The 144,179-nt window shown below is 40.9% G+C and overlaps 5 protein-coding genes across 15 annotated transcripts; 3 read left to right on the top strand and 2 right to left on the bottom strand.

Annotated features, from left to right (window-relative positions):
• The first annotated feature begins 46,752 nt into the window (after positions 1-46,752).
• Positions 46,753-52,518, top strand: PROKR1 (prokineticin receptor 1). Its single transcript, XM_058020568.1, has 2 exons — positions 46,753-47,375; positions 49,960-52,518. The coding sequence occupies exons 1-2, from the start codon at positions 46,879-46,881 to the stop codon at positions 50,648-50,650; spliced, it is 1,188 nt and encodes a 395-aa protein (XP_057876551.1). The 5' UTR covers positions 46,753-46,878; the 3' UTR covers positions 50,651-52,518.
• Positions 52,519-56,628: 4,110 nt separating this feature from the next.
• On the bottom strand, positions 56,629-77,301 carry APLF (aprataxin and PNKP like factor). Of its 4 annotated transcripts, none has more exons than XM_058021075.1 (8): positions 77,227-77,301; positions 75,699-75,848; positions 74,907-75,028; positions 72,979-73,157; positions 69,977-70,365; positions 64,961-65,086; positions 63,687-63,733; positions 56,629-58,478 (listed from the first exon to the last, which is right to left on the bottom strand). In XM_058021075.1, exons 2-8 carry the CDS (start codon positions 75,797-75,799, stop codon positions 58,270-58,272), a joined length of 1,173 nt encoding a protein of 390 aa, XP_057877058.1. In that variant the 5' UTR covers positions 75,800-75,848; positions 77,227-77,301; the 3' UTR covers positions 56,629-58,269. The 4 variants fall into 4 exon arrangements, with proteins under 4 accessions (XP_057877058.1, XP_057877059.1, XP_057877056.1 ...); XM_058021076.1 differs by having other exon boundaries at positions 77,159-77,240; XM_058021073.1 differs by lacking the exon at positions 77,227-77,301 and adding an exon at positions 76,621-77,090.
• Positions 77,302-77,321: 20 nt separating this feature from the next.
• On the top strand, positions 77,322-79,499 carry FBXO48 (F-box protein 48). The gene is made up of 2 exons (XM_058021077.1): positions 77,322-77,802; positions 79,132-79,499. Exons 1-2 carry the CDS (start codon positions 77,533-77,535, stop codon positions 79,291-79,293), a joined length of 432 nt encoding a protein of 143 aa, XP_057877060.1. The 5' UTR covers positions 77,322-77,532; the 3' UTR covers positions 79,294-79,499.
• A 6,324-nt stretch (positions 79,500-85,823) lies between these two features.
• On the bottom strand, positions 85,824-111,198 carry PLEK (pleckstrin). Of its 8 annotated transcripts, none has more exons than XM_058019440.1 (11): positions 110,965-111,198; positions 109,416-109,542; positions 102,247-107,286; positions 101,544-101,699; positions 96,345-96,526; positions 95,251-95,342; positions 94,270-94,454; positions 92,939-93,043; positions 91,205-91,288; positions 90,482-90,551; positions 85,824-89,645 (listed from the first exon to the last, which is right to left on the bottom strand). In XM_058019440.1, exons 3-11 carry the CDS (start codon positions 102,292-102,294, stop codon positions 89,506-89,508), a joined length of 1,062 nt encoding a protein of 353 aa, XP_057875423.1. In that variant the 5' UTR covers positions 102,295-107,286; positions 109,416-109,542; positions 110,965-111,198; the 3' UTR covers positions 85,824-89,505. The 8 variants fall into 8 exon arrangements, with proteins under 8 accessions (XP_057875423.1, XP_057875422.1, XP_057875417.1 ...); XM_058019439.1 differs by lacking the exon at positions 110,965-111,198 and adding an exon at positions 109,888-110,049; XM_058019434.1 differs by lacking the exon at positions 110,965-111,198 and having other exon boundaries at positions 102,247-102,358; positions 105,783-107,286; positions 109,416-109,701.
• Positions 110,256-117,366, top strand: CNRIP1 (cannabinoid receptor interacting protein 1). The gene is made up of 3 exons (XM_058019442.1): positions 110,256-110,530; positions 111,210-111,354; positions 115,923-117,366. Exons 1-3 carry the CDS (start codon positions 110,352-110,354, stop codon positions 116,085-116,087), a joined length of 489 nt encoding a protein of 162 aa, XP_057875425.1. The 5' UTR covers positions 110,256-110,351; the 3' UTR covers positions 116,088-117,366.
• The last annotated feature ends 26,813 nt before the right edge of the window (positions 117,367-144,179 follow it).

The following is a 144,179-nucleotide window of genomic DNA, read 5'->3' as shown; positions in this document are numbered from 1 at the left end:
ACTATGAACCTGAAAACAAATGGTGTCTACTCAGAGACTCTCATGAAGAGAGAAGACTCGGCTCTGCCGGATGGAGCTGACATCCTCCTCCTCCACGCTATCTTGGGAGCAGCAGTGGCGTGCAAACACCCCCATGGGTCCCCTACCTAGACTGTTTCCAATAAAGCTGAAATCACTAGAGCTGGTCATGTGCCATTCAAAACAGTCTTGGAGACTTGTCCAGGGTAGGCCACACCCAAAGAACGCACTGCTATAAACAACATAGAAATGTGCCACTAAAAAAAATGTTAGACTCTAAGGTCAGCTTTAGCTGAGCAGAGGATACTCTAGCTATTCAGTGGATGAGTACTAATGTAATTTTTTTCTTGATCCTCTGCAGCTAGGTAACAAGCAGGGCTGGTGTCTTCTGCTAGGGTAGAGAAGTAAATACAAACTGAATACCCTCAGTAGTTTCAAAGCTAACTTATAGGAAAAACATGATAGAGCTTTACACATCCAGTAAGTATATACTCATTGTGTGCTTATAAGTCAGAAATAGATTTTTTTTCTAATTGAAATATTTTAAATGTGTTTTGAAACAAGAATTGTTTAATTTCTCAAAGGGAAAGAAATGCAAGACCACAGAATGCACAGTTGTTTTCTTACTGTCAAATGAACTGCTTCCCCAGCTATGCTCAAGGGATTTTGCTGCATGAGATTGGTGGGAAGTGGAGCAGTGGCATTTATTTGGTGAAGAGAGATTAAGGACATTATGCAGGAGATAAAGAGATATACTTCCCTTTATTGCAATAGCTCTAAAAGCTCTGATGTTGGGGTGCATGTTTTTGGTTGTAATTCGGTCTTAGTAGTCAGTTTTATAACCATCCCCCATTTTGTATTGTTATTTTATTACCAATGGGCTGTTCCTTTCCCCTCTGTGTTGTTGGCTTTGCCCTAGTCGTCCATCTCCCCAAAGACCTGCCCTTTTTTTCCTGTTCCTCCTTCCATTGAATGTCCCTCCCCAAGCCTGCCCCTTTCGTTAGAAACTTCTCTATAAATTTTGTATCCTTTGAAACCCCATTGGTTTAAGTTGTTCTCCTCCCCTGTAGTTTCTACACTGAAATCCTTATTGATTTAATCTGTTGGATCTAAAGTTTCTTCCTCTGCATTTTTGCAAAATTATAACAAAACAGAGTTGACAGAAAAAGACACCGGAAGCAAATGTTGGGGTGGGTACTCATTCAGGTGCATTCAGGCAGAAAACCCTCTCACTCCAATCTAGTGAAATTTCTAGCACAGAAACCTGTGGCAAGGCTGGATAAGACCCGTAAAGCTCATTATTTTGTATTAAGCCATAGTACAATCAAGTTTACTTTCTTGCAAAAGGCTGAGCATGTCAAGGTCCTGAACTGGCACAGAAGAATGGGTGGAAGTTACTGATATACTAGAAAGTAAAGTTAAGGAATGTGTACATTGCCAGAAAATTGTAGTTATCAATTTTGCCACTAGCCTCAATTACAGTGGTTAAAAGCTTTCCTGGGTCTGCTGGGGAAGAGGTTGGAATTTAAAAAAAATATTCAGCCTTGAAGCACCACTGTGTGTTGCAGTCAAATGGCAGGATAGCCTTTGAGTATTAAACAGATTGAGAGGTTTTAAAGGTGGCGTTTTTTGACAACCTGCATGTCACACTTTCTGCCTATTGTATTTGAGTGGCACCTAGGAGCAGACTGAGGATGAAAATGCTTTAGTTTTAAAATAATCTTAATGCAGCTCCAGGGTTTTCAGGCTCTCCCCAACCTCAGCTGCCGTGGGTGTCCCAGGGAGTGAAGTCCAGTTAAGCACAACCTGTCTGGGCCCCTCAGGCAGGCTCCAGAGCCACAGGCAATCTTAGCAAGCTGCTCAGCTCTTGAGATCGGCTCTTTTGTGATTTTCAGCTCATTAGTGATTTCAGCTCTTTGCTTGCTAAGTGCCTTGGCAGACACAGGTACAGAGAGGAAAAGCACTGTATGAAGTTCCACAGAGATGTCTTTATTGATATCTTCTGTGAAGGGTCTCAGTGACAGCTCTTCTGCCGAACTGGGCGGAAATAGGAGTTTATATAGGGTATAGGAGTTTTGGGAAACAGTCCAATAGTATGGGTCAAGGCAAAAATTACCTATAGTTTTACAGAGAAATAACAAGGGCCTGAGGGCAGAAGAGAGGTTTCTTAGGTCCAGTCATCATGACTAAGCATTTCTTATCTTAAACAACTGGCCGCCAGAGAGGCCTGGCAGGCCCTCTGCCTGCTACATAATCTATTTCAGCTTCATGGCTCCCTAGGAGAAGCAATATCCTCCTTAGAAATGAAAGGGATCTATGCTATACATTTATTTTCAGGACATAGCTGGGACATGAGCAGGACAACTGAAGGAAATTTGTGTGTGATGCAGAGGGTATTCAGCTGCCATCAGTCCCAGCAAGACAGTGTTTAGGGGAAAATGATCAGAACAAAGTAAATTTAGTCCTTCTGCCTGCATCAAAAAACCTTCCCAGAAGTACTAAAGTTTTAATTAAATTGCTGTTTTCAGTCATTCAATTTTAAAGACCAACTTGTCTTCTGGGAATTTTGTCTTTTAGCAATCCTAGTATATCAGAGTAGCATACTTTATACAATTAAACCGATCTTACATCAAATTCCAGACTGGCTGTGCAGCACAGCCTGTCTGGGCATTCAGCACCTTATTACATTCCCTGGGCAATCAGCACCTTATTCAAAAGCTGTTCTTTGCTTAGACTGTGTTTGGTGATTGTGCTTTGAGTCAGAGAAGAAACCTGTAAAATGCATCCTTTCCTGACCATGTGGGCTTTCTCTGCTCTCAGTGAGGCAGCCTTGGGTCCAAATGCCACAGGGTAAATATCACTCCCTCACTGGAGATGCATGAGGGTGGTTTACTAAAAATCATGCCCAACATGAAGGTGAGATAGGCCAGTGCTTCTAGGACTCCTGCATAACACAGCTGGAATGAATCAAAACAACTGCTTTGAAATGAACTAGAAGTACATTAGAACTAGAAGTCTGTGTAGGCACTAACAAGAGATTTGGTTCCCCTGACGTAAACAGATTTCAGTTTATTTCCCTACTTCTCAAATTCAGAGCAACACCATTTAAATCAAATACTACATTTCAAATCATGTTCCTTCTTGAGACTAAAGAAAACAAATCCCTGGCTGCTATTTACTTTTCAGTTCTTTTGCAGATGCTACAGTCCTCCTTATTCACATGTAATCCAAGGGGGAAAACCTAATGTTCTTAATGTAATTATATTTCAAATATTTCACTTTCAGGTCATTACATTTCAGGTATCTTCCTCCCACTCTGCAAACATCTCCTTATGTTGCTGCTTTTTAATGGCTGCTGCCTGTGTGACCAGCCTTCCCAGCTAAGGAGCCACTAATACTGCAAATATCGCTATATTGCCATCAATGGAACATACAATAAGGTGCCCAAACAGCTGAAATTACTTTTCCCAAACTGTCATATCTTGTGTTTATTGGCTATGGACTTGAAAGACACTTGCTGTTGTGCTGCTGGTTCATTGCTTCCAAGAAAGACCATCCTGGTTAAACCTTTCCCCTTAGAATATTTTTCCAGAAAAATTTTTTTTTTATCTTCCACCATTCCACTACTCCTTTTTTCTTCTCTCCTAATATTCATGTGTAAGGAATTAATGTCAAGATCATTGCCTAAAGGAAAGGTCGGGTCTGTGGAATGGACAGCAAAAGTGTAGAAATCTGATTTCTGTCACTGCACTATCACAAGGAACTACAGGAAGTCAGCATAAGTCACCTGAATTTTTCCATAAAATGAGGGAAAATGTTCCATACTTTGATCCCAGAGGTCTTCTGGGAATCCCTCCAAGGAAAGTTTCAGTTCTAGAAGATGAAGTTTTTTTAAAAAGCAATTTTTCAGAAGTAAACACCCAAAACATGACCATGGAGAGAGATCAGGATGATTAGAACTATCAGGATGTCACGGTTTGACACTGGTGCAATGCCAGTGCCCCCATGAAAATATATGCTCTCTGGTGTCTGCTGTGAGATGTGACCAGGAATAGAGCAAAGCAGGCTCCAACTTAAAATAAAAAAGAGAAACTTTATCAACCTACAACTATATATAAAAAGAACACATACAGAACTCAGAATGGAAACCTTCCAAAAACATTCCTCCTCCCCCCACCAAGTTTCCAATACATCCATCCCTCAGATCATCAACTCTCAGTCCATAACCACCCTTTAGATAATCAATTCTCAGTTCATCAACAGGAGAGGAGTCCCTCTTGTGCCATAGGCTTCCCCAGGAAACACAGTTGAGACCTCATGTGTTTCCGTGTCACTCGTGGCACCTCCCAGAGAACATTTGCCATCATAACATCTTCCTTCCATGTCCAGTGCTCTCACCACTGCACATGGACCAGAGCTGCTTCTAGGGTTCCCCTTTAAAGTATGCTTTGCCCAGTTCCAAAAAAAGCAGTCTCTCACTTTTGGGACACCAGTCCCACCCAAATTCACCCCCTGGGGCCGAGGGGGTCTCAAGAACAGAGGTCTTCTTCTTCACTGAAGATTGAGGGCACCACCACTCTCCTCACCCGTCGTCTCTGTTCACGCACTCCTTCACATAACATCACTGCACTCTCTTGGCTCCAAGCCATTGCCTCCCCCTAAATGCAGTCTCTGTGTCACATGAAAAATGGTTCTGTCCATGGCTATACAAGAAAAGTCCAGCCAAAGGCCACTACATCATCCCTCTCACTAAGATTCTTCTCCACTTCTCTCATGGCCAATTTCCTCTTATCTCTACCTCTCTTCTCATTCAGCTCCAGGAGGATCAGCATTCGTAAGGTTTCCATCATCCAAGAAAAGGGTTAAAAATCTCAGGCTCTGCCTGTCCAGAACTCCCATGGCTGTCCTGCCAGGCACCTTCTCGCCGCACCCTTTCAAGGTGCCACAACACAGACACCATCTCGCAGCCGGGCAGGGCAGCTCTGACCTCTTTCACCGACCGAACCCAAGAGAGCTTCTTCCTGGGAGTGCTTTGCTTTTAACCCCCTGTGTTCTCAGAGGCATATCCATGTCCTCAGTGGCCACACCAGGTGCCAGTATTCAAATCTGAGCACCTATTGGTTTGACCACTGCATCCCAAAAAACTCACTTCCTTTTCAAACCAGCACACAGGATCAAAACATCTTTACTTCTGGGTTATTTTGCCAAAGAGTACTGATGTTCTTGTCCTGAGCTTCCATGGTATCTTCCACTGTGGTGCTGATGAAGGACACAGAATTCCTCACAAGCACACTGTGGCACAGGCAACTTCCATGAACTGAGTGACATTTGGTACATGCAGAGCTTTGTATAAGGAAGTCCTTCAAACAATACAATTGAAATATACCGAATAAAGAATGGGAGTAAAGGTGACTATTAAGATTTAAGGTGCTGATACTGCATCTCTGAAATGGCTTCTAAAACAAGGTAATTTCAATGTGCCTGAATCCAGAGTAACATATCAAAAAAAGGTTTTGATTTGAAGGAGATTAGGACAGTATTCATGCAGGAGCAGACCTCCTGTGTGTTTTAAGTGCACTATGCATTCTGGAGGAATGGCTTCACTCTGGCAATGCAGCTGTCATTTTATTTACATAAACATGCATTCAGCCCAAACAATAATGTTTTCTTCCAAAAGTTGCTAAACATCTCCACAAAGTGGATTAAAATTACACAGTCAGCAGTTTTCCTTGATTGTTGACAAAACTCCAAAGTTGAGAGAACAATCAGCAGTTAAAGCACTGCAACGTGTTTATGTGTGAAATTTGTGAAATCAGGGAGTATAGAAACAAAGTCTTCAAAAATCAGGACTGTTTTGACTTTTGTTGATGGATGATGATGCTCAGAAGAATTTGCATAGCTCCCCAGGAGCAGCTCCGAAGTGCTGGTTCTCTGAGAGTCAGCTCATTACATCCATAACAGTGAATGTCACTGATTTCCTTTCTCCAAAATTAAGAATTGACAAATATGAATGAAATTAACTGAAATGCTGTTGGAAAGATGACAAAAATCAATGAAAAATCTATGAAAATTATTGTTCTGTATTCACTTTAAAAAAAATTTGAATACTTACAAAACGCTCTGGCCAGCTGTTGTTATTAGACATAAAGTGGTTATCACTGTTGTTATGATGAAAATGAAAACAAGCTCCCTAATGTCAATACAAAGCTCAAAACAACATCTTCTGAAGTATACAAAAAGCCTTGAATAAATATTTCTCTCTTTAAATAAAAAGCCATTGTATATGAATAGATAAAAAAATATGTTGTAAATAGATCTGTATCTTAGTCATACAAAATGTTGGATCAATTTTGCAAATGTAAAGGTTTAAAGATTTTAATTCATATAAAAATAGTAACAGAGATGCTTTGGTGCTAACATAAGAAGTGGATGTATGTTTAATATCAGCATGAAAGAATGTTTAGAAAATAGAGATCAAATGCATAAAATTACTGGAAAAATGAAAAACATTTATTGCCTGAAGTTTGTTGCTTGTTTTTACTTCGCTCTCTGTATCTGCTATATCGGGTGGTGACTGTTCATGTTATTAAGCTCAAGACAAAAGCGAACTTCAACTCCTTTACACATATCTCAGTAAATGTACTTTATTCTCTCAGGTATGTCAGAAATTACTAAAACAATATTACTGGGCTTTGGATTTCTAGGGTTCTGTTTGTTCAGGGAGGTGTTCAGTGGTTATCATTCTGCATTGCTCTGCAATTAAATTTATCTCAGTATATATTTAAAAAAACAAAAAAACCCAACTTTGCAAATTTGGAGTGTAGGGACTCAGGTTTAACCTAGCAGCAGTCAAGCTGCCACAGCAAAAACCAGGGAAGTGGTACCCAGAGAGAAGCATTGATCACGATAATAAGAAAATAACTGCAGTACTTGTAAGTTGTTTTCACTAAAAATAAAGGCTGATTCCAACCATATAGAAAAGCACTTTCTACAGGCACTCAAAGGTTCATGTAACTACCAACAACCAGCTGATAGCAACATATTTTTTTGCCTTTTTGCAACGGGTTTCCAATCCTTAGCCTGTTTGCAGGGGTGGCAACTTTATCCAAATAGAAATAAACCTCAGCTGGTTTGCTTTTTAATCCCTTATTTTGCCAGCTAGTCTGAAGGATTCCTCCATTTAAACCCTTCAGCTTTACAGTGTCCACTCAAGTAACATCCCAAAAGCCAAACATTGGTCCTAACCACGGCCAACAAAGCACAAGGATAGGAAGAAATTCTGCAACACACAAGACCACTCAAAGCCAATTTTGAGTAGTAACTGGTACCACCACTGCATACGCTTTCCTATCTTCTCTGCAGGACAAGGCATATTCAGTTGTGAGCACGGGCTTTGGATATCTAGAAAGCGGGGATTACCACACTGAGTTTTCCAAACTTGATTCTACTATTTTCCAGTCCTCTATGCTAGAAAATTACTTTTTCAAAGAACTGCACAGGCCCAGCAAAAGGCAGAGGACTGCAGGATGTGAGCTGCTATGGTAGAGGCTGTGAGAATCCATTCTCAGTAGTAAAAAAACCCCAAAAAACAAACAAACCAAAATCCTTCTTAATGACTACACAAATTTGAAGATAAGATTCTCTTTTAGTTATAGCAACTTAATCCCACTAACAGCAGAACAAAATTGATTCACCTTTACAACCTAGCCTTTTTATGGCAATCCATCAAAATGAGGTAGTAATTTATAAAGGCCCTTTATAATACTGTAGTAGCAGAGTCCCTAGGTCCTGAGAATCAGATGTCATGCACATACAAATAAGCACAAAATCCCCTCAAGTGCCAACATCTTTTTTTATCATCCAAGTGTACAAAGAGATAGCAGGGCTGAGTAAAAATAAAACCATGATCAGCCTACAGCTATCCATCCTGCTCATGGGTTTTGATCAGAAAAGTAACTGAGGTGCCTGAATATTTTTAAGAACTGACATGTAATCTTGATATATATGTGAGAGTTGAAAGCAGAATTGGAAAAAACTTGATTTTGGCAAGGGGACGTGTTCAACAATGGAAAATTTAATATTTGTGAACTTAAATTGCACGGGGCTGTCTTTAGACTAAAATATGCTATGGCCCTACAGGCTATGTTTTTTGAGAATTAAATTCATCATTGAAGTATTATTTTCATATAAGCTTTTTGAAGAAGGATAATGAATATATTTTGTTAAATTATTAATCATAGAAATAATTTGTCTTTTTACTTGAATAAAGGATTACATGGAATGGTACAACCTGAGTTTTAGCCAGCTTTCAGAACTCCTCCCACATCCATTGAGCAGTCAGGCAAGGCCATATGACTGAAAAGAGCAACACAGAGTCAACACTTGGCAAAAGAATCTACTAGTGGTAGATTCAGGCAAATTATCTACGGGCCACACCTTATTCCAAAGGGAAAAACTGCTAGGGCAACTAGCCTAGCTGTTACACATCACCCAAACTGTGCTAAACCTGCAGGGGTCAGAGCTGGCCCTATGGCAGAAAGAGTAATTATGAAATGGCACATATTTTATAACTGGGTTTGTTCCCAAGTGATGTAATATTTTTTCCTTTTATTTGCTATAAATCAGAATTACACCATCCTTTGATTTATGTTGTTGTTGGTGGTTTTTTTTTGGTTTTGTTTTAGTTTTGGTGTCTTGGGAGGTTTTCCTGTTTTCTTGTTGCTGTTGTTGGGGTTTTGGGGTTTTTGGTTTATTTTGCTTTTTTTTTGAAACAAGAATGCAGAAGGTTGAGAAGGAATATGAAGAACTTGTTTCTATGAAATAATATTATCTAATCAGAGGAATGAAAGGAAGTCCATAGCAAATAAACAATTTAGTGATTTCTTATTAAGGTCACAGAAATTTTCTTCATGTGGCATAATACTGACTGCAAGGAAGCCTTGCAGTAACCTATTAAATTCAGTATTATTACAGTTCTGCCACCCAAGTATCCTAACACTGAGTTTATCAGCTGTTCCTGGTGGTCCAGGACCCCAGCCAGTGGCAGAACCATGATCCTGCCTGCCAATGGCAGAGGTGGGGCGTGGCCACTCCTGACACATGTGCCAGTGGTCTCCCGCAATCAGGACGCAAAGTCTTCAGCTTTGTGAATATGCCAGTGGCCGGGAAGGATCCAACTGGGGTACCCTGGGTGTTGGGTGGAGGCACTCCCACAGTTTAGGGAAGGCATAGCATGCAACATTCCCATAATCCCTTGCTCCTTTGCTGCCTTCCCCGTTACCTAGAATCACAAAATGGTGGGTACCGCATGGCTTGTTCCCATCTTGTGGTTCTCCTTCTACTTTCCATAATCCCTTTCTCCCTTGTTCCCTTCCCCTGTCCCAAAACCCTCAATTGTGCTCTGGCTTTTCCTCTTCCAATCCTCAAAATACCCTAGCATTGCCCCTGTATCTCCCTCTGCTCCTCCCCCTGATCAAACCACTGTCCTTATTGATGCTTCTGCTCCCTGCCTTGGCTCTGCCCCTCACCCTTCGGGGCCATGCCTCCAACCTCCGGTTTCCCACACTCCTCCCTCCAGTTCCCACAGTACTGTGGAAAAAAGGAAGGACAAAGTGGAAGACCAGATGTTGGATGACAGCAACCCAGTCATCTTTGCAGCACCTGTTTCTTACAGTGCTAGGGGCAAGTGTCCCAAGTGGGCACCTTCTCCCTACAACAACATCAAAGTATTATTCAAAACCCAGAAGGAGGTTGATCGGTCAAGTGAATATTTTAAAGGCTTTATAAGGACCACCCTTTCAGCAAATGTCCTAGTTCCTGGGGATCTGAAAGAAATATTTTCCAGACTATGTGGTCCATCAGAATATAGGCCGTGGATGAAAGCCTGGCGGGAACAGCTCGTCAACCTCCTTCCGACTTTATGGGGCGATGAAGAAATGGCAAATGACAAAGATGACAAACCCCTTTGTATAGGACATCTTGTGGGGGAAGGTGAGTGGGAACAACCCACAACTCAGGCTGAAAAAATTTCTAAAGCAATCTTAGAAATAATTAGGGAAGAGGCAGAAAAAGCTTTTAATCTCCTATCCACTAAAGATCCTTTGCCCATTCTTGTCTCTTTAAAACAGAGACCCAATTAAGCATGTCTAGATTTTGTAGACAGGGTCAGAGAAGTTGTAGGAAGGAGAATTCCCAGATCAAATGCCGAAGATGACATCATCATAGATCTCGTAACCAAAGGTGCATGTGAAGACTGCAAAAGAGTCATCCTCAGTCTTCCTTCATCCCTACCACCATCACTACACTTAATCACGGAATAATGCACCAGCAGGGCAAGACTTCCTTAAGTAGAAGCGCTGAAAAGTCACCATCTGAGAATGGGCAACAGCAATAGCAGATACTCAACTACCTCCCATCTCACCACAAGTGTCAAGACCATATCCCTGCTTTCACTGCAAGCAGAAGGGACATTTTATAAGGGACTGTCCCTATCTGGGGAAAGCCCCCCCAATTCCACCAAGAAGGAGGGGAGAAAAGAGCATGAGGAAAATAGCCAATAAAAAAACTACAGCGTGAGTGCAGTACTGCTCCATGCAATAAAATAAATGGGGCAGCGTGCGGGGATGATGATTGTGAACAATATATTAATAGCCCCTTCGGCTTGTTTTCCACCCAGGACGTGACCGAGTCTTTTAGGCTATACCTTATCCAATCTGTGACTTTTACCAACTCAAACTGGAAAGAACTTTACGTGGACAAGGAGCTGAAAATCACATTCTGCAAACAGGTCCAGTCTTGCTATGGGCAGGGATGTGAGTACCTTGTCGTAGGGGACACAAAGCATACACCCTGTGAGATCGAGATTACACTGGCACTTCTACCACCTATCCTGGAGTGTGTTGTTCTCGTGGCACGCTGTGTCCATCCCCTCCTCTTCCTACCAAAGGGCTAGGTTATCACCCAGGCCATTCCAGTGCCACAATGTTTATGGTATGACTTGGACCTTTCAGTTTACTATACTGAAGTGGTAGGAGAGGAGAAACCCCTTATATGGTACAGCCTTAAAAGCAAGGGGTACAACATCCAACTTCAAGGGATGATAAACACTGGGGCAGGCATGATGGTCATTCCACTGCAAAAATGGCCATCACAGTGGGAACTGCAGGATGTAGACTGCAAGATTTTAGGTGTAGGGGGCACACAATTTGGAAAACAATCAAAAAGCATCATGCAAATTATGGGGCCCAATGGGCAATTAGCAAATATATGCCTATTTGTATTGAACACCAAGTTTACCCTATGGCGGAGAAATTACATGTCCCAATGAGGGGCCAAATTAAAACTGTCGACCCCTCAGGATTTTTAACTGCCTCCACTGAGAAAGAGCACCCTACTCAGAAGTTAAATTGGCTAACTGAAACACCAGTCTGGGTAGATCAGTGGCCACTCAATAAACAGAAATTAAAAGCGCTCAATCAACTTGTGGAGGAACAGTTGGTCAAAGGACACATTGTAGAGACCAACAGCACTTGGAACTCCCCGGTATTCTTTATCAAAAACCTGGGGAAGTACAAGTGGCAGCTCCTTCATGATTTGAGAAAAATTAATTATGTAATTGAAGACATGGGGTGTCTCCAGCTGGGTATGCTATCCCCATCGATGCTCCCTCAAAACTGACAATTGGCAGTCATTGATTGATGGACATCAAAGATTGCTTTTTTTAAATTCCCCTACACCCAGTGGGTGTGCCACATTTTGCCTTCTCAGTTCCTTCCATCAACTGAGAGGTCCCAGTGCGATGCTACCATTGGTGTGTTCTTCTTGAAGGAAGGAAGAACTCACCAACCATCTGCCAATGGTATGTTGCCCCAGTGCATGCCAAAGCAGGAGAGTGCATCATCTATCATTACATGGATGATGTACTTGTATGTGCCCTCGATGACAACACACACAGGTTCTTGATGATACTGTTACTGCTTTGTCAGTGGCAGGATTTGAGTTACATCGTGAAAAAGTGCAGAGGCTGCTGCCCTGAAGATATTTAGGCCTAGAAATCACCAGCCGCACTATAACACCACAGCAGTTGGTGATCAAAGATGAGCCTAAAACCCTGTGACATCTCCAACAGCTGTGTGGAACCTTAAACTGGCTGAGGCCTTGGTTGGGCCTAACGATGGGTGATCTATCTCCTCTTCAATTTGTTAAAAGGAGGGGAGGAGATGGATGCCCTGAGGACATTAACCCAGGAGGCACAAGCTGCATTAGAAAGGATCCAATTAGCATTGGAAAATTGGCAGGCCCACTGCTGCCAGCGTGAACTCCCTTTCAATTTCATCATTTTAGGGAAATGGCTGCACTTGCATGCATTGATTTTTCAGTGAGACAGAGGTCAGAGGGACCCCCTCTTGATCATAGAGTGGGTGTTCCTTGGCCACAGTCTGTCCATGAGCATCACTTGGCTGCAAGAACTGATGGTTCAGCTGGTTTGTAAGGTGAGGGCACATGTGCGGTTTCTTGCGGGGTGTGATTTTGCATGCATTCACGTACCAGTTTGGCTGTCTGTACGCTGGCAGTTTATATACAGACACGAACAGGATGGGACAACTGGAATTAGCGTTGTGAGCGGTTTGTTTCAACACCAGTCTCATTACATTGTTATGACAATGGAGACAGAAGATGTGAACAGCTTGCTGACCCAAACAGCATGCTAAGGAGACTTAATGTTACAACATTCCATAAGACAGTCTCAGTCTAAGTTTCAGCCAATCACATAGGGCAAAAGTATATTGACAGTAGTTCTATCCAACCATATGAAGCACACCATATGCAGCTGTGGTTAAAACAATAGCAACTTATTCTCTCATACAATGGTTCATTTATAAAAGACAAAGCACAGAGCTCTATTCATAATTAACCTTCAAAAATATACACTAAATAAACTTGTTGCAACTTAGAAAGCCCATCTACATAGCTCTTATTGTTCTATTTCCCATGTCTTTGCTACAGCTTAGAAAACTTTTCTGCTGCCTTAGCACTGTTCACAAATCTGCTGTCTGAGGCCTGTCTTTTTTACCACTTTCCTAAAACCTTCTGATTTTTATAGATTCCCACACTGTCCACCGGAAGATTAAATAATGAGACTTTGAAACATCTACTGAAAGAGAATGAGAACCTCCAGTTTTCCCTAGAAGTTACCCTGGGAAATTGACTATTCACCAACCTGGTCATAAACTGTTTAATAGTTAATTCCATCTAGTGCCAAAAGAAATTCAAAGTTGTAAGCTACTTAAGGCTCTAACCATTCTCACCCACGTGTCCAGAGGTTCCCACAAGTCTATAATGACTTGGAAGGACCCCCAGACTCAGTGGTGGGAAACCTATGTCAAGATCATTGAAGGCTCCCCTCATGTAGCTGAGTTGGACATTGTCATTAGAGTCTTTGAAAAATTTCCCGAACCTATTAACAGCATAACTGATTCGGCTTACGTGGCAGGGGTGGTGTTTAGGGCCAAGCATGCAGTGCTCAAAGTCTCTAACCTGGTGATTTACAAATTGCTTTCAAGATGAGTACAGCTGGTTTCCACTGAGAGCAACCTTTTTACATCATGCATGTGAGATCACACTCTGATCTCCCAGGTTTCATTGCAGAGGGTAACCGCAGAGCCTTGGCCTGCACCGTTGCAGCTGGCCGACCAAGGCAACACCTTCCATCAGGCCAAACTTAGCCATCAGCAGTTCATCAGAATGTGCCTGGTCTGATTCCACCAATTACATCTATCATGTGACCAGGCCAGAGCAATTGTGACCACATGCCCACAATGCCAGGAGGCCCGCATTACCATCACTGGAGGCAGGGGTAAACCCCAGAGGTCTCCAAAATTGTGAAATCTGGCAGACTGGTGTAACCCATGTGCCCCAATTTGGCAGACCTAAATATATTCTTGTTAGTGTGGATACCTTTTCTGGTACAGTCAATGCCTCAGCCCACACATGGGAGAAGGCAATGGATGCACAGAAACACCTAATACAGGCCTTCTCCATGTGTGGGGTTCCAAAAGTCATTAAGATTGACAAGGGGCCAGACTATGTCTCCAGAGCACTCAGTGATTTCCTGCTTGAATGGGGAATTGAACATTGAACCGGAATTCCATACTCCCCCAGCATCCAAGCAATAATAGAGAGAACTCATCAGAACCTGAAACGAACCCTAGAACACCAGAGGGCTGATGCCAAAGTATTATCCCCCCAGCTCAGGCCTTCAAAGGCACTGCTCAGCCTCAGCTTCTTGAACTCTTCCTTTGAAAGTCTAAACCTGCCAGTAGTAAGACACTTTAACCAAAAACACATGTTAGAGTTCAAAGAAAAACCTTTGAACTCTAGGTCCCGAGTCGCAGCAAATCCAAGGGCCCTTCAACCTGATCACTTGGGGGAGTGGGTATGCTCGGGTGTCCACCCCCTCTGGTACAAAGTGGATCCTGTGCGAGTGGGTCAGGCCGTACCTGTTAGCAGAAAAAGAAAAAGAGCACCACACTATCACCCCATCGCCATTGGAGGACCCAGATGATGTGGTTGTAGCCTCCAAATGAAAGAAGAAAAAGGAACAAGAAGACTCAGAACTCCATATTTCTTTTCTTTATTCCCTAATGAAAGTTATTGTTAAGTTTCCCTAATATGTTTTCCTTCTTTTATGTTCAAGTGACATCTGTACCCGACAACATGTAGAAAAAAGTGGGATTTGTCCAGATGGATGTCATTTGTCATCAAAGACATTTGTTTGGTTGTTTTAATTCTGTTTTTAATTTCTGTTGTTACTGGTGTTTGCAAAAAACTGTTAAAAGTGTTACCAACTCCAAAAAAAAAAAATAAAAAACCTTCTCCTCCTCAGCAATAGTGAGAAGAATCTGAAGTTTAATTAACTGCTGTTGCCATCATCCCCTTAACACTCTCATAAAAATTAAACAAAAAAGGAGGAATTGTGGCAGTGGGGATTTGGAAAGGTTTAGTCTCTCCCTGCCTATAGCAGTGGGGATTTGAAGATCATATGTTTAGTCTGTGCCAAAAGTTGTTTACCACCTGCCTCCCCATGGCAGTTATAATATCTTCAGATTTTTCCCTGTCTATCTTCAAAAATCCTGCCCCTGTGGCTTGTCTGTCATGATTTTTTACACCCTTTTATCCAGAAAATTCACTGTCAGTTATGATTTTTCCTTTCTGCCACTGGTATGTGACTTTCCCACTCCATGTTATGTTTACATTTGTCCCCATAGAACCCTCCTATCTAGCCATTGATTTGTTAGACCATCTCCTCCCGGGATTCCACCCCCCCCTCCATAAAAGCCGCTGTTTTTCTCTGTTTTTTGCTCTTTGCCACTGCCACCTGTTTGAGCCACCGGCCCCCACATCCCACTGGCGCCTAGCAGCACAGCTCAGCAGTTTGCAGCCTCAGCAAACACTCGTGTGGTGTAACATCAGATGCCTTGCTCCTGCTGCTGCCCGCGCAGCTCCTGCCACAGGGAAGATCACCTGCGTTGCTGCTACTGCTGCCACTGCCAGCCCTGGCACAGGCACTGCCCACTTGGTGTTGTGTCACCTGCCTGGCTTTGGCGCTACTCCTGCCATGGAAAGAATAACACCCATGTGGAGACACCGATTCCACGCGGCGCCACCCCAGCACTGCTCCTGTGCGGGAAAGAAATAAAGTGGCTTGAAGAAACAAGCAAAGAGTCCTTCATTTTCCTTTAGCCTGATCCTTCAGCTTGGGTCCACATTTATCGGCCATTCCTGGCAGTCCGGAACCCCAGCCAGTGGCCGAACTGCGATCCTGCCTGCCAGCGGCAGAGGTGGGGCACAGGCCGCTCCTGGTGCATGTGCCGATCGTCCCCCATGATTGGGATGCAACATCACATAAATGTAAGAATCACAGGATAATTTAGGTTGGAAGGGACATCAGACCAATCCACTAGCCAAAGCAAGATGGTTTAAACCTAACTTGTAAGAGTTCTCTTAGATACATTGTTGAAGGGATACAAGAATAAAAACAGAAGCAAGATTTTGTCTTTTCTCACCTCAGAGAAACACTTGTATAAACCTTTACCATCCACTTTGACAAAATCCATATGCTGCTGTTACTAGAAACACTTACAGAATTTCTTTTTTTCACACAGATGTTCATTTAAAAACTGTAATTAGCATTTCTATATAAGCATTCTATTCACAATTATATTCTCAAATCTTTTGCTAAAACTATTATTCTTTCACTTGGAAGTAGAAATAAATTCGGTCAATCTATCTGATAACTCACAATATAAAATATCAAGTCTTGGAAAGAAAATGGTACAGCCTATGTACAAGTCAGATGTGCAAACTTGGAAGCGCTTAGATAAAATCTATTCACCCACCACCAGCACATGGAAGAGACCTTTACTTCCCTTTTGAGTACAAGTAAAGCCTGACAATGTATCTCATATCCACTTTTACATCTCTGTATGTATTACTTGCAGTAATTCACACTGGCTGAAATGAGGATGAATCAAAATTTTCGTTGGTGCTTCTTTGATAAGCATCTTACAGATTTACCCCTTTAAATGCACTCAGCCTTGAAAAGGCATGACTCGTCAAACAAATTGAAGACTACTACTACATAAGTAACGGCAATTACAAAGCAAAGGGGGAAAAACCATTCCTGTTTCAGTACATTTTGGTATCATGTAAAAAGAACCCTCACACTACTAGAAACCTCCAGTAAATGAGAAGTACCAAGTGTTTTGGCCTAGACACCTGGAAATTACAATTTTTTTTGTTGAGATTTGAGCAATTTTTTGTAAAACAACATTAACACATCATTGAATCCCTTCATTACTTATTAGAACCATGCTTGCATTTTTCGCTGGAAATACAGGCACTTCAGGATACAATAAATTATTTGCTGAAAGGACAAAGACACCCCAACCAACCAATCTTACCTTCTTTTCAAAGGCTATGCCAATAATCTTGCCTGCAAAGTCTCTTTGTTTCAGTGCTTCCCACAACTGTTTCTTGAGTGACTGCTTGGCACTGAGTGTTTGCTCTGGACCTGTATCCAGCTGTGTTGCCCTTTGCAGTTTTTCTGCTTTAATTCCACATGTGCACAGTAGGAATTCCTCAATGCTGATTTTGAAATAACAGGTAGCTTTTTCCAGCATTTCTTCTATATAGACACAAGAGAAATAATGAAAATGGTGAGTTGTACTGCTGTCACTCAGACAGTGGAGGTGGTAGTGAGAAAAACAATGCCAACAATTACAGTTTACAGTGCAAAAAAGGACATCAAGTTGACTTTTAATGGTCTGCTGTAGCATTATTTCTAAATGGCATCTCACTATGTAATTAAATGATCATGCAGCATACTTGAGCAATAATGCAAAACTAGATAGTTTATGGGAGAAAAAATACTAGATTGGGTAATCACCATGCAATACATGTGATCTGCACTGAAGTTTGCCACATCTCATTCATCGTTTTAAAAATTCCTGAAATGTGCACATTGTTACTGCCCAATTATAGGGCTGCCCCCCAGAAACCATCAGCCTTTCTGCCTCTACACTTGAACAGCTCCTGCCCTGAGGGGCTTTTCATAGCAGCTATTCAATGAAAAAATCCCAAACAAATAAAACCACACTTTCATATGTTCACATGTGTACCTCTGCCATAATAAAAACTCCACCAAGGTTTGTCCTTCTTCAGCACAACGCTTTCTAATTGATCTCTCACAAAGTACCTGTAATGGCAGCTGAAGACATCAGAAACAGACCTTACCCATGATTTTTCTGTACAGAATTTATCCACATAAAGATGGTACAAGAAAGACATTATCTGAAGAGTAGGATTCCCTGGCTCCACTTTATAGTGACAGGTTTGTCAAGCTGTAATTTGGACTCCTCCTCTGCAAAGATCTCCATGCTGTCAAAACCCCCCAAGTGTTGTCAATAAAAGTGTCTGCTGAGAAATGAAACTGGTTTGAACCTGTATTTTTTCCCCTGAGTTTCTGCTTCCTCTCTGCTTCCCTCCCTCCTCCTGCATCTGTCATCCAGCTTGAGTCTAAAAACTCATGAGCTGAACAGAGGGCATAAGTTGTCTTCATCTAAATGCAGGATGCAAGTGCTCCTGAAGTTCATGTGTGTTTCACAGTCACGAACTGCAGAGAAGACAAAACTTCAATAAAATAGCCTTAAATGTTCTCAGCATTGTCCTATGGTAACTCTTTGTCATGATGATAAAAGGACATTAATTATGCAGTCAAATAACTGCATTATATAATTCTCAATAAAAAGGACATTAAGACTGAAATTCTTGGAAATAGCAGGACACCTACCATGAAGCTCATGCATCATTCTAACATTATTCATTCCAAATTGTAAGAGTTTCAGATTGAGGTGCTTCAGTGTGTTGAATGCAAGCATCCTATAAATCCAGACAAAAGTTTGTGATACACACACTCCTTCCAGTCTGTCCTCACTAGTGACAATACATGTGGGGACTGAATGTGGGGACTGAAGAGAAAAACTATTGTGGGAATAATTTTTTAAAAAAATGTCTGTAACACCAGCAATTCTCAGTTTTAAAATCAAAATTTTGCTAATAATTAGAAAGTCACTGGGAGTTACATTGTGCCACTGGATTTTCTTAGGCATTCCTAGGAAGAAGAGTTCCCTCAGGGCTGAGAATATTTTCTTTGCTTTCTTCCTAATTAAGAAAAAAGAAAATAGCTTTTAAGACTGAATGTGCACTATGGCAGACTTTGCTGCTTAGAAAATCCTCATGTCTGAATTTCCAATGGGCAAGACCTGAAATGTCTTTTTTGTCAAAGTCAGGATCCATGGAGAGTATTCTGTGCTCTGCAGAAGAGGCTCCTCAGGGCACAGGATCTGACTGACAACAATCTGTGAGGCACAATAACATCCCAGCAACTTGGAGCATTTCAGTCAGGTGTATTTCTAGTTTTTTTCCAGGGAAAGCTACTTGTAGCATTTATGCAACACCCTGTAACACCTGCAAAAGAGTCCTAAACACAAATATGAAAGCTCAAAATTTCAAAGGTTTAAGGGTATATTTGAAAATATCTTTTCTTTCCCTTCACCCTATGAAGAAGCGAACCCACAGGAAACTCACAATTCCTCCCAGTCTCCCTCATTAAACAGCTCATCCTCCTGGTGCTTGTGTCCACAGTATATAAAAATCTCAAAAGACAAATGCCAATTTGTCTGGCACAGACATAACTTCAAGGCTCTCTGCTTCTGAGTATCAGATTATGTGAAAATTTAAGCATCTGTCCTCACCTCAGGGAAAAACAGATGTCTTTTCCAAATGCACAGGTTATAGTTATTAGTATTTGCATCCTTTGTGACAATCACAAGTAATGACAGCAATCAGATCAGTACAAGAAAGTGAGCTGGGTAAATAGGAAGTGCTGAGCTTCAGCCTCCCCAGGAAAAACAAAGACACGTTACCATTCATTTTGGGTGTTTTCTGTATGAAAACAAATTATTCACCACCAATATACAGCATTTGTATGGATTAAAGAGGAGTAAACACTGAATACTAACTTTTCCTTTCTGCACAATTCTTTGGAGACAAGAGTGGCAAATAAACTCCTAGAGTATCTATTTAATAATGTATCTTCATATAATTAAGTATATTCTAGTCATAAGCCTTCAGCTCTTAGACTTTTGAGACAATTTTCAGAATAATTATCTATTATTCATGGTCCAGTTTGGACTATGCAGCCAGCACGGATTTTATTTTGTTTTTTTAAGCTTATGACTGAATAATTGAATTCTTATTTGATCAGGGCAAAATTATTTCTGAAACTTAAGAGTACTAAACTATCATGGTTTTCACTACTATACAGATTTCTTCACTGACTAAAACCTCACATTTCTACAGCCACATGATTGTTTCTTTTACCAGGAAACTGACCCTAGCGATTCACTTTTTTTTTCTCAAGTTTTGCAGAGCATACACTTGGCAACAGTTGGAAATGTCATCCAGTTAAAAATGCCAAAACAAAGGCCAGTTCCTGGGGCTTTGACAGTAATGGAAAGACAGAAGAAACCATTGATGCAATGCCTGTGAGGCAGGTGTTCTGCTACTCCAGTGGCATTCATACATCCACAGTTATGATGCTAATGTGTGTGCTGCCTTCCCCTTCTCCTAACACTACTGCTGCTCCCTCAAATAGCCAGATTTCTCCTCCTACCTTGCAATCCCATCAGCAGTAACTGGACTAGTGAATAGAGCAGACAGAGAAACCAAGCATGGAAAAGGTGTTATTGAGAAAGTTGTCTACAGATTGAATTACCGCCTCTTTCAACAACATCCTAGTTCAATTCACAGAGTCTAGCAGAAAAATGGGAATACTGGTGAAACATGCTTGTTCCAACATTAACTATCTTAGACCACATTAACTGGTTTTCGTAAATGTATTACCCCTTCAGTTTCAAATTATTTCAGGTAATAATCTGCAGGGCTTTCCATGCCTAAAGCACAAGCAATCCAGATCAGCGGGCTTCAAAGAACATCTTTATGAATGCCTTCATTATATGCCAACAAATGAAAGGTGATTTTCTTGCAACCAGACAAATGCACAGTAGGCAAATTTCAATTTATTTTCATTATTTTTATCACAAAACTGGCGCTTTGGAGCCTGAGATGTTCATTGCTCTGCTCAGCCAAGTGGCAATTACTTAGAAGTGGCTCAGAGATCCTGTGCTGATGCCACCTCCCAAGCACCCATGTGATTCCTAGGCCAGGATGCAGGGATTCCCCCCATTCCTACTGCAGGGCATGTCAGCCAGTCGAAGCTGCAGCAGCGCCCTGCCCACAGACACAGGAGCTATCCTGCAGGCTGCACAGATGACAGAAGTGTGTTGTGCCTACATCCAGCTGTGAAAAGGTTCCATCTGCACATCCTTTGCAATTTTCCACATCAGAAGAAAAGCAGATTCTAAAGTACTATCAAAGCTGTTCATAAAAATAACTCTTCTAACATGCAGCTTGCCTGCAATTTTATTTCCCCTCTAGCTTGTAGCTTAAGCATTACCATAGACAGAGAACTTCTTTCCTGCTATTTTGATGAATAAGAGAGACTCACTGGCAGGACAAATGCTATTGAAAAGCGATGTTCTGCAAGTCATCTGCATTACCAGTAAACTCCAAATCTTCTTAAATAACTTCAGAATAAGGAAGACTTGTGCCCTTTGTGTCTAAAGATCTGGCTAAGCTCCAATATTCTCTTTTATATCACAGATAAGTCTGTTTTCCAAAGAAAACAAGAAGGCTCAGAAAACTTAAGCCTGCCTTGAGTGCTGGTGCCCAACAATCACAATGCCCATGAAGCCTTAAGAACCTAAAAATGAGACAACACACACTTTCAAGACAATATTAGTATAAGAGGTAATATAAAGGTTGATCTTTATTGGAGGCTTCCAGGGGTAGATATTCAAAATGCCTGCAAAAGCCCACCCCCACAGGGGCAAATACAGTTTTATAGGTTTGGCTAATTAGCATATTTGACAAAAATCACCAATTAGGAACACAAGTTGTGATGTAATTTCCCCTGCCAGTCCAAGCCCCTTCTAAATCCTCCCCCCTCAGATAGACCTAAGCATTCTTGATGAAAATGTATCTCAAAAAGCTGGTTTTTCGCCTTGGTTCCTAGGGAGAACCAAGACAGGATAGAGGCTTTGGAATGTTTTGTCTTTCTGCATATCAGGGTAGGGAAAAGTAGTAGGAAAACTAGCTATGAGTGCAATAATAGCCTACAAAGCTACAAATACATGTGTGAAGAATACAGAGAATATATAAAAGAAAAAAAGACAAAAATCATAAGGCATCACCCTGAGCTGTATCTTCTCACCACTGAATTCAACCCCTGCCAGGGAGGTCTTTAGCAACGAGGCTGCAGAAGGAGAAGTGGTGAAGTTAATTCAATTTTCTGCACTACATCTCTGCAGCAGTGCAGAGATGCAGTGCTGCATTTCCACCAAAGACTACTTCTTTGGTAGATATGGTGCCAACTGTGAGGCAGATAGAGAAGAGCAAAAAACTTGGTGATATTTAGATTCACAAGTAATATCCAGTAAGATCATGAACACTAAGCTATTAAAATACAGCTACTGGCCAGCCATCCATAGGAAGATGTGTTGGTGTACAGATAAGAGGAATCTAGGTACAAAGACCTTATTTCAGAGCCAGTTAAAAAGTAGCTCAGCTATGGCCAGTGTTGAGATGAAGCTGGTGAATCCTTTGTCTTCCTGCCAGATGGCTTCTGAGAGACTGGATAAGAGAATTTAGGAGTTAGAAACAGGTGTTACTGGGACTCTCCTGTGGTCATGCAGGAAACTGAGGGATGCACTTCTCTTTAATGACCTTTCATCAACAGACTCACAAATGTAAGCCTCTCACATGCCAATCCTTAAAATTTGGGGGCAAAATCACAATCCAGCTTCCCAGCTGTTCCATTCCTGCTTGTCTTGGTTTCAAAAGACAGGTGTCTGCTAAGGAAGGCAGGAGCCTCCCCTAAAATGGAAAATGTAAACTTCCTCCCTCCAAATTGCTATAAATTTTAAATTAAGGGGCTCTCAGGCAAAACATATGGGAGCAGGAATAACAGTTCTTTACTAGGGAAGAAAATAAAAAGATAAAATAAACAATGCAGTGAATTAAAACAACACTGACAGAGTCAGAACACAACCTGACACCCTGTTGGTCAGGGTGTTGGTAGCAGTCCAATTGGAAGTGTGGCTGCAGTCCTCCTGGAGTGCCAGGTGTGGTTCTGCTAGAGCAGTGATCCTATAGAAAGGTGTAGTCTTCCTCTGAAGATCCTGTGGAAGAGGTAGCTGTTCCTCTGGGAAAATCCAGTGGGGAAAGCCATGCTGATGTTCCAGAATCTCAGGCAGAATGCTTGACTCTCCCCTCTCTGCGGAGCATCTCACAATGGGATGTTATATTTCTTATCAGCCATGCAGTGACATTCAATAGCCTGTTATCAGCAGATGTCTCTCTGGAGGGAGAGTGGTTGTGGAAGAGATAAGGAAAACTGTCTACTTAACAGAAGACAACTGCCATACAGAGGGGAAATAGAATACAATTTGCTTGACAATCCAGGATACTGCTCCTCCCTACATCCTGTAGGAGTGACAATGTAGGCACAGAATTTCAGCCCTACTGTATCTATTTGGCAGTGGAAAGCCAAGTTTCAAACCTAATCAGCAATGTCAAACTCCTCTCACCAAGGAATCTGCTATGCAGAAGAGATGGAAATTTCAATGAGAGCTTGTCTGAAGTGCAGATCTTTGATTTTATTTTCAGGTAATATGGAACAACACACAAAGGTAAACTCCAAACATGCTGCTTTGTCCTTTCAATTTGAGCAAGGCTATAACATCTGTATTATAAGTTTAGGGTGTAAGAACAGAACACTGAAATAATTTATCACCAGTTATTTTTTTTAATAAAGATTGTATTTCTAATTGTTTCCTACCATTTTAAAGCAACTGCTCTTTCACTGAACTTCAACAAATGAGAGCTTTGAAAAAAAACAGCTATTAAGAGAGATTAATAACAGCTTCTTATCTCTTATCCAGGAGTCCAAGATATTCTCCCATTATTGCTATTCCTCTCAACATGCAGAATTATAGAAAAGGGCATGAGGACATGGAAGCCATTAGCAGTTTCCAATTGTAAAGATATGGCAAGTCAGGCAATAACATTTTGTTTCAAAGCATAGCCCATTTAGTCCAATTGTTTTAGCCTCTAAAATCATAAATCCACTTATAACTAGAGGTCACTAAGCATATAAGCTGCCATGCAGCTCTAGTACTGTCAGGTGCCTTCTGACACTTGCAAAGCTCAGTGTTAACAGATATGCTCTCTAGTGCTTATGTCTGGTTTCAATGCTCTCTTTTGAAATAGGAGCCTCCTCGAGCCAGGTCTCATAAGCTCTTGGAGGTCTATTTCACACCCAAGATAGTTCAGCTACCTTTGGAGGCATAAAATCAGCAGGATGGCTTCTGTTGCAGTGTTGGAAACAAAAAAGTTTTAATAAAAGGCAAAATAACAAACTCTTTACAGAGAAAAACTGATCCATGTGCAAGAGGCCCTCCTGCCCCTGGTAAAACCCCTCACAAAAGCCATTAGTTTCTTTGTTCTCTTCTTTTTCTAGTAAATTTCCCAGGTGGGACATTTTGGCTCCTGTCCAGTTAGCTATCCTTAAGTTTGAGAAAAAGTCCCCCAGGCTTGTGGGATGCCTTTCTCAGCTAATCAGGAGAGAAACTTCTGGGCTTATTTTCTTTTTAAGGGGACAAAGGATAGTTTTGTCACTCCATAACAGGAAGGACATTCCTACGCTCTTTCATGAGTATTTATTACTAACAAATATATTCCCTCTATACTGCTTGTGTACCTACAGTATTTCGCGTAATCAGAGAGTTAGAATTTCCAAGTAAGATTCCTTCAGAGCCAGGTCACAATAGTGCTAACACAACATAATTGCCCTGAATATATACAACTTCTTGCTGAATCTATAGAGCTTCCTTTTATTGAGGAAGATAGACTGTGAGCAGCTATCAAACACCTGTATCAGATATTCCCGTGTGAGATAAATACTGAGACTTAAATGGAGCCAGCTATCTGTTTTGGAGGCTACTTGATGTTTACACTATAAAGGAGAATGTTCAAAGCAAATTATCTCTTTGGTAACATAACTGCTTATTATAAATTAAGACAAGGTTGTCACCTCTTTTGGATCAAGGTTAATCAACTCATAGTCATTAAATTCACACAAATGCATTACCAAGGATCTCTTTTACAGCTTCTCACTCTAATAATTTGAAGCATTACCAGCTGAACATGACATTTTTTATCACAGATGCAGAAAAGCCAGAAAGGATTTGTACTGTTATGTCTAGCTTCCAGGCTATGCATTGAGCTGTTCAGGAACAAGATCAGTACGAAATTTTAGCAATACAGCAAGGCAAAGCTATAAAAACATGGGAAACCAAGGAAGATTGTCCCACTGTTGGGTTTTTCCCCCCAGCAGATGATGGAGAATATTTCTGCACAGCAACGGTGTTAACCTAGCACCTCCAAAACCCTAGGTAAAAGGTGACCAAGCTAAGCCTCACCATGCCCAAAGGCTAGAAATTATTGCATGATGAAACCCAGCCCATATTCTCTTTGCTAAAAAGCTAAAGTTTTATTCTATTGAAAAGATTTTGTTGCATTAAGTGACACATCTCTAATAAAAAGATACCATGTTTTAGTGTGAAAAATCCTGAACCTCAAGGGAAAACCAGAGCCCTGTTCCACTGTTCATATTTCCAGGAATCCCCTACAAAAAAACTAGCAGGAATAAAAACCATATGTTTTGGTAAGAGTGGACAGATTTGACTTTGTAAACTGAACAAATCAACACAGTTTTACACCACTTGAAGATTTATCCCTCTTTCTCCACCTTGTATGCTGCAAACAGCTGGGCACTGCAAATTTCTGAAAGCTCAAATGTCTAAGCAAGAGTAATGATAAACACAAGGTAAATGCAGACTTGAAAACTGTTTCCTCCACGATCAAAGAGGACTGCTTTCAGGCATATGAAACCCAGGGTAAGAATATTTAATGACACACTAGCATTTGCTGCCAAAACCATCTGGATTTGAAATGTTAGCCTCAGCTTTGATTAACTATCTAGTAATTTATGAGGGCAGCTGTTATAAGACACTAAACAGATGTATCTCTAAAAATAAATAGAAAGAAAAGTGTTTCCTCTGATTAAGTTTTGAAAAAAACTTGACATACACTTTTGCAAACAGTTGAGAGGTAACAAATATAGAGATCAGACTATCAGGAGATGAGGCACTGCTTTTTTTACAGCAGGAGTAAGCACTGAATTTTAGACTAATTATCCTACTTTAATGTTACCAGAGGTATTACTGGTGCTTGACTAAACTCAAAGCAGTGGCACATTTAGTATACACAGTGCATTACTGAAGGGAAAGCCAAAGTCAGAGGCTGAGCAGTTGATTTTACATGTAATGAAACTCACAAGATCCTCCAAGATCCATCCTGCATGAAATGGCTGTACTGATTACATGAACATTCCCTTGAGAGCACTCGTGTGGATGCAGAATGAACAGATAGGCAATGAAATCACAGCACCAGGCCTTTGGAAACTGAAATGTGCCTTTCACAAAAAATCCACTAAATCAGATTTAAAATAGGTTATAAAGAAGATTTCAGAGAATTAGAAGTTCTGTGAGTTCATCCATTGACATGTGCTTTCCAAAGTGGCTTTTTCACAGATTAAAGCAGTGTCGTCCTCCTTATCTAACAAGAGGTATGATTACCTGGCAGCAAATTACATATTTTTGTTAAGGAAGATGACTGAGGCTTTTTATGAAGACCAGCATAGGCATCACACAGAGATGAAGGTTAAGTTTCTTAGATTCACAGTGAAAAACAATAGCACAATCAAACATTCCGCATAATGCCTCATTTCACACAGCCAAAGGACCCAGAATTTCCTCACAGGGATCTTGTGAACACAAACCCCCAGAAGAGATGAGGGAGAGCAAGTGCTGATCCTGGAAAAGCATGTGGGAGAACACATGGTCTCTGCACAGCTGGGATCTCCAGAAAGGCTTCTCATCCCAAGGAGGTTCTGCCCCTGCTTCTTTCCTTCTGACAGAAGACACTAAAGGGACATGATTTGGAACTGCGCTTTCATCCAGACTCCAACAAATTACAGCCTATTTGAAAGAACTGAAACTATATGGAAACATGTAACCCACATACCTGGCTTCCTTTTTGTAGTAGCTTTTCTGACATAATGGACAATTCCCTGATAAGAAGTCCTGCTGTTTTCAAACTAGAGAAGATTGACATTGGTTTCAAAAGACTCGCTGGGGCAATTTTTCCACAATTTCTCAATGCAAAATTTCTCCTGCACACTTTCTCTGCCAGTTGTGTGTTCATGGCGCAGTCTTAACCAGCTCATACTTTGGTGAAAGGACAACTGCAACAAAAAATATCCATCATTTAATGCAAATGGTCACAGAGGTGACCAAGGCCGTCAGATCTGTCCAGTTACTGTGGCAATGTCTGTTCTTGTAACAGACTGGATCTCAAAAAAATCGGTGGTACTTCCACCCACATCTCTGCTGAGTGACTAATTAGGCTGGGCTATGGGAATAAATGCCAAGCTCGAAAGAGTTTCATGGAGCTTTCCCTTCCAGTGGCATTTATCTTAAAAATGGAGTATCTACTGAAATTCTACTCCCAGGCCAGAAAATGAGCAGTGTCTAAGTGCAAATAGAGGTAAAGGCACCTGCAACAGCCACCTGGAACTCCTCAGCATCAAGTCAGTCAACATAACAGAGCTCTTACTGTCTGACAGTGTGTTAAGAACAGCCATATTCTCTTTCAAGATTTATCTTTAAAAGGATCCAAGTGTAGCCTGAAATGAACTGCAGCACAAGTGTACTGATGAAGCTGAGGCAGGGATGAGAGCAGCAAGCTTTTCAGCCAGGAGGAAAAGACACAGCTGCACAGCCAGATGCCAGTAAGAACACCACAGTCACAATCAGGACACATGGTCATCACAGGCCAGCTAGATGTCTAAGCAGTATGAAAAACACTTCATGAAAATAATCATGTTATCAAAAGAGCACAAATCTTTTTTTCTGTTTATCCTCATGAACTGGTTTGATGGCAAACCAGCAGGAGGAATTAACTCTGCACAAATATATTGTGAAAGATGCCAAGTCAGAACTACAATTTAATAGGAAAATTACAATAAAGGCAATAGCACAGAAACAGTGGCTTATACCAACAAAATCAGAGTATGGCCCAACACCCTGTTGGTCACTGTGGTGGCAGCAGTCCTGTTGGAGTGATGGATGTGGTCCTGTTGAAGCGGTGATTCTGGAGAAAGGTCTGGTCCTTTTCTGGAGGTGCAGTGGCGGTTATTGAGAGCTCTTCTCCTCTGGGAATTCAGTGGTGGTATTGTGGTGTCCCAAGCCCCAGATTATATACAGGTAGGAATGTTTGGTTCCTCTCCCAGGGCAGGGCATCTCACAATGGGAATATACAATTTTATGAGAAATTCTGGGAAGCCTTGATGGTCCATTAGCAGAGATGGTCCCCCCAGGTTGGCTGCTGCTTGCCCAGAGGGAGTTATCAGGGCTGAGTCATACAGAAGGTAAAGAATACTGGTCCCCAGCTCATGTAGATGGCAGTAGAATATGTACTTTTAGTTACATTGTAACCCAAGACACCTCATTTGCTTTGACCTTCATGAAGCTTTCTGAGCTGGCATTTATGCATACCCTAACCTCTTTTAGTAGCTAAGAGAAGTTTAACCCTTCTTGCTGAAATAGGGAAAGGAAGGTCAGATCTTCAGCACAGTGAATGCTCCCCTTATTTCCATATCTCTATACCAACTATTTCAATCAGCCAGGCCCTCCTACAACATTCCTAATCACTGCTGCGTGTTCAGAGTCAAAGCATATTGATGTCAGAATCTGAAGGTAATTTAGGTTGGAGAGAAGTAAAGTATTTTAAAAGACCAAAATAATGATGAGGGGTTAAATACCATTATCAGTATTATTGTAATTTTATGGAGTGCACACATAGGCACTGTAAGAATCCCTTTGCCTTTGGAAAGGATTGTAACTTGCTTTAACATTACAAGGATTTGCTTAGTCTTCCCTCAAAGTGTGGAAAAATCCTAAAAATTTCCTGACTTATATTGCAAATTAATTCTGCAAATACTACTCTAGAGGCTAGTTCTCCCTATGCTTCTACTCTCTTAATTTTACTCAAGGAATAGCAGTAGCAGCTGAGGACAGAACACTGCTGTTCTCTGCCAGGGAAGTGTTCACCATTCCTGCCAGCAGCAGTGAGTATGCCAAGACAAATGGGATCCAGCTGTTTTAACACACACTCACAAAACAGCTGGATAGGGCACTGCAAGTGGAGTGGCAGATCCAGATACTTTTGTTCTCTAGATATTTCTAAATCTTGGAATAACTCATGGAGAAGAGGCAAATGTTGTTAGGTACCCCAGTTTGTCTGACAATTTGGAGCTTGGCAGAAACCCACATGACTAAAAGCTACAATCAGCAGCTTGGCATTGGACCATCCAGTCATTACATCTAGGCCCATCAGACACTATTCCTGTGAGAAAGCTATGGGCACTGTAGAAGGCCATAGAGTCTTTTATGATGCAAATTTCAAAGTCACCAGAAGTTTTAATTGAAGAAGACTTCTGTTGCAGGTCATCTGCCTCAATGGGGTTCCAAGTCTTCAGGCTGATTTGTGGTCTGTCCCATTTCCATCATAAACAAACTTTTCAATTGTCCACACTTATGTCCTGTGCAATACACCTACTAACAAATCACCCTTTAATATTCGTGATGGTTAAACAACTTTCTGTCTACCTGCTCCCAAGAAAAGCAGATGACTGAATTTCTTCCATGTATTCAGATTTTTTGGCTGCCTGGCTCCAATGAAGCCTTTTACAGCCACCTATAATTTTGCTTGTTTGGCAGTCCAGAGGACAGATGTGTGCTAATGTCTTTACAAATACATTGATGTGTGAAGGTATGGCTGTTACATCTTTGAAATGGGTCTTAATGTCTCTGCTGACTTTGGGCAGCAGGTTTGTTACAGAGCCCAGACATCTTGGCTCCTGAAAGAGATAAGGGGGTCTGCACAAGGCTAAACTTCGGGATAAAACAGTACGTTCAAGGGGGTTATGTGATAGGTGGTTTGGAACTTTAGGATAAAAGGAGGCTGCGCCCTCCCAAACCCTGAGAGAGAAAAGTCTGTGGGCATGTGCCCTGGTGGACTCTCGCTTTATTCGAATGAAGGACTCCTCTGTCTCCTTTTTAGACATATACCTCTGGTGTTTGTGGATTTTCCTGACAATTACAATAGCTGCCATTGTGCTTTTGGGTTTTTTAATTGACTGAATGGCTGCTGAAAACATTTTTAGCTTAAGTTCTTTGCCTGATAAAAAGCATAAGATGAAACTCTGAAATGCACAGTTTGCTTTTTTTTCTCCCCCCTAAATAAAAATAATTTGCTGTCAATACTCTTTTCCCAAAAGAAAAGAAAGCCCAACAAAGAATTTAGATCTTGTGATAAATGAGTAATGAAGCAGTTGACTCTCACAATGAAAGGGCAAATATTATGTATATGCTGAGAGAAGTTTTATAGATTTATAGTTATGCTTCCCCCTTTTGCATTGTTCTCATGGGATGGGTGGGGAAGCTAGGGCATTTGGGAGGGTCAGCTCATTACTATGGCAACACCTGACCTCCAATCAAGATGTCAGGAAGTGATCACCACCACTGGACAGCAAAGAAGGAGTCGATAGACAGAACTTTAGGAGAGGCTAAAGAGTTAAAAGGTGGAATATCCATTGTGGACATGAGCACCTGGTGGGAAAAATCCTTTGTTCCCAGTGCCATAATATTTTCTCTATTCAGTCTTCTATTGTATTTTTGATGAGGTTTTAATAAACCTTCTAAATTTTTTGAAAGGGAGTATAATTTCTCACAGTCTGAAATGTGAAAGCACAGCAACATATTTTGGAAAGGCATTTTTCTTACAGTGAGTAAATTAATATGAAGTGTTCTCTTGGAGTGAGTGTATTCCATGATTCTGTGTATTCTTGGATAGTGTATTCCATGACCATCTGCTTTGCGCCCAAAAAATGGTTATTGTATCTTAAAGGCCAGGGACCAGTGTGTGTGGGGCCAAGGAGTGCATTTTGAAGCATCACTGCCCCAGGTATTTCATGTCTCTGGGCAACGTGTGTTTTGCTTGACTGAAGTTTTTTTTTGGCCCAAGCTTTTCCTTGCCTTGGTGCACAGAGGCTGCAGTGATGAGCCTTAAACTGCCCTGAGGTGAACAGAGCAGCTGCTGTGTAGGAGATTTGGGACTCTGCGCAGGCAGGAGCAAAGTGGCACCTCTCTGGTCCAAAGCCCTGCAAGCTGGGCCAAGAAAACACGCTGGGTCTTAAGCCCAGCTGTTTCTGTAGAGCCCTGCCGTGGGGAGGAGATCAACACTGGCCTTACATTTGCTTTGTCATAACCCCTGGTTGGTTTTTTCCTTTCCTTGAGAGAAAGGCTCCATCTTGTACCATGTGTTGTGAGTGGGCATTTCTCTGGCCTTTTGGGTCTTTTTCCCAAGTGTTCACGCATGGGGTAAGGTCTGACAGCTTAATATCTAACAGTTATTTGCCTTTTTTTTTCCCTTGGCCTGTGAGCATTCTGTTTCTTAATAAAGCATTGGGGTTTTTTTCATTTTCATTTGTTGGTATTCCTTTCCTACTGGTGGAAAGGGATTATTAGAACCCTGTAGAGGAGACGACACTCATTCCAATGTCCTCATTTAAATTGTCTCTCAAACTCAGACAAGTGTAAAATTCAGAACAGAATTTGGCCCCAGCCACTAGCTCCTGTTTGCTCAGTTTTCTCCTGGGGACAGTTGTAGCTCTCCTGTCAGCCAAATTCCTACGGCTCTTTTGCAGATGACTAATTTAATTTCTATGGTATTTTTAAAAGCTTCATGTGAAGCTTTTAAAAAGAATAATCAGGGGTTTGGGGGGTGTGGGGGAAGATAATCTTATGTGTGGACAATACAGTTGAACCATATTCTTCTAGATCAATATGTCCTTGTGTCACATTTTCAGCCCTGACTTTTCATTCACATCGTTGCTGTCTTCTCCAAGAATTGTTCTAGAATTATATTGTCAAATCATTGGCATTTACATCAGAGAATCTCATCAATTTATCATGCTACCAGGGGTTGAACAATGTTTCCTCTAAAAGTATCCAGTCATTGCTTCACAGCTCATTTAGGCTCATTGCAGAAGTCACTCATAGTTTCCTTAAGAAATTTCTTTCAAGAGCTATTTCAATAGAAAAATATCATTTGAAGCTTTGAAGGGCCATGAAGAACTCAAAGAAAACAGCTTATGCAAATTTCCTTCCACAGTCTTTCAAAAGAAAAAGCAGTTACTTCTGCATATTGTGGGAACTGAACTCAATCTCAAGGACAGAATACTGTGTTATTATCCCAGGCAAAATAATTTTAGAGGGAAAAATACCTGAAACATTTGGAATCGTACAATCAATTTCCTCAGTTGGAAAGGATCCACAGGGCTTTTCAAAGTCCCAGATCCTGGCTCTGCACTTCAGTCCCAACAATCCAACCCTGTGCCTGAGAGTGCTGTCCAAATGCTCCTTGAACTCTGTCAGTCTTGGTGCTGTAACCACTTCCCTGGGGAACCTGTTGCAGTGTGCAACCACCCTCTTGAGTGAAACAGCTACTCCTGATATCCTATTTAAAATCCTCCTAACACAACTTCAGGCTATTCTCTAGGGCCTTGTCACTGGACACAGAGATCAGTGCCTTCCCCTCACAGGAAGTTGTAACTGCAATGAGGTCTTCCCTCAGTCTCCTCCAGGCTGAAGAGATCAAGTGGCCTCAGCTGCTCCTCATGTAGCTTCCCCTCCAGACCCTTCACCACCTGCTATGGTTTCAAACTATTAGAAAATAAATGTTAAATCAATTTCAATGCTTGCTTCTGGTATACGATCCAGGAATTGTCAAGTGTCCTGGGCTGACTATATGATGCTTTTATCCCCAATCATCTTGTTCTGTTTATCTGAATAATAAGTTTTGCACCTTTAAGCCTTGTTTCAGAGAGTGAAGTGGGCAGAGAAGAAGTGGCAGTTTGTTTTCAGACACTGCACTCGCTCCTCCACACTCCTGCTCCTGGACTGTGTTGTCTGCGGATGGACAGACAGCGGGACAGAGCTCTCCTTTGCTTTTAGTCAGCTTAGTTAGCTGAGGCAGAGAAGTTCCCTGGACTGTGTTTTTCTTCCCTTTTCTTTGGACCTCTTGAAGCCTGCTCTGGACTGAACACCCAGGGGAGCACCAGCAGCTGCGCCTGTGGCCCACCGGGCCGGGCCTGGCCTGCGACATTTCCAGCACTGGAGGGACTGACCAGAGACTGAGTGAGCTGAGCCGCAACCCGGGGAGGGACTTTCTCAGTTTGTCATCTCTTTTGGAGCGGCAAGGGGTTTTATTGTTTGATATTGTTTAGGTTTTATTGTTTAATAAACAGGTTTTTTCTACTTTTCTCCAAGGAGGTAGTTTCTCCCGGATCGGTTGAGGGGAGGCGCCAGTTGGATCTGCTTCCCTAGAGGAGCTCCTTTGGGGATTCTCTTCCAAATTTGCTCTGAACCAGGACACCAAGCTAAGAGTTTACTCACAGATTCCTGTGTTGATCAGTGTTGTTCTGATTCAGGATATCATCCAACAATTTATACTTCCCTCTGTGATACTCCAGATTCCAATCCAAAAACTTCATTTGAATGTTGGTCTCTCCTAGACATTGCAAAATTTGACTTTGTTTCACTTTAATCACTACTCCCCAGCTGATCTCTGGCGTCCTGTGGGTAATGGAAGTCAACCAGTAACCATCTGCACTCACACCAGACCAAGGGTTGCTCAGACCTCCCTTATTTTCCTCCACTAGCCACTGACTTGTAATGCAATTACCTAAGGTTCCACGTTATTGTTGCTGCCTTCCCAATGCAAATTGGTCAGGCTCATTTGCTCTCTAAACCCTGAACCTGTAAATCTCTCAGTTTTAAATATTACCACCACTGGAATGATCCTTGAATTTCAAAGTGAGAAAGAAGTGAAGTGTGTAAGTTAACCACAATTACCCACTGAGTAAATAGCTAAGTCAACAGAAAAGACTTCTTTTAATTCCAGTCCCAAACTTTACATATGAGAACTCAGAGACTGTTGAAAATATAATTTTTGCAACCTTTAAATTCTAATACTAACAGCATAAATAACAGCATGGCCATCTGAGCCTCTTTTCCATGCTCTTTACCAGATACTGGTGAAGACACAAGAGTAACATAATCAAGACACAGAGTAGCAGATTTTTCTAAAATTCCCCTTCCTTGTTGTGCAGACTTTGGAATTGATTTAGGAGAAATTTTTGTCTCACAGCAAAATTACATGCCAGATTACAAAAACATCAAGAAATTTTGTACTACTGAGCTTCCTTCAAGATTTAATAATGGGGTTTTTATATCTATCTTGAGACTAACTATCAATTTTCAAGCATCACAATTCTTCCATCAGAGACTTTTGTTACCTACCTATCTACCTATTTTAATACCATTCCTAAATCCAGCACATGTATATGATTTCACATTTGCTTATCATTGTAGACATCAGACCAGAGACCATAAGAAGCTGCTTAGAAACTAAGTATTTGACATTTTCTTGAGCCTGTAGACAATGGAATCCAAATAAAATCTACCTTTTCAAAGCACACTTCTCAAAGCAAATGTTTTAGCAAGGGTGGTTTGCTAGACAAAAAACTCAGGTCCACACCAGAGAGGAGAAAGAGATCCTAAAGAAGGTCTGGAAATTTGTATTTAATATACAGTGGAAGTTTAGAATTTTTCTGTCATTTATGTACAGTTCCTGAAATAATCTATCAGGAATTAAGTGGTATTATGACATAGAAAATAAAATTTGACCTTTAGGAAATAGACTTAAATCTTTGATCCAGTATTGACATCTTGCAAAAACTTACAGAAAATTCAAAGGCTTGGAGTTTTTTTGCCCTTTATATATTTGGTCACATGTAAAACATCTGAGTCACTCCTGAAATTCATTGCTTGATATTTACTGGAAAAGAGTAGAAATGAATCTTCTCTAAATTCTAAAACACATAATTTTTTTTTTTTAAGACAGATGTTGTCTCTTCCTATGGATGGGCACTGTGTGAAGCTGTCATTGACAGACAGTGAGAGCTTCAATGTGGTTTTAAACACATCACTCCATAATATAAATTTAACCGCAACAGACATTATGAGTGCTTCAAACACAAGAGCCCCTTTCCATCTCCCTCTACCCCACCCATCTTAACAATGACTCTTTTGTCTGCCAGCGTGAGTTCTAGAGAGGTTTATCATCTCTGAGTGACCCCAGGCCATGCAATCAATGTGATTAATTTTTAATCTTTTTCAATAGTTCAACTTTACAAAGCAGAAAACATCAGTTTTAATGACTGGCAATTTCTACTGCCTGCCATTTAAATTGCAGGATTTGTTTCAAACTCTTGCCTGTCAGCATTAAGGCTAAAGGCTTAGACCCGCCCCCACCAGCACCAGGAGATGTTCTTTTAAAACCAGCAGGTCAACACAATCTTAGGGTGGCTTTGTTCTGAACAGACTTAAAGAATAAGAAGTGGCTCTGGTTTTAAGACTTGTTATCGGTAGAGCTGAAGGTTCTCGATATTTTCTTGTCATCTCCTGCTGCCTTGCCAGCCATACCTGCAGACTTTCCTATGGCTGATACAAATACAACTGAGGAGGTGCTTCCATTCCAGAGAGCAGACTTGGCACTTCCATCTGCCTCGTGTTAAATTTCCTGACTTAATTCTCTTTAGTCAAGTGTACAGTGGCTGGAGGATGCTGCGTCTTACTGTAAAAAGATGCACACCCTGAAGACAACAAAGTCTTCTGAGTAGCACTGGTTCTTTGAGTTTCAGAGCATGTTTTGGAATTGCCTTTCTTAGCAGGGGACACAAGCAGGTTCTTTGTATCCTAAAGGTAGCCTTTCACACCATCATGTTGGTATCTTTCTCACTGAGTGGGCTAAAACAAATTTATACATGTGCTAGTTTTCTGTGGGCTTTAGCAGATAACCTCTTAATCAGCCAAACAGAACAAAACACAAGCAAAAAATGTTCCTTTGCCCAATAAACCAATGCAGAAAGCTAAAAAAAAATCCATTTGCCCTGGCAGAAAGAGCACTGCCGTGAGTCCGTGGAGTACTAGGAAGTGGGTGACATTTCCTCATTGTCTTTCTTTAAAGGCTGTCTCAGGTTCAACAGGGGCTACAGATCATGGAGATGCAGCTGGCTCCACAAGCTGCAAAAGAAAATAGTAAAATGGTAAAGATCTCCAGTGGAGTAAAGTAATGGATATCAGCTATTAGATAGAAAAGAATCTGACATGATTTCAGATTGCATTTGCATGAGAAGTGAGAAAAAAACCTTCTGAATAGTACTCAAATATCCTAATAAATCAAATATACTCATACTGCAACTATATGAGTCGGTCATCCTTTTGTCTTCCAAGTGAACTCCTTACAGCAAAATTACCTAAATTAGGGTACTGGGAAACTGTAATTTTTTTTAATCTAGTGTCTGTACAAGTGCATTTCCTGATGACTAATGACAACAAACCAGTTACTAAAGAATTTCATTTTAAAAAGCCAGTTGGGCTCTGATTAAGTATTTCTTCTGGGAGAATTTTGGTCTTAAAATTCCAAGCTCATTTAAATACAAGTTTTCTCAGAATAGTGGGAAAGAGCAGGCCATCCTACTGCATCCCATGGCCTGGGAGCTAACTCCCAGTCTGGAAGGGGTGATCTCTCTTGCCTCCTTCTGCAGTCATGTGGACAGAAACACCCCCAAAGGGTCTCTCACAGCAGTTCAGTTATGCTCTGGTTCACAAACAGCATAAGATCCACTATCCTGGCCTTTGGGCATTATATGCCATGGGATGACTTTTTCCAAGGCAAGGGGAGAGGAGGGGAGATACAAATGACCTCTGAACAGCTAAATTTCTTCCTAAAATATTCTGGAGATTGTATTCTAGTTGATTCATCCATTATCCTGATTTTGGCTGGGATAGAGCTTGTTTTCATCTTAGGACCTGGTACACGGCTCTGTTTTGGATTGGGATGAGAATAATGTTGATAACACACTGATTTGATTGTTGCTGAGCATTGCTTGCACTAAGTCAAGAACTTCTCAGTGTCTCCTGCTCAGCCAGTGAGGAGCAGCTCAAGTGAGGGAGCACAGCCAGGACAGCTGACCAGAACTGGACAAAGGGATATTCCATACCACAGAGCTTCATGTCCAGTACATAAACTGGGGGCAGTTGGATGAGAGGGGCTGACCACTGCTCAATGACTGGATGGACTTTGGTCAGCAAGTGGTGAGTAGCTGAATTTCTTGGTATTTAGTTATCTATTCTTGTTGTTGTTATTATATTTAAATTTGCTTCCATTATTAAATTGTTCTTAAAAAAACCCACTAGGGTTTTTTTAAATTTTCTTTCTGATTCTTCTCCCCATCCATCTGGGAGGGGACAGGCAGTAAGTGAGTGTCTGCATGGGGCTTTTTTGCCAGCTGGAGTTAAACCATGACATTCTCAATGCTGAGAGATGTGACTTTGGGCTGAACAGCTCTTTCCTCCTGAGCTAGTTTTGTGGCACTGTGCCATAGCCCCTGGGGTTTTTTTAAGATCACAATTAATGGGGTCTGATTTCAAAAGGGCCATTCCCTGCCAATTTTGGTCTCTACCAAACTGAAACAATTTATAAATAGGCCCTTTAGAAAAGGCTGGGACTTACCATGCATTTTATTTCTCAGGAGCTTTCAATTCAGGAATTGAGGGATACCTATTCCCACACAGTTCTAGCCATGCCACATTCTCCTATTGCCTCTAATTTGTCCACAGCATTTCTAAATATTCTGGGGAAAATACCACCACTGTTTTGAACAAGGAGGTGCTAATTCATTGTGATTCCAGTAAGCAAGGCATTCAAACTTTGTAAATTATTACCTAAAATGCCTTTTAATACAGCTAATATGACAAAAAGGAGAGCATGGATAATCTTACCTGACTCAGGTGGGACCCCTGAGCTGTACCTTATTCAACGGGTCTCCAAGCACATCATCCTGATGGACATCCATAGGAAGGTTTCCACACTTTAGTGTTTTGAGCTTTAACAGGATTTTCTCAAATCCTACTCATCAATCCTATTACTGAATAAAAGGATTTTTTACACAAGAATGTGTGGCTGCACTTTTAAAGACAAGAAACATGGGAGTATAATTGCTTGACAACTGTGACCACCAGCAGAGAGAAGGGAGGGTTTTCCTCCTCATCACTACCAAATGGTAAAGCGGTTCCTTTTGCAATGTGGAGGCTTTGTCATTCCTGCCCCAAAGTATTACATCAGTCTGTGTATCACACCAAAAGGGAGGTGCTGAGCCCTTGGCTCTAACATTCATGCCCCTGAGCTGTACTCTCAGACAAACCAGTATCTGTCTCCTTTTGACCATAAATAACCCATATTCCGCAGGGCCCCGAACAAGAGCCTGTTTTACCACTCTGCCAGCGACATGGTCAGCAGTCGGCCCTGGAGTGCCTGGGCGGACACAGATTCCACCACAAAACATGGATGGACATCTTCTGGCATGGATTTGCTTAATCTCCACCTAGTCTGGGGAGCATGGGCATGCCTTTCATCTCCTGCCCCTTCTACAATGCTACTCTCAGACTTCAAAAATATGAGGAGGAGAAGGAAGCTGATGAAGCCCTGCACTTTTGACACCATATCAGAAGTACCACAAGGCCCTTTTTATGTTAGAAATTAGGTGACACCATCTTTTCATGACTCATCCTGACGCCAAGATTGTGTTTTCATGCTCTGGGTAGTTTCAAATGAAACCACCATTAAGCATTATTCTGTTGAATTAGAATTCAAGAAAATCTTGGAACCATTCTGCCTGCCATGCTGAAATACCAAGTTGTCAATGACAAATAGCAATGGCAAATCCACCACAATATTCCAAAGAGGAGACATGAAGGAGCAGGATTCTGTCCACTGCAAATGCACAGAAAGTAATGATCACTGAATACCAAGAGCAGAATAAAGATGCTGCAGTGATGATAATCACTTTGTTAACAGAGAACAGCAATGGCAAAGGAAAGTGCTGATAATTGAGCTTAAATTTGAGACTGTAGTTGGAATGAATAACACTTAATTTTTAAATTAATGCAGCATCCGATTTTTTCTACTGAGACCACCAAAGAAATTGGCAGGTTTTTGGAAGGATCTATCTCCTACTGAGACACTTCAATTAAAAAGCTAGTTCATTTCCAAAAACATTCCACAGGTCCAAGCAACCACTAAAAGAGAAGAGAAACCAAGTGTGTCTCTGAGTAAAATCCAAAGCCAACAAAGACTGAAAATCCAAAGGAGTGACAAGCCCAAATGAGATATAGGACATATTAAGTTCCTTTTGGATATTTTTAAATTCAAAGGCTTTTGAATATGAGGTCTTTATAAACCTGTATAAACCTTGAAGAAGAGGCCAAATGCAGACTTCAGATATGGATCAGATATAGTAAAATAAGGAATTTAAAATAGGACCACTAGAATTCTATCTGAAGCATCTAAGAAACATTTAATAGTTTCGTACCGAAGATATAAGCTCTACATTAAAAAGCTTACTTGCTATTAGGCCATGACAGCATTTTTCACAGATTATTTGTTGTCTTAGTTTGAAAGACAGGTGTCGGCTAAGGAAGATAGGAACCTCCCTTGGAATGGAAGATATGGCCCCCTTCCCTCCAAATTATTATAATTTTGAAATTAAGGGGCGTTCAGGCAGAGATATGAGAAAATGAAAACAAGTTCTCTACCAGGATGTATAACAAGGCAAAAAAACCAGTGGCTGTGACAGCAGAACCACAAACCCTGTCCTGGCCTCTTCTGGGCTGCGGGCACTTTCCCCTTTGGTGCAGTTCCACTCACAGCCGACAGGGGCGCTGGTGGCTCCCGGCCGGGCAGGGCGGGTGCGATGATTCCCCTGCGCCTGCAGGGGGCGCTGTGACACGAGTTTCGGTCGTGTCTCTGCACACAGTGATGAGGATGGCCGCAGCCGGTAGGAGCGGGTGGAGAAAAGGCTTCCTTTATGAACTTACAAGGGGAGCCAATCCTGGTGCCCCTTTGGGATAGCAAAAGGAGCTGTAGCAGGAACCTTGGAGTAGCAAGCTGAGAAGGCAGGGATGAGCAAAGTCCCAGAGTGGTAGGTGAAATGTATCAGAGAGGTCCTGGCAGGGGAGGAGGTGAGTGGTTACAGTGCAGCAAAGAGACCTCAGAGAAGTGGCAGAGAAACAGTGGGGTCTGGGCAATGGCTGGCCCCAAACAGGGCCAGCAGAGACTCCCTTGGAGGGTGAAAGGGCTTGGAGATCCCAGAGGCACCCAAGGAGATGGTGACAGGTCCTTTGTTTAGTGAGGTCAGGTGTTAATAAGGTCCCAGTGCATCGGCCACTCTTATGAGCAGAGGCCCGCTCATGATAGAAGGCAGCAGAGGACAGAACCCCACAGCGGTGGTGAATTCTTCCTACAGCAACTGCAGCCTCCTTCCCCTCTGAATGCTGAGAGACCAAGAAGGAATGCCTCCTAGCACCTGCCCCAGCCCCCTTTTCCCCACCCAAATTCTTTGGTATCTCTGCCCCTCCAAGAGAACCCCTCAGACAGGAGAAGTGCAGCCAGTGTCCTCTTCCTCTGAGGTTGGCAACTGCTTTTATCTCTCTTAAGTTCCCTTAAGTTATTATTGTCTCCTAGCAATACATATGGGGGAAAATTCCCTGAGAGAAAGAAGCAAGAGGAAGAATCCCAAACCCCAACATTTGTGTATATGTAGCACAGCCCAGGAACAGGAGTACAGATTAGACAATAATCCTGAGATTAACATTTGCCTTGCAGAGGCGCCTGCTCAAGAGAAGGGATTGTGCTAACAGACATTTGTTCTAAGACAGGACGATTTAAAAAAAAAAATAAATAAACACACAAAACCTAAAAAATACATTCAAAACCCTCAAAGGAATAGTTAATAATTAAACAAAAAGTTGAATGTTTAAAGACTGAAATATTTTTCTTGTGGTCACTCATGTCATATACTGTGGCATCAAGACTCATGCTGATTGCCCCTGTGTCACCTTGCACATGAAGTGAGCCCTGAGCAGACTACCTAAATCTTGTGTCATTCGTCTGTGAGAGCCACCTGAATGGCCTTGTCCACAGAAACCTCTGCTGCTCTGAAAGGAGAAGACTTTTTGGATGAAAGTGCCACTTCTGCTGTTCCTACAGTGCTGACAACCATCTTGGTAGTGTGTCATTGTGGCTGTTGACAGCCTGCTGTATGGTTCCTTCACATGCTTTATGCCTTTTCCCAAGCCACAAAGTGATATACACTCAGTAAGGAGGCAGAAGTGATAAAAGGAAACTAACATGGTGACATAATCCAGTAGAAAAGTCCAGATTCTTCTCTACTCACTCCTTTCCAGCATTTCCACATCCCAAGTTACCATTGGAACAGCTGAGTAGGGTAGGATTCCTTCGGTGTGCCAAGTATTTTTGCCAAACTGTATCCAAAAGTCACTTTCCTCTTGTGCCACAAGGCACATTTCCATATATTAAAAAAAAAATACATATACCTGACATTGTCCAGGCAAATGTAGGGTTCATTAACATCAGTTGCAGACTCTCAGATTGAGTAAAGCCCCTGGGCCAACTGGTGGGAATACTGAGCAAAAATACACATGCTTGTTTTCCCAGAAAATCACAAGTCTGATGCTTCGTCCCACTTCACTGCCTGATTTAAATTAGTAACCTTTGGAAAACCCCAGCTATGCTTTATGCAAAGCTTAGGTAAGATTAATTACTTCACTCAGAGTCCAATTTATTTAGCAATTAGGAAAACTTAGACAGTAACTGAGTTTGCTGTTTTGAAATGAAGGGCCTGAGTCCTCAGGTCTGCTTCCAGGCTAAATGCTGGGTTTAGTACTTCATGATTTCAAAGTCTCCAAACAAGTACTTTACACTGCAATTGTTTTTGCATCATTCAGCCTCCAAATAACCTCCCTATTCAACCTGTGAGCATACTAATGATCAAAACAAATAAACAGGAATGTGAATCTTTGTCGTGATTTGATGCTGGCCAAATTCCAGACACCCACGAAAATCACTCACTCAGCCTCCCCTGCCTCAGCTAAGCAGAGGAAAGAGAAAAGTTTAATGAAGGCTTCATGAATTGAGATAAGGACTGGGAGAAAACACTCCAAGGGCAAAACAGGATCAGATGAGAGATACATAGTGAATTTATTACTTACAAAATCACAGGAAGATAATGAGAAGCAAAATAAGCCCTTAAAACCATATTTTCTTTCCCCAACCCCTCACTCCTTCCCACTGACAATGCAGGGAGAAAGGGCAGTTTGTCAGTTTGGTCAGTTTGTCACCCAAGATTTTCTTCCCCTGCTCCAAGAAAGGAGTCCTTTCCCTGTGAGACTGTGAGTCCCTCCCACAGGAGACACATCTCCACAAACCTCTCTGATATGGGCCCAATCTCACAAGCAGCAGCCCTCCCAAAACCGCTCCAACATGGTTCTCCTCCCACGGGGTGCAGTACTCCAAGGACAGGCTGCTCCAACCAGGGAGCAGGGCACTCGCCCTCCACTGGGTCTCCCACTGGATCACAGCCTCCTTCAACCACCCACCTCTTTTGGCATGGGCACCTCCCTCATGGACTGTGGGTGGATTTTTGCATCCCCCATGGATCCCCATGGCCTGTGGGTGGATCTCTGCATCCTCCAGGGATCCCTGTGGGCTGCAGGGGCACAGCTGCCTCACCATGGCCTTCATCATGTTTTACCATGGTGTCACCACCACAGCCTGCAGAGGAATCTTAGCTCTGGCACCTGGAGCAGCACCTCCTCCCCCTCCTTTTCCACTGACCTTGGTGTCTCCATGTTGTTTCCTTCACATATTCTCAGAGGAAGCTCCTCCTCTTCTCTGGCTAGGAAAATACCAAAAACCCCCGATGTCTCCCATTGCTTTGATTTTCTTAAATCTGTTATCACAGAGCCGTTACAATCATCTCTATTTGGACCAGCCTTGGACAGCAGCATGTTTATCTTCAGAGCCATTAGGGATTGGCTCTGCTGGACATGGTGGAAGCTTCCAGCAGCTTCTCACAGAAGCCACCTCTGTGGCCCCCCCTGCTACCAAAACCTAGACCATACAAAACCAACACAGTATTTTCCATTATAGTTTTCAGTAGCAACTTTTCTTTCTCAGCCTGAATGTATCACACTGGTAACACTGGTCCCAGGAAATGCCTTGTGATGCTGTGTTGATTTTGTGACACCATTGGGAATCATCAATTAATGTTATTAAGGAGAAACCTTGTCCTCTGCAGAAATCGTACACCCAAATAATATGCATACACTTGCTGCATTTACCCCATGGCTTTAGACCCCTTAGACTACCATACTAGCCCTTGTTGCAGTGGGGCAGGGTGCTGGGACAGTCATTGAGGCTCTAGACCCACCCTGAACTTCCACTCTGCCCAAGAACAGTTCCAGCCCCACTGGTTTTGTTCTCTATTCAGTGACTCCCAGTCAACAGCTACAAAGCACTGCCTTGCACAGCACATATAAATCACATTGGTTCACAATGCTAGTGGTGTTCTCTGAGAAACAACTTGACACATATAGCACAATTCCTTGGAGCACAGGAGATGAACTAGTGCTGTACAGAAGCTCTCACTGAGCACGCAGTGCACATCTGGAGTTATCAAGGTTCTGATGCCAACTTGCTTTGAGTCAATTGGGAGAGACAGTTCTGCAGCAGATGAGGTTTTGGCCTAAAGGAATATAAATATCTGGATATTATATTTCTTGATTAGCTCACTAGATAACTTCATGTGAAACAGCTGAATGAAGTCTTAGAGAGATCACGAACATTCTGAATGCAAAGCTCCCTTTAGCATATCAGTTTTTCTTCAGGGGCATTTAAGGTTTATGTGGCCCATTTTAGGGATCATGTTAATGTGGCTCCGATGTACACAGTTTCCTTTGCCTCTTTCTTCATACTTACTATATTTACATTTTTTTTGTGACAGAATTTAACAGGTGGACTGGATCTGATTTCCTCATTGTTCATCTGGTTGCACCCTTTCAGGACATTAAAAATCCCTTAGTGTATTTTCAAATTTTAAACTGGTTGTTCAAAACAAAACCAAGCAAAGTATTTGTTGTGAAATTCTTAATGCTCTCTGCTATCTGCAGACATTGGGGACTTTCCAATCTTCTTCAAGTTTTCTGAAAGGAATGCCACAGTAGTGGCTCTTTTACCCCAGACATGTTCTATATTCACAGGTTTCTTTCCTTACCTTCTTTTTCCAGAGCTAAGTGTCCACTAGCTCACAAGAGCCTTGTGAATGTGCATCGGGACACACAGTCTAAGTTTTCTGCAAACCTCCTACACCCTTCATGACCTTTGACAGCCTCTGATGGTCTCATCTGCTGGGGACTGTGTAATGTGTCCCCAAGGTGTCTATGCAGCTAAGTGAAAATGTCAGCTAAGTGAACAAGTTTGGAGGCAAAGAAGACAGGTGATGTGCCACACATTTCCTTTCCTTCTGGAGAACTGGAAAGCAAAAGAACTGCTCCGTCAAGTGTGAGTGCTTTAGAGCAGTGAGGAAGACAGCGTTAGCAAAGAACACCAAGTCTTTAAGGATTCACTGCCACTTTTCTGCTCTTTCCTTCCCTGAGAGGGCAAGGAAAGCTGTCATGGGTCCTCTGATTTATGGCTATTCAGTGTGTCTCTCCTGCTGGAGCTACTGCAGCTGCACTCCAAAACACAATAGCCAGAGAGTGACACAAAGAGAACAGCTCCCAGGAAAGCACATCACCCTCCATCCTCCCCCTGCTTTCCAGGGGGAGGTTTGTATTTTGTTTCTGTGGGACATCATGTGCAGGCTGCTGCTGCCTAGCACAGGCAAAACCCAAAGAACAAGGGCAGACAGGGGTTTATATGTCCCATGCTCAGGCTTGCTAACAAAGACACTCTGCCTATTCCATTCCTGCATTCAGGGGGTTTAAGGCAGAGGAACCCCAAAAGGGCAGTGGTCTATTGTCTTCAGATCGTGCTGCCTCTTTAAAATCAGAAATGCACGAACAGCTTCAAGGTGCCTCCCACTGAGCAAAGGCTTTGGATGCAGGCACAGAGGCAAGAGGAGCCATCCTCCCCTGAGCACAGGGATTACCTAATGGGAGAGAAAGCAGCACTCAGCGGAGTCCTTGCGCTACTTCCAGTGATCCTTTCTCTCTTCCAGTAACAGCAACACATGCAGAGGAGAAACCTGGCAGCTCTCTCATCAGAGAAGAAACCTGGCTCTCTCTCAGGGTGCCTGAGACCTCCAAGATGATGAGCACAACTGCAGGTACCCTTTGCTGATAGTGTTATGTCAGTTTGTAGATGTTCATGTTGTCTGTATTTATTTTATAGATCTTTTGGTATTTAGCAGTGGAACCTGACACAGATACTGCCCCTTGCTTTGGCCAACTCTTTTGCATCCAAGAGTTTATTTAGCACTTCTCTTAAATGAATGTTTACCTTTCCAGGCAGCTGTGGAGGTGTCTCCTGAAGCAGTCCCTTGTCAGAACTGTTTCATTTCAGGCTTTGGCTTTTTGTTATTCTGTTCTGCAATGCTCAGTTTAAAAAACAGTGTTGTGACCAAAGCTGTAAAACAGAGTTTCTGACAGATATTTGTTAAGTGTCGGTACATCAGGGTCTGAGGGTAGTTCCAGGGAAAGAAGGAAGCAACAGCTCCACTATGCAGATTACCCTTTGTAGCTGTGACTGCTATTGTTCCGTAGCATTTGACACCCCGAGGACTTACTGCTTCAGGGCAGAAGAAGCAGTAATGCTCCCTGATCCTCTGCTCGGAAGAGGTGAGACTGTCCTGACAGCTAGGAGTCTGGTGTGAAGATTCCTAGATGGACCATGAGAAGATACAAGAATATGCCCTCTCAGCATTTTGATGCAGAGAGGCAAAAATAAGGAATAGATTAAATGGGGTTTTCCCCTCTGTGTGGGAATTTTATTTTTTTTTTAATACTTGGTAAAACTGGCAGTACAAAGAGGGGAGCCTGTTCCTCCCCAGCATCAAAAATGCAAGGTACTCTGTCTTACTTACAGAAGATTTTATCTTTCACCTTTCACTCTCTGTGGAAACACTTTCCCTGTGAATGGCAGATTTGCCTTCACAGCTAAGCTCTACAAGTTCATGGGACAAAATTGTTGTCTTTGCAAATTGGCAGAGTTCTGTCAAACCTGTTTGACAGAAGTGATAATGGATTATGCTGGCGGAAAATTTTTGTCCTGTACTCAATTAATGGTTGCCAAAAGGGAAGTGCTGGATTTAGTATTTTCTTGGGCCTTTGCAACTCTTACTTCAACTCTTACTCTACTTAAGAAATGTATTTAGAAGCAAGAACATCAGTTCTCTTCTCACTGTCCTCTACCACATCCCTGTGAAACAACCAGAATAAAGCATAAACTTTGTCCGAAAGGCACATCAAATGCTTTACAGCACACTGAGTTGTCACTTTAGTGTCTTTTACCTTGCAAGATGATGACAGCACCATGGGCTTGCGGGCTGGTAGAATTTTAAACTTGATTTTACATTCCTCCAAGACTGTCATTTCACTGCCTGGTGAAAATTTCATTGTTGGTAAATAAAACTGTAACTGCTGTAACAAACAGTGCATGAAGCAACTAGAAGGATTTATTTTGTGAGAACAGAAGCATCCCTTCACAGGGTATTTCTTCCTTCTGTGCACATGCAGCAAAAGATCTGTGGGGCAATGAGGTGGCTATTGTTTTGCTTCAAGATGAGTACTTTTGCTATCATTTCCTTTCAGGAAACATTCTCATCTTTTTGTTTCCACAGAAGGAGATAAGTGAGGCTGTTGTCCTATAATCTTGTGGGGACAAAGACAAGGTTACTCACTGCTCAAAAGGAAGCTTTGGGTGAGGTCTCTCACCTGCCACTCTTGTGCCCTGCCACACTGGGCTAACAACACTGAGGGCCAGCCAAGCTGCACATGCCAAAAGAAGACAGAGATGGCCACGGAGCAAACTGAACGCAACCTAAATGCTACCGCCCACCTCAATTTTGCTTCAATCTACAACATCCATAATGGGGATTTCACCTCTTTGAGAAACTTCTCTTTCCCTTTCAATTTCACCTACAGTGATTATGACCTGCCACTGGACAGTGAAGATGACATGACCAAAACCCACACCTTCTTCACAGCCAAGATAGTTATCGCGGTTGCTCTGGTTGGCATCATGCTGGTTTCTGGCATTGGCAACTTCGTCTTCATTGCTGCTCTCGCCCGCTACAAGAAGCTGCGAAACCTCACCAACCTGCTGATTGCCAACCTGGCCATCTCAGACTTCATCGTGGCTATTGTGTGCTGCCCCTTTGAGATGGACTACTACGTGGTGCAGCAGCTGTCCTGGGAGCACGGCCATGTCCTCTGCGCCTCAGTCAACTACCTACGAACTGTCTCCCTCTACGTTTCAACCAATGCTCTCCTGGCTATAGCTGTTGACAGGTAAGTGGGATGCTATGATGGCACAAAGATGTAGCCACAGCTTCCAAAGTTCTAAACCATGTCCTCAAGTATCACATCCACATTTTTTGTGAACTATTCCGTGGGTAGAATATTTTGATGCCTGACCACTCTTTCAGTGAATAATTTTTTTCTAATTGTGTTGCAGTCCTGAGACACTGCCTGCCTTTTACTCCAGGAATTTTAGCAATTTAATTTAATTGTATCCTTTCTCAAGACTCTTCTCTGAGCCTCGTGCACCACGGACTCTGACAGACCAAGACCCTGAGCATAAGTCTGGTGCTGACCTAAGTCTGACATGACTGACTCACAGAAAGCCAGAGGCTGGCTCAGTAAACTCTTTACAGAAAGGCCATCATCACAAGACCTCTTTCATGTTCAAACACAATACACATCTCTGTAGACCCTATGCACATACATATATGATTCCCACTCTTCCTTCCTCTTCTTTCCCCCAATTTCTCTCATGTGCCATTTCAAACTTTAGTGTAGTGTTGCAGTTTTCAGTCCCTGATGCAAAAGTCAGCTCAGGAATAGTTAGCCCTGCTGAGGGCTGTACAGATACAGCTTGTGTATAGCTGATTCAGCTGTACCTGATATGAATGGAAGTCTGTTAAGAGACTCTGGAGAAGTTCAGAGGTGTTTTCCTTGGTGTGGGCAAGGGGATGATCAGCTCCTACAAACAAATCCTTAACAAGCATCTAACAGAATAGGCTTTCAACAACAGCTGAGGACTCAGGGTAAAGCTTCTAAACACTATCATGTATGCATTACCATTTTCTATCAGTTTTTCAGCTTCTACAAGGTTTCCTTTGAAAGCTCTGCCAGTGCATCCCAGGCTGATGAAGTAACGGGTCATGGTGCCCTTATGTCTGCTAAGAAATCAGATTTATAGCATATCTTCCCACACATCTTTAAAAACAAGCCCGATTAACAAGATTAATCACTGAAGCTTATTGTAAGAACACCATGTTTTGGTTTTATGGCTTTTCTTTTTTTTTTTTTTCTTTTTTTTTTTTTGCAAGCTATTGGTTTGGTAAACAGAGAGAAACCCCATTGTTTAACAATCACCTATTCCATGTTATGTCATGTGGATTGTTGACTTCTGTCTCTAAAAAGAACAGGCTCCTAACAAAAGTCTTCCCATGTTTAGATTGTTTAAAAGGAATCAGCTGTGTAAAGTGAGTAAGCCTGTCCCACTGCGGACTTTCTTTAGGGAGGGCTCTCTTTCTTCTTCGTCCATGTCTATTCACGTGAAAAAACAGAATTTCACATTTTTAAGGCCACACCTACACTGGAAAAAATGCAACATTTGAAGAGGAAGAGTGTGTGGTAGGGGTCTAATATCCACACTGCAAATATTTAGCTTGGTCCCCTGGACCAAACATCCATAGGCATTTGGTGTGTTTTATGTAGGAGCACAACTTCCAGGATAGTTTCATCTGAATTCAGTTTGTGAACTGCAAAACCACTGCACAGTAACAGCCGTGGTAAGTAATGACAATCAGAAAATCCACCACAAAAGCTTCCTCCAGAATCTATTGGACAGATTGATCCCATCCAGCCAAATGTTCTGCTAAGCAGATATGCACATTTATGAATACATACACATACATTATGCCACAACTTACTTCCCCAGGACCTGATATAAAAATGTTAACCTTCTGCTCCACAATGAGGCTGACTCATTTTGCTGTCCCCTGACATTTACCCTGCACTATTAAGAGCCATGAACAATTTATCTGCTTCCAATAACTGGGTGATGAAAAGTGCTGCTGACTTTCCATTTTACTTCAGAATAACTATATCTTATGGATGCTATTCTATATATTGAATGTATACAGATGTAACAGACTCCAAAGGAATGAGAAATTCCACTTTTTGAAACAATACTTTGGGTTAAATACAGTTGTACTGGGATCTCTGATAAAAATCTCCTCCTAGCAGGAATACTACAACCTTGCAGCTTTACAGCAGTGCAAATATCTAACTCGAGTTTTCTGCTTTGCCATATTACTTAATACTGCATATTTAAGATGATTAAGCAATGGTCATCTCCAGAATACACACAAAAAGGGTTTGCATGGGCAGAAAATAGATACACATCTATTAAAATCATGTTCACCTGCAACCATACATTAGCATCACCTTCAGGTCTTTGCACCCCACAGAATAACCACAGAAATAAGAAAAACACTGTAATGTGTATTTCACCTCTTTGTAAAAAGAGCTTTTTAAGTAGCTCTCTGCCTAGGGAAAATATTTTCCTGATTCTACATGTCTGTGTTTTCTTCCTTGGACCTGACTAGATGTTTAATATTGCATTTTTCTAACTCTTACTCCTGTTTAAAAGGAAAAGTTGTGATACAAAATTGTAACTCAGCTCCAGGCTGCTACTTCACAACATGTTCTTACAGATGATTATGTCCTTACAGATGAGTATGTTCAGGCTGTCCCCTCAGGAATGACAGCAATTTCCTCCTGCCCAATTCTGTTTGCTTGTATTTTGAAGTATGTTCTGACCAGTGTTTTCAGACTTCATTTTGAATATATTTTTCTGTTCTAGGTATTTGGCCATTGTTCACCCACTGAAACCACGCATGAATTATCAAACAGCAACTGTCCTCATTGCCTTGGTCTGGGTCATCTCCATACTTCTAGCTATTCCATCTGCATACTATGCTACTGAAACTGTGTTGTTTATAGTTAAAAACCAGAAGAAATTTTTCTGTGGCCAAATTTGGCCAGCTGACCAGCAGATGTACTATAAATCATACTTTCTCTTCATCTTTGGCATTGAATTTGTAGCACCTGTGATTACAATGACCTTGTGTTACGCCAGGATCTCTCAGGAGCTTTGGTTTAAAACTGTCCCAGGATTTCAGACAAAACAAATCAGAAAGAGGCTTCAGTGCAGAAGGAAAACTGTTATGGTACTAATGTGCATTCTGACTGCCTATGTTCTCTGCTGGGCACCTTTCTATGGTTTCACAATTGTCCGAGACTTCTTCCCCACCCTTTTGGTGAAAGAGAAGCATTATCTTACTGCCTTTTACATAGTCAGGTGCATCGCCATGAGTAACAGCATGATAAACACCATGTGTTTCGTAACTGTGAAAAACAACACTATGAAGTACTTCAAGAAGATCATGCTACTCAGATGGAGATCAACGTATAAGGGAAGCAAATCTAGCATAGATTTGGACCTGAGAACAAGTGCAATCACAGAGGAAGTAGACTGCATAAAATTACAATAAATTTTCTGAGGTTCTAATCTCAGCTTTTTTGGAGAGGGGGCAAAGAGGAAATAATACCTTGTCAGAAGCTTCTTCCTTGTCTGTGGGAATACCCTCTCACTGGTGAGAGCCCTCAAAAAAGCAGCCTACTTTGCATTCCCACCAGAATTCTTCTCACTGGACTGCTGGATAATACTTATGCTTGAAAAGATGCTGTGCTTCAGTTCATACATCTGTCAATTTGGGATGTAGACACTAATTTTATAGTTGTTTAATAAGAACAAAGAAATCTATGTATACATTAGAGTGTACTACAATGGTGGAAAAGTTGAGTGCTGACCCTAGCAGTGATGCCTCTCTGTTTCTTAAGAGAAACCTCTTAACACCTTTGAGCTTATGACTTGTACCTTTAAGCTATTTGGTGTCCTTTTCTTTCTGCTCAGAAGAGAAAGGATGCCAAGAAAGCCCATTTTGCTTCCAGTCACTTTTTAACCTCTCCGTTTACCTTTCCTGATGAATCTTCTTGAAGTCTATAGACCACCAGCTTTCTATTGTCATTGGACAATATGCACAGCATGGTCTTATGAAAGGCACATGCTCTGAAAGCTAAAATCTGCTTCACAGTCAAGTGAAAACCTCAGGTTTCTTCCTGTCACACCTTGTTTAAGAATGCTTTATCAATATTCCACTCTTTAGTTTTATGGAGAGTTTTAACTCTGTTATGCATTTGGAAATGCCACAGATATATATGAAAAGGATCTACTCCCTCACCTCCAGGCATCCTGTGGCCAGCTTCTGCTACCTTGAGATGCTGAGCTCCTCACAGAATTAATCACAAAATTGTAGAACTTGAGAATAACATCTCCACATTGCCTAGCCCATCCCTCTGCCCACGTTAGCCAGGATTGTGTCCAGCTAGGCTTTGACTGACTCCAGGGAATGCTGACAGTCTCCGTGGATCACCAGTGTCAGTGTTCAACAGCTCTCACTCAGTGAAAAAGTGTTTCCTTATGTTCAGATGGAGTTTCATGTGTTTTACCTTGCTTGTCAGTGGGATCCATATAAACCTACAGCATGGTAGTGGGGAAAATCCAACCAGACATCTTACTAAGTCTGTGTGCACCTTCTCGATAAAGGATAAGCAACACCAAAATATCAAGGAGATCCTGAGATGATCCATCCATCTTTCTGGGAGCAAGACAAGCTTAGGCTTCAGTGAGCCAGCTTCTGGTTGAGTTGTGAAGCTTATTATCTGCTCAGATATGACGCAACTCCAGATGAATTCTGCTTTTCCTTCTGCAGTGCTTCTTTTACTGTTCTGATTTAGTGAAACTCCAGTTTGGATGTTTCTTAAATGATAATTGTGACAAAGCACGTGACAATAATACATACTCATTTCAACTACACATAAGATATAATGGACTTCTGTGTATGGTAATAAAATCTTTTCTGTTGTGATGACAAATGTGTATGTGGTTGTGCCTACTTTTGGAGTAAGTGGTTTTGGTAAATAACTTGTCTATTTGTGAATTTAAAGTGAGCAGCAAATCCTGCAAATAAAACATGACCTCAGTATAAGCATTCTGAATTATTTTTTGTCTTCTCTTAGCCATCACTTTCTTACCCAACTGAGTAATGTGAATGATCCCATAGCTGCTGAAGAAAAATTGACCAATTAAATTTAAGGGCAAAAGGATGTTCAAATCCATTAAAATGCTCAAAGCCTCTCATCATTAGCTGCTCTTAAATATATGTTGAAGAGTATTTAATCGTTTGCTGTTAGGCAAAACAATGACTGAAATCATCCTTCAAAATGTCAGTTTTGAACAGGGGTAAGTACCAAATTCATTTGTTTTCCAGCCTGCCACAGAAATTTAAAGGACCGGAGAGCTGAAGTATTTCACTATCAAAAGGCTTAATCTTGTGATCTCACCTAAAATCTCATGGTTTCTTCTGAAACCTGCCCTAGTTGTAAGGGATTAGCTAGCATTATTGCCTGTTATTAGAATGGGTGATACTCCTTCCACCTGTTTTCCCTACATGGTTTTGGTGCAACAAATTCAACTGACAATTTCCACACTAGGGAAATCTATCTTAGGCTGAGTTAATTAAAAAACAAACAATTTCCGCCAAGAAGTATAGTACTGAACAAAATCTGGGGCAAAGAATTGCTTTAAGACACTGGAAATCACCCTGAGAGCTCCAAGAGAGCTCTTGTGGTCTGGCCTAACCACCGTTCTCATTCCTGTGAATTAGGGTACTAAAGCAGCATCCTCCACAGCCCCGGCTGAGGGTTAAGGTTTTGGGACTGCTATATTTTTGACATTTTGAGGTCCTCCAAGCAGCAAAGCAGTGTTGCTGCCTGAACGTCTGGATAGAGCAGAAGTCATGCTTTGCCCTCAACTGCATTTGTTGTGAGCTGCATCCACAGAGAGAGGGGGACTCCCACCGAGGAAGGGTGACAGTTCTGTTCCCTGGTCCAAAAATGAAGCAGTCACATTACCCTTAGCCTGTGTTGGCACCAACTCCAAACAGCCCAAAACAGGGCACTTTCAGAGACAGTATTTGATCCCAAACTGAGATCCAGCAAGCAGAGGCCCAGGGCTTTGCAGGGGGACCAAAAGTCACTTAAAAACTATTGTGAAAACTCCTGAACTGTGAAGGCAGTGGGAACAGGCTGTGACCTAAGTGGCACCCTCAGGCAGGGGAGAGCAGGCAGGAAAGGGTCTGAGAGGACCAGACCTCACATTCCCTAGGGCTTATGTGAGCTGTGCAGGGAAGAAAAGAACAAAACGCCTTTTTTGTACCCTCACAACTTACTAAAGGACAACATTTAGAGAGGGAATTGAATATGGACTGCACCTACTTGGAGCTCTGCTTGTAAACAGAGAAAGACAAGCACAAGCTGGGAAGAAGGCAGCATCTGTCTCAGAGGAGAAAGATGCGGCCTTTACAGCACAACTCCTGCCTACTGGAAGCTGCCTACTGGAAGCTGCCTGCTGGAAGCTGTAGGGGAACAGCTGCAATAAGGGCTTTATCATGCAAGAATTGTGGCATGTGTCATGGATGAGGAGTGGGTGGGACCTGAGATCCTTTGGCAGTATTTAGATCACCATGCAGTGAAATCAACCAGATACTAGCATGTCTCGGTTCTGCTAGCTCCAATTTTTGCTGCCAAATGCAAAACTGGTGCTACCACACCAGATCACTGCTCAGCTGTCCTCCTGCAGCACAGCTCCAAAATCATAGCCTCACTTCCTTCTATAGCAGCTTCTCCAGAGGTAACTTGAAAGTAAAATCCAGTCTCTGCTCTTTCATGCTGAAAAACAGAAAGCCAGGTGCACCTGGAAGCTAAAACAGTGACCTGAAATGGCTAAGAGAGCATTAGGAGAAGAAAAAGCAGTTACTATCAGTAACAGGAACCGAGAAAACAAAGGCTGTGTCATTAAAGCAATTGTCCCTCTACAAAAGGGGAAGGACCTGCAAGATCACAGGCCAGCATACATCAAAGTAGTCAGCACAGAAAATTTCCCTAGAGACTGACTGACTCATTCAAGAGCTAAGACTTTGCTGTGATCCTTCTTCTCTGAGCCCTTCACGTGGCAACAGCACCATCCAGCTGCTGCCTCTGCAGCACAGTGTCACCACAAACTGCATCAGCTCACATCAAACACCGTGGGAATGGCGTCAAGCAGGTATTCCCAGGATTCCTATGACTCCAACAAGTACCAACAGATGCTTCAGCTTTCGAGAGCTGGGTACCCAGGCACTTATCCAATGCTTGTAGTGTCTGCATTCTCCCTCTCCCTGTGTTGGCAGGGCTGTGACAGACGCTGGGTGCTTGGGCTGTCCCCTTTCTAAATATTCTGCACCATCGGTGCAGAAAAACACACACCACTGAGCAGAAAAAAGCAGAATTGAGGCAAGATAGACACTTGTCCCTCAGACTCATGGAGATCTTGCTCTTTCATACACTCTGTTAGGATCCTGTCCTATAGGCTGCACTGCAACCCACATTGCCAGGATAAGCCTTAACTCACAGACTCAATTATGTTGGAAAAGACCTCGAGATCCTTGAGTCCAGCCTTTGGCCAAACACCACCATATCAACTAGACCAGGGCACTGAGTGCCAGTCTTTCCTGAAACACCTTCAGACACGGTGACTCCACCACCTCTATTCTAATGTCTAACCCTTTTTTTGAAGGAAATTCCTCCTAATGTCCAACCAGAACCTTCCCTGGTGCACCTTAAGACTATGTCCTCTTTTCTTGTTTCCTGGGAGAAGACTAACCCCCACCTGGTTACAACCTCCTTTCAGGTAGTTGTAAAGACTGATAACATCATCCCTGAGCCACATCTTCTCCAGGCCAAACACACCCAGCTCCCTCAGCTGTTCCTCAAAACCACTGACAAGGCAGGAATTCCTGCAGCTTCAAAAGTGACCTTCATAACACCAGCTAGAACAAAAGAATGTGGAACAAATCCCAGTATAAAAGTCACCAAATACTCATGGATAGTAAGAAACATAACTGAGCATAAAGTCACTCAATGTCGCTCAAAGGGATCCTGAAGCTTGACAGGGAGAAGGGCTCCTGTGGGGCTGCAGGCTAAAGGGCTCCTGAGAAATGGCACCATGAAGATTGACAAGGGAAAGAGGCTCCTATGTGGTGGCAAAGAACTGGCTCTTGCAGGGCATAATGAGCACAAGACAATAAAAACCCCACAATGCATACAGTGCAGAATACAATACAATACTGTACCATATGCTACAATAGCTATACAAGAAACCATGATATAATGCAGGACATACTCTGCAATACACTCAAAATATGTAAACTACAATAAACATGAATGACAGCACACAACACATCTAGGACCATAATGAAAGGAATGAGAGGGATGTGTCTTTACAAACAAACTGTGGGTCTGCTTGCAGATAAAAGTCAGATACTGATAGGTGAAAGAGGCAATGGAAGGAACCATAAATTCCAAGGAATCCCACTAATTGACACAGACTCAGTTGCTCATCCAAGACTGTGCTAAATTTCTGGACTTAGAGGAAAAGAACAGCAATACAAAGAAAAATGGGGGAACGGTGGGGAGAGGGTACACATTAGAAGGGGTTCTGTATTAGGCTATTCAGGAAGTCTGTACCTCTCAAGTACCTCAGCCAAGGTGGAGAAAAAAAAGACCTCATGGAAAATGTCCCATGGCCTCTCCCTTTATTTGAATAAAGTTGCAGGACTCCTCTGTCTCCTTTTAGAACATAAACCTCTGGCATTGTGGATTAATTTTCCTAACAAAAAAATACAGTAAATACCACATGGTACAGTACACACTGAATTGCACAACCCACTTCTCAACCTTTGAAGAAACCTGCAACTCACACTAGGCCCTTTGTGGCCAAAATACAAGGTGGCCCCTTCAAATGACCTGGAGAGTTCCTGTTTCACTCAGGATCTGCATCTGTGCTTTTCTGGTCACTTTCACCTCACCCTCCCTGTGTGCCCAACAAACAAGAGACCACAAGCAGCACAAATCCCATGGCAGCTTTTCCCCAATGCCAGATGCCACCACAAGTCCCTGACATGGCACTGTACCCAAGAGGCAGACAGGAATCCCTTCATCCCACTGAGTAAATTCACCTCGTGGGAATGCCCTCCCTTTTGGCAGAGAGAAGAGGACCTGAAAGGAACCAATTTGACTTTTTTTATGTCTCAACATTTGTTATACACAGGGTGAAAAATTACTATAGGGGCTGTTAGACATGCTGGGAACATTAACATGTACCATGTGATAAGCAGAAAATGGAGGTGTCAGGAAAATTAATCCATGAGAAGTTTATGTCTTTATGGCGGGATGCCCCTGTGTCCTGGCAGTGATGCTGTCCCTGTCTTCTATATCTTCCTCTGTCTCTCTTTCTCCCTCTCTGCTCTCTTTTCTATCCCACTCTAGTTGGGTCCATACCCTTTCTTTACCAAGAAACAGTTCTCAGATATAATATTGCCACATTGGTGCTTTATTTTTATCTGAGAAATCTGTCAAAAAGAATGCTCCCCCTTTGAGCAGAATCTGTAAGGACCAAGATGACCCTCCAAGAATGAAAGTTTCCAAGTGCCAAGGGGGTGTGTATAATGAGGTTTTTTTGAGGCAGAAACGGGCAGGTTCACAAGATCCATCCCCAGTGCCCAATCTCTGAACTGCTGGGACTTGAGACTGCACAGTCCCATCTCGCATCCCATAGCCTGGAGCACATCTCTCCCGTGCCCCGGGGGAAAGTGGCTTCTCCCTCTGCCAACACCTCAATGTAAGGCTGGCTCCATCCTGTGGCAGCTGCATGCACCTGCTTGCGGAGGCGCCTCCTGGGCAGGACTGAGACAGTTCCTCTGTGACACAGCCCAGCCCAAGCCAGCTCTGTGCTTTCCTGCCTCCTGGCCATCAGGGCAGCTTCCCCTGCGGCCAGCAGCTTCCTTCACAGGGCAATTTCCCTGCCCAAGACAGCCCCAGTGTGACAGAAGCAGGAGATCTGAGGGCTGCTGAGAGCTGAGTCTGCACACAGCTCAATGCAGCAGTGGCAAGGCCCGGGCAATGCTTGGTTTGATTCCCCCTTGGCAGTTTTTCCTGTGAGAGGAGCCTCTTCACAACAAGACAAACACACAAGCTCAGTCAAAAACCGGGGCATTAGAGTTGTAGAGGGCACATCCACAAAGCCCTCCTGAAAAGTCTGTAAAACCAGCTGGTGTGTATGTGGATGCCTACTTGGAAGCTATACTAGAATGAGTCTCTAGCTGAACTTCAGGACTTTGACCAAAAAAGGTGCCAAATTCACAAGGCTCCAGCCATCTGTCCGAAAATATAGTAAAACCTTTTAACTTGCTTTCCAGGAAGCTCAGGGGAGTGATGAACACATTGAAGGCAAGATCTTCCAAGGTCTTTAGAAATCAGAGACACAATTACATGCTTTTCTCACTGTATGTTACAAGTTTAACTGTGAAAAATATCAAGACTTTGCTGAGAACTAGAAACTGTTCCAGTGATGAACATGGAAAGAGGTACTGTTGCAATCAGAGCAAATAATACTTGTTGTTGAGCCAATCAAGTGCTTCAATACACTGAGATCCTGCTCTCAAGTGATTTAGACAACCTGTATTTAACTACTGTACCTCAAGATAATCAACAAAACAACATCTGGAAAAGATGGAGGCAGAATAACAAAGTTTAAAACTGCATGAACTCAACAATAAAAATGGCTTAGGCTTTCCTACCAATATTTCTTTTGAGCACAGCAAGATGAAGTTTTAACAACCTTTAAAACTGTGTTTCAAAATACAAGATACCAATGGTGTTGCAAAAAAAAAAAAAAAAAAAAAAAGAAAAAGGAGAGAAAAAAGAAAAAACCAAAAATTTCAGAGCTCGATTCTCTGGGTCCACAACTTAATAAAACAAAAAAAAAAAACCAAACAGCACACCAGCCTCAAAATAATACATACAGATAAGAAAGAGAATCCCCTCACCCCTATTATTATCTTCCTGTACTGCCTACATCATGGAGGAAAAAATTTTCAAACTAATTCCTCTCCTCTGTGCAACCATGTTTTAACACAACCACACTGGACATTTATAAAGCTGTTCTCAGCAGCTATTTCTTGAGCCTAACAAATCTACATGTTTCTTGCACAAGTGTGTCAACATCTTCATTATCCTTTTCTTCTGAACTTGGTTCCCAGTCCGAGTCTTCATCAGTAGCTTCGCACTCCTCTTCCTCCTCGTCATCTATAAATCGGTCATTGAGGTCATATTCATTGGTTTCACCATCATTGACACCATCCTTCTTCACTGCCCTTTTTCCTGTAGGGACAAAAATGTCATGTATCCATGATTTATAAAGGTAGAGTTCAAGATCACTCCCAGAGCCCAGATAGTAAAGCATCTCTCCTCACAAGAAAGAATCACCTAAACAGTACATCTGTCTTCCAGTTAAGCCTCTAGCTATTGCTAGATGGCTACTCTGACCCTAAATTTTCTGCCCCCATCCATCAATCCCATCCATCCTTTGTATTCTTAGTCTTTGGAAGCTAATAGCTTCCTTCACATGAGAGAATAAAATCTTCTAGATCACTCACCTCCTATGCTCTCCACTTGCCTTCATACTGGATAGTCTGTGTTTCCCTTCTGAAAGTCATTTCGTTCAGAAATGCATTTTGACAGATGTGTTTCAACCTTGCTCTCAATATCTGTGACACTTCTTTTCTTAAATTTCCAAAATTCCTAACTAGCTATGGCCTGTTAATATTCCAATCATGTCTTATTCTACCCTTAAGTCACATCTCTGAGTAAAATCATGTTCATTCCTCAGCTCCCCTCCCAGTTTTGCATTCTTACCTTATCTAGAAATAACCACGCAATGATATCGGTCTGGCTAACTTACCTGTTGAGCAGTTGTCACCAGCTTTCATATGGAACTATTAATATGGGTTTTTTTTTTCTTTAGCTACAGACCCACAGGCCAAATCCTAACTCTTTAAATTGACCATAAACAATTTTCAGCAAACTCCTGAAACCTCAGATCAGAGCTCCAGGCACAAACACCACCACCAGTACCTCACATAGCCAGACTACAGCCTCTTTCAGTCACACTCTTCTGGGAGTGGGAACGCTCCTGTTCCAGAATTACCTTTCTTTTTATGCTTGCTGGCTTATTGTTTAAGAGACTTCAGAGGAAATTAATAATGCCATAATTGGGAGGGCACGTTCATTTCAGGATGTTTCCTCCCAATTTGTCTCAAACCAAGACACTGTGTTAACCCATAACCAGCAAAATCACAGACTATAGTCCTTGCAGAATTGGAGAGGAGGGGTCAAAATGAAGATGCTGAATAAAATAAAAGCAAAATCCCCCTTCTCAGACTAAGGTTACGAGAATAATAAGCCCAAGAGCTGCTTATCAAAGAAAAGCTCTTTGCCACTTTCACAGCACTGTGAGTGGTATTTTACAACAGAAGCAGGAATGCAGGCAAAATACTGATAACTTTCATATTCTTCTTACATATGTAAGATATGCATACTATGCTCTCCCTCCTCATATATCAACACTTTGATTTGAGCAGTGAGTGATACACTTCCTTTTATGCCTTTCCTCTCCATTTCTTTCTGCTGTAGTTTAATTTAGCCCTGCAGCCCCTAAAGCTGACGATTAAGCTTAATTCAGTCTTTTCTCTAGTAGCCTATCTATAAAGATGATCTTGAAACTTTCTATGGAATTATCTCCTTAATGTGGGAAAAAAAGCTTGCTGACTGCTCCTTCTGAAACATTCTATTTTGAAGTGAGCTTATCAGCTTTCTAGAAAACCTGCACAAAAGTATGTAGAAGAATCCATGTAGGAGAATCCATGGCTACAGGGTGTTATTCATCTCAGCAGCAACAACCTAGAGAAATCATTCAGTAGTGACAATTTAACAACAGCCTAACTCTGACTTTTTTTAAAATTCCTTCCCTACAATTATTCCCCAGTAATTTGCCTCAGATTATTTTTCAGACATTCTCTACAGGCAATTCTGGCAGCAATTAGATTTGAAAGTTAAGCATGTTAACTGTGACGTAGAGGGCTCCCCTCTTCTCTTGGCTCGTGGAATTTAAATACTCTTGTAGCGAATTTAATCCTGCTGTGTCTAATGGTGCAGTTGTGCCCAATATGACAAAATAAAGGTTAATGGAGCTCTTACTGTCTATCTGACCCTGCAGGACGTGGTATGATAGCCTCAGCTGTGAACTTGCTGAGCACCACCTTTTATAAGCTTTGCCCTCCACAGAGCTAAGTCAACCAGTCAACAAAACATTACAATTTTTTTTTTAAATAGTAAATATAAACAGAACTTAATAAATTATTTCCCTTCTTTCCCGTGTGTGCAGAATATCAATTCTTCCACAGTTTGATCTTAGTAAGAAAAGTTGAATCTGACAGACTGAATTTCACTTCTGTGTGCAAGTTTTACATGCTAAAAGAGCAGCACTTCTTCTTTCAGAGTCACCCCTGCCTGACCATCAGCTGCACACACAAGGGGCAGGGTGCACCCTACTATTTGGATAAGGAACGTACTCTTATGAGAGGCACAGCTGCAATTTAAAACCTTCAAAAATAGATTTGGACTTTTAGATATGCACACAGCCCAGCCTGCTTCATTCTAAAATCTTTAAAACTCAGTGCATGCCTCAACACTCTGCAACACAAATTTCTACCACGGACCTCTGATCACGGTGGGGCTGGTACTTGTATCACAAGATACACCAAAACACACACATAACAAACATGCCTCAGAATATTCTGGTGCACAGATATAAGCATAGCAAATATTTGGTGATAGTCAAAGTGCACACAAACTGGGTAAGAAATGATATGGCAAAGAAATTTCTCAGTGGAAAGTTTAAAATAACCTCCTGCATTCACACAGAACAGAAAGAGAGGTTAAAACACTTTGCCATATTGCCATACAACTATTTGCACTTTTATTTACTTTCTGTAGAAAGCAAATCTATTTTGAAGATTTCTTTAGGAAATTCCCTGCCTCTCCTTGGTGATCTCAAAGAAGACAAGCCACTTCCCACTCCCACTCAAAATGCAACAGTTGTACACCCTCCTGCCTTACTCTGGTCACTGAAAGCGAAGACTGCACAGCATTAGACTTTCAGACTGCTCTTTAAAGCTCACTTTTAATTTTAGAAAACTTAGGAAGCTTCACATTTGGAAGATGAGACAAAAAAGAATCCTGGAAGGAGACCTAAGCATGTGTCCTGGGTTGTAAGATATGTGGGTATTCTATTCCTATCTGTTAGAGGTGGGGCAATTATCTTCTGTTATTTGGGCAGTTTTCTTTATCTGTTCCACAACCAATGCTCCCTCCAGGAAATATCTTCTGTTAGTGGGCCATTGAGTTTCACCACATGACTGATAAAATTACATCATCCTATTGTGAGAAACTCTACCTGGGGAGAGGAGCCAAACATTCCTACCTGGATATAATCTGAGATTTGGAACACCGCAGGCAGCCTTTTCCCACTGGATTCCCAGAGGAGCAGCTTCCTTCTCCACTAGATTCCCAGAGGAAGACAAGGCCCATCTACACCACCACTGGGCCTTCAGAGGAAAACTACACCTTTCTACAGGATCACTGCTTCAAAAGAACGACACCTGTCACTCCAGGAGGACTGCACCCACCATTTCAATTGTACTGCTACCACCCTCACCAACAGGGTGTTAGGTTGTATTCTGACTCTGTCAGTGTTTTTTGCTTTTAGTTTTGTTTGTTTGTTTGTTTGTACTATTGCATTTGTATTTTTAGTTTTCCTAGTAAAAAACTGTTCTTCCTTTCCCCATGTCTTTGCCTGAGAGCCTTTTAATTTCAAAATTATAATATTTCAGAGGGAGCTTGTTTACATTTTCCATTTCAAGGGAGGGTCCTGCCTTCTTTAGAAGACACCTGCCTTTTCAATTGAAGACAGCATGTTTAAAACTTGAGTCTATGTGCCCCCAACATACATAAACTTCTATACTTTTATCCTAAGCCCTGAAATTTCAGTACCTCACTGTATGAATAAGGAAGTTCATCAGTACATGCACAGATTATCATCTGGAAGTTAGTTAAAGGTCAGAGGGAGTATCTGCATGTTACAGGAGCAACCACTCCTTATAAGGCAACCTTAACTAGCTGTGCATGAAATAGTGGATTCCTTTAATCCTATTATGGCTGCTGTGTAAGGAGTGAAGATGGAAGACACCATTTAGCCATATGTGTCTCTCCTTAAAATATGTTTGTTTTCTTGTCTGCTTCTAGGAAAATACAGGTGGGATTATCCAGGAAGACTGGCACAAATGCAACTGAAGGACTATTACTGGTAAGAAAACAAGAAGGATTTTACTAAAATAATGACTATTTTCTCCTCAGCTAAGTATTATCAAGCATCTCCAGCACTATTAAATGCCAAAAGAGCCACAGCAGACCAATGGCGTCCCAGGTTGATGTGCCCACTCATAACTACAGAATACATTCACCATTGCTTGAAGCTCGTTGTCGTGTTCCTCTTCCAGTTACTAAAGAAAAGGGAAGTTGTCATCAGGACAGAGGGAACCCTGCCATAAGAGTTATTCTTACAGCTGCTACAACAGGAAACTGACCTATTAAACAAATGCTGAAATGGTTGTGCTGTACTTCCGGGTATAAAAGCTACTCTGATGCCTCAAAAATACCATTTTTGTCTTGAATCATTCCCAAGAGATTACCCAGATAAACTGTTCTTAAAATCATTACCCTTGCCATCTGTAGACAAATGTCATTAAATCTGACTGGGGGTTTTTAAGCAGGAAATTGGAATATTTTAGGGCATTTAAATATTTTACACTACTGTTTCCACAAATGCTATTCTAACTTAATCATGTCATAGCCCAGAATCTTCAAAGCAAAATGCATTATCATGACAGATCCTTAAGTGTTCTGCTCTAAACTACTGCTTATAGCATTGGGATTTCATGTGGAAAAGCTCCAATTCAATAATCAAGAGAAAGCACCATAAAAAAATAAAACCAAGAAGTATCTCTTTCAATTCTTTAAGAGCAGACAAAATGTACACAGCACATTCCCCTGTGTTTCTTCACCAAATCAAGTTACTGGAATATAAAAAGACTACAAAGTGTTAGATTAAGAACTCAAATTCAGTTTTAGTAATCTTCCCTCCAGGCCTCAAGAAAACATATATGCAAAAATTAATTCTCACAGTAAGAAAATCACTGGTGAAAAAAACCCAACACAAAAAGATGACAGATACAGTTGCAGTATTTTGTTTAGAGCATCAGAATATTTTAAAATTTTATCTCACCTGAGAATTTCTGATTTAAAAAAAAATCCCAGAAAAAAAATAATCCTAACAAAGAGGGAGCTATAAATGCAACTTTATTTCCTAAAGGGAGATTAGTGCCTTTTAATGAGATAGACATGATTGTCCTTGTGGGTCCCTTCCAATTCAGAATTTTCTGTCATTCTGTAATATTGAACAAATTGGCCTACCTGGAGGTGCACTGTGCTTGTACTCCAGCTTGTGCTGGGGGTTCTTCCTGCAAAGAAGGAAACAGCAAAAGCTTGATTCCATCACCTTGCTCCACATTTCACAAGTGCAGAATTCCCTGGTATTTTATGGATCATTTTCAAGGCAGAGCATTTAGATCACACAGATAATAGCCAATAGATAAGGACAAAAAAAATTTAACACAAAACCCCTTCAAATTATATCTGTTGCTTCATCAAAAGAATGATCAATTTTTCATGGGTGCCTCCTTTCCTCTATCCCCAAAGAATGAAACAGAGATTAAGAAATTACTAACTCATGCAACACAGAGATTGTCTCATCTGGAAGAAGAGCCAGTTTGGGGTTTAGATAAAGCATCTGTTGTACTCCCGAGAAGCATGTTGGCAATTTCATTACTGATATAAGTCTGTATCACTCAGCCTGAGATGGAAAATTCATCTCATACATGTTTTTAAGAGAACCACTTTTTCTGCATTAGCTGAGTATCACCAAGGCTTTTTCCTAAGAGCTGTTCTCATTTTGTTACATTTCATGGAGATCATGCTTTTTAGGATAATCACACTTTCCAGGAGAAAATGTTTATATGCAGAAACAATCTTTAACAGCAGCCACCAGTTTCAATATGCTCTCATAGAAATGCTATTGCCTCAAAAGGTATCTTCTTGTCCATTGTGATAATTATGCAGTCTGCTAAATATGTAAACCCGAGATACTGAAAAACAACAGAATACAACAATATTTTGAAGAAAATCAACAGTGCTTAAAAGAAACAGCAGTCAGCTATAAACTGGATTTTATTGCTGTTACCTCAATTATACTTTGTAATAAATCAAGTACTGACTAAAATAGTCTTTTTGCAAAATCACAACAAATACATTACCAAAATTTAAACTAAAAGTTACAGATCAAGAACAACATGTAACAATAAATTGCTTATATAAAAGAACAATTTACTGAATGTTGAAAAGAAATACAGTATTGATCTCCAGGTCACTGAATGGGTTCTTTGAGCAGTCAAGTTTTCATCTCTGACAGCTGACATAATTACCAAAATAGTGATTTTTACTGTGTCAGTGTTAAAAATATGCACAGATTTGGGTGCTTTAAGGGTAGAAGTCTGACCGCAGTAAATTTCAGAAGGCTACAGGCAATGTAAACATCAAGAATTAGTCATTATTCTACTGTCCTTCTGCAACTGCAGAGGAGAACATTCTTAACCTGACACAAGAAGAGGCACTGTGCACGTGTTTCTCACCTATAACAAGCTGTTCCATATGGACACTCAGGCCGGCTGTCATCATCGTCCTGAGCCACCATCTCCATGTTGTGATAGTCATCATCATTAGGATGACTGAACTGCTGGAAGTGAATGGGATTCTTCCTGCAAAAGACAAATACACACTGAAACTGACTGATCCATTTCAACACAAGAGAGGACATATAAAACATGTTACTGAATCATTGACAGCTCATTTTTCTGTGGTTACATGAAGAGGAGCTTTTAATGTTTAACTTGACACAGACTGTATGACCTACCTTCAGGACAACAGAAGAAATTTTGTCTTAGCACCTGCTGCAACAGAAGTTAAACCAGGAATTTTCCTATTTCCCATCAGCTTTAAGTTTCAGACCTCCAACACGTGTACAAAAGGCTTTATTTGAATTACAAACTAGCATGCTGACATGAAGTTGTACCATAAGACATTAACAACTTCATGTGTAGCTGAGTCACACCAATGTTAGTGAGGACAGCACAAGATCATCATCCACAACTTCTTGTTCTACAACACTTGAATCCGAGGTGAAAAAGTAGAGAACACAAATTTATGAATCACTGAAAGAACATTTCTACCACTTCTAGGCAAGAGCTTTGTACACACACCACTCAAGACTAGACAGTCATAAACATCACTTAAAGAAGAGTTTCTTCCTTCTATAACTGTTGTAAGTGGAATTAAAAAGAACACAGAAAATCAAGTTCTCACTTCAGGAGAAATTCATGTGACAGATCAAAACAGGATAAAAAAATTACATCAAAATTAACATAATAGTAGCAAAAGCAAATCTACTTTTTCCCTATAATTTCCTGTAGACTTTTTTTCCAAGTGTAATACTGAGAAGTAAGAAATGTGAGATTTTTAAATAAATTATTTTCCAAAAGACATCTGCAAAATACTTTATTGATTACCTCAATCATTCCCAGAGTACATAACCTCTAGTGTGTTTGTGCAAATTATAGAAGTGAGCTGCCTGCCTCAAGCAGGAGGAATAACAACTTTCAGCTGCAGAGTAGTTACTGCTTTAGCTTAGACTTGCTCCAGCTGCATTTAGAAGCAGGTATGGAACACACCAAGGATGTGTGCAGCCACCTCCATACACAGCAACTTCCTCACTGATCAGAGAAACACCTTTAAACTCACAAGTACTTCTGAACTTTACAGAGGACAGTCAATATTCATTTTAGCATTTCAACTACCACTATAACAAAAAAGAATTTGTTACAGCTTTTACAAAGATGACTTAAACACTGTGAGCTCTGCTGGCCATTCAGGCTTCCTTTTAGCATTTGACAAATACCAGCTATTTAGTATTAATTCTTTAAATCTCCATTTGCTGGGTATGTTTCACTCAGGAAACTCCACAAGCAAGCTACAGATTAACTCTTCCATAAGCCACTTATCAAAGATCCAGCATGCCTTGGATCTACTTACATAGGTGATAGGCTTCTTGTCCTGGTCTTTTGTTGCTTCTACAAACTGTAGGACAATTGAATAACGTTTCACTAGAAACTATTGCAGGGTTGCAGTCTTTTATTCTATAACAAATTCTCATGAAACATCACTTCTTGTGACAAATTCAGACTGGCTGCCTACTTCTTTCCCCATTAAAATAAATGGGATGAAACCAAATCATTTAGAGGTCATTTGCCACTGTGTTTTCTTAATGCACAGAACTAATACACTTGCAGTAATAGCAAGAATTCTCAGTCACATGAAATACAATTTATCTTCTGAAAGGGATACAGCAGCAACTGATGTTCCTTGATTTAATTTTAATCCTTACTTCTACATCTAGATACATAAAGCATCATGGTTGCCACGTGTCACAGTTTGACACTGGCACTATGCCAGTGCCCCCATGAAAATACATGTTCCCTGGTGTCTGCTGTGAGATGCAACCAGGAATAGAGCAAAACAGGCTCCAACTTAAAAGGGTTCTCCTTTTAAGGATGCTTTGCCCAGTTCCAAAAAAAGCAGTCTCTCACTTTTGGGACACCAGTCCCACCCAAATTCACCCCCTGGGGCCGAGGGGGTCTCAAGAACAGAGGTCTTCTTCTTCACTGAAGATTGAGGGCACCACCACTCTCCTCACCCGTCGTCTCTGTTCACGCACTCCTTCACATAACATCACTGCACTCTCTTGGCTCCAAGCCATTGCCTCCCCCTAAATGCAGTCTCTGTGTCACATGAAAAATGGTTCTGTCCATGGCTATACAAGAAAAGTCCAGCCAAAGGCCACTACATCATCCCTCTCACTAAGATTCTTCTCCACTTCTCTCATGGCCAATTTCCTCTTATCTCTACCTCTCTTCTCATTCAGCTCCAGGAGGATCAGCATTCGTAAGGTTTCCATCATCCAAGAAAAGGGTTAAAAATCTCAGGCTCTGCCTGTCCAGAACTCCCATGGCTGTCCTGCCAGGCACCTTCTCTCTGCAACCCCCCCTTCTTCTCAGCCGGCATGCTATCAAATTCCAAGGTGGCCCAGGCACAGACACCAGCTCTCTCTCTCTCCCTCTCTCTCTCTCCTGGGGGAGGGGTGGCCTGGTGCTCGTCCACCTTTCCATCCTCAGGGCCCGACCTACCTCGCTCCACCACATGTCTTCCCCTCCCCGCCAAGCCACAGCAGCTGGGCAGGGGAAGAGGTCTGAACCTTTCACCCACTGGAACCCGAGAGAAAGTTTTCCTGGGAGTTCTCTGCTTTTAACCTCCTGTGTTCTCAGAGGCATATCCTCAGTGGCCACACCAGGTGCTAATATTCAAATCTGAGCACCTATTGGTTTAACCACAGGATCCCAAAAAACTCACTTCCTCTCAAACCACGACACTGTTTCAGACACAGGAGTTCAGGTCTACTATACCTCTTCTATGGTGGCCCTTAAAAAGGGTGGTGGCGGTAGATTTATTTTAATTCCCTATTCTGCCAACTTCAGAAAAGCAAGCAGCAGACAAAAACATGTGACAGCATTCAGAGGGCGAGTTCCTCGATAACAAATAAGGGCAGCTACAACATACACAGAGCACTTTGTCTCCTAATGATAACAGCAGCTCCTTTGAATTTGGCCACTTCAGAAATGACAGTGAATGAAGGTGACAAGAAGACTCCTTGGAGCAAGAGGTGTGCATCAAGTTTAACTCTTTCAAAAGCAGTGTTTTCAAATTCATAAATGAAGAAACTAAACTATGGGTTACAAATTTACTTACTAAATGTTTGCTACAGGCTAATAGAAATGTAGTCAAATAACTAGATCTAACATTTAATCTTTGCTCTAACACACTTTTGCCACCACACAGAAACAACTACTTAGAGGCCTTGAACTAAAAGCAAATACAAAGACAGGCTACAAAGCACATTTCTTTTGCTGCAAGCAAACAAGTCAAGTTCCATAATATTTCCTGAAGATCAAAGCTGACATTTTGATTCTCCTTATTTACAAAATTCTCCCTATCTGACAAAGTAAGACTGCTATTTGTTATTTCAGAACATTCTTTTCTTTTTATAAAGCAATACTTTCCAAAAACATTGCTGCCGAATGTCTCACAATAAAGAGACCCAGGAAGAAATGTGCACATATAGACTCCTACTCCCTACTACCAGTACCTAAGATTTGCCTTCCTAAAGATAAGGAATATTTCTTCATAGCAGAACATTAAATATCTTTAATACCCACACAGGGCAAAACCTGTCTCAGCATAATTCAAAGTAGCTGAAGCAAACCAGAGGCTGCATTTGCACTACTGGATCAACAGAACTGTCTAATAAGACATGCTTTTGTCATAATCATTAAGGGAAAAAAATGAGATAGGTCGAAGTTACATGAAAACCAACATGTGATGTGCTCATGAACACAACAGCTTTATAATTTTGATATTCAGTTATCTCAGCATCAGGCTCACCGAACATACAGGAAGCCAGTCACTTGTGCTTGTTTGGTTCCTAACCAAACTCACTGCTTTTATTACTGTTGAAGCCCCTTGGGGGAAGATAAAAAAAGTCACAGAATCTGCTGCTTCCTGGATTAGCCTTTTGTATTTACAAAAAAATTACATGGGATTATCTAGAGCTCAAAACCGTCTCCTAAATGTAGCTCACAGGTCAGTGGGCATTTTCTCGACTTAAGAGCACTTCTAGATTTCAGCCTTCCATTTAATGTAACCCAACAGGACACCACAGATCTTTTCTGGGCAGAAAGAACTAGAGGAGGCCAGGCACCCAGCACTGGTGTTCTGGAACTTCTCTGGTATGACAAATCTGGTAAGACAAATTACTTCTGGTAAGACATATTACTTCTCTGGTAAGACAAATCTTCTACCACGTCCATCTTGAAAGGATATGAGTGAAAAGAAGAGGAAAAGCCCCTGTTATTCCCCACTTGCAGTATTTCTAAGGACTGTCCAGATAAGAGTTAATCTCAGATTCTAAGTATGCTTTGTTCTGGTTTTAGGGGTGACTGAAAGCTTTTTAAAAATTGCAGAAACATCAAGTTATAATAAGATAAATTCTTGATTATTTATGAATGACAAAGAGTAAGTATTTTAAACATTCAGATCACAAAGCAGGCAGTAACTTTGATAAATGCAGTAATCTTTCATGTAAGTCTCATCTGCTAAAAAACCAAACCTATAGGGTCTGTGTTGGGCACTTGAACCTTTTACATCTCTTCTCTGCTAGTACCTCATACCATAGACACAGGTCTTTTATTTCTTTTCCTTTTATAATGGACCTTTATATTTTATTTCCTGCAACACTTCATCTTTTAGTTTGCTCAAATACTTCATCCCTTGTTTGGGTTGTATTAGGAGTTAGCAATCCCAGCTCCTCCTTTTATCCCTCTAAAATTAGTGTTCTGCTATTTGTTTCTCATCAGATCCCTGTTCAGCAAAAGATTTTTTTCCAAATCAAAGCTTGTAACAATTTACAGTTTTCTCTTCCATAGCTAATACGTTATTTCTGAATAACAAGCTAGAGCAAGGTAGTACTGATTTTGCTTTACCTGTAACAGCCACTTCCATACTTGCAAGGTGTCCTCTTATGCTGCATCTGTTTGGAGCTTTCTGAAGCATCTGCACTTCTGGCTGAATCAGAAATCTCAGTGTTGTAGTCCAGATTTGCATCAGGCTCAAGAATCCCTTCCTGAGCACCAAGATATTGGGAAGTCCTGCCCCAGTGAGCTTGTCGGCTGGTAGAACCAGCAATGTGCTCTTTGTTTTCTGTTTCCTCAATTCTGTTGTCTTTAATGGAGATGTGACCTTCTCTTTTAGACCATTGGCTATGCAGCTGCCTATCATTTTCTTCCAGAGAATTTCCAGGGTTTGTTGTTCCAGTCTTGCCACTTCCTTCCATATATCTCATGGTAGTCTCAAGAGGTAATCCAGATGTATTCTGTGGAACAAGGTTACATTTCGAAAAACCTGAAAATTTACACTCCTCAGAATGAAAAGCTTTGAAGTAAAACTGTGCCTCATCATCCCTGCTTTCAAAATCAGTCACAGAACAGCCCAATTTAGAAAGGACCTTGAAAGTTCATCTGGTCTAGACTAAAAATCTTCTACTCTACTTCCTAAACTCAAGTTCACTGCTAAACACAGCTGCTGAATGAAAACCCCAAGTTCAGAAAACACAAAGAGAAAAACTTAACTTAAAAGAAAAACTCAAAGAAAAACTTATCTAACAGCTTCCTTCCTCAGCTTCCATTCCTTCACGTGACCTGTTCTCTCATCACCTCAGTTTGTGAACAGTCCAAGAACTAGTTTAAATTAACTTCCAATTTAAAGTACTGCTCCTGAAAAATTAATGGGGATTATACAGGTGAAGATGTAGTGGACTGTAGAAGAATGTAATTTGGACAGACTCCTACCCATGAATCAATTTAAATGATTAAGGAATCACTTACTAATTTAATGAGTTTCTTAATAATTTAAGCAACCAGATACATGGAGTATATTTGTATTTATCTATATAGAAGATATATGGGAACTCAGGACACATACCCTGAGGTTAATCCCACACTGATACATCTTAAATGCTTCAGCTCATGACTCTAAATCACAACAGTCTGTCACAGACACCATTAAGCAAATATTTCAGTTTTGACACTAACAGCACTTTAAATTTTGGAAAAAATGTACCTGGAAGCATATTACATTCAAGGTTGAATTACTTTGATACATCATAGAACTATTCAAATGTCTGTGCTTTCTAAAGATTATTATCTATGTTTTCCCTCCAGTAAATTTATACTTAATTTACACAGGTGCATTTTGCAGAGCTTGAAAATCAACCAGTGATTTCCTACTGGATTTTGTTCCTTTCCAAGCAAGTCTCATGAAATGTTATCCAAAACCAATTACATTTGAGCAGCAACTTGATTAAGAAAGGGAAAGTCAGCATTACCATCAGATGATCCTGACAGATGCACATTTAGTGACTCAACTAGGAGACAAAACAACTCCCAAAATACAGCTCAGCAATCAACTGCAATTTAAGAAATAAGCCTTTCTTTGCAAAAGAAAGCATAAATTACTGTTATTTGCCACTACCACTTCTGAGTTCTCTACCATGTATTTCCACCCATTGCCTGTACTGTACATAAGGAGACAGAAGGCTCACACTAATTCCCTGGTTACACACCAGGCTGTAATCCAGGAAAACCAAAAGCCACCAGCACTCAGCACTGGGACAGCCTCTGGTGGCTGCTGCCAACCACAGCAATTCAGATACTTTTGCTTTCTTCCCTACAGAACATTTTATCAATCACCTTAAACATGACAGCAGGACCATGATTTAGGCTCTTCTATCCAAATTACAGTCTTTCAGAGCTCTCTACGGTTACTACTCTTGCCTGCCCTAATACATCAGTTTCTCTGCAAAGTCCTGAAAGCAATTTCTTAAACTGTACTTGAAATTAAAATGATTTATGAAATTATTAGGTGAAAACAAGTAAAGCTTCCTACATGCAAATTGCAAAACTGAATAATTCATTACGTAGTTACTCATTTTATAACCAGGCAATGAGAAAATAGCTCAGCAGCTGTTATTAATGGACCTAGTGGACCACTGTTATACCAAAACTACTACTACTACTTGCTCTCCATGCACAGTTTGCTTCAATTAACCTTAAAACCAAAAAAAAAACCCAACAATTTTCAGCGTCAGAAGCATTTTAAGTATTTTATCAGATCCTGGAACACACCCAGGCAATTTTAATGCCAGTCATTAAAAACACCTTCCAGAGTGGTTCACTTAAAGGAAACAAGTCAGTGAAACTCTGTTTGCTCTCACCAGAATATGCTTTGCTTGACTTTAGCAATGATCCTTCTCACCACTTGCAGGACGTCGTTAGTAAGGACTTAACTGCCTAAAAAGGCAGCTGTTCCGTGAGGTCACAGAGAGACTTGACCAGTTGGACCAAAGGGTCTGTTCACTCATTGCCACAAATAATTTTGGGTTTCAGGTTACTTCTTTTTCCTTTTTTTGACTCATATTTTGAGATGGTGGCATAAGCACACTCCATGCTACCTTCCTTTGAAACAGCAGTTGCTGAGCCACACACCATCCTCATCTGACCATCAACCCTCACCTACTACAATGGCAATAGCTTGGGAAAAGCCCAGTGTTGCATTGCATCAGTTTCACACCATCACCTATCCCCAGAGGTTCTCAGAAAAAGAAGCCACATACACCAGCCATTCCTAGGAGCAGTGCTCTGGCCCACGTGCTCCTGCTTCTTGCTGCAAAGTTTTCAGTCTGGTACTTCTGTGGGACATTTGGGGGCCATGTCCCAAATCCTTTGAAGGAAATGCAGAAAACCAAATCTCTGAGGCTTCCATAATCCTTGCTACAGAGCTATCCAAAAGACTGGTATTTCAAAACCAGTCACGATCAGAACACAGAGAACAAAAAGTTATGTTGTAGGCCTAACCTTCAACATGACATTGCCAACTACATTCTCATTTTTTTGCAATATCATGGTTGCGCCCTGAGCCAAAAAGTTACCTGAGATAAAAGAACAGGGAAGGGAAGGCAGGTCCTTTTCCCTTGATCTTGCTCTCCACCTTCAAAATCCTCTATAGTTTCTTCAGAAGGTAATATTTTTTTCTGCTGTACATGTACTTCTGATTTTAATGACTCTGTAAGACCTTCTCCCCTTCCTTGGCCTTTTTTCTTTCTACTACCTTAAAATAAAAGAAAAAGGATACTTTTGGAATGCAATTTTTTAGTGAAATCCTGACTAGAAATCATCAAAGTAGAACACTGGGCACACGGCATGAGAAACAACAGCAGTTGTGAAAAAGACTTTTTAAACAGTTCTAGTGTTCACATCTATCCCCAGTTCCCCCAAGGTCAGGGCTTGAGATACTAACCCACACAGCTCCTAATCTCAACACTGACAAAACCAAAACATTCAGTCTTTGAAATAAACATTATATTCACACATATAGCAAATTTTATAGTACTGGCAGAGAAACAAATAAATAGACAAACAAACCTCACTCCCCCAAAAATACAACACAAAAGCACAAACATAAGAAAACTATTACATCAGTACAGGACTCAACACCATGCAATTTTTATATAAATATCGCAGGAAGGAACAGTCTAGATTTAGAAGGGAGATGAAAGAAAAAATACTGAAACACAGATTTTCTTTGTCATATTATAATTTTTTTCCAAATTAGCTTTTGAGGAAAAGAATAGGCAGTGTGGTGGATGGCACATGATTGAGGTTGTTAAAGCCACAGTTGCCCTCATCAGTGCACACAGACACCTGTATTTACAACAGGAGGGAAGAAGCAACTGGCCAGACACTGCATTTAACATACTCCTGTGGGCTTGCTTGGATATTAAGAGCCAAATCCATAACAGCATCCCAGTAGAAAGAGCAGCTGGAAAGAGTCACTGAGGTAGAGCTGCTGCACACGGGAGCAGACACACACTCACCAGCCACAGTTCATATACCTGGACTGATCAGCAAAGCAAACTCAAGTTTGCCCCCAAACCACTTCACACCTCCCCACAGAAGGGCAAACAGGGTGGGGTGTGCTGTGTTCAGCACAGGGAGTGATGGAAATACTTTCCCTCTCTCACTGCTTTGGCCCTCCTGTTCCATCAATAAAAGTCACAAGGGCAATAAATGCCATGTAGAAAGTTTGTCTAATGGCAGTTTTAGAAGCTCCCAGGACTGAAGGCAGACATGTTATAAAGTCTTCTTGAGCTTGTACCAATGCATAGGCACATCATGTATGCCACTGAGCGTGACTGAAAACAGCCTTCTGCTGCTGTCACTGCTGCTAGGCAGCAGCAGCACATGACACATCCAGCAATTTCTTTTCCCACAAGAACAGGAGGGAATGCAACACTACTTTAGCCTTATGTTGGTAAGAATCTATCAGATTGTAATGAACTGCTCCTCCTAGGAATTAATTTTGGACTAAACAACCAAGTTTGATTCAGTAATGATTAAAAAACTAACATGCAACACCACCCAAACCCTTCTGCCCTTAAAACCTGTGAAATTAAGAAGCTAAATTTAGAAGGGCAAAACATCAGTGACTTAAGTGTGGAGAACTCTAGGAATTAAAGAGATAGAAACTACTTAGAATTTACATACAAAATAGGCAAGTTTATAGCAAAGGGCTCCTGAACGTCCAATGCTCAGCTGTACAAACAGAGTTTATTTATCTAGCATAAAAAACAAAAAGAACAGAAAGAAAATTAACTGATGAAAAAGAGCTCTATCACACCCATAGGACTGATGACAAAAGAGACAACAGAAGTCAGTTGTTGTCAGCTGGCCCCACACAGAGCATGGAAAGAGAAGTAGCAAATTAATACTTCCTATCACCCCCATTATAATTTTAAAAAGTGTATCAAAGCACAGGAATGCATATTGGAATGCAATCATTACCACACTGCAAACCTACCTCCCATCGTAACAGGCTTGGAAACCCTCTGCACCAGAAGATCTCTTTCCAGCATCCAAGATGGAAGCACTCTCTTTCTTTGAATAGATTTTGACTCTTTGCTTTCATTATTGCCAGAAAGAGGAACCTGAAAGAACATTTACTGTTTAGTTCTTTTACCCAGTCACAGAAGAGTGGGGGGAAACTAGACCACAGTTTATGCCCCTCAAAAGCAGTCTGGGTAACCACCTACTTCTTGTATGGGGACCATTGCTCAAATATTTTAATATTTTTGCAGTTTCCACCCACTCAGAAAAACAACATTTATAGGAACCTTCATGCAGTAAAAACAAAACAAAATAAACCAGAACTTCTTATATCTTTGGAATAAATATCTAAAAGGCTACAAACTGAAAGATTCATAGAAGAGCTTTACCACCACCTTGCTCTAGAGTTTCCCTACATAGATATAACAGAGCAAGTTTAATAAAAGTCAAATTAACATTAACAAATATGTCCAAGGAAAAAACCCCAAAACCCTGCAAACATAAAAGTCTTTCTTAAATTCCTATAATTTATTTCCCCAGAAAGTAACCAGACTCTAAATCTCTGTAAAAACAATGCAAATACACCAAAGTCACATTAATTATTTACTGAAAACAACACTATCATTTTGAATTTCCTGAGCCAGTCCACCCCAGGGATCTCAACCACAGCAAAGGCTGACATTTCATTTGTATAGAGAACATAACACCTCCTTAACTTTTAACACATGCTTACAAATATTAAACTTCATTAAAAACTTCAACACCCACCAAAAATCTGGAAGTAGCATCATTACTCCTTGTTTTTGTAGCTCCCTGTATGTTAGAGCTGGAACATGCTGGTTCCATTAACAATGGAATACAGGACATCTCAACAGCAAGAACGTTGGTGCTTCTGCATCAGCCTCCTGATTTTTTTCTGACAAAACAAAATCAATTTTCTCTACTTACACACTACAAGTATAAACATGCACTTTTGACTCAAACACAAAAGTTGGTCTGAATGCTTGCCATTAACAAATGCAGTTTGAAACTGATCATCAACATCCTCTTAACATCAGCTTACAGAGGAAATAAATGCACCTTCCTTTTACCTCATACCTAAAGGGTTTTGAACAATAGACTCTCTAATAACTGCTGACCCCGACTGTGCTGTTTTGGGGCTTGCTTCAGTACATAATTTACACTGGTTGCTGCCATGACAAAACTTTGAGAAAGCTGAAACTGCATCTTAGAATTTGCTTTATGGTAAATCTGCACAACTCCCCAAAATCTGATCCTACTTTAAAAGTCAGGCAACAATTTTAAGATGCAGTTTTCAGGATCAGATGCCAAATGAATCAAGCACTTCCCAGCAAGTTCTCACTACAGCCTGCAGCACTGAAGTGACACTAGATACACAGGTGCTAGATTCAAAAGCCACAGTCCAGAGCCACTACATCTAAAAAGCCTTTTACGTTATGAAAGCACACCCAAACTGTAACTGTTTTTCCTTCAACACATTGCCTTTTCACTACTCAATTCACCAGCACAAACAATCAGGGAAAAATAATAGCTGGAGTATTCCCTGCACAAAATCACTGTCTCTGCCAACCCTTCCAGAACTTTCTGCACTGCAGAGATGGCACATTGACCAGCTGAACTTTGTCGCCCTGGGAAGAGAAACACCAAAGGCTAAGCTCTGCCCTCACCCCTTCAGCTCTTCAGGGACTCATAAAACCCCAGGATGGGGGAGGTTCAGTGGGACCACAGGGGTCATCTGGCCTCAGCTCCCTGCTCAAGAAGGGTCATCCTACCACACATGGCACAAGATGGCATCCAAATGGTTCTGGAATATCCCCACTGAGGGACACTCCTCAACCTCTCTCGGCAATCTATTCCATGCGCAGCCACGGCACAGGAAAGAAGTTCTTCCTTATAGTCAGGGGGAACTTCTGGGCATCAGTTTCTGCCCGTTGCCTCCTGTCCTATAGTTCCGCACCAGTGGGCACAGCCTGGTCCATCCTTTCGGCACTCTTCTTTTAGATACTTATACTCATGAATAAGGTCTCCTCTCCGCCGTCTTTTCTCGAAGCTGATCAGACCCAGCTCTCCCAGGCTTTCCTACTAGGAGACTCTCGATACTCCACTCTCCCGCTGGAGCCGAGCTTTCCCCGCCCCTTCCACCCACGGCAGAGCCGCCGCGGGCTACAGCGCTCCTCCTTGAACCGCAAAGCTGCGGACACGAACCACTCCGGCCTTGGGAGCGGGGGCCGCTCGCTCGGGCCGGCGGCTCTGCGGGGCTGGGCCGGCCTCACCTCGAGGTTGCCGGAGCCGCCGGGGCAGGGACGGAGGTGGTGCCGAGGCCGGCAGGAACCGCCGCCGCCTGATGACGCGCGGCCGCCCCGTGACGCGCAGCTTCCCTGGACCGCGCGGCGGCGCCACCTCCGTGGTCCCGAAACTGCGGAGATTCGCCCCGAAACCAGCGCCCCACGCGCACACCCGCAGCGGGCGGGCGACGGGGACATGGCGGCAGGCAGGCACCCAGCCCAGAGCGCTGCCGGCGGCGGCCGCCCTCACACAGAGAGGCCGCAGTGACGCCTCCCCGCCCCGAGGCCGCGGGGATGGACGCGGAGCGCGCTGCCGGCCGGGACAGCGCCGAGGGAGGAAGAGGAGGACTGGGTGACTTCGTGTCTGCCCTTCCTCCCGAGATCATCTCCCGGATTTTCAGTGGGCTGGATGTCGAGAGCTTGTGCCACGCGTCCGTGACGTGCAAGGTCTGGCACCGCGTCATCGACAGCAACGAGCGGCTGTGGCGGCACCACTGCCTGGCCATGCGCGCAGTCTGCCAGCGGGAGATCGACTGCGACCGAGGGAATGGCTATTCCTGGAAGGTAAATCCACCTCCAGCGGCTGAACACCGGCAGTGACATAAACGAGAATGCTGGGGGCCAATAGAAAAGTGTGAGGAAATGACATCCTGTCACACCCATCCCAGGGTTGTGAGGGGGACGGCTGCGGTGACAGCGTGGCTCTGTAGCGCATCCTGGCAAACGGACATCTGGTAAAATACACTGGGAGATAAAGCAAAGCTGTCCCTTTTCCTACCCAGGACACAACCTGTTCGGCTCGGCATTAGTCCTCCTGCTGCCCCGCACAGCCTCAGCGCTGACCTTCGTCATACACAAGCCCTAACACGAGACAAAACCCACGTTCCCACCGATAGGGCCGGCAGGGACTAGGTAACAGAACTCCGATAGGTGGTGTGTGCTCTCTGGTTGTATTTTATGGGAATAGATGTGGTGGTTAGGAATGTCTTCCTGAAAAATCATCCTGGATAGTTCTGTCTCAATCCACCTCAAGTGATGCACATTCAGAAGGAAAAAAAAATGGGGAATATAAAAGGAAATGAGCAGGAGCTTTTATAAACTTTAGAAACTCTCCCCACACACAGACTGCTCTGAAGAGTTTGCAGCAGGTTTAGCTCCAGAACCTGCTGAATGATCTCTCACTGTTGAAATCAGCCTGGAAGTTGAGATAGATCAGGACCTGATCAGGTAGACCAGATAGGTGGTTCCACAGATTACTCTGGGCCAGCTATAGGATAGTCTCCCACCTTATTTTAGTTAGTGTGTTTGAGAGCACTGGAGAGGTGAAAAGAGAGAAGCTGCAGAAAAAGAAACCAAAGCAGCCGCTAGACTCTGACATTTCGGTAAAGTTTCTGCAGTGTGAGGCACAGCCGTGAGCAGATAGTGGTTACCCTTTCAGTGTGTAGATCTTGCTGCCCTTGCACAGCAATTTCCAGAGCTCCCTGCACTGATTGTCTGTTTCATCTGGAAGGGATTTGAAATAGAAGCTACAAACACACCAAGTCTACATTTTCTTGCCCTTAAAGGCTGGCAGAAGAGAAGAACCCAGACAGCCTCCAAAGTAAAGAAAGGTCACAGCCTTTTTTAAGGTCACACCTTTTTTAAGGTGCCTTTTTTAAGCTGTAAGACAAATTCCTGGTATGGGTTTTTCATCTTGACCACCAAAGAATTGAGGCAGGAACAAAAAAGTTCTGCTTCTTGGCAGCATTGCCCTTTCCTGGATTTAATGTCTAGATATCCAAAGTCACATTTCAAATCCCTTTTCTAGCACTACTCTTTTAGTGTAAACTTGTTATATTGAATGCAATTTAAATTGGTTCCTTTCCGAGATCTGACTATGTGTTTTTCCACCAGATTACATTGTTGAGAAACTACTGGAAAAGCAAAGTGAAGCAAGAATGGCTTAGTGGGAAATACAGCAACATTCCTTCACAGTTCAGCTTGCCAGAGAAAAGCATGTATCCAATGGATGTCGACACATGGGGAGAAATCTTGGAAGCAGAACTTGAGAGATGATAAACCAGTGCTGATTCTTGCAACTCAGATAGCTTTTGCCAATAGCAGACACACTGTTCAGCAGTTGTGAAACTGACTTTGAACTGATTATGAATTTATGATGAAAACTTCTCAAAAAAAAACGTTATGGGTGTCTTTATTAAATTTGCATTTTACTGTAATAATTTTATGTAACATTCTAAAAACAACTAAATATTCAGCTGTAATTTATATTTATGATTGTAATGTTCTACTGCACTGTCAAAAATATGCTGATTATAATTTCAGTTTGCACTTTTTATTTTGGAAGAGATGATTTTTATATTAAAAAACCCAAAAAAAAAAAAAAAAACCAACCCACAAAAAAAACCCAAAAACCAGCCAACCCCCAAAAACTCCCAAGGTGTGTTTGACCTTTCAACATGAAGTGTATTGTATCAGCAGCACATGAGAGCCCGCAAAGGACGCAAAGGAAGGCTGGGGAAGGGACAGATCCAGACACCGGAAAGAATCCTCTGCGCAGCAATGCTCCATCCCCCTCCGAGCCGAAAGTGAGAGAGAGAGCAAGGAGTTGAGCCCAACCCCTCACCTCCTCGCTGTATCTCTGCCCTTTCCAAGGAAAAACAAACCCTCACCTTCGAGAGACTGCAGCAAGCTGCTCCCCCTCCGTCTTGGCTACATGTTTTGTCTCTCTTAAGTACCATCGTTATCATTTCTTAGTCAACAGATGGGAAAAAAATCCCTGAGAAAAAAAGGGGAAAGAAAAAGAAAAAGGAAAAATCCTAACCTCCAACAAGTGTAATTCAGAGTAAAGAGCATTCCTAAATATAGAGGATGTAGCAGAAAAATCAGTGAATTGCAAACTCTGCTTCCAGTATTGTTAGCTGTTCTACTCCAAGATTATATCTAGCTAGCTCAAATTAAAAAAAAAAAAAAAAAAAAAAAAAAAAAAAAAAAAAAAAACACAAAAAGGCATACCCAAGTACATTGAGGGTACTGCTTCACTCCCTGCTCACAGCATGTTTTACCCTGACTTAAGAGAGCTAAAAGTGCAAAAAGTGCATCTAAGTTAAGCAAGATGAAAACAATACTAGCAGAACATTCTCATCACCTCAAATCTGCCCAGTTTTTTTTAATCATAGCATATGGAAACTGCTCAATAATGGATCTAGTTCCTCACTTTTCTCATCCAGCCTTCACTGTTACCTCTAGTCTGTAACTCCCTGACATTTATTCCTTATTCCCGCTCCTTTCATGCCCTTATGCTGTACGTTTCGTGTATTTGTTTCAGGATACAGTTTGTAAATAGAATAATACTCAGCTATGAATCCTAAAACAGTTACTTCACTGTGCACTTGGCTGTAGCTTTTCCCCACTCTCGAATGAGAATTAAGAATCCCCAGTATCTGTTGGGTCTCTGCCTCTATTCAGATCAGATGGCTGTGCCTCTTTAAAAGCAAGGAATTAAACATGCAGCTATGCAATTACACAAGGCCTGCATCTCTAAAGCTGTAGTACCAGTGGTGAATATTTCTTGTTAAAAATCTATTAGTGAGAAAAAAAATATTTAAGTACAAATCCACATAAAAACTAAGTCTTCTTCCTCTCCTTACTCTGACTCTTTCCTTTTGTAGTGTATGGTAGAGATAATTCGTGCTATATATGTATAAATATTGTAAAAGTTCGAAGTTTTTGACCACTCTGGCTGGGAGCAGAGTCTTATTTCCATTCAATCAGTTCCCGGACAACATTAAGATAATATCGAGTCTGTTAACATATGAATGAAACATTCCTGGGCGTGGTTGCTGACTTCCCTGGCATCTGCACCTGGGAAGATTGCATCTACACCTTCCTGGACCATGATTGCTGGAATGTCTAAGCTACTCACCAGGCCTGCACGGAGAAGGTTACATCTGCTGTGCTCAAGAACTCTGCTACATATGAATACAGACTCTATCTAGATGCTCAGACATCCGACTGGATCCCTGGACCTACCTTTGTCTGTTCCTGCACATGTATGGATTCAGTTCTACATGTGAAGAGACACAAAGAAGCATTCGGTCATTCCTGCCTCAGGCAGAATGCTGCTTGAAGCATTCCGGGTGAACCACTGGGTGAACCACTGGGGAAACGCTGACACTTTGTCAGTCAGATCCTGGTTCAGCCAGCGCCGACACCCGGGGTTGACGCTGCCCGAGGCCGTGGGGGATTTTTTCTCAAAATTCTATTTTGTTAACGATCTAAGAAATGTTTGTTAACTTTTTTATAAATTTGGCTACCGGTTTTATCATTTATAACACTTTAAGGGTTTTAATTCCCCCTGGAGATTTCATTACATCAATTCTGCTCATCTATTCTACTCCTCTCTGCCCCTGCACCATCTACTCAGCCTCCCATCTCTGCTGCAGGATGGATGTGTTCCTTTCCCTTTAAGGACATCCCAGCAGCATCCAGTGGTGCACTCCTTGCACCACCTGGTTTGGGCTGCTAACAGAAGCCACTGAAATGCCAGAAATAGGAAGATTGTAAAAATAAGAAGAATGCCTAAATTAGCATTCATATGTGGGTGTCCTTCCCCAGAGAGCATGCTCAGCAGCTAAAACCATGCATGTAAAGCCCACACCTCCTGGGGCACACATTAGCTGCCCTCACACCTTGGCTGGTGAAGCCCTTTTTCCGCTCCAGTGCTTACCTCTTACCCACAGGTTTTGCTGAAGTGCTAAGTTCTGCTTCTGCAAACCCCACTGACCTTCCATTGTCATGCCATTTTTATGCCTCTGACACTTGGAAGGTGTCAGCTGCAGAAAGGTGCCCAAGGTGTCCATCACCTAGGCTTTCCATTAGCCACCTGTGATGCCTCAGGTTTTAGCTTTTATATTTTTCTGATTCCATACTGCTTTAGAGTGTACTTCTGAGCTTCATATTAGGGGGTAGTAGGCTCTCTTCACAGAGTAGGTAGACAAAACAATTCGTTCTCCAGATGGAGACCAAGGACATATGATCCAAATTTCAGGCCCAAGAGCATAAACAACAGTGGACTGAAGAGAGAAAAACAAGGATGAGACTTCATAACCTAAAGCTATAATTGGACAATTAGCTCCAATATGCTAATGGACCAGAGCTTATAAAAGTGTGAGACCTCGTGACTAGTCATCCATTTTGTGACCATTTTTAGGTTCATCTTGGGTGTAGCCCTGGCTGGGCTCTTGTGCTGCCCAAGGTGTATCCATTGAGGCCTTCTAATAAATAGGTACTTTATTCTTTAGCTCCATCTAGTCTCTGTTCTAGGTCAGCCTTCACAAGTCTGGTGTTCCTGCAATTCACCATCTTACCCACCTGGTTTTCCCTGGGTACAGAGGCCTTTGGAGAAAGCATGTGAAGTTTTTGTGTTGCAGAGCTGCTTGCAAATGTTTTCTGCCCACAGAACTCAACTACGCAACAAGGCCTTAAACCAGCCAGGCTTCTGTGAGAAAAAAAGTCTTCTCTCCTGCACGAAACCCTCTGAGGTGCTGCACAGCTGGATATCAAAAAGACCAGCACTGAAGCTCAGCTGGAGGGCCCCCCAGGTCAATATTTTATTTCTGCATCTCCAAAACCACCTGTGGTGTTTTTAATAACACCTGTTGGTGTTAGAACCTTCTTTGCAACTACTCATTGTTGCAGTGCTCCATTTTTGAAATGACTAGCTGACAGTGTGGCTTTATTTCATCATGGCGCAGGATGTGGCTTTGGGCCATCGCCATTAACTGACTAAATGAAAAAGTATACACGAGATATTTAATCATCACAGACTTTTAATCAGACCACTCAAATTTCAAGGCTAATTTTGTCAAGTGTTTCTGCCAATAGGCAGAAACGTGCAGATAGTAATGTCTTTATCCTGATCGTCTTTGGAACGTACCAAGTGACAAAGTTATCCCAACTGAAGGCAGAACAGTTGAGCTCAGGACTGAAATCAATTGTTTCAGTCCACCAGAGGTGACAGGAAGACAATAAATGCATACAGCTGGGAGGGCTTAGGTGGTGGTGGTATTATTTTTTTATTTTCCCTCCAAATGAACTTGAGATGAGGTATATTGGGCTCCCAAGAGCACGTTGACACTTGACAGCTGTTTTTCACCATATTTCTTGTTTAGAAAAGTCCATCTCCAAAACCACAGAAGAAATCACCTGCTGCATTTAACACCTTAAGTCAGCAGCAGCTTCTGATCAGCACAATCCTAAGAATTGAGTGTAGGGGGCCGGGAGGGGTTGAGGCCTCAGTGTGAAGGGCTAGACCCACTTCTGTTATTCTGGTAAACCAAAAAACCCAAGCTACAGCTGTGGGTTGAAAGGGAAGGAGGGAGGTGATGGACTGCAAACTCAGAGATCCTGAATGACCTACCAAGATGAAACCCAAGAGGATAACTGTATGTACTGGCACAGTTTGCTGCAGTCTCCCCCAGCTCACATTTTAAAAATGTTGTTAAAGCTGTATTTTTAAAAACTTTAAAAACCTTAAGGGGCAAAGGAGCTGCTTTTTACCAATCCAGGGGTGCTGACTGCATGAGCTGTTTTGTTGGTGAGATACCAGAGCTATACACAAGGGCTTCTCCATATGCCACAGAACACAGTGGCCATGAGCTAATGGATCCCTCATAGCACCAAATATTGTTTTTAAACATTTCCATGGTCTCAGAATGCCAAAACCAAAAGGTGCTGTCAACTACCTATTGGAAGATTCAGCTTGAAGACTTGAACTGAAGGTGTAGGTTGAGCAAGCTGGGAGCAGAGAGAAAACTTCAGTCAAACAAACCAGCCACCTTAAGCCTTTAATCCTGTATGGGAAAAAGGAAAAGTTGAGAAAGACAAAGTGGGGATTTTTTTGCAGCAGTATCTAGCAACTAATAAATGAAATATTACAATACCCCATAAGAGCTTTACTTGTCTGTTCCATTGAAGGAATATTTTCAATAGTTTCCACTATTTTTCCATCCCATTGCTAAAGAACACATTGCTACTGATATGTGGGATATCCCAACACCTAGGTTTCACACTATATAGACCTTTAACAGCATAGCCAATGATAAAAAGGTGCCAAAAGTCACCCACTGTGGCTGACCAGAATAAATTGGCTTTTCTAATGCATCTTTATTTTTGAACACCACTGGTCTATAGACAGTTTATTTCACTAAATTACACTTCTCTTAAAAGTAATTTTAACATGCAGCTCATAAACGTGTGTACTTAAAGATAACCCCAGGAACCTGCTCAAACAGGGACCCAGTACCCATAAAGGAGTTACATGTCTATGTACAGCCCACAAGTATAAGGAGAAGAGAGGAAGTTTTTACTGTTTTAAGGGGGTGATTAAAGAACACGTTATGTTGTAGCAATGCTAAAATGACACTAGGCATTTATGTTTTCTCATCCAAGATCCACTCTATGATGCCTAAAAGCAGAAATGCAAGCTACCTTTAGGATGTTTAAGTCAAAATACTTATAAGAAGAAGGATATGGGGGAGGGCAGAAGAGAATAAAGGGAAAATTGAAGATGTAACTTGGGAAATAAAATGTTTCTTTGAGTAAAAAATATTAATTGAGAGAAACCCAAACCAACAAGCCAATCTTATTTTACCAGTTGTATACCAGAATCATTAAAGACTTCCTTGTAGCAAAAAGCTACTTAAGAGTGTTAAAAGCCTGAGCTAAATAACTCTTCCTAGTATTCAAAAATGTCTCACACATGTGCAATGATTTTGTTTCTGTACTTTAACCATCATGTACTTGGGAAACACAGCAACTTATGCTTTCAAAAGCAAGATACCTACATACACATATAGCAGAAGCAATAGGGGACAAAAGAGATGGTTTCTTGATTTTCTTTTGATATACTTTGGAGATTAAGAAAGGATTTTGAGAAGGAAAGGATTTTGTAAGGAAAGGATTTTCCTTACAATATGGAAGCAGGTACAGGAAAAGACATACACTGATTTATGATTATGATTTATACATGATCATACACTGATTTACATAATTGATACTCTATTAGACTGCAATAGGCTGTTCTAGTATATTTGATAGAGAGAGAGGCTAATGGCAATACTTTGAGAGTTCTCAATATCCATTTTATATCAGAGTTTGAGAATGTAGGAAGATTAGGATGTCTAATTGTTTGGGATTTTTTAATTAAACTAGTCAATCCCCAGGTCTTTTTCCTCTCCCTTGATCCCATTTATTAATATTCAAAATTGTGATGAAAAACATACTGAAGGCAAATTTTAAACAATACTAACATCATCTCTCTCCCTTTCAAGTGCTGGAAGCAAAGTTCCATCAGTTTTATTAGCATTTCCCTTTGATTATTTTCCTCCCACCTGCTCAGTCATCTTTTAATGAGTTGAAGAAAAGGAGGGAAAGACATTGTCATCTTAAAACAAAGGCAGAGACCATGCAGGAAAGCAAAGAGTTTTAATGTAGCCATAAAATTTCACATGGAAGGCAAATGAAGCATGAAAAGCAGTGTTTTATTCACTTTTCTTATAGTCGAAGTCTCCCTTTTACTGCACTGGAAGGAAAAAAAATTAAGCAATCTACAAGACCCAAAGTATGGAAAGCCACAGTTTTTGTTCTAAATGCAAAGCAGGAAGTGCTATGTTCTTATCAAAACCCTCCTCCCAAGCTTATTTTGAAGCGAAAAAAGAAGTTCTATTTCAAGAAATCTGATGAGTAACAACAAAAGAAGAACTTTGTTTATTATCAGAGTTCACTTTGAGCATAGAAAAATCTCTATACATCAACGAGAAGATCACAGCTCACAAACAAAAATTACTTACACTTTTCAAAACACAAACTGAAGAAATACCAACAGAAATACCAACAACCTGCAGAGGACTCTCATCTACTCATTTCCTTTTTCAATTTCCTCCTACAGTCTCCTACAGTTTTAAAAAGTACAAACTGAAAAAGAACAACCGACAAACCCACCCCACTGCCCTCCTCCCAAAAAGTCCCACCTACTTAAATGTTTCTGGCCCCCACCAAAAAGATTATTTAGGGAAATTTTTTCTGGATTTCAATGTTGCCCAAGCTTGAACTCAGAACACTTCAAACAGTGAAAAGCACTTATCAAGAGCCCTGAAGTTAAATATTAAGAAGTTAAAATAACTTCTCAAATATTTGAGAACAAATTAGTGGGCAAAAATAGGTGTTTAATGTTTGTAGTAAAGTGAACTATAAGCCAAAGACAGAAGAGGTACTACTACACTGAAGAGTTATAGGTAATATTGCAAGAAGAAATGAAAAGAAAAAACTTTTCTAAAAGAGAGGTTTGACAGTAAATGTTAGATACCTCAGAGGCCTTAATGAGTTTTTTTGTCTTTATGAAACAATTTTGATTAAATATTACTAAGTAAACTGTTCTATTATTAAAACACCTTTTCAGTAGACAGTTCACGCTTTCTGTTAACTGTTCTTTCAAATAAATAGCAAAGACAGCACATTGCAAAAAAAGCACCAAAATAACTACACTTATCAACAAATTATATCACCTTACCCTTCAGAAGAAAGCTGTGGGGCAGGGAAAGTAAACAGCTGTTTGAAAAAAAATGCTAGAGACATATTAAGTCCAGACTACATCCATATGTGTTGTCTGTTGGATTATAAGAAGTACTAACACTGACTCAAGCTAAAAGCTTGTTGGGCTGGGGTTATTATTTTTTCAGCATCTGTGTTTGTGGTTTGCTTCATACCATTTTCTTTTAAACTTCATTTTAAAATGGAAGTAGGAGTGCTGTGTCTGTGTGGGTGTTTTTATGAGTGCATGGTTAGGCAACATTACGAAAAATCTGACTCTGACTGTAGTAAGCACGTAGGCAGTGTTCCAGGGGAGAGAAAATTGCTCAGTGCAGGTTGTAGCAAGACAAACATGAACTTAAGAGGATATTTATATAAGATTATATTACACAAGTCTTTCAGACTGAAGATAATAAATACAATCCTTATCTACAATGATTTGTGTATTTTGCTGTCCTTTAGACTAGGTCTTTCTTATGAGTAAAAAATAAACCGACGTTAATGTAGTAATTGCTGAGGGTGTGGTAGAAGTGTGATTTAAATAGTTAGAGGGTGAAAGTTAGAGGAAGCATGACACAAGTAGGTCTGCTCTTCTGTTTCCTCCCTTTTGTTGGTAGTTCCTTGCACAAAGATGCCTCTCTCTTCTTTGTGCCTGTGTTCATGATCTGTGCCTCTTCCATGCCTTCTGAGTTACTGAGTTGGTCTTATCATTTCTGATTGACATGTATCTGCTTTTTAATTCTGAATTCCCTTGGACAAGATCTTCTCACTGCTGCCAAGAAGCAGAGGCACCTACAAACCCTTGAAATGCGTCTTCTGAAGCACTAGCTATGAGATCACAGACCCCATCAATATAGGATGGCACAAATATAAGAGCTCTCCCATAAATACACTGACTATCATCCTCTGCCTGAGAAAACACCATTTATGGTGGACAGCCATAACTTGGACTGGGCACAAGTTAAAATTATAAGGTCATGGACTGGTAAAACATTTTAGTTTTATTAAATTTTGGCAGCCACATCTCTCCTTTGGTAAGCTGGACAAGTTTCTGTTATGTGGTTGTGCGGGGTGTTTTTGTCTCTTTTCCTGTGTCCTTGGGTATTTTTGGGTTAGTGAGCTCTGAAAGCAAAAAAAGCAGCAACAAGCAGCAATTATCAAGAAAGCAGGCTGAGCAAAAAGTGGGTCTTTTTACCATTAGTCTTCCTTCCTCAAAATGACACATCAGACTTCAACGATCCTGATAGCTTGCATGGGAGACAGGAAATGCCTGCCAGAAACTGATTTCTGCTGGCCAACTGAAGTGGACATGATGATGCAGTGTCTCAGCCTGCTGCTCCTGCAAGGCTGTGTTTTCTTTGAGATAAGAAATGCAAGGCAACAGGGCTCCATTAGCTCAGCTACAGGTATAATTAAGCACAACTGGAGAGAAGCTTTAGGTCTGCATTTATTTTTAGATGGGAGAGATCCCAATAAGAATTCTTAAGTATAAGGTACCTCATTAGATCTATGAACAGAGTTTTAAAGATTTTGAAGTCTCCTGCACTCAAACATCAGTCTGTACCAGGAACAGCCTACATGCACAGTCTGACATTAACTTGATTTTCAACTCCTCCTTAGATTTTAAGACTTAGAAATTTGTTTGATATAGAGTCAGACAAAAATGCAAGGATTAATCAGGTGAACTGATTATCAAATAAAAATATTTATTTCAGTTACAAGCACAGGGTTTTTCTTATATTTCCAAGGCACAGAATCAAGGACTGAGTATGGTACTGGAGGTTAAAAAAGGAAAACCTAATCAAAACCACTTCAATCAATAGTTCAAATAACCAACCAATGCATCCTTGCCCTTCTCCTGCAAGATTCTTAATTCAAATAGAGTGCTGTACCTAACAACCCACCATCTGCTTTGTAGACCTAAATAAAAGGAAAAAATGGTCCCGGGGCAGATTCTTGTGAAGAAATTTGGCAAGGTTTAAAATTGGGTGATATAGAGTTTGGAGTGAGATTCCTTTGTGTTTGAAATACTGTGGGAAGAGACTTTTCCTCATATTGCTGTCATGGAGTTATACTTGGTTCCATAGCATATATATAACTCCATGGAGTTATACTATGGTGTTTCCATAGCTGTCTGCATTCTTCCCTCCCTTAATGCTGACAGATTGGAAAGGAGCGGATCAGGTTTCCAAATGAGTTGACTTCTTTTCCTTATATCTATGGCATTATTTGTATAAGTGAACAAGCAGCAACAAGATCTGGTAAAGAAGAAAGTGTAAAACTTGTGTGGAGAAGACAGTGAAAATCCTGAAACACATCACAGGCTGAGGAGAGTGATTAATTGAGGTACTCTCTGTCAGTGACATGACTGTGTTCTCTGTTAATGGTGAGATTCCCAATATCAGCTGCGGTAACAGGTACAACCTTGTCAAGGTCAACTGATTACTCTAAGCAACACACTAATATGGCATATTCTATGGTATAATTTAGTAAAATATTACCGTAACACAAATGGAAAAAATGTTAGTTTGTTAGTGCCCACTATAAAATTGAAACTTCCACCCAGTCCTCAACTGCAATATACAATCACTTTGGGATGATACTGCTTTCTCTTAGGGAAATGCCAAATTTTGCATTAAATAACTAATTTAATTTGTCTGTCTTGTTGGAAGATCATCTTCATTTACCAGTCCTAGAAACTGACTGGATTGCTTTGATCCATTCTGTACGCTCTGTGGATGAGGCTGCTTGCAAGTAATAGTGGATTTCATTTGCTGTGATGATTTCAAAGAGGACGTTGTCAGCATCATACTTCTTGGCTACAGGAAAAAAGTAAGAAAGTCAGGTATGAGAGAATAAAGTCTTGTACTTTCAATGTTTCCTCCTTTACACACTCTAAGGCGATCTCCTTTCTTTTTACAGCTCAGCCTGATCAGGCCTTCACAAACATTGGGTCCAAGACATGAGTGTCTCTCTCTCAGTGAAACCACTCATGAATTCTGCACATTTCACTTTCAGGAGTCACAGGTTTGTTGGTCTCAAATCATGGAAGGATCTGCAATCCTGCAGACAGATCCTATTCCCCAAACCGTCCCATGCCTTGCCAGCTACAAAAATAAGATGTTTATGTCATATCTGTTTATTTTCTGAGATGCCAACAAACTCTCTTGCTGGATATGATAGCCAGCCTCTCATGTGGAGAGGAGAATGCATGAAATTAATGTTTCTTGGTCCTTGCAGCAACACCTTTTCTGTTCTCACAACTTCTAGCTTTGGGAAGGAAGAGAAGATGAACAGTAACAATTTTTTGGCATAACAATTTCTAACATGAAGCTTCCATCCCAAATTCATTAACTAAATTGATCAAACTCAGCTTAATTTGCCTAAAGGCTAGTTCTCCTAACACAGGGTTTGTGTCATGCTTTTGATCAGCCTTCCCCAAAGTGCTGACAATATAAAAGATTCCCTATTGCTACTTTTACCACAGTGCCCTTCCCCAGTAATTCAGACAGAAGGAGAGAGATCAGTTACTAGAATTGCTGAATTATTGTACATAGTTTCTTTGGAATAAAAAACACTTGTGATTTTAGGCAGATTGAAAGGAGGGGTTTGTATCAAAAATTTATTAGAGAGCTCATTCAATATGGTTCCTTACTGTCTGGCATATCTTCCACTGCTGTCACCACGCAGCCCCTCAAGTGAATTGCTCCCAGTGGTTCTTCTCCCTGGGGAGAACATGAAATCAAAATGAAATGCAACACTTCTGAAACCAGTAGCATGTTAACATATGGCTACATTTCCAGAATGGAGACAAAACCATTTGATTACTTAGTATGTCTCACCTGAGAGAACAGAAAATTTTCAGTCGGTGTTGACATGGAGGGTTAGTGCTGTGGTTAAATACCCTAAATAAATAGGGAATCTCTTGTGATTTAGAATTCAGGATCTACAGAGTATGTAGTGTGGGAATGGGCCCATTAGAAATACACAAGAAATAGGATGCCATGTCTCAGCCTAGCATGGCAAATACCTCAAATATAAATTGCAAAATTACTGCATTGTGTTCATTTGCACTTAGGAACTAATTTGTTTTGATCAAGTGAGAGTATGCATTAATTCTAATCAATCACAAATAAGAGATGAAATACAGATTGATGTCACTTATTCCCAGGTCTGGGGGGCACTTGCCACCCTGACTTTACAGCCCCAGAAACTATCCTTCACTCTGCTTTTCCAGAGGATGGCTAAGCCATGGAAGAACAGTCCCACTGTCCTGCCTGATCTTCCCTGTCACATTCTCATGCAAATACTCCTTTCAAATACTTCTACAGGGCACTGAATTAAAAACAAACAGGGAAATAAACCAAATCTCTCTTACTCCAGCAGGATCATAATAGTGAAGATATGCAGGATCATCTCTTAAAATGAACTTCCTCACTTTCCAGTTCTTCCTCCGATGTCCCTAGGAAAATTCAAAACCAGGAATGTCACAGAACTGCTTGGCCTGCATGCAGATCTTACCCACGCGTGAGAGGACAGGCAAATACAAAAGGGAAAAAAACTGAATATTGTGGACAGGAAATACTCACTGGAGTAGGACTTGAATCTGCCTTTTCTACATTCTAATCTTCTGCACAAGAACTGGGCTATCAAACTAGAACTGGGCTATCAAACTGCTTTATCTCTCTCTCTCTCTTTTTGGTTGTTTGTTTGTTTTTTGTTTGTTTTTTTGTTTTTGTTTTGTTTTGTTTTGTTTTGTTTTGTGCAAAGCAGAGGAGCTTCAACATGGGATATTCGTCTAAACATATCACACAGTGTGGTAGTTATGACATTCACGTGAATTCTGTAAGAACTGGGTTTAACTACTTGCTAGAAAACATGGCTGCAAAGTGCCTTGCAGGAAGGTACCTTGAATTATTGGCATGGATGAGCTGAAAGTCTTTCTATCCCTGCAAAGATAACAATAAAAAAATGCTTATCTGGCTTAAACACCCTGGAGGGCTCATGGCTGAGAAGCTCAGGCAGAGATATGGACATAAGTGCCTCATGGCCCATTTTCATGACTGAAAAGGATGGGTATGGAAGCATTTTCAGCAGAAGCAGGGACCCTCCCAAGCAATGACCCTCAACTCACTGAGGGTGACCAAGTGCAGACTAACACTGGTGGAAGATTGTCATGAACCACTTCCTCTGGCATTTCAAAATACTAGTTTCTCAATTACCTCCTGTTTGCATGGAAGCTCTTACTAACTAGGTTGGTAAAAACATGACAGCAAAAGAGCAGCAAGGCGTGGGTCTAATTTCTTCCATGGAGTAAACTGATTAAACAAGAGAAATACTTGTTAGCACCACCAAAAAGTTCCTAGGCCCTCAAAGACTATTTTAACAGTGCAGGTTCAGACTCAATATTAGGAAGCATTTCTTTAGAGAGAGAGTGGTCAAATACTGCAACAGGCTACCTAGAGTGTTGATCAATTCACCATGTCTGTCAATGTGTAAGCAGCTTTTGGACAACAAAATCCTTAATGTGCTTTAACCCTTGGTCAGCCCTGAAGTAGTCAGGCGGTTGGACCAGAGGATTGTTGCAAGTCCCTCCCACCTGATCCATTTTATTCATTGAAGAATCCTGATTTTGCCTTCAGTTCATTGATATCTGCTTGCAATGGCCTTGGAAACACAACATTCACTGTATTGCTTAAAGTTTTGCAGGAAATTAAGGTATCCCGTTATCTTCTGTCTTATACATCAAATATTAGTGAATGAAACAACTCCTTTGCTCAAGCATGCTGAAAAAGTCCATGAAAACTGGCAACTGAATTGTACCAATGACTTGTTACATCTTCTGTGTTAGGACTCTTTCCTAATTAAAGCTATCAACTGTTTTATTTTGTGGTAAGAGCAATTAACCTTGCAATATTTGTTCAGAGTCCTGCTGCTGTGCTGCAGCAAGTGTTCCTTGTGCAAAGGCAAGTGAGACAGAGAAGAAACCTGCCAAGTGTGGAGATGCCATAGGGTAGTTTCTCTCTTATGTAAAGCTTTTAAGTGTAAAAGAGTAATCTTGCACCCATGGAACATCATCCTAGTGACAGGATGGAACATGGGCAGCACTGACCTGTTTCAGCAAACATCCTTGTTTGACAATTGTGCCTCTGAATTCTTCTTTTAGGACCACATCATCATCACTGGAATATCCCTCACAGAAAAATCCACTGTCTGGCTGCAAGACCACAAGAGAAATGTTACAGAAGTTACACAGCTGCTGTATGCTTATGTACATGTACCAATATGGCATCTTTTTGCTTCCCTCCATGCTGTTTTTTGCCACCCAAAGAGGATATTATTATTATTGTTGTTGTTGTTATGGTTATTGTTAAATTCTGGAAGAGCCTCCCGGTGAAGCTGAGGAGCTCTCCAAGTCACCGTGGACACATTTCAATGTGAGGTGGAACCACACTTCTAAGATACCAAGTGAAGACATTGACTTTCTGTGGCCTCCTCACACCACGCTGTCATTGAATCAATCTAAAAATAATCCAACAGCAAGCAGGTCACACATGGGCTGCTACAAGAAGCACCCCAGGAGGCCACAAGGCTGCCTTTACCAGGAGTGTCTCTGCTAGCAGGTAAAGTCTCCCTAGCACAAACACATTTAGGAAAACAAATGACTAGTGGGAGAGTCATTCTGCTGAAGCGAAGTGATTCCATGTGGTAAATATAAACAGAATTGTAATACCAATTTACTTTTTTTCACTTTATAGAAGGCATACTTTTTTGTTAGCATAAGCCCATAAGCCAAATATCTTTCAAACAGTATTTGATGTGATATTTCAAGTTCTCCAAATCAGGCCACACAATATGAAAAAATAAATGGAGAAGGCTGGGTATGACACCCAGAACAGGTTACTGGGGGATATTGAAAAATTTACTTTGCTCATGGGCAAGCTGTGTGTGTGCACGCTCACACTGAGTCAGATTTGATGGCTCTGCACAAAAATGGGTTTGTAGCTTCTGCCACTCTTTGAAGCCCTGTGAGAATGATTTACTCTCTTCTCTTCCACTGAATCAACAGGGAAACAGATGGTTTAATTCTGGTCACCAGTACAAAAACAGGAACAAAGTCTAAGTTAAAAAGAACCCAGCCTAAAGATGCATACTATGTGAGCCTTCTATCACGCTTTGAGAATTCTCTACAAATTCATTTCCCACACTTAGTCTCAGCACTCAATTCACACTTAGAAGGTGCCAGAAAAAAAAAAAAGCTGTCCTGGTTACGACTATTAACGTGAGCAGGCTCATTCTGAGCATCACAGGAAAAAGACAATTAAGACAGATTTCTCCACTTCTGTACAATCTTTCCTCCAGGATTTAAGAAGCCCAACAAGAAGCATGAGAAAAGCAGAGCATCAGTAAGTGAGACAATAAAAAAACAGAATCAATGCTCACAAAGTAATAGTAGGCATCACTGAGATCCAGGAAGGGGGTGTCTGACAGTCCCTCTGCAGCTGCCTTGGATGTGTCCCCAGCAGGCTGTAGGTAGCCTTCACTCAAGAGGGAAGAGGCAAGCAGGAGACCTTCTTTGCGATTTCGGATGGAGCTGCTGGACACCAGCCAGTCAATCACACAGGTGCCTGGTTACAAAGGAACAAAATATCAGCCACAAACCAAGAGAGACATGAAAAAGCCTAAAAGTACACAGGAAACAAGCCTACTCCATGTATTCATCAATCTCCTGAAAAATGTTCTTAGCAACAATATGGGGAGTTAATCTAGGGAGGTTCCTGGCCACCCAGCGAGGTACAGCCTTTCCAGCTGATGGCAGGGGCCGGGACAGCTCTCAAACACCATTTCTGATGGAGAAGAGAGCTGGAAGGGGACACAGGGCTGAGCTGGGAAGCCTCAAAAGCAGAGACTGGGGATGTACAGAGGATAGCCAAGCCTGGATCCAGGCTGCTATGCTGCTAACATAATGCTGTTGGAAATCACCAAGGTTGGAAAATACCTCCAAGATCATCAGTCCAACAATTAACCCAACACTGGCATGTCCCCCCGTAAGCAATGTCCTTAAGTGCTACATCTATGTGTTTTGAGCACAAATACAGATTTGATTTTGAGAGAAACAGGAATTACAATGGGACACCGTTTGGTAATGGAATAATTCTTCTCTATTTAAGTGTTTCACTCTACAATCTACTCAAAAGATTACTTTAATCTTTCTAACTCTAGTAAAATTTCATCCTTGTCCTTTGTTTACTGTGGCCATAACTGAACACTTTTCCAAGATATATCTTTGAGCATCTCCTGGATTAGTCAAGAAAAATATCAAACTTCAATGTGCTCTACAGAGTTTAGAGCTGTTTCACTTCTTTAGTTTTTCAACTCTGCGCTCCCTTTATTGTATAGAATAGAGGGACAGGCCCTCCTTACCTGTAAAGCAGTGATTAAACACTCTTTTATCTTTTTCCAGCTTCAACTCCTTTATTCCCTTTTCAGGATCTTTCATTGAGAGATACAAAGCACTGTGCATGAAAAGAGCCACAGAAACTGTTAGCAAATAAAAAGGTTTTTCCAGTTTGTACAACAATATCATTGTCATCATGTTCAGCTCTCTGCAGAGCTGTAATATGGCTTAGTTTCATCTCTTGCATCTCCTGAAAAATTCAAGTTGCAAAAGCCTAGAGGTCTCACTACATTACTTCACAGCTGTGGGAGCAGAGGGCAGAGTGCACAAAGGACTCACCACATCCCCCTATTTTGAGAATGCAACTACTTGTGGTGACTGTAGCATGAAGAGAGGAACACTCACTGCTGAGGGACCTTCACAGGGCCCCACAGACTCAGCAGGAGGGTTCACTGCTGTGCTCTGTGTTCACCCAAAGGTCCTGGGCTGAGCAGAAAACCTGTCCCTGTCCCAAAGCCTGCATGCTCTCAGATGATCTTGGCCCTGTGCAGTTTTTACTGTCTTATAAGAACACTTCAGGCTCATTTTTGTCTTGGTATTTACAGCTCAGAGGCAGAAAACAAGTCATCCTTGATTTTGAAAAGTACTAACAGATTGCTTCCCTTTATCTCCTCTTCTCCCTTTGCCAGTTTCATGTTCTTTGGCAGGCACCACAGTCCCCTCACCATCCAAAAACTAGAAGATAGAGAGCAAGGAAAAGGTCTAAAACATTTTTTGTAACAAATGATTTATTGTATAAAATGCTTCTCCTGGAAGAGTCACATTTTGGCTGGCACATCCTCTTGCACTCCATTATGCCCAGGAATCTCTTTATCAGCAAAAAATCTTTGATAAACAAGCATGTTTTGGTAAATGATAGTATATTCAAAGAGATCTTTCCAGTTCTGATTGCCAGCTCATTTCTGACACATTGTACAAACTGAAGTTTTTAGTCATGCAGAAGGGGCCGTGAGAGAATCCATGGACAGACAGGCTCATTGTTCTTCCTGGCCAAGGTTACATGTCTGACACACTGACTGCAGATGGAAGTAAATGGGAGAGCAGAGCCATGAGAACAAACCTCAGATTGATTGTTTCAGGCAATCTGATGGACTTCCTTGTGGATTTTCTGGCAAATCTTTGGCCTCCATCTATGTGATGAATTGCTTTCTTGATATCTCGCACCCAGGCATCTCTCTCCTCCAGGTAGGCAGCTTGAAAAAAGTGGTCCTGCTGCTTGGCCACAGTAAGCTTGAAGACAAACTGGAATAATAAGTTACAGGAGGTTTTTTTAAAAGTTGCTTTTGTGTAGCCAGTTGGGCACAATTAAGCTGCCACAGCATACAGCATACCTATGCCTAAGGACTATAGAAAGTGTCTTAGAGACACAGTAAAATGATAGAAACTCTGAAGAAAACCATGAACAAGCACTGCACATAACTGAATCCTTTTGTTACTTCACCATCACTGATGCTGACATCATCAGCACATCCAAGGTCTGCTGTGGAGGCAGTTCTCCAGTCACAAAGAGAAACAGACAACTTTCCCAGGTATTGTTCTGGGAAAGGCTGTAAGGAGCTCAGAGAGAAGAATTACAAGCAATTCTCATCTTAACTTGCTGCACCTGGTCTTGTGAATATGTGGAATGTGTTATGGAGATATGTTTACCAAAAGGGTGGTTTCTTAATTAGCCTATGGTGACGGTGTTTTAATTAAAGGACCAATCAGGTCCACCTGTAGTGAACTACAGTATAAAAGGAGTGGGTTTCTTAAAAAAATGATTTAGTCTTCTGTGAATGCATGGAGTGTGGCACTAGTTTATCTGTGTTGTTTCTGACTCAATAGCAACAGCATGTGGCACCAGTACAGCTGCTGATTCTAACTTTTGCTGAGAAGTTCAACACAGCTGAAAGGCTGAAGTGATTACTTTGAGTGGCTACCTGGAACAGAGGCTACACAAGATTAAGAGAATAAAAGTGGGTACACTTTGGGCAGTCAGAAGCCTTTGAGGGGCTACACCCAAGATGGACAATGGTCACGAGTTTTTCAGACAGATATAAGTTTGGTCCATTTACATATCAGGAGTTAATATTCCTATTACAGCTTCAGGTAATGAAGTCATGTACCCCTAGTTTCTTCCCCTCAACTCACTTTTATTTATACTTTCAGGGCCTGGAACAGTGAGGCGTCCTTGGGCTTCAGGCCTAGAGAATCATTTTGTCTGACCAAAACGTGAAGCAGTAGCTAACACTTTATATGGAGTTTTACAGTTATACACTGGGACTTGAAAAAGATGAAAATTAAAATCCTAAGGCATCAGAAGCACCCAGCCCCTGCAGGTCTACAATGGATGTAAATTTTTTAATGTTTAGAGACATGTGAGCAGTCTGAAGAAGGAAAAATACCTCACATCATATTCAGCTACTGTCTCATAAGGGGAGAAAAGGTCATACACTAGAGAGTACCTGAGTATATTTGCAGTCTAGTAAACCTTTAATGGCTTAGTAGGGGGATGATACCTCCAACCCTTGGCTACACCTTAGGATCACCTATCCAAACAACAATGGAAAGACTGTATTTCCCAAAAAATGAGAATAGATCATCTAGAGGTAGTTGTAAACAATAGAAAAAATAACAATAACCTGAAAAAAACCCAAACCAAAACAAAAAAAACAAACCCCAAAACCATCCAACAAAGTTCACACTGTTTGAACTCATTTCCATCCAGTGATCTTCTGGATGGAAAATCAGAATCTAATTAATCATGTTTCCACTTCCTCTAGTGTCATGAGAGACACTAATTTGTTCTGTAGTTGTATTATAATAAATATCACAGATTCTGACTCAGCAGGTGTCTAAAAATGCCAAGCTAAGCCACAAGCCAGCAGCACGACTTGATTAGGGCAAGGAAAGCAAAGGCTACTGTCAAAGAGCAGCAAATTTACATCAGTGAAATCAGCACTCTGAATGAGTCTGCTGAAGCCCATGTTTGTAAATGATACATTTCTGAACATCCCTTACGAGCATTTTCCAAACTATGGCCAACAGGAAAAAATCTGACACCCTGAAATTGTGCAGAAGTCCAACTGAATTTCATGGAAGATACATTTCAAACTTTTAAAGCAACAAGTCCTCAAAGTCCATCTCAGATAGAAAAGTAGCCTTTTCTTATCTGATAATGTTCATATTTTCAGCAATACTCACCTTTTCTGTTATGCAGGAAAGACTTACATACTAAAAATTAATGCACAGTGTATGACAAAAGCAAACAGACAGATCTATCCAAATCCCAATATTCAACAGTCAAGCTAACACCCCAGATTAATAGAATGAAATACCAAAGCATTGGTAAGATTTATTACCAAAGGAAAAAAATAGCCTTCTCAAAGAGCTAAGAAGCAACCTAGAGTGAAATGCTAAGAAGAGTTTTTACTTCCAGCACACAGAAAAGACTGGCAAAGCCATTTCTTTTTAGCATTTACAAAGTTAGGCCAGTAAGTTATATGTACTTCCAGGCTTCCTCTGAAATTGGTAAAGAGGTTGATTCTCCAGTCCTAGATATGACCAAGCCTCCCTCTGATGATGTACATCTGGTTGTGTTTTTGAGAAAATTAGACCATTAGACTAAACTAAATACCAACATTTTACATATTTAAATTGGGAGAGATGAATCTAACAATGAGCAACCAAACAGGATAATGCTGTTCACAAGAAAACCATGGAGAAAATGGAAAAAGCTGAAGAATATCAAAATTTATGTTACATTAAACAATGATCAAACTTTAAATCAAGGACAGCAGACAGTGGCGAATGCATTTTGAAATATAATCTCAAAATATGCAGTTGCAGCCCCTTCTGAACAGCCTTTATCTGTGCTTAACAAATCCAAGATTGGTTCTTTTCCCCTCAGCACCTGCAATTTGCAATTGATGTAGTAAACAAAGCATGTTGGTGATGTGCTCTGAGCTTTCAAATGAAGTCCTGGTGCAGATACACAAGCTGATTTAAAAATTTAACCAGAGAAATATGGAAGTTTGTTTGTGGCCCAATAGTCCCTGTTCCAAACTGGGCCCAGAAAGATGACACTATACTTAAAACTGACCCAATGAGAATTATCCCACTATTCACCATACAGAATTCCTGTCCTAAAAATATACTTTCATTTCTAGCCATATAAACTTAAGAACCAGAGTAATTCCCATTAGAGGAATAACTGTATGCTTTGACATGTAACTAGTGAGAAGCCAGAACAGAATGCAGAAACATTGAATTCAGCAGTACTGTAAAGCTGTAAAATGCAAGATGTAAAAATAAAGATACTACGTTTTCAAGGAATACATGTAGGAACTTAGGTATAATCATATTGGGCAGTACTTGTAAGAACAATCCTGGTGATAGCTTTGCTCATATGAATAAACATGTTCAATTTTTGACTATTTGAAATTTTAAGTGAAAATCCATCTCCAGGGCTACTGGTTTATGGACTTGCAGAACAATCTAATCACCTCAATATGAAGCATCTGCTCCAATGCCTGCTGAAGTAATTTGGATTGTTTCCACTGACTTGAGCAAACCCTGCAGCAAATCTCATTTATGAAAAGCTATTTTGGGTGCCTCAACCCCTGGGTCTCTCTTAGTCTTTATTATCCCTCAGAAAAGGCCCCAGTAACTGAAATGAAACATTATGGAAAGCTCATTATGTAAACACCCAATGTAAAATGAAGCATAACAGAAAACCCAGTGCAGCCAAAGGAATGATCTTCAGAGACTGTCACCCTTCCATAAAGATACAATGCATCTCCTGGAGACTGGTGCATCCCAAAGGATGGCTTTGGGCAGGTGAGGATCTCTCTCACTCTGCCTTCAGCAGACATCAGATACTTTAGAACTCTGTGCCTGCTTAGTTGAATGCACATATGCTGGTGAATTATTTTTCATTTATTGTAAATATGTTACTGACATTTTCAAGCAACTACTGTGAAACAATGTTGATGGCAGTGCCTCTCTGAAAGTTAAAGGAAAAAGCCAAAACTCAACACAAAACTGTTTGAAGAAGAATGGTTTGTGAGAAAAGCTCAATTTCTACCATTATAATCTAGGTATGTGATACTCTTGCATAGTACCCTTCATACCTCATGTATAGAGTAAGGAGTGTTGTGCTGAGGCTTGTTAATAAGATAATCAGCACAGGATTAACAGCAATCTTTGTTCTCTGCCTCATCCTTTTTCTATACTGTCTTAAAGACAGCTTGAAAGTTAACAGGCCCTTTCTCTTGACAGATGTAAGTCTAAAAAGACTAAGTAAGGATCAGGGTGGGTTATTTTCATATAAATATGGGTTCTGCAACAACAACAACAAAAAAACAAACACCACCACCACCACCCCCCCAAAAAAAAAATTTAAAAAAAAGGAAAGAAAGAAAGCAGAAGAAAGAAAAGAAGGAAAAAGAAGGAGAAAGCAAAGCCAGCACGTCCAAATCTGACACAAGGGATCCTGATTCCCCTTACTACCAAACCTAAGGACAGGTTTAAGCGTCCTCACTTTACTCATGTGAAAAAGTAAAGTTCACCATCTCAGCTGTGTCTCACACTTTATATTTTTCTAGAACTCTCACAGAGACTTCTATCTTTAGTCCGGTATCCCTGCGGTAATATTTTTTTAACTGTGGTGGAATAATGTTCCAGATTCTGTGGGACCCCTTTGTCAGAGGAATTCACGGGGATGTCATGCCTATTTGATGAAACTGAGTAGACAAAATAATAAATTACTAATGATATGATTCTTTGCTCATATGAGAAATCCTGTTTTACCAACTATTTTTCAGGAACCCTGTAACAAAATATGTGTGTCACAGCATTAATGTCCTTCCTGTCTGAACAAGACAGTTGTTCCTTGACAAAAAATAAATGTTTCTCCTTCTCACAAATACTTTCCCACTACCATTTTTCTGTGGCACTTAGATTTACATTTTATACAGGAGTTGTTGCCATTCAGCTGCAAAATGTCCTCATACCAATAAAATTTAGTTTTGCTCTCTGAGAGATTCAGAAGTTTAATAAAAACCAATCAACCAACCCCCAAGTGCTTTCTGAATTATTCCTCTTGAAGTGTCCTGAATTCAAATGGTGCACAATTCCAAGCCTGCTTGTGGCCTCCTAAGGCAAGTAAGAATCTCCACTAGGATAAGTGCCAGGAATTTGCAACCGTCACCCTTTTGCCTTTTCAGTGCTTCCAGAAATATAAGTATACTGTCAATTCTTTTTGTAAAAAAGTACGTACCATTCTTTTGCCAAAATCTTGGCATGGGCTGTGAATAGAGCTTCCTTTTAGTGGGATCATCCCTTTGGGACTGTTATCAGCCTTCCGCTTGTAGAATTCAATTCCATCTTCTAAGAGCACAACCCACATTGGCTTCCAGGTATTAAACATGCTGCCCTGCATCAATAAATCACAAATTATGTTCAATGAAGCACTCTTCATGTGATACCCAAGGAAGATATGAGCTTCCAGGGAGTGTCTGATTGATGCTAAAATAACTACAGTTTGTGTTTCAAGGGGAACATGCCACAAACCTCACCCATCCAACTATGCAGTTAAATATTGTTATTTTTCTGACCACTATTTATTTCCCCTTGTAGTTGCTCTGCCAGTGGAAGCCACTGTGGATTTAAATAAAAGTAAAGGCTTTATCCTATGGGCTATACTACAAAAGACTCCAAAGCAGGGGTTGCTGTGGAGTGGCAAATACCTTCCCTAAGACTGGATGTGCCTGTGGCCTACACACTGTCTTGAGGCAAGGTGATGTGACCTCTTAAATCTCACTATTCTTCCTTGATGTTTAACCCAATTAAGTGCAACTGTGTAGGTTGTGTCTATTTCCTGTTGCCTCTTTGCCAAGATTCCACAGTAAGTTTCCCTGCGTCGTCCCAACCTGTTCAGAGTTAGTTTTCTCTTCCACTCAATCCAAAACTACCTCACTTACCTTCTTAACCAAGTAGCCCTCCCTTATGCGCATTGGCTCTCTCTCCATGGCTTGGGCAATCCTGGTCTCAGCTCTGTCAGTGCTGGCTGTCGAGTTCCTCTGGCAGCAAAGTCTGTGGGATGGTGTTTTTACAGTACAACTGTGTCATTTCACAAGTTCCTCTCAATGCTAATCGCAAGCCCATTTCCTCTTACAGAGTGAGAGATAGGGAAATGCAGAAGTACGTGTGTATTTATAGTCTGTCTCTGACAGCACAGACAACAGCCTGACAAAACACTTCATTATCTCAAATACAGCCAGCCTTGATGACAGAGTCCTGGGAAGTTTAAATAAGCACTTCAGTGCTCAGTCACAAGAAACGGGGCCTGCTCTGCAAATACATGAGCTCTACCAAAACACACAGGGCATGGTGCTGCTGCTGCCTGGCGTGTGCCAAAAGATTTCAGAGACAGGTTTTCAATGCATCAATTCTTTCACTTCACCCTGCCTTCCAAAACTGGCTCCATGAGGGCAAGTATGTGGAGTCTGGCAGGAAGGTGGAGGACCCTCACTTGGTTAACAAGGATGCGCCCTCTGCTGACATAAGAAATTTGGTCAGGATTTGGATTTTGATGCTGAGGCCTCTCAAAGATGTCAGCTGTCAAATAGGCACAAATGGACTAGACCTGTGCATTACATAGAGCACTGACAACAAAATGCTTTCTACAATCATCTTTTACTTGCTGCAGAGCTTGTTTGACTTTATTTGGGAAAAGACAAGGCAAACCCATAGTTTTTTATACATACCAGAGTCACAATCCCTCTTCCCCATATAGAAAAAAAGTGGGGGTATATGGGAAGCAATAAGAGGCTGCTTCATGGTGTCTTGAAGTAGCCTCTTGTGTTCTTTCAAGCACAAGATTCCAGGTCACTTTTGCAGCTAACCTCATTCAGATAAGTGTTGATTGAGCCCAGAGTGACTCCATCTGTCACCTCTGCCAAGCTAAAAATTCCTAAACAGGAACTTTTTTCACAGACAGAAATTCCTGTTCTGCATATGACTCTCTGTCTCAGCCTTTACTCCAAAGGAAGTCTTACTCAGAAGTCTGACAAGGTCTGTGATAGGGGACCAGAGGGTTAGCAGAGCCTTCAGAGACCTTTCTTAGACATTCCTCACTGATGCCTATTTAGTGGTAGTCTCACAAATGAGACTCCACTCCTTCCTTGGTTATTGGTATCAATGCTTCACTATCCCAGCTGCTGGGTGTTTTTCCTCAATGTCTGAATGGAGATTTTCCTTTTCCAGGTCTTTCTCAATGAGTTGCTGCTCAAATGACACATCCAGTCTCTGTGCAGGCAGAGCACCTGTATGTACCATCTTTTTCAGGTTAAAAGCTTTAACCTGAAACATTCTGGTTGTGTCATGGTGCATTTTGTCCAAAGCATACCTTTTTGTGATAATTTAATCTATCACTATAGTTTGGGGTTTCTAAAACCTGCAGTCCCAGTACATTGTTCCTTTGCTCATGTAAGTCATACTGTTGTAAGGATCTTGCTGCTATTAGAGGCACTAGTTGCTGATGAAGAAAATAATCCATCAGTTTTCAAATGAAAGACTCCATGTATTCTCTAGCTGTGAAGCATACTTGAATTCAACAAATAGATTTTAAAATTATTAGAGACAGAAACTCAAACAGGTCTAATAAAACTTCATGGTGCTTGGAACTAAAAGTAAAAATTTACCACTAAAAAGTGATCAAAAACCTTGTCTAACATTTACAACAGAAAATTTGCCCACCAGGTCTAGGACTTGGAATGAATTCAAGATGCCCTGGATTCCCAGAGCAGAGATGGGATTTCTGAGTCATATTTCTGTGAAGGTTCTCTTCTTTTCCCAGAAGTTTTAAAAGGACATTTGATGGACTGAGGAGCTTGTAGAATCCTCCTGTATAATGTCTTTTTTGGTCACTAATTCTTTTTGCCTTAAGAAGGCGTGAAGAGGGTCCCACGGAGTCAGCCGAGTAATGACAATCACACCAATGGGAATACATGTCCTTCTACTTTATTAAGCAGCTTTGGCATATTTATCTTTCTCTATACACTGCCTCATGCCACTAATGCTTAATTGGTTAAGTGGCTGCATTCATACATACATGAATTAATTACTGATTGGTTGTCATGCTATAAGCATTTTAGCTAAGGCGTGCTAAATTAGCAGTTCCATAACATGCCTGGCATCTGGCCTCATCCTGGCACAATGCTCATTTTTCTTTGTTGTATCTATTTGAGCATGGTACATGGTCTATTTTGTTCCAAGGACAGTACACGGTCTTCAAAATAACTCTGTAATCTGCAGGTCAGGGTTGTCCAATTCTTGTAGGAGAACAGCATGCCCTTGTTCTGCCAAGAATCCTTCTACAAAGGTGAATTGTTTCCTTCTCTTCCCTTTCATTTCTGTGCTTTTGTCTTCAGAAAAAGATAAGTTTTTTTCCTTTTTCCAATTAGATAAACGAAAAATACTGGTCATAGGCAACAGTAAGTCTCGAAGTGTAATTTGGAAGCCAAATTATCCCTTTATTACCCGCCTTGAGGACATAATGCTTCAGAGCTTGGAGCTATGATTAAAGACCGAGAACAGGATCACAGTTAGCTCTTCCTTCTGTCCCTACTTTGCTTCCCCCACCTCAGGTCTGAGGAAAGGAAGACCCCTCTCGAGCTGGAAGGCTTTATGGGGAGCAAAGACAAAAGAACCTGCCAGCATTTCGCCCCGTGCAGGCGTCCTTTGTGCAGGTTTCCCTGCTTACCTGCTCCTGCTGACTCAGTGTTTGTGCTGAATCAAGATGACAGGGCCCTGCACAATAAATTGGTGATATGAAATGACCAGGGATAGGTAATCCTCAATAGAATATCTATATATCCCTATACTAAAAAGTGGTTTAATGAAAACAGAAAGGGATGGTGACTCCACAATTTCACAAAAGCTCATTTTTCTAACTTATCTGTGTGAAAAGCCTTTGGAGGTATGAAATGTAAATCTAAACACAGTGGCACCTAGTCAAATACTCCAGAATTTACCATTACTAATGCTACTCAGTGTCAAAACACAAAATAACTTCCATCTAATGTTAGCTGAAGGCAACCACTTTATAACACTTCTCTATATTGTTTCTATTGCATCTTTAAAGCTCAGCTGGTCCATTTGCTGTTCCACTTTACAAGTCTGGTGCAAACTTGCTTTTAACGCTGAGGTTTGGTTTCATTTACCACACACTACTGCAGGGAAATCAGCACTTCATACCCCCCCCATACAGAAACATGCTGATGTAGCTGAATCATTCATGTGAGGCAAAATGGTCCTTAAAAACACAGTAGCTGTGGAGGGTGCAAGGGAGTATGGATTGTGGATGTGAGTCTTCTTTGTCCAGCCATTCCTAAAGAGCAGCACCAGGCATAAGAGAGAGGAGGAGCTGCATTTCTTTGACCTCTCCACAAAGGGGAGGAAGAGCTTTGCCAGAAAGAGAAGATAACCTGCAGTGTGGAAATCTGCTATAACTTACTATGTCCTCTCGATTTCTGTCTCAAGTACATAAAAGTGCATGATGTCAGATGAGCAGAATTTGTCACAATATCACCATCTGCAGCAGAACTGAATACGTTAGCTCAGTTTACTCTTCTTGTACAGGAGAACACTCTGCTGTATTTCTTCAGAAATTTCTTCTTTATTTCTGCTACTTCAGAATAGAAGTTCCTGCAAACACTGGGAAAAAAAGATCAACCACGTTTATCTAAGCAAGTGGGACTAAGACGTGTTTATACCAAAAATTGGAACCATAAAGCAGCTGCAAGGAAGGCAAAAATCTCAGTTACACCCGCTCCATTGCTCCACAAGCCCTTGCAGAGATGGTTCTAACATGTTTGCTGCACTGTAAATGCCACAAACCCACCTAATCTGCAGCAAAACACATGACCTATCCATAAGTATATGTCACTACAGCAAATCAAGCTGCATTTGCAGGGGAAATTATAACAAATGTTATATGTTCAAAATTATTGTCCCTATGGGAAAGACAATATACTCAAGTGATTTCCAAACAAGATAAAGACTGTCCAGCTGATTTTTCAGTAAAAAAACACTTCTAATTCTGCACAGAGGTAGAGGGCTCAAAAGAATCAAAGTTTTAAATTGAGAGCTGGCAAGTGTAAGCCTTAGCACAATTCCCTACATACAGAATCACACATATGGCTATTTTTAGAGCATGAGAGATGGTGGCTTTGCCTGCCCTTCTTGAAAAGAAACCCCAAACCACAACATTTCCAAATTTAGCACTGTGTTAAGAAATTAATCAAAGAGGGGCAAGCATAAAAAGGCTAATACAAGTATCACATGGCACCTTAGAATCTAAATGCTGCGGTTTGGCCATCTTAAATGAACCATCTTGTTGTGCCTCGAGGTACATTTTATATATTTAATGTATGTTGAGCTTTGCAGCAGGATTAGAGCATTATTGAGAAGATCTGCATAAATGTTAATACTTGAAAGCTTATGCAGTTGACATATCATTCCTAGAGAGATCATATTGAGTAGGTGCAATCAAGAGACTGAACACATCTCTCCAGAATATTTTCTAGATAATTCGGACCTGCTTAAAGCATAGGTCGTGGTTCATCTGCATGTTATCTCTTAGCTTTCATTGAACATATCCACCCTCACCTCTCCCCTACAGTAGCTCCCCATCAGTAACACACGCGGGTTATGCTGGTGCAGCAGGGAAGGTCTATGCATAAGAAAGAGGTCTTGGAGGATGCATCTTGTATGTAGCTCACACATCTTGCAGGATGTATGAAACTTTCATAGTCTTAGGAAGAAAAAGAGGTATAGAACTGCTGGGTACAACTCACTCACCACTCCCTTCAAAAGCACTGAGGCATTTGCTAGGGCACAGGTGAGTGCTCCAATCTTCATACGCAAGGGAAGGGAATTAGCTTAATGTACCTTGCTGACTCCACAGAAGAGACTGGGAAACCTGAGGTGCCAGGGGAATGAAAAGTAGATTTGAAGAACTGAAAAAAACCAAACCAAACCATGGACACACACACACACAAAACCCAAACAACTCCCTCAAAACAAACAAACAAATAAATAGAAAAACAGTTTTGCAGTTTAGAAAGATGTTAAATATTGTAGCCCACCCTTCAAATGTAGGTGTAGAGAATGGAGGAATTGACACAACTTTATCTTTTTGTTCCCAGAAGCAAATTGCTGCTGTGGCTTAGAGAAATAGGACTTTGTCCTAAGTCTATGATTATTTATTTAGCTTTGAATCTTGTAAATGTCAGCATGTTTACTTTGTGCTCCTGGAAAAACCACACCGACTCTTCTTCCTTCAGATATTTTGCTCCCTACAGAATATCAAGCAATTAACATCAGGTAATGTAGCAGTCTGCGATCTGGGACCCATAGAAAATCCCCATGGGGACTGGAAGGGCTTGGTTTCTCTAGCCAGGGCCCATTCCACAGCATCAAGCACCTTCATCCTTGGGCTGAGGTCAAGCCAGGTACTCAACATGCAGGGTGAGGTCAAGGGCATCCATGGCTGGAGACATCAGTGGCGGAGCTGGAGAACAGCCGTCCTAAGCATAATTCAGGAAGGCCATGGGAACCAAAACTAAACATGGGCAGCCTCAGGTGATGCTGGTCAGGGCCATTAAGGTGGGCAGAAACAAAACTAATCTCCCAGAAGGACTTAACAATGACAACCCCTTCCCTTGATCTATACTGATAAAGGGCATCTGGTGGGATCAAATAAGTAAATGTATTAACACAAGTGAAATTATTAGATCAGTCAAAAGAAGGTCATTGTCTAAATTAATAATTTCTTCTTCAGAAATGTTCTACTCTCACCATGTTACACTTGCATATGGTAAGACAGTTACTATGCACAAACATTCCATAATATGGTGCTTTTTTAGTTATCCCTCATGTTTGCCTAATACTGGTCAGGGATAAAGTCCCAGTCTGAGCTGTGTCCATAGAAAGACAATCATTCAGGCAGAAATAATGAGGGAAAAAAACCCTTCATTATAGATCTGACCTCTCATGTACTTAGGAAGCTAATTGCAATCAATGACTTCAGCTACACACAATTTACTACAACATGTCATGAAGCAAGTAAATCTGATCCCTGGCCATTACTCTTCACACACCACTTTAAGTGGTAGTATCACATTCTCCACAGGTTAGACCTCTGTGATTTCATATGGAATTACATTTAAAGTTACAGAAAGGGCATTTACTGCTGGCAAAACTTACAACAAGCTACCAAGCAGCAGTTTCTGCAGAATGCAATGCAAAATGAGATTTCTCTTGCAGTAATGAAAAGAGATAAGGAGAAATGCACCAGGAATGGATGTTGTTTGTTTATTTTTGGTTTGTTTAGTATTTTTGCAGAGATACACAGTTCTGAGAAGCAGGGGTCATATCCTGCCCCTATATTTGTGAAAACCTGAATGGCTGAACACATTATGAAGGTTGTGTTTAGTTGGACACTAAGCAAGGGATATTCAGTAGGATTTTGGGGTTTGGGTTTTTTTTTTTTTTTCCAATAGGTTTTCCGCAGAATGTATTATTTTGCTTAAAGTTCCTAATAAAATTAAATCACCGAAACAGGCATGCATAAGAAAATGCAGCTGGGCAATGCTGTATCTACAATTTGGCTTTGTTCACATTGCACCACTACATGTACATCCCAGCCTTACAGAAACAAGGAACAGGTTAGTCCAGTGCAACCTGGACCTATGAAATTCTCGTAACAAAACCATTAACTCTGCCATAATGTCCAAGCAAAAAATTTATTTGTGGCCCAAAGCTTGTGTCAGACATAAGGGTGCTACAGTTTTAACAGCAAACAAGAACAAATAAAAAAGAATGGAAAATAGGCACAAACCTGCCTGGGTTAAAAGTAATCTCTTTAGAGATGGGAATGAGACAGGCTGAGTTGGATTATGGTAAATTGTTCAGTTTCAAGGATCTTTGTTCAAGATCAAAGAGCACCAGCCATATGTAGAGAGTAGTATTAGACTTCAAGACAAGACATTCTGATCTTATAGTGCAGTTACAGAGTAGGGTGGGGTTTTTTTCTATTTAAATAAGAGGATTGCAATGAAGTGATTAAAATAATCCCAAGACAAACCTTGGCCTGCTGATGTTGACTGTTGACCTCAGGGAGCAAGAAAGCGACCATCAATCCAGGCATGGTGATTCTGACAGTCAAGAAAGCAACCCTCAGTCCAGGCATGGTAACTCAACAAAACCTTTTCCTGCACCGGGAAAGAGAAGAACCAGAAAACCACGTTTTTGCTGCCCGCCCTCCCCTCTCTCTCGGGCAGCTTTGGCTCCTCCGTGCCGCCACACAGATGTTTCAGCCCACCCCAGAGGGTTCGATCAACCCGCAGGAGGCCTTTCCCGGGTGGGAGATCGGAGGGTGATTTGGGGGGGCTCTCCCCAGGCGAGGGGGTCGAGGGTGGTTTGGGGGCTCCCTCAGGTGAGGGGTCGGGGGTGGTTTGGGGGGCTCCCCCAGGTGAGGGGGTCGAGGGTGGTTTTGGGGGCTCCTCCAGGTGAGGGGTCGGGGGTGGTTTGGGGGTTCCCCTCGGCCGGGACCCCACCGAGGAGCCCGTGGGCCGCTCCCTGCCCTTGCCGCTGTCCGCGCCCGTGGTGCTGAACCCGCGGAGCCCAGCTTGGCCGTCTCGTTTCCTCCGGGACGAGCTGCGGGATTAAGGCTGCAGTAATCGGGGCCGGATTAACTCCCTGGAAACCGGCAGCAATCTGAGCAGCTGCAAATGTCCCCCAAATCAGGATATGGGGCGGGGTGATGAAGTGGAGGCGGGGGGGGGGGAAGAAGAGGGGGAAAGACATCAACCGCCAGATGCTACGCCGTGATTAATGGAGGGAAAATAAATAATCAAGTATCTCATCCGCTGCTTTTGGGAAGGGCTGGGCTGGCTGGGATCCGGCAGCCCCTCCTCTTCCTTCTCCCTCCTCCTCTTCCTCTCCCTCGCTCCCGGCCAGCCGCCTTTCCTCGGAGGGGCGAGACGCGCGCAGAGCCCACAGGCCCCTCTGGCCGCAAGCGATGGGCGACATCCCCGGCCTCGTGAAAATCAGCGTCTCCCTCAAAATCCAGCCCAACGACGGCGCCGTGTATTTCAAGGTGGACGGGCAGCGCTTCGGTCAGAACCGCACCATCAAGCTGCTGACCGGGGCCAAGTACAAGATCGAGGTGTCCCTCCGACCCGGCACCGTCCAGGCCACGTAAGTGCGGCCGTCCTCCTCAGGGCGGCTCCCCGGGCCCTCCTCTCCCTCCTTGCTGCTTTATTTTTAGACGTTTAATGTTTTTTCCTGGCAGGCTGTCAGCGCGGGGTTCCCGTGATTTCTCCCTCCCCGCCCTTTTACTTGGGTGGCCCCGTTTCTGGCTCCCTCGCCAGCTGTTCCCTGTGCTCCGCCTGGCTGGCCTGAGGGCGGCCACCTTCGGGAATCGCTACCTTCCCTCTCCCTCCCCACCTTCTCCCGGAGATTTTTCAAGCCCAGCTCCTTTTCTCCTTCCTTCCCCGCGGCTTTCGCTGGAGGAAGAAGCCCCTCCTACACAATGCCCAAGCCTCGCTGCGGCGTGGCAAAGCAGAGACAGGGACCAGATGGGGAACCAGCTCTGGGTGGAGGGGCGGCCCCGCCGAAGAGATTCGACTAACCTCTCCCGATCCATTCGAAATCACATCCCTCCTGCCACTCCTTTCTACTCCTTCCCTGGGTGACTGCAGAGCCCTGGCATATTTCAGGAGCCCCAGTGAGTCAGCAGCACATGCAAGTCTGCTAAAATGCCTGAAGCTTTTTCCCAGTACAGAGGCTACCAAGCTGCAAACCCACGTGCTGGCTTCAAACTGCCAAGGAAGGGGGAATTCAGGGCTGTGAAAGGCTGGATCCTGTCTTTTTGTAGGACCATGGGCATCGGCGGTGTTAATGTCCCACTGGAAGAAAAATCCCGTGATGCACAAGTGGCCTCTTACACAGGGATCTATGACACTGAGGGGGTGCCCCATACCAAAAGTGGGGAGAGACAGCCCATCCAAGTCAACATGCAGGTATGTGGTTCTCCAAGCCTGGCATGAGAGGATGAGGGAGGGCAGCAGGGGGTTGACTCCCAGAGAGAGTGTGGTGAAATGTTCCAGGGCAAAATCTGGTTGCAGCTGCTGCCTTGCTCTTTGCTTTGTGTCACTAAGGTTGCTGGCCAGAACATAGCTGGAAAAGACAAATCCTGCTGCCTTCTCTCCCAAGAAAACAAGGGCCAGGAGGAAGTATAAGGTTTTCTAGAGACCTGCAAAACCCTTTCGGGTGCTGCAGCAGAAAGAATTGTGTGCTGAACATCCCACCCCTTCTATAGGACATACTATACATATCAGGCAGCTCCCACTGAGGTTCTTGGCTAGAGGTCCAATCCCTTGGCATACAGGGACCCTCTTTTGCCTGGCAGCACCATGTTTTTTGGCACAGAGCATGTCCCAAGCACAAGGGGTGACCGCTCTCCCCTTCAATCTGTCACCTTCAGCATGCCTGAGGACTTGCTAGAGACTAGAACCATGCAGAAGAACACCCAAGGCTGTCTTCTCTCTTTTCCCATATGTTTCCATTATCTGCACTCACAAATCTAAATTCATATTTAAGTGGCTCCTCACCCCAATCTTAAAGAGAGACTCCATGGCCCCACAGTGAGATGACAAAAGCTCCAGCCCACAAGGCAGCAGAGCTAACAGAAAACATGAAGACAGGCAGATTTCCACAGCACTCTTTGGGTGGTATGCTCAGTTTTGGCAGTGTTTTTTCTTCTCCTGATTATAGCTGTGAGGGATTCCTGCTGTTTATTCCATGTCTTCTCTACCAAAAAAAGGAATCAAGGTCATCTTCACCTGAAGCTCTCTTAAGAGTCTGTTCCAGCTTAAACAAGCCCATCAAATTTCAGAATTTTATGACGTTTGCTTACTGCACAGAAGATTTCATATTGCTCTTCAGTATTTCTTTTCTGGAATCATAGTTCAGGATGGTAATCCTCTTCTGAATAAGAACTGTAACATCTCCATTTGGTGTTTCTAATAATTACAATGTGCCTAACTTAATTTTGGAGATTGACATCACATTACTATTTCATAATAGTAGGTTATTAAGACTAATATGGAGTATTATGTTAATCACTTTTATATACAGCCACCACCCAGGAAAACCAAACATAGTATTATTTCACAAAAAGCTGAACATAGCTGCTGGATGCTACTGTTGATCATTGTAGTTATATTTTACCTTGCACCAGGAGGAGAAAGGACAGCATTCCCAAAAAAACATCTGCTTTGACTCAGGCATCCCTGTTTTGCTGGTTACCTTTACCCTTAAGTGCAGCATTGATGTGAACTCTGAAAATCTAGAAATTTAACTTTTCCTTTGGAGAAAACCAAGTCAAATCACAGATAAAATGTAAGGAGGTTCTGACTTTCAGTGACAAGCTCTGACATGGTTTGTTGCAGCATCAGAATGAGAAGCCACAATATTTGCCCAAAGAGCTGCTTTTACATATCAGATCCCGGGATATTAACCATGAAGCTAATAGGATTTTCAAGCATTAAGCAAGTCCTTAATTCCTTTTAGAAACTGATCTTGATAGATAGGTTCATCAGTACAGACTTAGATACCCACAAATGATACTTATAAGTATTAAATATAGACAACTCAACAGGGATTTATATGTTTAACTGATCATTTAGTGCTTAGCTAAGTGGTCCTGTAATAGATTTACGGAACAAGCCTCAGATACCTCAGTCTGAAAACTGCTTTGGATACCTACTTCCTCAACCTTCAAAACTGAGCTTATTGCAGACAGCTTTAGATTTTCCTATTTCCCTCAACTATGAGGAACTTCTGCCTCCACTTCCTTTTCTAAGACAGAATCCTGATGCATCCTATGGTGATAAGGACATTATTTTAAGCATAAAAACTGAATTCACATTAGAAATAGATTGTGAGAACAGTCCTGCAGTCAAAAACAAGTCTGATATTGCCAATCTAGTGTCTGAATAACTCAAGGTCCATTAAGATCCATAAGAACTTCTTTCCTATCTGCTTTGAAACTTTTAACAAATAATTCTTTGTGTTGCTGCTTTAACTGGCTAGTAGACATCTGACCCACGACAGCCATAGTTTATACATGTTGAATAGCAATCCTGTTTCTGAATTCCTGAATCTGATTATATGTTTCTTTTACCTTATTGGTCAATCATGCAGACTATCCAGAAACTGCTAAACTGTCTAGCAAATGGTGTAAACTAAGTTAGAAGCCTGCCTTTGGGCCTCATTTTATTCTTGATCAGACTAGTCTAAGATTGAATAAAGACGCTAGAACTGTATTAACAGTAATAACTATAAAATCATCTCAGCATGCAAATGTAGAGGGAGTGATTAATTAACTATTTACTCCTACAGCACCAGATGACAGAGAAGAGCAGACAGGGAAATATACTTAATATGAAGCCCGACCTGCAAAGGGCAGGGCTATTCTTCCTCCCTGGGGATGCCCATATATAAGCTCAGTGGAGTAGCCAGGATTCAACTGTAGGAGCCATGGGAATTCAGGGGAGCTCTAAAGATGCAGAATGTTCATTATGCCACATAGCTTCTGCATGTGTTAAGTACCAGGCTGAGGGAGGCACATGGTAGTAGAAAAGCTCTGCAATTAATTTTTTCCTTCTCCTGGAAACCCAGAGCAGTCAAACTACTCAGGGTAGCTCAGCAAACTGGGTCATTAAGGAAAATTAAATTTGCTTTCTTTATCTATCTTTTTGAAATTCAGATCCTTCATACATTAATGAAATGAAATTATGCTCTTGTGTCATATCACCTTCTAAAAATGTTACTAGAAATGCCTTTTCTTCCTTAGTTTCCACAGTGAGGGTGCCTGATTCTTCTCTCTGACAAGTTTTGTGGACTGTGCACATAAATACCCAATGTGCTTAACCTTTACTGTCTTGCATTATGAATGTAACAGGACTACTATCAAAGATGATTGATTAAAAAAAAGTCCTTAATTAAGGTTTTAGTTGCTGGGAGAGATAAAATAGCCTGTACATCTGATTCTTTTTTAGTCAAAGGAAGTGGCAGAAATGTTTCTGTTACTTCTTCAGGGTAACACTTGTAACTGGAGCCGAATAAAAGCCCTCCACTTACAGCACACAGCAACTTCTGCTATTGTCGAGGCTAAATTTAACTTACCAGGGTGGGCGGAGGGAAGGTTTAAAGTAATGGCTGTTACACAGAAGCACCTTACAAACCACATTTTTAATTTCAAAAAAACAATGACAAATGTGTCCTTCTGAAAAATCTGCATACAGAAGACTCTGCTTGTAAATCGGTAACAATTTCTCTGTAAAAGGGCTTTCCTACTGACCTTGCAAGTGTGATTATAGCAGGCAGATGATCAAAGATCAGCTCCCAGGCACATGATAGGAATGGAAAACAGTCAAATGAAGAAGCTGTCATTAAAGTGAGTGATGGAAATACTGAAAGGGAAAAATACTGAAGAATGGTGCCATTCAGTAGCACTTAATTCACTATCTAGTATCTTCTAACAACATAACACAATCAACAAGCCATACTGGCTTAAGGCCAATGGCAATACATACAGGCTTCACACCCACACTTGAGATTCTCTGCAATGTCTCAAGGCATAGGAACCCCAATTTTCCATTACCATTAAAACTGAAATCAATTTATGCTTGAAATCTTCACTGAGGTTTTTCTGATGTTGTACAGGTGTCTAGGAGTGACTTAAAGAAAAAAAGAACAGCAAACAACTTCATTTGACAGAACTTTTTTATTATAGCCATAGAACTTTTGTTGTAGCCACAGTCTCATTCACTTCAAAGCTGCATGCACAGAAAATTTAAAGTCAATTCTCACTTCTTCACTGTATTAGACACTTATCTGCTTAACAGGCTGATTATATTTTATTTCCTCCTATTACTCAGCTGCAACTATCACAGTCCAACTAACAGTTGCAGATATGCACACAGAAATTCTCTTGCTCAAGTCTCATTTAAAATGTGCAATAGAATCCCAGGAAAGTAGGAAGTGGTGTGCAAGATGAGCACATCTCAGTCAATACACTACAAATACAAGACTCCAAAATGCAGATACATTAAAAATTTCAGACTGAGGAAAAGAAGAATCCTCCCAATCCCAACTGCAGTCTCTAGGTATGGTATAAAGGTAAAGTGATGGTCTGTTTCACTGCAGATCACTGGTACATGATCTACAGTATATACAAGCTGTGTCATCTTAAGAAAGATTATGGTTTTGATTCTTGTTGTTAGTAACATTTATCCATGTGACAACTTGAATATTTTTACTCCCTTGCCTATCCCAGATGTGAGTGCAAGAGGACAGTACATGCAGGATCTGATCGTTCATGTATTATGTATGGCTAAACATAAAAAGACTTTCTGATTGCTAGAGCAGGTTTTACAGGTCTTTGATTTATTGATCTGAGGAACAATGATCCTTATACCAGATGTTTTATGTTCTGCAGCTTCATAAGTGTTATTTCTCAGGATGAGAGAGAAACCAACAAAATAATCAGCTCGCTAACACTGGTATTCCCTCTTCCTCACAGTTTAATGACATTGGAGTTTTTGAGACAGTCTGGCAAGTCAAATTCTACAACTACCACAAACGGGATCATTGCCAGTGGGGAAACAGCTTTGGCAGTATTGAGTACGAATGCAAACCAAATGAAACACGCAGTCTCATGTGGATCAATAAAGAGACCTTCCACTGAAGAGATGGGAAACCAATACTGCTGGACAATCTCCCTAAAAAAAAAAAATCTACCTTTTTAAACCAGCAAGAAGCCTTAATAAAGGCATACTGTAACACTGCTTTGTCCATAAGGTACCAGCAACTACATTGTATATACAGGTGGTGCCACTAAAATATTTGCCTATTACTGTATTTTAGGTTTACCATGGCACCTGCAACATTCTTTATCTGTCGCCCTGAGAATCCTGAAAGGTTCATGGTAAAGGATTATCTGATAGCTTGGTAGGATGTCATATCATAATACTGTTGTAAGTATTTGGATTATTCTGACTAGATGTAACAACTTTTGTGAAGTGTTTTGCTTCATTGCTTAGAATTTGGATTAACATCACATTGGTGATTTCTGTATTTACATTTGTGTTTGCTCCAAAATTGGTGTGTTCTTTCAAGCATTTTGTTGTACTGTCTTCCCAGTGGACACCAAAAATTAAAAATATGGTTACTTGTAGGTTTAGCTAAATGGCAGCTAATGCACTGTTGGTATTATGCTTTCATACCAAGGGATTTGGGAACTCATTCTCCCTTTTGTTAAGTGCTATAAGATATTCTGTGAAGTTTGCTAATTTACCAAATCTCCTAAAGAGGATTATTTTTTGTTACGTTTTCCAGTCTTTGAAATAGCATTAGGAAATGGTGTAAAACATGATGAAGGAAGAGCAATAAGTCCATTGTGTTATCCAAGACATCTAACAACATGGCTATGACCTATCTTAAGATCATATAGTATCCTTGAGAGATACAGCAGCCATACCTAATTTATTTCCCAGAGTAAGAGTTCTGATATTAAACTCCATTCTTATTTTAATTGCACATTGATGAGATCAGTTAAATCTTACAAATTGACATTTATAAGCCTGACCACTGTATTCATTGACAAGATTTCTGACCAACAAGCACTCAGTAGTGTGAAGGTGCAGATCCCAGGGCATGTTTATACATGCACTGCAGTCTTTCAAATAAAGATAAGCATGCAAGCATTTGCATAGTTATAACTAAAGGTGTTTCATAAACACCTGATCAGTGTTTAACTCAAACAGACAACACAAAACAGATGTATCTTTAATTTCTGTAAAGACAGGGAAGGAAGGAAACAACTACACTTGTCCTGTCTTTAGCTTGGGTTGAAGTAAGCTGTCAGTTCCTGCATATCTGTTATTCCCTTTGTGAATAATTTGTAAATTGTATATGTAAATGGTAAACATGACTTCTGATCTTTGTAATAAAGGACCTAAACAATTTCTTCTCTACTATGGCCATCTAAATGAGCTGAAAACATTGTATATAAAAAAGCAGTGGTTTTAGAGAATCAGACAGTAGGTTGTAGGCAGCCAGTGCTTTCTGAGAATGCAGTCCAAAGTACCTTCTGTTCTTCACCCAAACCTACTGTTTCTAGGAAACACAGATCCAGTGTGCCAAAATGCAGATGGTTAATGTGATAACACTCAGAAGAGCTTATTAATATGCAGTTAGTTCCAGTAATATAGTGTGAAAAGTAAAGACTTAGGACAGAATTGAATTAGCAAAGAAATATTTTCTTCCACTGAGTTATTAATCAAAAGGCTTTACTAGTTTTCTAGCCTTACTAGATTTCTACTGCCGAAAGAACTGACAGTGGCACTGATGTAATCCAGCTGTGTAAGGGTGAGCTAGTCAGCTGCATCTCTATTCTAAGGCAATATTATATGGGCAAATTTTACTGAAATGAAAATCTAGAAATAATCTTCTCCATTAACTTCTTTCCTAGATATTTCTTAGCAAGAATTCTTCAAAATGAAAAAAACTGACCAAATTGAAATCTGCACTTCAGGCAGAAGTATTACTGCCAGCATTTTAGCAGAAGTTTCCAGATAACATGCTTTAATTATTCTAGACTTCCAGCTGTGAATCAGTTCTGTCTCTACCTTACTAGAAAAGTGATTTTATTCTCCCATAATTTCCATACTTTGGTTCATTTTGTTTCTACATATGAACACATATGTACACTGGCACACAATACATGTGACACATAAATTCACAGACTTCTGTCCTAGTAAAAAACATGTAAGATCCACAGTGTCCTAGCTCTCCAGCATTTAAAAAATGCTGCAATGAATAAATCCAGCCAATCCTGGCACAGGAGGATTGTTATTCTCAGCCAGCTGGAAGTATACTCTTCCTAAGGCAAATTCTCATGCCCACATTAATGCCAAATAGGGCATCTTTTCACTTACAACCTAGCAGGTCCTGTAGCAGTTCAGTTGAGAGGATGCTGAAGAAAAAGGCTGCAGATGGAGCAGTTGCTTTTAAAAGAAAGGAGAGATCAGCAAGAGCAACTGTTGCACAGGTCCCATATTCAAAGACTGAACATTTCTGCAGAGGATTGCAGCACCCCTTTCATAGACAGCAGCAGGGATAGAAAGGATGAGAATTGGTTAATCACTTCTCTGGGGAAGGTGTAAATGGCATTTATCAGCTCTTATATCCTCCCTTGGGTGAGGTTTAAACATACAGAAATGTGATTTGCATTATTCTTAAATAGAAGATTATTCATGTGATGTTGTTTGAGTATCCATACTACCAACTCTGATACTCCACACATGTAAAGCAAAATAGTCCCATCAACTTCCTCTTGTTCATCAAGTGCTTTGCTAACAAAATAAACTTTTGCTCCTAGTAAAGGAGACTCAAGACTTCAGCTGTTTCCTGAAAGTAATGTTTTTCATTGCTTCAGGACAACTCTGTTGAATATTCATAGAATTTGAGTCACTACAAAACTGCTGCTGTGACAGCTTGATGCATTATTCAGTCAGCAGCATTTAAATCTCCAGACAAGTTTGTTCTTTACACAGCTTTTTCTAATTAATATTTCCATTTTTATACAGAACTCAGTACTATAATTCAGGACACAGTACACTAGGATCAAATATATATGTCAGAAAATGCTGACAATGTGTCAATCCAGCTGAAACCAGAAAGCACTCATAGTTGGAGGTTTTATAAATAAGAGACTTCAAGATTTTTGTAATGAAATGTCCAGCTGTCATTCTCATAAGAAAAATGAAATGAACATTCCAAATACTTGTGTCACTTTTTCATCTATATTTAGAGGTAGCAGATAGCTCTTTGATCCTGCTGAGTAACAGGATTCAAAAGCAAGTTATTAGTCATGACTATTACAGTTGTGATCCTGCACATTATTATTATTATAGTATTAGATCATTAGATTTTGCACAACACTTTGTGTTTAGTGCAGCTACTACAGACTTTGGTATCTCCTATCATCTGACTGCGTATGAAACAGAAGTAATACACCTCAAGTTTCAACTTCCACATGGTAAAGAGGTTTAACTGGCTTCAGCTGAAGCTCTGTCCATTGGTTTGCAAATGCAGTGACCCTTACTGATTCCAGACTAGCAAAGAATCAGAGGACCTCATTTATATAATTCTTTGTATAAAAGATGTGAACAGAACTTCTGTACAATAAAGATGTAAGTTTTGTAATACAAGGCTTTTGCATGCCAGGAGAGGCTCTTTTTCACTTGGTTAAGAGCACTGCCCTCACTTGCTATGTAAAATTTTAATGTATGTGCTGTGTGTTCCATTCTTCTAAAGCCTCATGCAAAGCTTTGATTAAATAAGGACGTGGCATGTTGTAAATGCTAACCTCTATCTGAGATCTGAAACAAATGCAATGACTTTCAAAATTTCAAAGCAGTGAGCATCGCTTTAATAGCTACGTCAACCCCGAAGCACAAAGCAGCAGAAAAACAAGTCCTTCAACATTCATGTTTTCCCTGAACTCTACAAAGGTCACAAGTAATGACTTGCAAAGTCCTCTTTGGTGTAGCAGATCCAGACCTTTGGCCAGGAGAGACACCCACTCCTGCCCATAGGCCTTCCCTGCTGCATGTTTGGCAGCTGTCACCAGCATTTCTTGGACTGCTTCCTTTTCATCCTCTTCCCTGATAGCAAGATTTAAGGCTTCAAATCCCTATGAGCCTTGCCTTTCAGCTTTAGGAAGACAAGGTGGCATCGAGCTAGGGAGAGACAAACCAGTTCTCTCTGCATTGTTTCTCTGTGACTACTGTAAGGTTTTGTGAGTTATCCCACTGCAGTCATTGGAGTTTACCTTTTGACACACAGTGAATTGCACTGTGAGCACATGGACAAACAGATCTCCATTGGAGACATGGCTTAAAAACAGTGACAGACAGCCTCTCCATCAATTTTTATGCTAAAAAATATTAAATTTTAAGAAACAATTCATAGCAGCATGTCTGCATTGACCAGGTGCAAGGTTCTGATATTCTGTTTGTCCTCACTCAGACAAACTTGAGTCTTGATGGTGCAATCCATGTACCAGTGCTTTGCATGCTCTCTGTAACACCTTTTTTTCCCTCCCTCAGAGAAGAGGCACTCCTACTTCCTTTATTCCAATAGTGAGGAACAGCCTGGTATCCCATCTAGGATCTGCAGCCTTTGAACAATCCTGGGAGAAGAAATTGCAAACTGCAATGCTGAAGGCATGAATACTGCATGATGATGAAGGCAAGAACTACAAGACTGTCCCGATGGTTAACTGAACTTTCTGCTCATTCTCAGCACAGTAAAGACAAGGTTGGGAGCCTGTTGTTACAGTAGTGACTGTGACAACATTGTCAGTAAAATCCACATGAAACTACAGTATATGTGTTACAGTTCTCAGAAGTTTGAACTGAATCTTTATGAGTTTAAGAACTTATAAAGAGGGTCTGCAAACAAGTGGCAGTAGTGCAATATCACGACATACACTCTTTTCTGACTGTGATGGATGGCATTCTCCTGCTCACTAAGTTGCTATGCCAACAGATTCACCTCAGGCACTTCCCACATTTCAGACTTACTGGAGAGAACAAGCTGTGGCCAATTCTGTGCATAGAATATATAGTCTGAATTGGTGCCTTTTTTTTAATTTGCTGGGTGTTGGAGTTTTTAAATTAACTGTATAACTTTCACTTCTGGCTTCTGAGACATCTCTGGCTAAATACTATGATACAGGTAAGCTGAGAAAATGTAGGAAACACCAGGGTATGAAAACACAACTGCAGACATCTCTGTTCTATATGGAAACTATATGACTACCCTCCAAAGATTTGAAAAGCATTAAAACAAACAAATGAAAAAGTATCATGCATCTACTCTGTTCAAGTCTGGCAGCATTCTGTGTATCAGGACAAGGTACTAGCCAGATAGAAATGTGCTGGTTACACAATGAATTAAATTCACAATGTTTACACTGAGCTTTGCTTACCTTAAGGGGGTAGGAGGTAGATGGTTAAGAAAACAAAAGTCCCAAATGCACTACTGCTACAAAGTTCCACCAAAACATACGGAGTAAACATGAGAGACAAATTTGCCCTAATATGCTAAAATGTGAATGAACTTCCCTTGCTTAAAACAGAACTGTAAGTATTTAGACCTAATCATTTTAATACAGATTAAGTATAACTTAAAGAAGTTGAGGAAACACTTCCAGGGAGGTTGTTGGCTATAAATACTGTGAAAAGATTTCCTCTACAGATCACTTACCCTATCTTAGAAAACATATTTATTTTTCTCCAGGAAGCAAGAACTAACATTTTGCACCTAGAAACAGGTACAGAATCAATTGTACAATGAACTTACAGAGCTGGAAATTTTTTTGAAGGGTTGGGTCTTTTTCTTTTAATAAAAGTAGCTATCAATTTTGACTTCTTTCTGCTTCAGCCCTGCAAATCCAGCAGCAGCCCTCAAACACAGCTAAATAAGCAAAGAAGGAATGCTGCCATATACTTAGCTCCAGAACTGAGAGATAATCCAAACAGTACAAGAAAGGGAGATTATTTGCCACCTTGCATCTGCCTATAGCCTTTATTCTTGGAGAACCATGACTAGGACAGCTAAGTGCACAATTTTTTCCTTATACTCCATTCTACAAATCCACGACGAACCATGCCTTAATCAGAGACACCAGCTTCCATCCAGATATCTAAAGGGAAAACATTGGAGGGGCATGGGCTTGGAGTCATGGTACAAGAAAGAGACAGGAGAATCTCAGAATGTGCTTTTGACCCATGGGCACTGTGGGAAACAGTCACTAGGAGTCTCCATATGAAAATATAACACTAGCAGAGAACTCTCAAAAATCTCTTTTGGTAGTCTGCACATCAGTCACCTTTAATACTTCTTCTCAGTTCTGCCAGAAAGACTGTTCCTAACCTCAAAAATCTCCTACTAAACTCCCTGTGGTTTTTACTGGTAAGTAGCTTTAAGCTTCTGGGTCACTAAGCTCAGTGTCAGTAACTTTCCACAGATTTCATACTAATCTCAAGCTTCTCAAGTTTCACATCCTGTCATTGCTTATCTACATCCCCTATCTCTCATCTTTTATCCATAATGGAGAGAGAGAAAAGCCTTTCTCTTCTCTCAGCATTTGCTGTTCAATCTATCATTCATTTTCCTTGCAGGCTCTGGAGTAAATGGCAATTTCCAAAATACAAGGCCCTCAGTCACTCAGGAACTTTTAATGTAATAATACAAGAGGGTGGGAGAAGCAGCACTATATTCCATAGTATGGAATGAGCAAGGAAGCCCTTATACCTCCAACACAGAGGGCATAGCAACTGAGTACATCAGTACCCTGTGGAGCAGCTCTCCTCAAAACATTAGAGGAAATACTCCAAGTAGAAGCTGGCACAGCTTAGCCAAGCCAAGCATGCTGCTCATGGTACTGAACAACATTCAAGCTAGTTTTATACTACTTAACAAAAAATTTCAAGTGGGGAGAAAAAAGGATGGAATCAGTTTTAGCCCACCTCCTTCTTGCCACCTCAGCCTTTATTAACATCTCATAGAAATGAAAAATTAAATGAGACAATAGTCTTTAGGATGCAGCGGAAAAAAGTAGGCTGGCTGTCAACTCAGACCAGCTCTGAGTTACCTGTTGTTTAGCCCCTTTAATGCAGAATTCCTGGAAGGAGGAAAAGGCTTTAATGCAATCTGCAAAAGATTATACAAACCAGTGCTCTAAATTACTTCAGAAACATCAGAACATCTCTGAAATTGTTTCAACCATAGTCTACAAGTTTTCAAACAAGACTTCATTTAAAATGAGCAAGTGCAAATTAGTAGTCATTCCGGTCAAGAGTAAATGTCCAGCTCTGGTAAGTTTTCTCCTCTGTATTTTTACAACTATTTCAATTCCCACAGGTCCAGTAAAAGAAAATTAACTGCTGAGGATTCAGAGATTTAAAGCCATTTCTTCCAGGTCACAGTTTCTTTGTAGAAATCACTGCCATATGAATATTAAAAACAGTAAAACTTTTATTTTTGTTCTCTTAGTGTGTCATAGTGAAACATAGAACTTATAGAGACTAATTTCCTGTCCATCTCCTGTGGATTCCCTGGTGTTATAACATTAGAGTTCAACTCATGATGCAGCCCCTCTATCATTAGGGAAACTAATTTCATCCAGTGTACTGTGTTCAGATTTGTAATTTCATAAACTAAAGCAACTCAATAGTCAATTTTCATTTAAAAAGTCTAATATTTGGGGTGGAGGGGTGCAGAGAAAGGAGAAGAGCAAGACAAAGTGTGCTCGATACAAGCTTCAATTTCTTAAGAAAGCAGACAAAAATTGCCATAGGGAAAAAAGCAGCAATCAGAAATACTCCAGCCAATCGATAGATGGAGCTACTAACAGGAAATACAGAACTGCAGAATTAGTTGGGTTATAAAAGATGTTTAAGATCATCCAGTCCAATTGTTAACTCTGCCAAGTGCACAGCTGAACCATGTCCCCAAATGCCACATCCACACATCTTAAACCCTCCAGGCATGGTGACTCATATGTATCAGGAAGGAACTTTCAATCCTAGGAGCCAATCCTAGTGAGCTGTGAGCCATATGTAAAAGCCTCCCCATCCCCATATGAGCTGCACAGACCACTTCCCCTCCCACACAAACACTCCAGCCTTGCAGAACCCAGTGCAAGTACTTCTATGTGAGAGGGCCTCCCCTTTGCTATTGCTGATTTTCTTTAATCCAAACCGGCACCTGAAGAGCAGCAGCCAGCGAGTGCTCTGTGGTCCAGAAGGAGATCAGAGAGATCCAAGGGAGCTCACACAGCACCGAATCTCACTGATAAGGCACTTCTGCCAACAACTCTCATGACTCTGACTTGAGCCTTTGTTATATGCAGCCTCACGAGAATTTCTGCTTGCTCACAAGTTCGGGAGCTTGCATTTCTTTGAAAGCACAATCATTAAGACTGCTCACCCAAACTATAACATCTTAACAGTTCTCATAATTAAAGATAATACTACCTTAACACAGCAACCATTCCCTACTTCAAAGATGTCTCCAAACTATCAAAATAAGAAGGTACACCATAACATTTCTAAAGACAGAACTAAATCTCACTTCACCATTACATGCCATTGCTAATCCCATGCTTTTGTAACCAAACTTAAGCTACTGTGTGGCACAAGGTAGAACCCAGCTCTCTCTGAACAAGATGACAATTTACTATTTGGCCAATGGACAGGATCCCAATACCCAATCTCAACACAACAGTTTTTTGCAGTGGGTCAGAGCACTCGGTGCTGTCTCAGTCTGCTCTAGTTGGCAATGAATTGGAATTGGTAAAATTAAAACTCCATTAGAATACTAAAGATCCATCTCCCCCTCCCCAAAAGTGCTTCATTCTCAGGGGAATAACATTAGCATTTATGGAAGTAAATGCCTCAAGGTTTTATTAATGTGCTAATGAGCTAGAGCCTTCTACCTTCAGATCATAAGCATGAATCATATTCAGCTCAAAGGTAAAAATACTGTTTCTAGCAGGAATTTTATATCAAGTTCTACTTCCAGCCCCTCCATCACAATTTCATCTTTATGCCTTCTATGCAATTTTCTTTTCCAAATCACACAGGGCTTTGAGCTCAGCAGAACCTTCTACCAAGGACCACCAATCACAGCAAGATGCAAAATCATTTTAATACAGATCATTGAGATATACAGATTATCAAACTTTTTTAAAAAAAGGAAAAAGGAAACAAATGTTTTACAAGTAAGCTCTACAAACTCAAATTGACAGAAATGTCCAAAATACTATGGTTTTTCAGCAAAGAGCTACAGAAAGCAAAATCTGAAAAAATACCAGCTGCTTTAGATCCCTTTAACATTAAAGAGTCCATTGTGGCCACATTATAGTATTTAAATGATCCAGTTTTACTTACAGCAGTTATTTCTAAAACCGTATCTCAATTATAAATCATACAAAAGATGAAAAAATTACTTTGAGAAAAAAAATAACAGGGAGCAGGGTTTTTCATTCCAATATTTGCAAAGTTCCACAGTGCTTGTAACCTTTTTTCCTGCTAATTTAAAATCACGGTGTGATGCCCTTATGGTTGCTCCATGTCACAGCAGAGGTTCATGTCTTCCACAGGAGGGAGCTTTTCTCTTCTTAAGATGACGGTCTGTCGCAGCTCTCAATTTGGAAATGCGTAGGAGCTCTAAACAAGCTGGAGTGCCCCACGCCTGACAGCTTCCACAGAGGATTACCAAAGAAGATTCAAAAACTGGAAAAGAAAAAAACAAACAAACAAACAAAAACCCCACAAAACGAAAGATTAAACATTTATAAACTAAACCCTTCTTGCACCCTTGTTTGTATCACACTATTACTATCCCCTAATGCAACTACTTAGTGGAAAAACCTGAGCACACATCAAATCCAACACCATTTAAGTCCAGATGTATCCGATATATAAATGTCACTAAAGGTAACAGCTATCCAGATAGTAGTGTAAGAGGAACAATAAATCACAATAATATGGAGAACTTAACATCTGGCCTAATCACTGAAAATAATATTTGAATACTTGAAAATATATCTTATATAACACAAAAAGAAGGAATCCTCTCTTTGGTCCACTATTTATGAAGCCAGTAAGTGACAGTCAGCTTTTTCTGGGGTCAACCTTAATGGCTACTTTTTCCAGAAAAACAGCTCTGAGCTGCAATTTCCATCAAGGTAACACTGTGCTATCATCACATTTCCCAGCTGCTACTTCCACAACTGTTTCCTTAGCAAAAAAAAATCACAAAATGCAGAGAAGAGTGATGCTTAAACTGTCCAGTTTTAGAGAAGAGAGAATTTCATATTCCCTGCTAACTTTAGTCCAATGGGTAAATCCTCCTGATGTGTATAGCTAACTGCCATCATTGACAGTGGGAATAACACAAGTACACAAAGGGGACAAGGAGTCCTTGAGGTCTCTTGTAGGATCAAACTTCAAAATATCAGGGGAAACATATGTGATACGTAATAAGTCTGGGCATCATTTTCAGTGTTGAAGATTGTACTAGGCGTTTGCACACTCAGAGAACTAGAGACACCCTACCCACCCTGTTTCCAGGTTTGCAGGAACTTCAAGAAACCATTCTGCCCTGAATAAGCAATTGCTGTATATACATAGATCTATACACACAGATCTAATCCCAGATCAAGGCCCTGTGGAGCAAAATGAGGTAGAAAGGATTAGACAAAATACAACTTCTGTTCCAAAGGTCTTCCATGCTGCTCAGAACCCTTTCCTCCTATTAAAGTCTTAAGTGAAAAACAATATTACAAATCTTCCTTGTCTTCAAATGCTTGCTACCATTTCATAGCCAACTATGATATAATCATGCAGACTGTGTTTTGGCTTACACATAATCAACACCTAGTAAAAACAGATTCAGCTGCAAGCTGTGGTCAGCTCCACAGAAGGCTAAACATCAAGTCAGAAAAGCCAGCTCTGACTGATAACTTTGTAATGTTAAATTTTCATTAATCAAAGCTTTATCTAAAATATCTGCAATCTACAGATCACATCAGTTCACACTCTGTGCTTGAGGTAATTTTTCTGAGCAAAACTCTTCTTATTCACCCGTAATTAACCCTGCAAAATTATCATGCTATACGGTAAATGTAAATCTAAAAACCAAATAATAATAATGAAACAATACAGGCCAGATAGCATAGTTTGAAAAGGCAACCAGAATCTTGTTTGTTTAACATTAATAAGTCCCAGAGGGAAATGGGACAGCTGTGTAAAGCCACCTTAGCTGTCCCTTTTTTTGTCATTGTAATTACATCTGTTGCTGATGTTCCATACAATTAAATGTCTGAAGAGTCTTTACAAAGCTCAGGGTGAATACAGATAAAGCTTGGACATAGAAAGTAGATTAAAAAGCATCCTCAGTGATACATTTTGAAAGATACATTTTGGAAAATCTTCTTAGGTCCAGTAAAATCTTTGCTGAGGAACACTGTGTATCAGCACTCACTTGACTTACTGGGACTGCAAGGACTTGAAGTGAACTTGACATCAAATTGTCCAGTGGGACTTGTAGTCACTTAATGGCAATAATTACATTCATTCTATGACTTCTGTTTTCTTTCTTTAAGTTGGAGTTTTTGATTGTTTGGGGTTTTATTGTTGTTGTTCTTCTTCTTCCCTGCATGTGAAAAGAAATTATGAAGCTTTTAAAAATTCTGAAAACGGTCATTTTCTTACAACTTGAAACTGTAACTGAGAAACACAAAATGCTAGAGTCTACTCAAAGATAAAAAGGTAAAGGACAGAGCATAAGGTAGCTAATTAGAACTTGTCTGGGAAACAAGAATTACTTGGTTTCACTTAAATTCCAATATTATAAAGTGATCCACACTGTTTTAACCAAAATTAGATACCCAGATATATAGTTTGAATTTCAGAGTTGCTAAGCATCTAACTGCTTTACTTGGCTTGAAAGAAAAAAAGAATATTAGAAGCTGTAAGAAACAGGAAAAATTTGGAGCATTCTGAAAAAGGAAAATTGTCTCTTGCTATTTAAAGCATTACCTGATATGAAAGATTCTTCAAAAATTACTTTTCAAATACAGACTGGAAAAACACATGCCAACACAAACCTTAACCAAAAAACTTTTTCATTTTCAAGCAGATCTAATGAAAATGAAATATATATACGCACAAAGAGTCAGCTGGAATTTTGGGATGCTTAATTTGTTTGATCTAGAAGATGGAAATTTTGTGACAAAACTTTTTTCTACGAAAACCTGTTTTGATTTGAAGAGCTCTGTAAGTAGTATTTAATAAGTAAGACTGTGTATAACTAAGTAAATTATATAAACTACTTACCTCTATCATATCTGTAAAATTACTATGGCTTACAGACATAAGTGATATACATCAAGTGTGATTCTTTTTCCCTTCAAAGTATTACTTTCTAACAAGATGGAGGGTTAAAATAATCATTTGGCTCTCAACCCTTTCTTATTCCAAATTGGTGAAAATAAACTGTAGGGTACAATCCTTCCTAATCTACACATCTACTTAAACCTGAACATTAATGTGTCCCAGATATTTCATCCCAGTATGGTTCCTTTTTGTGCTACTCTTGCATGGGAGGCATATCAGGATTTTGACTGGAGAGTTGAACCACAGTCTACAGAGGACACGAGTACATGGCAAAACAAATACAAGAAGCAAGCACAGAAAAACAGAATGGATGTGAGGACTCTTCTGCTTCAGTTAGATTTTTGTTTGAAGTTGAAACCTGAACTTGGGCAACTACAGTGCCTCCATCTCAGAAGAAAAATAAAAACATTGTTTTGGAAGCTCACTTCCATGGAAAATGAAATACTCGTATGATCCCTGGATGTTATTGCAACATACATTCAGCTTTACCGAATTCATTAAATAATTTTAAGAGTTTTACAATCCAAAATGGCTTTCCTTAAGGTATTTGTCCTGTCTGGTAAAAGAGACTTATAACAGTCTATGTGATGCACTGCCATGTCTGAGTCATTTGTATCTGAAATAGAATGGACACAAAAGTGTTCATACTTTCAATACTACTGAGTACAGCAAATAAGAGCAGGAGACTGCAAAACTGCCTGCATCTTGGGAGTTTGTGAGAAAAGTTAAGCCTGGGAAAAGGGAGTGTGTGTGGGAAGGTGTTTTAACATTTTTTATTTCTCATCATCCTACTCTGATTCAATTGCTAATAAATTAAATTGCTTTCCCCAAGTTGAGTCTTTTCCCCCATGGCAGTAACTGGTGAGTGATCTCTTTCTGTCCTTATCCTTATAATCCATGAGCCTCTGGTTATATTTTTCTCTCCTCTGTCCAGCTGAGGAGGGTTGTAAATAGAATTTTGGTGGGCACCTGGTGTTCAGCCAGAGTAAACTCATTGCAATAAGAATAAGAATTATTTCAATTAGTTGTCATCATGTCTATAAAGAGAAATAATACTAAAACAAAAATAGATCAGCAAAAATTGACAGTAGAAAAAAGAACTGACTCCAGGTATGAGAAAAAATTTTCAGACCCCACCCAGGTTCACTGAGATTTGGCAGCACATAACCCATACTGAGTCAGGCCAAAACTCAATTACATCTCCAATTCTAACAGTGTTCTGTGAACTTTTGCACGTGTATTTGCAATACCTCACAAAGCTACTATGATCATATCCCCAAATACCAGCTTCAAAATCAACTTTTCAGAAAAAGAAAAAAAAATGTTTAGAGTACCAGAAATAAAGAAATTCGGTTTCCTGCATGCTAATATTCTGTATTTGATTGACCAGTCTTTAAAGAGTTGAGAATTCCAGCTGAAGCTTTTATACAAGTGGGACAATAAGGTGTTGGTCTTCTATGGATTTTTGGTGTTTAAGAAAAGATATAAACCTATCTCTTTCCTCATGTAAGGAATACATGTAATACAAAAATCCTTCTCTGCTCTGTAGTCTGTTTTCACACAGAAAATGTAGTATTTTGGAGAATTTTGCTTGTAAAATGCAGATGACCATCACTGCATATACCTCATTACTTCAAGCTAGCTAGAAACAGCTTGTCAAAATGTCAGTGGCAGTAATAGCCCTTCTCCACCCATGGTTTTTGGGTTTGGGGGTTTTTAAGCTCAAAGAGTTACTGGCATTCACACCAGCAAAAATGCATCTATCTACACAAATTTAAAACAAAAAAAAAGGGGGATATAGGTGTGGGTGTCTTATCCCAAGCAGCTAAATCATAATGAAAGCTCCATTGCAGTTCATTTGAAGTATACTTTAAGCCTCATCTGGGAGGACCACATTTAGCCTTTAGCCAGGTCCTCAAGAGTTCCAACAGCACTCTTCTCATGAGCTGTGCCAGAAATTTAATGTGCATGGGGGTTTTAGGAGGCTCCTTACTCTGGCTAACAGATGAAAACCTTGCACCATTCCAACACCACATATGGAGAGCAGCAGACTCGAGTTTTCTTACATCTATGCTCATTTTAAACAGTACTCAGAACATGCACAAGTTGTTTTTATTAGAGCTGCAGTCAAGAACACGTCAGCTATAATGAAACAGTAAAATTTAAATGCTGCCAAAAATATTTGGCTTTGGTCTGCAGTCAATTTGAGCTTTTGCCCAACATCCACTTGCTCTCCAGTCCCATAGAGAGCTGCTCCTCAAATAGTCTGAAGTTTATTTTGTTTTTACTGCAACTCTTCACTATGCAGCTGCGCAGTAGTAAACATGACCCCAACACAGAGTGGAAGTTTGGCAACAACTTGATTGCAAATATAATCTACAACAGCCATGGAAGTTAGCCAAGCCAAAAGCAGAGTTACAGCTCTTAAAAATTCAGGCTATAAATGGCTATACAATATCACCTTCACACTGCAGTTTGCAAGTGTGCTTAACTGCTGTGCTGTGCTACACCTGCAAATCATTTCTCGGTTTACAAATACTGCAGAATTAATGCTGATGCCCCAGTATCTGATTGTCTCCAAATCAGGTAATAGTAAATGAAGAGTAATAAATCAGTAGTATTGTTTGAAAGATGCATTATTAAACAAGTGTGCAAGTCTCCATGGGATCAGGACCTTGGATGGTGAAGTGATGATCTAAAGTGCACTGGAAAAATACAATGGCAGTGTAATTTTTAAGGCTGAAAGTGATGGCCTCGTTAATGTAACAGATAAAAATTAAAAGCCTTCATCAAGTTTTTAGGATAAATGTTTTAAAGTCTTTCTGAGTTTTAAAGTCTGAGTTTCTAAAGCTTTGTAGTTATAAAACACATGGCTGTGTTTTATAAGATGGAGGGAGCATCAGAAGCATGAATATGTATGAGATTTACTTACAAACAGGCTACAGAAATAGCTAGTACTACCCTTGCTGCTGTTAAAATGAAAACTGAAGTAAAAAGATGAGGTTTCTCTGACAGCAATTGTCTAGTACATATGAAAAGAAGATGAAAATAAAGAGATGCAATTAAGTTAATTGCAACAGAATCTCTGAAGTGAACATTCTTATGAAATTCTGCGGCCAGCTGTCAGAGGTCAGCATATGGAAGAGACATCAAAAGTCAATCCTGACAGCATCTTCCATTCTCAAAACAGCACCAAGTAGATACTTGGCTCAGGGATATACTTCCAAAGTCACAAAAAGCACTTCAAATTAATATCAGTTAGATAATTTCCTCATTTAAACTGGCTTAACTCCTAACTCAACAATTTTTCAACAAATTCAGCTACAGCATAGTCAGGCCCTAAACAAGTGGCTTCCAGAGCAGCTTTGTAATCAGCTTAATTTGTAGCTGTCTCTCCATACTTATCACAATCACATGTTCCTGACTCTCCCCAGTGCCTTACTAGTGGCCATACAATCACATGCTTGAGCAGAGCAGAAGGATGATTTGCTGCACACTAATTTTCAGGGAGGTTAATTTTCAGACACATTAACTCCCAGGTTTCTATCATGCTTGCACCCCTGGGAATACAAATAATGGCACAAGGTCAAAAAGGTGTAACAGGGATTAGCTGTGCCTCAATGAAACGTGAAACTCTATTGTCACACAGAAGTTCAAGCCTTGGCTCACTACAGCATTTGCAACCCTGCTCAGCAAAGCACATTGACTTGAGGCCTCAGTTACTATGGTGACAAGCATGGAATAAATGTTTATACATAATTAGTTAAATTATCCCTTCAAGAAAGCAGTCGTCCTTCTCACAGGCAGCTACTCATATTTTTAAAATTAAATAGATATAAAAACAAATTAAAAATTTAAAGCTTAAGAATCACTACTATTCATCCACAAGCTAATGAAAATTTACATCTATAATAAGAATTACAAAAAAAAGATAAAAATTAGTCTATGAGAAATCCATTTCTTCTGAAAAACTACACTGTAAATGCCCTACAAAATAAGCTAATGTTTGGTTTCAAACATTTTAGGGTTTTGCTTAAGAAAAACAGCAATGAATAATAAAACTATCTTCTTGCTTAACAAAACCTAAAAAATACTTACTGAATGAAAAACTAATGTATGAATCCTTTTCATCCATGCAATCACTAATTTAAGTCAATCCTACTTGTAAAATATAAGCAGTATTTTCTAACTCTAAGCTTACTGCAAAAGCCATATGCTGATATAAACAAGTTCATTTAGTCAAAATGCTTAGTCCATAAAATCATGAGTAGATTATTTCCTTTTTCAAAAGACTATGAATCAGCAATTACTGTAGAACCATCTGCCACACAGATGAATATTCTGCTCATGGTTTTGGAGAACCCTTTGCCAAAATATTTATGTGTAACTTGAGGGGTTTTTTTGATTAAGAAAATACAGTCCTAAAATGTGAACACTAATCATATTACTTAGGATATAAAATGGCCTTAAATTTAAGGAATACTAAGTTCAGAATAGACAATATGATTTCCTAGGATCAATAACTACAAAAAAATAACAACAAAACTTAACCAAACACAGAGTTCTTCCCCAAAGAAAAACAAACAATTGACAAAATGCAGTAGAAATATTGCCAGCTGGTGAGCTGTCTCTTTCTTCCCACTAGGGGAACTGTTGCCAGCTCTCGCCTATCCACACACACTACACTCCTCTCTCAGCCTGACCCAGATCCAGCCCTTGTCTCAACTGTGATAATGAAATCAACCTTTATCCACCCAATGGGCATCAACGACTGACTAGTGGTTAGAGATGGGGTTTTGGTGACAGTGGGCAACTAAAGAAGCTTCTAGTCCCTAATACAGCTCTAGCACCTAATACAGCTCTTTTCTTTTACAGAAATTTTTACTCATTTTCCAGTCTGCCAACATAACTGCATGTGTATTCTCTCCCCAGCCCAACTGCTTGATAAATTAACTTTAGAAAAACTTCAACTACATGAAGTCTTTAAGCTAAGAGGGATAAAATTTTAAGAACTGAGTTAGGAAGCACACCTGTGCAGGTTCATACAAGCAGATCATACGTGGAAAACTCCCAATAAGGAGGGCAAAACCAATGGTATATTCCTTTTTCCTGCAGCATGGCAGGAGCCAATACACACACCTGCTATCTACCCACGCACTACAACCTACCGGTAAGGAATAGTGAGTTCCTAACCCTAATAAATTCATAGAATAACATTTAGTTCTCATTTACATGTAGGCTGTAAGTTCCTCCAAGGCAAAGAACTTCTTCAGTGCCCTGCACTTGTTGACACACAAGATATAAAGGGAAGATGTACAGCTGATCATGAAGAAGGAGAACATAATTTTGACTTGCTCTAAGAATAGGCCAAATGCCTTCCTCCAGTTTGCATGCAAATGTATTACTGAAGACAATGCAGGTATTTGAGGGAAGAAACTCAGCTTAGAATCTGATTATCTCTTCAGAAACCGCCCAAATTTTAAAATACCCCCTCAAACACCAACGTTTACAGCTTTAGCATCAAGAGAGTTCTAAGTGATAAACAGTTACATATTTATATAAGCGATCTTTTTTTCAATTGAGTGTTTAGCTGCAGGAAGCAGTGTGTTATTGCAAAAGGCAGTAACTAGATAATTAAGTCAAACTAAATGTTCTTTTATCATTAAGAAGATGTGTTATTATTAATTCACAAAACATTAATTTACATTTACAAGATAATCCACAGCAAGGAACCAGACATCCCCAAACACAGACACTAGAGCTGTTGGTTGTGCCAGATAAATAGCCAGATAAATTGACTATTATGCAGCAAAGCAATTTCAAAGTGGGGGTTCTTTTATCAATACCTTTATTATTTTGAGTTGTTTCCAACTTCTGTGGCACACAGTCTTAAGGATCCTGTTTTCATTTAAACATGAAAAAGTAAAGACAGTAAAGAGTGACCTGAAATATCATTAGTGAGCTGGTCTGTTTATTTTTTCTAATCAGATACAGAAGTTTTAGCTAAGACTGATGACATTGCATTTTGAAACTTTTATAAGTCTTAAGAATCCTTTTGTTCTTTCCATTTTTCCTCTACAAAAAAGTATTTAGGCTGGACATACCAAGCAAGGTTGAATTTACCATATTTTAATATCATGTACTTTTCAGTAAGTTAAATATAGATTATACTATGTAAAAAACAGTGCACATATAAATACACTATGCATTTGTATGAGAATTTCTGAATCCTCCACCTATTGCATTTCAAAAAGGACATTTAAAAAGAGGGCCTAAAGTCTACACATCCATCTGAGATACTGTGTAAGGTCGCATAGACAATGAATGACAAATCGGTTAAAAATCCTCTATTTCAGCTCACTGGTGTAAACTGAATATTAGCGGAGGTGTTCCCAAAATGACATCCAAAAGAGCATGTGCACTAGAACACTTACCAACTTCACTGACGTTTAACTAATGGATTTGTTTATAGTTGTAGCAAAAAATCACTATGGTCATGACCAAGATTTGGCATCCCAAGCTCCACAAGAAACTTAATACTCAAGTGCTTAGTGATCCCATAAACCAGAAGAGAAATAACAGGGTGGAAGCTAAACCTTGTGCAGATAACAGTGTCTGGCACCTGATCTCTGGTCTTCAGCACAACAGCAGCAGACCAGAGCACTTTACTACAGTTGAGGACACCATTGATCAAGGTGTGATTCACAAACAAGACCACACACCGCCTAGGGACAATTAAGGATGTTGTGGAGCCTATGCACTAGCTCTAAGGGACTGAGCAAGAGAGGCTGCCCACAGCAACAGCTTTTCACTGGTCTCCTCAGGGATGCAGCATGCTTCCAGCTCAGCCTCACTGCTCAGTGAAACTATACTCACTGCCACTGAAATTCCTGGGAAACTGGTTTTATATCTTAACTGGAAGTTATCTGCAGAGTCACCTCAATGCAAACTCTCTCAAAATAGAAATATCCCAAAACTGTCATGAGATACGAAGGTGAACCCTCAAAGCTGGCTACTATGAATGTAGATCTTGAGCAAACACTTAAACTGGCTACTGTGATGCCAAGAACTGAGTACTGTCAACTTTCATCTTATCCTACAACATACATCTATATGTGTATGCATTCAGTCAGAATGACCACCCACATGTTCAGAACAAGATAAAGAACCATCATCACTAACAAATTAACCATTTGAGCCGTAAGATGTGTGCTGTCTGTTACTGAAAAACCAAAGGATTTACACTGTGAGGCAAGTTCTTAATGATTATACAAACTAGATACATAATTGAACACTGTAAAAACAAGATATACTCTTAGAGGGGGAATCCTAACTGCTTCAATGATGGATGTGTTTGTTTTGTTTTTAAAACACTGCTTACTCCACAAAGCTATTTCAAAGGCTCTTACCTCCCAGGGTTTGCAACAGCTTTAGGGTATACCCAAAGGTTTTTGAGTGTTGAAAACCAGGTTATACTGAAATTTATTTCTCTGTAGAATTAATCTAAAATATGCTCTATTTATTGCACTCAGAACAGCAGTGCTTAAAGCTAACAGCCCACACAAGAAGGGCTGCAGGTTGTTCAACATTAAATGCAGATCTTCATTTACAAGTGTGAGAAAAAGTGGAATCCTTCATACACACCAGAGAAATTCTCTCACTGTACCAGATGTGGGCATACCTGGTGTGCTACCCATCTAGACTGACCTGTTCAGGAGAGGCAGATTGGGTACCAGCACCAAGAGGATTACAGATTACTCCTTCACCCTAACAGCATCCCTTCTCTTTTCCCTGACCTTAGGCTAAATCCAATGCTAGCTGCTGCTGCATTTGGATTAGCAAAAGACTGGGTATGTATTCCCTGGTATTCAGGCATTAATTAGTCCCTTACATCCCAGAGTATGATTACAAGATGCAGACACAGAGAATGAAAGCTTTCAGCTGCCTGCTCCTGAGGTCTTGGTTTAACTACTGCTAGAGCTGGAGAGATCATATCCAGCAGCACAAGAGAGTATTGATAACCTGTGTTTATTCTTTGCTACAGATGTCAGAATCAGGAAGTAGCATGTTGCCTCACTGTGCCATGATGGTGTTGCTCAGAATGGTTTCTATTTGCAAGAGGGACACAACATAAACATTTCCCAGACACATCCTACACTTTTAGCTCTGAGGAGGTAGCAAAATACTCCTGTGAGCACAAGTCAGCGAGAAAACTGCAAATTATGTTGACCAAAAAGCCACTACAGTGCTGTTTCTTCTAGTCCAAAATTGGTGTGAGCTATAACAGGAAAAATACACTGACTGCAATTCCACTGAGGTTTGTCAGAACGGCAGTAAGTGCCTCATCCACAGGCTGTGCTTACCCTGGGAACACTGGGTCTCGGGGTCCAGCAGAACTGGATACACTTCAGTAAATATTTTCTGTTCTAACCCATGGAGTCATAGCATTAGTAACATGCTTATTACAACATCGAACAAGTTTCCATATTTTTTTTTAATACCAAGATTTACATGCAGTACAAAGGTCTCATGGCACTGTGAGGTTTAAGTCTAAATCTTCCTTTCCTGGGCATTAACTCTCCTTTGCAAATTTACCAGCTGTTCCTAAATCTGCAGAAGGAGTCGTATGACAATTTCAACTGAATGGGAAAAGACAAACCTGAAGTTCTTTAGAAGATAATACCATTTTTCCAACACAGTCTCATCTCATTAGTACTATCCTAATAACTAAATCTGCACTATCTTTTTTTTTTTTTCTGGCATTGTTCTCTTAAACGTCTTTTAAGTTATTTATGCATAAATACATGATCCAAGGTCATGGAACATCCAAAATGTTCCATTGCATTCCCCACTAGCTGAAAAGCATTAGAATCATTACTGGTCTTATTGTTCCTGCCACAGACAAGGCTTACAGAAGTGGGTTTTTTGAAACTAGATTTCATATTGAGGACAGCCTGGAGTATCTCTTCTTGTATAATATATGCTGCATAAACTAAGGACAGTACATTTAAGGGTATTATCATCCAGTGGAAAATTGTTTGGCCTTCAGCAAAATTCCAGTGGTGGTACTTTACAGTACAAAATCTGAAATTGTTTTCAGCCTGCAAAGCAGGCTGCAAAATAAAATGCACAATTTTCAGAGAGCAGTATTCTTCTCTATTGACAGAGGAAAGAAAAATAGCACTGTATGACTAAGACATCCAAAAATTCATGGTATTTATTTAGGAACCTCACTGTCATTATGCATACATTTTGTCTGCAGACAGACAAAACTGGAGGGAATTTTGATAGGAAAATAAGAGAAAATGTCTTTATTCTGACTTTTGAAATCTCCTCCAGAAACATTGCAGGTCCTTTCAGGAAAGGAAAATCTCTATTTTTTTCTTATGGGAGAGTTCAGAAACAGCAGGATGGATCAGAAGCTGATATTAAATCGATTGAAGTTATAAATCAATTCCACACCAGAAACTTGATGGTACTTTGCCAAATAAGTAGGAGGCAGCAGCACCATGACTTAACACCATTCCAGGGTAACAAGCTGCACACCATCCCTGGCAAGTGCCCCTTTTAATTAGAAGTCTTCTGTGAGATGAAGGCACAAAGACTTAAATCACTCAAAATCTGCAGATTAACAGAGATTAACAGCAAGTCCTGCCAATTTTTAATTCCTGTAATAGATTCTTTAACTTCAGTGCAAAGCAAGAGCTCCCAGTAGCTTTGGTGACACACACACGTTGCAAAAATGTTGCAGTCTGTTACCTGCAGTCTATTACTTACCTCTAAGAAGGAAGAGGGTGCCAAGAAGCTAAACCTATTTATGGTTCCTTAGGTTAACTATACCATGTTACAAGCACAAAGAGCAAGCATAAAGCCTAGGAAGTCTAAATGCTTGGGATTCAGGACCCGAACCTGCTTTATGTGAACAAAACACAGAAGTCCCATCCAGCAGCTTGAGTGCAATTTCACTTTCTATGGAAATTTCCACACACCACTAAAGAGCTGAGGGGATTTTCTAGTGCTGTGCTGCAGGTGCAAAATACCTGAATACTACCATTAAAAGAAAAAGGTGGTCTCCAATGTTAATCCAAACACTGACAGACAGGCACAGTTGATAGGCCAGGTGCTTTGCACCTTGAGAAAAGAATATCACCTTCTGAATTCCCTGGGAAAGAAAAAAATCCCATCCTGTGGCAAACATATCTTATTGGCATAGAGGGTCATTGGCAAATGACACAGTCCTCAATCTGCACTTCCAAGAGCCTCTGCATGGAACAGCAACCCTAAGCAGAGAATTCCACACACAAGTGACTCTTAGTGTGGTCTCATTGCCTCAGCTAAAGGGCTCTGAACATTTACATTAATATATGTGATCATGCCGCATCACATTTTCCTTGAAAACTCTAACATGCTACTTAATTTTTCATACTGCTGACAGCACTGCAAACGAAAACAGATTACATGAGCAAAAAGATCATGGCAGTACAAGCTGTAGAATAAATGCTCAACTGAGCTAGATGCAACTTAACATATCACACCACAGACAGCATTTGTTAATGCCATTGGTTTTGTCCTCCATGACAACAAAAAGAGGATCATAGACACAGAACCTAGCACTAACTAACTAACTTCTTACAACACATACCGATATGCTAAAAGGTCCTCCACAGGAAAATATGTATGCTGATTAGTTTTGAAAGTGTCAGGTTACTAACAGGTATTCAAAATTTGTCCCCAACTCAAACTGTTAGAGGATCAGCAACAAAGCAGTTCCCTAGTTTTCTCTTTGCTACAAGAAAGACAATGAACAAAGACCTTTTGGCATAGCTTCAGTTCAGATTGTTGTTTTACCATTACATCATTGGTCTAGTTTACTGCCTGAGTCAACACCTTCAGAATTTGCACTGGCCCAAACCTGAACCAGTCAGCCAATACATGACCAGTGATAAAACAGTAATTCAAGATATTGTTTCTGCAATATTGGAGTTACATACATTAATAGCTCACTAACAATCTGTGCCAGCCAGTCTCTACAGCCTTTGTGAGTTACTGCAGGAAGGTAAGAACTTCACAAGTCAGACTGACACACATAAATCTCTAGCAGAATTAAGCAAAATAAGTAAGACTTTGCAAAGGTTGTAAACAAGCACATGAGTGAAAAAAAAAAATCAAACACTACTCCAGCACTTGCTTCTATTTGTTGCAAGGTCTTTGAGCAGTCAGCCCATTCATGTTAATGACAAACAAAAGTTGAAAACAAATAATCCTACTACCAGGTGATTTAATTCACAGCATCTAGGGCAGCAAGATCCACAGATCAGAAGCATTAACAAGCACTGTTTCAGTAAATGCACATATGCAAGAGACAACCATACATCTCCATCCCTTCTAGCAATTTGAAATCCAGCATCCCACAGTGACACAAAATAAACCAATGGGTAACTAAAATTCACCCTATGACCTACAGCTTCACAAGCTTCTGTGCCCCACAGCATTATTCTGGTCTTTCATTAGATAGTTTTTTCAGCTGTGCCTTACTGAATCTGAAAAATATCATCTCCCTTTCCTCCCAAGTCTTGGTACTTTATACATGCTCTCACAAATGTGCCAGAAAATAAGGATAGGTTCCCTTCGATTTCTTTCACCTGAAAAGACAGATGTAGGAGTAAGAAAGATCAATGACAGGCACATTATCCAACCATTTGTCAGTTCTAGTCGGTTTTGTATCTTTAGAAGTGCTTATTATTGGTTTATTGCAATTGAAATGAAAAATCAATATGGTGCATTCGTTTTACAGATCAGGACCTGCACTAATAGGGCAATTCAAACATGCTGAGAAAAGAGTTTTCATTTCTATCTGAAAAGGCTTCCTCTTTTGCTGATAAAGTACATCCTCCCTCACCCACAGTAACTGAAAGCACTTTCTCTCAAAGCCAGTTCATAAATTGCTTTTCTTTCTTCCTTTTACAGAACTACAGAAGAACAAGAGATTATTGATTTTTATAAAACACTACTACATACAAACACACAAACATGCTTTAAAATACTGTATTTCAAGCTTTATTGCACTCAGTCCCAAGAGTTTACCTGCCTTGCTGGGAAAGCTGCTTACAGCCTGTTAAGGGTCAGGACAGAAGATTATTTAATTAGGTGGCAGCCCTAACCCTGGGATAACAGAGAGGGGAATGCTGACAAATTGCATCCAGCAAAGTTTGTGAGTCGGGAATTTTTATATGAAGAGTAGCGCAAGGCAAGACAAAGAAAAATATGCTCAGGACATCAAAGACACGTGATATTAAAAAAATCCTCAAAAATTTGAGACAGAGCATCACAAATAGCACTTTCAAAGAAACATGCTATGAAATGAGCTAGAGCTCACACATATAAGTAGCAGCACAGAAACTGTTTTCCAGGCATTAGGTCAAGCACTGTGCAAGCCACATCGCAATGGTTAACAACATTGAAGATCCCAAACTGATACAGAGTTTACATATTTACCTATCTGTAGCCTTATCAGTTTCCATCTACATGGAGACAGATGTTTTTTACAGTGAGGGTGGTAAGACCCTGGAGCAGGTGGCCCAGAGGGATGGTGGAAGGCCCATCCCTAGGAATATTCAAGGTCAGACTGGACCAGGCCCTAAACAACGTGGCATAGTTGAAGATTTCCCTGCTTATGGTGGACATGGGTGGCCCCTTGGCTGGACTAAATGGTCCCTAAAGGTCCCTTACAATCCAAATGATTCCATGATGCTATGATCCTAGTTTGAATGGTTGTAATTATGCTGCAGCCGAGCTTTACTTCCAGCAAAAAATGACAAAGCGATGTCTGACTCTTACTCTAAAAAAAAAAATCACATATCAATATTTTTAAAAATATTAGTCAGAAATACAGGTACCATAATGCAAATCATCAAATGCAAGTCATGGTTTTCTACAGACTCATACCTACACACTAATAAACACCATCTTTCACTTTTAACTTCTTTTAGAAGTTAGATGTAAAAGAAAAGCAACTTGGACACATTCAAACAAAAGAAGGGAATTAAAAGTGCACTAGTTCTTCTTTGTACTGCATCTAGAGGTTCAAAACTATTAGCAGCGACATAACTGCATTGCAAGATTAAAATTGTATTTTCCTAAGTTCTTGGCTCTGTCTACTTGGAACTCAAAAAAGTAACAAATAAGGTATTATGTTACTCATTTCTGTTTCTTTTAATCTCATTACATTATTCAATAGAAATTCTAGCTTCCTTCTATTTCATTTAGTTGATTTTTTACTCCAGATTTACATCTGCTAGATACAGCTGCAATGACAGAGATGCAAGGAGCAAGACTGTTTTATATCAGAATTCCTTTTCCTCTTGGAGATCTCAAGTTATTATTTTTTGGCTAGAGGCCAATCAGTTTTAATGCTAGCTTTTAGTGAAATCTAGGCATATTTTATCCCTAGACATCGTATCAATTAGGTTTTTTTCCCCTTAAAAAAGAGACATCCTAACCATCTGTATTTGTTAATAAAAACAGGCAGAAAATTCCTTCCCTGGACCAGACCATTTTTTGGTGTATAACCTCCCACTGTGGCCAGGCCCAGGTTCTAACCAGCCTGTTTTGCTGATTTGTTATGAACTCACATCTTACACTTATGTTTTAGTGCTTGTTTTGTTTTCTGCTGGTGCAAATCACCACCATTCAGTTTCACTCATCACCACCACCTTCACTTAGTTAGTTTTGCCAGGCTTTTCAGTGCAATCTCCCTGACCCACTCTTCGTTCTTCCCGCTAAAACTTCCCCCTTGCTGCATATCAGTTTGGGAACAGAACATGCATCAGTCATGAACAGTTTCTAAGAACTGCACATTTATTGTTCTGCTTTGCTTCAGTCTTCTAGAACAGAACAGCTTTTGATCTATTCTTGAACTCCACAGTCACCCTTCGTTTATGTAGGTCCCTGAGCAGACCTCCCTATGGGAGATTCCCATTCCTCTTAGCATTTGTGCATTTAATTTCAAGATTCCAGGTTTCTCCATGCACTCTAAAGGTAATCTTTGCTAATCTTAGATCAGCTCAGACTCCCACTAATAGGGCAGCAGTGATGAGGCAGTTTCTCTTCCAGGAGCTGAAGGGAGAAGATATTCCATTTTAGACTGGAAAGTTCATGCTCTCAGCTGTGGTCCTAAAAAAATAACCTGGTTTTAAAGCAACAATCCAGTCTTCCCTTCTCCTATGAATTAGCTCACCATTCACCTTGAACTTGACAGAATTAATTTGCATTTCCCTGGCAAAGTGTCTAGCTATTGAGAGCCAAGGAACAAACACCTGAAAAACATCAACATGGTACCAACTCTTCTCTTTGGCAGTATTAACACAACTATACACAATTACTATTTTCTCATCACCACCTCATTTGTTACAGTGTTATATGCTGTGTCATGGTGCTCCAAAATAAACCCATTTAGCAGAGAAAGGCAAAAACACCGAAGGAAATGTGGAACCACACCCTCTTTATTAACTATTTTATTTACCCTTTACAGAAGTTTTTGAAGGTGTCATCTGGCCTACTTAAAACTTCACAATATATAGAGATCACTCCCGGAGGGTAAGCCTTACTTATGCAAGCAGTTGCATTGCCCTAAATCTTGCCTCAAAGGAGTTACTGAGACTACATCCTTCATCTGAGTTTGCATTCAACTCAGTCATTTTATTTTGTAGACTATGCAGGGTACAAAGCTGGCATGAAACAAAGATACATGCATAGACTTTTAAGGATTATCTCATCACTGCACAATTTATTTAGTTTTGTAAAATTAACTATTACCAGTACTGAAACACCATACTCTAAAAATCTGTTAAATATGGGGGTTGGACTAGATGATCTCTAGAGGCCCCTTCCAACACTAAATACTCTCTGATTCTTTACCAAGCAGCTTTGAGCCTTGATAGCCTCTTGCAATACAATATTAAAAACCTGAGGAAAATAACAGCCAGAACAAAGGGAGAGCAGCCACCTCTCAAAGGCTTGCTTCCAAATGCTTCCTTGCACAGAGCTTCCTCCTGTGGATTTTTTTTTCCCCTTTTGCAGAACACAGAAGTCACATGAGGAAGTTGAAGCAGCAAAGCTTATAAAAATACATACATACACACACACAAACACACACACATACATATGTATAAAATAATTATGCATATTATATATATATATATATATATATATATATATATATATATATATACAGTTTATAGCTGAAGGAGACCAGCCTAAGCAAAGGGTGTTTGGGAGAACAAGGACAACCAAGGACAAGCTCTGGCAGTTTCCCTGAGGGAACCTTTCCCTGGGCAGAGGCCTGAACGAGCAAAGATAATAATTGTTAGCACCAGTAGCTGTAGCAGCAATAAACTTTGAGTTTATTAAGTTATTTTTGTACTTATATCTGCTGCCCAGGTCAGGAAATCTGCATCTTTGGAGTCCTTTTCAAGACATTTCAAGCCATTCACTGCAGACCCAGAGTCACACTTAGCCAGACCCAGCACTGAAAATGATCACACGTTCATCTGTCATATCATACAAAGGAAAAAAAAAAGTGTATGCCATCAGCCTGATCAGTCCTGGTTTAGTAGCAAAAAGAAAAGAGAGAGTTGTGTTTTGTAGTTAACATTTAACACAAAAGGCCTATTAAAAGGGACCTTCGGGCAGCCCCAAAAATCCCCTTTCCCCCACATGCTTATGAGGAGCAGCTGAGGGACCTGGGGTAGCTCAGCCTGGAGGAGGCTCAGGGGGGACCTCATTGCTCTCTCCGAGTAACTGGA

This window comes from Melospiza georgiana, chromosome 3, assembly GCF_028018845.1.
Source record: "Melospiza georgiana isolate bMelGeo1 chromosome 3, bMelGeo1.pri, whole genome shotgun sequence".
In the NCBI taxonomy this organism is placed as follows: domain Eukaryota; kingdom Metazoa; phylum Chordata; class Aves; order Passeriformes; family Passerellidae; genus Melospiza; species Melospiza georgiana.
This window is presented reverse-complemented; position numbering and strand designations above follow the sequence as displayed.

Bases quoted from the DNA above. Each gene is read 5' to 3' on its own strand.
- PROKR1 (XM_058020568.1), top strand. From the start codon at position 46,879: ATGGCCACGGAGCAAACTGAACGCAACCTAAATGCTACCGCCCACCTC. The intron at 47,376-49,959 runs GTAAGTGGGATG...TTTCTGTTCTAG, and splicing joins CTGGCTATAGCTGTTGACAG to GTATTTGGCCATTGTTCACC.
- CNRIP1 (XM_058019442.1), top strand. From the start codon at position 110,352: ATGGGCGACATCCCCGGCCTCGTGAAAATCAGCGTCTCCCTCAAAATC. The intron at 110,531-111,209 runs GTAAGTGCGGCC...GTCTTTTTGTAG, and splicing joins CCCGGCACCGTCCAGGCCAC to GACCATGGGCATCGGCGGTG. The intron at 111,355-115,922 runs GTATGTGGTTCT...TCTTCCTCACAG, and splicing joins CCATCCAAGTCAACATGCAG to TTTAATGACATTGGAGTTTT.
- APLF (XM_058021075.1), bottom strand. From the start codon at position 75,799: ATGTCCTGTATTCCATTGTTAATGGAACCAGCATGTTCCAGCTCTAAC. The intron at 73,158-74,906 runs GTAGGTTTGCAG...TTTTATTTTAAG, and splicing joins CAAGCCTGTTACGATGGGAG to GTAGTAGAAAGAAAAAAGGC. The intron at 65,087-69,976 runs GTAAAGCAAAAT...TGTCTTTTGCAG, and splicing joins TATGGAAGTGGCTGTTACAG to GAAGAATCCCATTCACTTCC.
- PLEK (XM_058019440.1), bottom strand. From the start codon at position 102,294: ATGGAGAGAGAGCCAATGCGCATAAGGGAGGGCTACTTGGTTAAGAAG. The intron at 101,700-102,246 runs GTAAGTGAGGTA...TTATTGATGCAG, and splicing joins AGGGCTACTTGGTTAAGAAG to GGCAGCATGTTTAATACCTG. The intron at 89,646-90,481 runs GTAAGGAACCAT...TTTTTCCTGTAG, and splicing joins AGTGGAAGATATGCCAGACA to CCAAGAAGTATGATGCTGAC.
- FBXO48 (XM_058021077.1), top strand. From the start codon at position 77,533: ATGGACGCGGAGCGCGCTGCCGGCCGGGACAGCGCCGAGGGAGGAAGA. The intron at 77,803-79,131 runs GTAAATCCACCT...TTTTTCCACCAG, and splicing joins GGAATGGCTATTCCTGGAAG to ATTACATTGTTGAGAAACTA.